Here is a 144,179-nt window from a genome sequence, read left to right as displayed (position 1 = left end):
CATTAGGAATGTTATTTACTATTGGCATTTCTTCATGAAGTACTAGTTGTATACAGCCCAGCTCGATGATGTGTACAATGATAATCAACATCCCTCAGTAATTTTACTTATCTCTCTATTATAAAAGAAAATCTTGAGCCAAGACAAAACTATTGCCAACAGATTTTTTCAAGTCCCAAGAGATGAGACTATTGGCAAGAGATTTTTTCAAGGCCCACCCTCCTCTTAACCATTTCAAGTTAATGGCCCACACCCATGGTCCTCTCACCTCTCATTCATGTGAATGCTTTTGTCATACAGTTCCTGTGCTCTGAGCTTTTATAAATTTTTATGTTTTCCTCACTTTAAGTTCCCAATAAAAGAAGAGTTATTATGTCCAAATCTTATTGAAGAATTTTATCCCGAAGGGTTATCAACAGAAGAAATGAGTACACAGGCAATCGTAGCACCAAGAAACGATGAAGTCAAATGAATTAACGTGAAAATTGTCAATCAGTTACACGGCAAATTGTTTAAATACATATCAACAGATTATGCTGAAACAGTTGGTGGTGATAGTGCGGAAGCTGAAAACATCAACTTACAATATCGCACAGAACATCTACAGCAGTTAACACCGTCTGGTCTTCCACCGGCTGAATTACTGTTGAAAGAAGGATGTATCGTAATGTTATTGCGTAATTTATGTATGAGTGATGGGCTATGTAATAGGACAAGATTAGTTGTATTCAAAGTTGGTCAAACAATTCTGACATGTAAAATTTTTACAGGCGACAAGAAAGGTAATGTAGTACATCTTCCACGGACAACATTAGACACCAAAGGAGATCTTGATATGCCATTCGTATTAAAATGTTTACAGCTTCCTGTTAAAATAGCTTTTGCTATGACAATTAACCAATCACAGGGACAAACATTCGAAAAAGTCAGTTTATTTATTAGAGAGAAAGAAACAATATTCACTCACGGGCAGTTATACTGTATGTTGCATTGTCACAATGTAACTCCAAACACAGAATCAAAATTCAATGCGATATTGACAAAAAGTTAATTCCAAATACTGTTTTACTGAAGTTTTACAGTAAAAGTGTAAGTTTAAAAAGTATTTGCGTGTTAATTTCAAAGCCAAAAAGAATAAAAAAGTATAACGTAATGAATATTTCTAATGCAACATGAAACATAATTTTCTTTCAATTTATTACATTTTACTATTTTTTTACTATGGTTAATTACTCACTGTAATGTAAAATAGTTAGGTCTATTATGCATATGTAACAATTCCCATGAAAATAACAATCTGTTTAAATTGTAATATGTAACAATTCCCATGAAAATAACAATCTGTTTAAATTGTACATCCACTTCCCTATACGCGAGCAACAGAGCTACAAAGTGACTTGTGCGTAGCACCCACCTGGGGTTGGCGAGCAAAGCGAGCACGGAGCACAACCCCCTAGTTATTAAAATGCTTTTAACAACCTTCAACTTTGTTTTATTAAGCAATTTTAATAAAATTTTCCATTGTATGCTCAATGTAATAATTTATTTAGAAAAATATTATTTTTTTATAGTATATGAAATAATCTTTGTACTGAGTGCTGCAAGCCCATTTTCAACTGAGGGGCTAAACTATTTGGCCTTGCAGTGTTTTCTATACACTTGGCTTTATGTGTGTATGTCTAAGTTGCACTTTCCAATTTAGTGATGGAGCTTGAAGATCCTTGCCCTTATTAAAATGAGGACCACTTATTGATTTTTTTTTTCTTGTTCAGGTTTTCTACAATATTGTCTACACAGAAAATACTAGCGAATAGGTGTGAAAGTCCAGTACCATTTCCTCCTTTAAGGATAGCCACAGTATTTGGAAAAAAAAGAGAGGATATCATTATCACAAATGCATCATTCACAAGACCTGCATCTTCATTTTCCTTCACCACTGTATGACTGCATTAAATTTGAAAAGACATCAAGGAAGTCTACAGTATGTGCGCTCCTTCCACTTTGTGGTAAATAAGTCAGCAGTATGATGCTCCTTTTTCAAAGAAATGCAGAGTTCTGCTGTGGAAAGAAAATGTATGTGTGCAGAACATTAGTTTTTTAATTATTTGCTTACCTGACATTGACCTGCAAACATCTGTCCATATGGTGGTTAGCATTGCTACTGAATGTGCAGTGTGGAGTTGGAGTCATGGAGTGTGTAGCTACTTCTCTTGTCCAGCCTTATTATTCTGGTGAATGTACAACCTTACTCTTTATCAGTTGCACTACACATCTCCTTTCCTCCAAGTGTGGCATGCTATTCTCTACTCTACAGGATGCTGCATGTTGTTTTGCTTCTATGGCCCAATATTTTTGTACTATTTCAAACACAGGCTACAGCATCTTTATCAGAGCTTATTGAAGAAATTGCCAATATACTTTTAATAGGATACAGTACTGTTCAAAGAACAAGATTAAATGTAAACAAGAACTTATTAGAGGGGATGATGGAGGTATTAACTGTACAATTATTGGTGCTTACACATATTTTATAGGTTGAAATGATAAAAAAATCAATGTCTAGGTGCAATTTTAAATCGCATATTCATCAGACCACTAGGACAGCATTTTTTCACTTAAGAAACATAGCTAAAGTTAGACCTCTTATATCATTGAAAGATGCGGAAAAATTAATTCACGCTTTTGTTTTCAGTAGACTAGATTACTGTAACGCACTCCTCTCAGGACTAACCAAAAAAGACATAAATCACTTGCAACGAGTGTAGAATGCAGCTGCTAGAATCCTAACTGGGAAAAGAAAATCCAAACACATTTCTCCAGTTTTGATGTCACTACACTGGTTGCCTGTGTCATTCAGGATTGACTTTAAAATACTGCTTATGGTTTATAAAGCCTTAAATAATCTCGCTCCATCTTATATATCGGAATGCCTGACGCGTTATATTCCAAATCGTAACCTTAGATCTTCAAATGAGTGTCTCCTTATAATTCCAAAAGCTAAACTTAAAAGAAGTGGTGAGGCGGCCTTCTGCTGTTATGCACCCAAAATCTGGAATAGCCTGCCAATAGGAATTCGCCAGGCAAATACAGTAGAGCACTTTAAAACACTGCTGAAAACACATTACTTTAACATGGCCTTTTTATAACTTCACTTTAACTTAATACTGATACTCTGTATGTTCAATTCTTCATAATAACTATTCACAGTGGCTCCAAAATCCATACTGACCCCTACTCTCTCTTCTGTTTCTTTTTCCGGTTTTTTGTGGTGGCGGCCTGCGCCACCACCACCTACTCAAAGCATCATGATGCACCAACATTGATGGACTGAAAGCCAGAAGTCTGCGTGACCATCATCATCAGGTCCTTCCATGAAAACCCTAAATACAAAGAGGACTGTTTGACTTATGTTAGGTAGATTGCCCAGAGGGGACTGGGCGGTCTCTTGGTCTGGAACCCCTACAGATTTTATTTTTTCTCCAGCCTTTGGAGTTTTTTGTTTTTTCTGTCCACCCTGGCCATCGGACCTTACTCTTATTCTATGTTAATTAATGTTGACTTATGTTTATCTTTTATTGTGTCTTCTATTTCTCTATTCATTTTGTAAAGCACTTTGAGCTACATTTTTTTGTATGAATATGTGCTATATAAATAAATGTTGATTGATTGATTGATTGATAGGTGAGAACAAGTTACCAGCAGTAAGTATACCACCAGGACAGCACAGGAAAGGCAGAAATTCCACAAAGGACCTCCAGATAAATGAAAGACCAACACTGGCAAGAAGAAAACACTGCAGCAAATCATTGTAGGAGAAGGTGGCAGTAAGTGTTGTACATATGCCGACACCCCAGAAAGAGCAGCACTAAAGGACATCAGCCCAGAAAATCAAGAGTTGCAACCTGGGTGGAGTCAGTATGCTAGAGAGTGAACAATACTGCAGATACCAAGAATGCCTCATCCTCTTCCTAAGGAATAAGTGAGGCTATGGAGGACTGGTGTGGCAAGACCTTCAGGTTAATACCTAGTGGCACATGACCATTAGCTTCAATGCTGGAGCTAGCTAACAGGCCCATTCTAGGGTAAGGTCTGTGAAGACTTGCATGAAGCCAGTATTCTAATATATTGGCAGAGGTTAAGACATGGTCTATGAATACAACAGGCACAGTATTTCTGTTTTTTGAGAATGGGCACCAATGAGACTGCATTGAAAGCCCAGTCTTTAAAGAATATCTAGTGGGATGCATTTTTTGTATATGGGTCTGCCCCGACCCTGAACTGGCTTCAAGGGCTTTGCTGGACAAGGCGTAAAGGCAACATTATGCCACACCTCTGAGTCCACAGTTCAGAAAAGATCTAAAAATTTAGGGCAAAGAATCAGTCATGGGAGGAAGAGGCCAGGGCTGAGAAGAATATAGGGAGAAAGAGACAAAGAAATAGAAACAGACAAAAATGTTGAAGCTCCCACAAAGGAAAGCCGCCTCACAGAGTGTCTATAAGACCCACAGTGGCAGCTGGGCTATGTTTTCACATTTGTTTTACTTTATATTATAGTTATGTTTATTTTATGTATTCCACCCAAGTGCCTTTAATAAATGAATGCATCACTTCTATACATTTGACCTCTTTTCTTGAGTCAGTATGCTCTCCTTCCTGTTACAGACTATGTATTTTAAATGCTCTGGTCATGTATTCTGAGTAATAGCTTTGTCTGCAAAATATTAATTCATGATCCCTCTAAGTCTGTCCATTTTTTCCTTGTACTAGATGCTGCTGGGGTAAGCTTCAGCATCCTTCAAACACTTAATAGAAAAAGCAGGTACAGAAAGTTCATGGATGGAAAGCAATACTGGATAGCAATAGTAACAGTGCACTCACTCCCTTCCACCAATATTCTAGAACAGTGACAACAGTGGCTGCAGGCTTTCATTCCAACCCAATTGCTTAATTAGAAACCAATGATTTCCAGTCTCAAACCTTATTTAATTTTATGGCTTGTTAGTCTGCAATGGGCAGCATGGTGGCACAGTGGGTAGTGCTGCTGCCTTGCAGTTAGGAGACCCAGGTTCGCTTCCCAGGTCCTCCCTGCGTGGAGTTTGCATGTTCTCCCCGTGTCTACATGGGTTTCCTCTGGGTACTCAGGTTTCCTTCCACAGTCAAAAGACATGCATTGGTGATCCTAAATTGTCCCTAGTGTGTGCTTGGTGTGTGTGTGCAAGCCCTGCAGTGGGCTGGCACCCATCCTGGGGTTTGTTTCCTGCCTTGCACCCTAGGATTGGCTCCAGCAGATCCCCGTAACCCTGTAGTTAGGATATAGCAGGTTGGATAATGGATAGCCTGTAATGCTAGGTTCATGTATTGTAGATTTTTTTCCATTCCAAGGATATCAACCAAATGATTTGAAGCCTAAAATTGATCATTTTCAGTTTGTCACATTTTTCTCTTAAGTGTTTTATTAAACCAAATAGTGCATAATGAATCCATGTGGGTATACATGGAAAAAAGTTAAATGGAGAACTGCTGGCTACTTTCTCATTTGCTATTCAAACAACATTTCCAGTTGTTTAAGACTGAAATAAGCAATTAAGGGTAGGGAACATTAACAAGTGAGACCTCTAAAATGAAGCATAAAAATGTCACTTCAGCAATAATTGACTTCTCATTAAGAAACTGGGTTGGAACTAAAACCTGAAGGCACTGAGGCCCTCCAAGAACAACATTACCCACACATGTTCTAGACTATATCACACAGTTATGTGATAAATTTGAAAAAAATGACCTATTTTAAAAGAGAATATGGAGCATGCACAAACAGCACAGGTTTGTTGTTATAGTCGTGGCTCAAAACTTTGTAATTTCCATCCTGGGGATCAAGTCATGGTTCTCATTCCCACTTTGCATTCTAAATTATTGGCAAGACACTTAAGAAATTAGGAACAGGAAAAGACTAGTTGATTACCGAATTGTTGACCATTGGAATGAGCCTACCATGTGAATTTGCTAAAACCGTAGAAGGACAGGGATCCCTAGTTCTCCTCCACACAGCCTCATTCCTATATTGCCCAGAAAATGACCCTTAATTTCGGCACAGCTCTGATGCCCAAACAGCAATCTTGGTTATCCCAGAAGTGGTGAATAAATGACCTGATTGTACATGACATCATTCCCGAGCCATGGGTTATCATATGAGAATGCCCATAACGCTTCTCAGAGCCAAAATTTGCTGAAGTGGAACTCAAGATCAGGAAAATGCTAGATCTTGGTGTAACTGAGGAAAGTTTTAGTCCCTGGTCTAGCCCCTTCATCATGGACCCAAAGCTGAACAGCAGTTGATGCTTCTGCAATGACTTCCACTGAATTAATCAAGTGTCCCAATTCAATCCATACCTTATTGTCACGAGTGGATGGACTCCTCATGTGACTCAGTAAAGCTCAATGTCTGACCACTACTGACATGATGAAAGAATACTGGCAAACTCCTTTAACGGAATCCACAAAGGAGAATACTGTGTTTAGCACCCCTTGTGGCCATTGGCAGTATCGCGTCCTGCCATTTGGATTGCATGGGACACCGGCAACCTTCCAGCACCAGGTGGATAGAATGCTGCATCTCCACAATAATGATGGTGTTGCCTACCTGGATGATGTTGTTATCTATTCAGGTACCTAGGAAGGACATGTATGGCAGGTGCACAGCATTATCCAAGGCACCGAGTAAAGCCAGTCAATTACAGTACTTAGGCTACTTAGTGGAAAAGGGTATGGTATGACCACAATGAGCCAAAGTTGATGCATCTTGAAATGGGCCTGTCTGAAACTGAAGAAGGAGGTCCAAGCCTTCCTGGGTTTAGAAGGGTACTATCAAAAACAATCAAATCAAACAGTAAGAGTCTTGTCAGATGGCTAATTGGTTTATGGTTGCTGCAGTTTTCTTAGACCAAATTTGATTGTTATTCTTTAATTTCTCCTTGTGATGACTCTCACTTTTTGACAGTTGTGATGTCTCTGGCAGTGATTTTTAAATCCTATTTTTATGAGTCTTACTTGACAAATTGTAAAAGGCACTATTTTTCACCCCATTGCACATGGTGAGTTGACATTCAGAAAAGTTAAGCTACTGCTATTTCCCACTTTGTCCAACATTGTGAACCTCACAATGATCAATGCTAAAACTGTTTTGTCACAATACTGGTATGCTTATTGTAGAATATTATTAATTAACTAGGGGGTTACCCCATTCTCTCTTTGCTCGCCAACACCCCTGGCCTGCGCTACACACCGGCCACTTTTTGTTGTATCTTCTCGTGTTGTGAGGAGAGGGGCTGAACGCACCCCAGGGATTCATGGTCACTCCTCCGAATCCCCCCTCTTAAATGGGGATACAATGGGAAACAAATAGTTTTTTTTATTTACTTATGTCTTGTTGCTGCCATTTGACCCTGCAAGAGGTTGACATAGTTTGTATATGTTGGCTCATGTACATTCATGATTATAAATACAGGGTGGTCCAGATCTAATTATGCAGATCCAGATCATCTGGATGACTTTGATTTATGCGGGGACGATTCCAGTTTGGCATGAAGATGATTCTTCATGTCGTCAGTTCGCACACTTCTCCATGGTCCAGGATTTTTCGGGTGATTTTCTATGTAATAAACTTAATAAGTTATAGCGTAATGAAAATTGCATAATTAGATCTGGACCACCCTATATGTATGTATGGGTGTGGGTTTATCTTTTATGTAATGGTTGGTTATGCTTGAAGTTTTGTGATGCATGCATATGGTACATTTGAACTGCTTCTTTTACCCTTTCTTGTACAGCACCTTGGTTCAGTTCTGGCTATTGTAAATGTGCTTTATAAATAAAAAATAACTTGATCTCCCTTTTAAAACATTATTTTAATACATAACACTAAGAAGTGCAGATCTGAGACAATTGACTGCAAAGATGAAGTTGGTTTGTAACATTTATTACAAAAAAGTTAAATATATAAAATATAGAACAAGAATTGTAGGTTGTAACTAAACATGCATGCCCCTCATTGTTCATGTTATATTTTCACATAAAACACAGTCATTTTCTTTTGTCTTCTCACATTATCTAAAAACAGATGTATGTCTTCCATAGGTGAAAAAAGGATGATGAAGGATCTAAGGACATATTCCCTCTCCTTTTCTTCTGTAAATTCAGATAGAAAATCCAATTTCTGAAGGGCCTCCTCAATGTCGTCTTTGTCCATTGACAGTAATGAAGGCAGTTAGACTTGCCCCTGAACACAGATTGATTCTCAGCACACCACTTCTCTGCCTCAGTAAAATGCTGAAGGATTCTGTGTTGCTGTAATACATTTTGTGAAAAAAAAAAGAAAATTCTTTAAATGTTCATCCATAAAGCTTATAGCCTTTTTCCTCCACGATTACAAGGAATGTAAGAAACAGGAAAGAAAAAAAAATGTACAGTATGTACTTAATTTGTTATACATTATTAACATTACTGCTTTCGATGATAGATTCTACAAGTCTTTAATGTTTCTTACAATACACTATTATTAACACAGTACACAATGCATTTCAAATGTTTTAAGGCCTTTAAGAGTTATATTTCTGTGTCAGAAGATGTAAAATAGGCTTTTAGTCTTTTGGGCTTTGACTCCTACTGGTTAACGATTAACAGTCGGCATCTAAGACAAGCATTAAAAGTCTTTTCATACATTTTATTCACTATACCATAGGCATTGTAAGCCAGCAACAACAAAATGTAATTTATCTTTCTTGTGGAAGATTATATGTTTGTACCTTGTGATGGATGGCTGGCCTCCTTGCAGTATGGAGGTCCCCAGAAGACCAGCAGGGCATCATGGACATTGTAGTTTTTATATGCAGCCCTGCTGGATACCATGGGGGTCACTAGGGGACGCTGCAGGGAGGAACAACGGATATTTTCCCTACACCCCGGAAGCACACATGGACAAGGGGAATGATGTGCTTCCGGGGTGAAGAAAAGGACTTTTTACCTGACCCGGAAGAGATTGAGATCACATGGACTGGGGATTGGGAACACTTCCGGGTCAGGATATATAAAAGGACTGTGGGAGCTCCCAGACGGCGAGCTGAGCTGGGTGCAAGGGTGGCAACGCATCTGGGAGTAGAGGATTGTGTATTATTGTTATTGGTGATTGTTTAATGAGTATAGTGGAGGAGAGGGTGTTTTTTGCACTGTGGCGATTTAATAAAGTCGAATCTTGGACCTTTACCTGGTGTCTGGAGTCGTGGACAGTGGTTCAAAGGAGTGAGAGCGCCCCCTATCTACCACAACCTGCTCATCACCTGTGCTTGATGTTGGAGAAGGGAGGCTGACATTTCTTCAAAAAGAAAAGATTTAAAACCTACATGAATGCAGTTCTATGGAATAGACTAGCAAGACATTATTTCACTTCAGACGTAGTGCAAGTCTTTACTCATCTTCTGTCTTTTCATCAATGGCTCAATAGACGCTAAATCTGAAAACAAAAAAAATAATATTTAACTAAGGAAATGATAAAAAAAGAACCAAAAGAATAAGCACAAAAATGACCCTGTCCTGGCTGTCCATTATTTCTGTACCTTCTAAATTTTTGTTTGTTTCTTGGCCTTCATTTAGAAGGGTGTTTGCTTGCACAGTCCGATGTGAGTAGTTACTTCAGTGATTTCAAAAAGAAGCACTAAGTTTATAATGGTAAACATTTTAACTATTTGTCTTTGATTTATAACATGGCTATGTATATTTGCCACATTACTGTAGAACTAAATGAAGTTATTAAAGGAAATTTAAATTTAACCCCTTGGCGTTGGATTTCTCAAGCAAAATTCTACACCAGCACTTCTTCAAAGCCAGCATGTCATTCTAAAGAGGACTGAGCACAGTTAACTTGTTTAAAGGAGTTTAATGTTACAAAAATATATATGCAAACCATTATAAACATACAATTAAAATATGTGGATTTTGAAATGTAGGCGTTTCTAGAAAATCAAAACCACTAGGGACAGTATGCTAAAATTTAAAAAATACAAATATGATAAACATAACACAAATATCCAACATAAATTGTAGAAGGTGGAAAAAATGGAAACCAACAACCAGATATAATCCTCCCTCCACAAATGCTACAATGAAAGAAGAGAGTACAAAAGTTGAGACACACCTCGTTAAAACTGAAGGGGGCCTCGAGGACGAAATACAGAGAAACCACAAAATGGTCACTTAGAAACCTGGACACAACATTAAATACAGACATACACAAAAATATAGTTATAATATGAAATGGTCATACCATAAACGTGAAAATTCCACAGTCATAACTATTCATCTGACTTGGAATGCCCTAATACAAGGAGTAAAAAATTAATCAAAGAAAAAAATTAAATACTGACATACATTAAACTGCTGACAATAACTTTTAAACAAAAACAACAATGGAAATGGCCACTTGTTACACACCCTGTGTTACATCTGAAAATAGTAAAACCTGCCAAACAATGGAAAATGCAGGATTAACTCAGCTTGTGAGACTGTATTTAAAAAGTTCTAGTTCTGAAATCTAAATGTCAGTATTGTTTGCAAGTATAGTATCCTAGTGTTATTTTATTTTCAATAAAACACACACCTATATACTACTGGCATAATTACCTGCATACTTTACATAGTGGGCTTCATGGCTATAAAAATGAGGCAACAGGATGCTGTAATCTCTTTGTTTTTTACAAAGAGGGCACATGGATTCATTTTGTAATCAAAGTTGGTTTTATATTCTCTGCCTTTATGGAGAAATGTGGCTGTGGAAATCAAGACAAAAATAATATGTAATAGTAATTTAGCAGTTTTTATAAATGGCTAACTTAACTAGAGAAAAATCAAGTTAAATAGGATATTTAACAAATGTTAATGACGCGATAAACATAAATACCTTTCATATTACAAACTAAAATTGCAGATAAGTTACATAACATATCATAAATAAGTTAAAAAGTTAATATGGATGAAATAATATGGCAAATATTAAAAAGAAATAATACAAGACGTAAAAAATAATTAAAATTATGTGCTTAAAAATACTGTAGGATATGTCAGTAATGACGATAAACACAGAACACTTGGATTCGCTATATATAATTGTATGTCTAATTAGTTTTGTTTAATAGATCTAAGTTTCTTTGAATATACTGCGCTTTTTATTCTGCGAGTCCATACCTGATTCTGTTGTGCCATTGTTCCTGGTCGGAAAACGTTTTCCGCTCCTTTTCTTTTTCGAATTGGAAAAACTGCACAGGTGCTCTTCTCCTTCTCTTTCTACAGATTTTTAGAGGCAGAGTCTTCGACCTGCAGCTGAACCCTTCTCGATCAAATGGTGAATCTAAACTGGCCTTACGCCGGTAAGTTCAACTGAGCTCTTAAGTGTACCCTGTGTTGACCTGCTACTCCTTGCATTGCTGCCCTCTGCCGCAATACCTATCTCTAACAGAGTGAAGCTGCAGACTGCAATACCTCACGGAACACCCTCCGTATCATGTGTGGTCTATGGCCGGCCAGTCATCCCGGCCAATACCCCCAGGCCGCCAGATGGAGCCCTCCCTGCGGCATGGAGGTGCCCCGAATACCAGCAGGGAATTATGGACAAAGGAGTTTTCATCCACAGCCCTGCTGGATACCACAGGGGCCACTAGATGGAGATGCAGGGAGGAGCAAAGATTATTTTCACCACGCCCCAAAAAGGAACAGACCCTAGATGACGGCGAGCGTCTATAGACATACCTGATGGGAAGCAAGGAAGACAGGGCCACGATTAACGTCAAGAGGACCCGAGCGTTAGGACAACGGAAGGGCTGTCGAACTTCAAACACACAGGACAACCTCTATGAACTAAGAGAACACCCTCAAAGTCCGGAGGTATGTGCCGGAAAAACGATCGATGCACCGGGAACTTACTTTAATTATTTTTCAGAGGCATGTCTTCTTGATTCTGATGAGGAGTCGGAAACATACTTCCCACCTGAGCAAGATGGCCGCGAGGACGAGGAGTCTAACCAATCTAGGAGTCTGAAATTTGTAATCCTATTCGATGAGAATAGTCACGTGGACTATCCCGGAGCAGGCTGGGGAAACCTAAAGGACTACGCCACTGTGACAGATAGGGGGCGCTATCGCTCCCTTGAACCCTTGACCAAGATGTCAGACACGAGGTAAAAGTCCAAATGTTGACTTTATTCAAACTGCACAGTGCACAAAGCACCCTGTTCTCCACAATACTCATTCAACAACACAATATACTAATCAATAAACTCTCCACCACTCCCAGACGTGTTGCCACCATTCCACCCAGCTCAGCTCGTCATCTGGGAGTTCCCACAGTCCGTTTATAGTCCTTGACCCGGAAGTGTTTCACCCTCTCTGTCCACGTGACTAGGAACACTTCCGGGTCAGATAAAATTCCTTTTTCTTCACCCCGGAATTACGTCATTCCTCTTGTCCATGTGACTTGGATGTACATCCGGCGCGTGGGGAAAATAATCTTTGCTCCTCTCTGCAGCTCCATCTAGCAGCCCCTGCGGTATCCAGCAGGGCAGTGGATGAAAACTCCATTGTCCATAATTCCCTGCTGGTAATCGAGGCACCTCCATGCCGCAGGGAGGGCTCCATCTGGCTGCCTGGGAGTATTGGCCGGGATGACTGGCCGACCATAGACCACACATGAAACACCCATAGCTTCAGTCACGGAATGCCCTTCAGAGCACAACACACCACACACCCATGTAATGACGCGATTTATTATAACGCCCTTTCCTAGCATCACTCACATCATACCCTCTGCGAGACAGTGTTGACGCGCTCATTCCACAGTATGCTGTAGTTGTACAAATTACAACACTTTTCTATCTAGTCAAACATAAATGACTTCCACTCTCATACTTATGCTATCCAGTAATTTTAAGCTCTTTCACGATTCTAACACTTTGCCGATATAAAGTACAGTTTTTTTAATATTTTGAATGGTTGTTCATTATGTTTTCTCCTGAAGTGTTACAGTATAGTAAAAGTAACAAATCTTATTACTGTCCAGTGTTTCAAACGGAATGTACCTCATGAAACTCATACCTATAGAATTTCAGTCTACAAATGTATTTCATATTCCCACTAGCAAATTATACACATGTGAAACAATAATAAGCTTAATTATTTTTAGAAGGTTTGCAAAAACAGATCTACATATAAAATTGGTTTTAAAACTGACAAGGAAACATCTCTTTCTCTTCTTCAGGCTGCCTCCTGCCTTCTCCAGACCTTGTCCAATCTTCCACCCGACTCTTGTCCCTTCTGCAGGGAGGCGGCCCCTTTAAATAAGCACCCAGATGTACTCCAGGTGTGTTCCCGGCAATCTCCCACCGACATGCCCCAGTGTGGCGGAAGTGCCGGCTGTCTCCCTGGAAACACTCCGGATGTCCCCGTTTTCTCTTCCCCCCAGCACTTCCTGGTGTGGTGGAGGTGCTGAGGTCTAGGGTGTTCCTCGTATTGGGGTCCCCCTGGCGGTAACCTCGGGTCCCTACAGGGTCGAGCTTCCCAGCTCTTTACCCGAGGCCTCCAGGGTGGTCGCCCCCTCGAGGTCTGGAGGAGACACAAGCCCTCCTCCTGTCTTCTCAGGCATCCCGGCTGGGTACCACCTCCATCTGGTTGTGACACTAGTATTATTTTTACAATGTTTCTTATTATGATTGGCTGTTCAGTAACTTTTTAACTAAAACACTTCCTTTGAAGTGTGAAGTGTGAAGAATGGTGAGCCCCATTCTGCTTAGCACCATTGGTTCTTTACTATTTGCCAGAAGGGAGGATTAAGAAAAACACTTGTGCAGGATGGCCGAGTGTGTACTAATCTTAGCAGAATGTCTTTTAGATACCCTGGATAGAAGGCAGCTGGGTGCCAGTAATAGTTTGTAGCTTTCACCACCTTCTGCAGTGACCCAAGCGTGTGTGCCCTACAGGATGTGATGCCACCAGTAAAGATGGACTCCAGACTGCATCTGTGAGACATCTCAGGAAGGCATTGGTGAACTTGGCAATAAACAAAACAAAACATGCTGTTCCCTCATCAATTCATCAGTGATTGTTACTGTACGAAATTTGAACAAGCTCACCATTTCCACAGCACCCCACAAAAACAAACCATAGCTTAATCCATTCTCTGAAGTCTATGACCTGCTCCTTAATTTTTGGCCATGAAAGGTCAGATTGTCCTGGGACCACTGAGTCAGCAGATAGACCTCTTGTCTGCAAGTAATTTAATCATTGGTGGTGATCAGGCCTATGACAGTGATTGTCAGCAGCATTTTTAATGATGGAGCTGGCGTGGTGTCTGGACACACAGTCACACTGCCCTATAGTGTACCTGGGTTGAGGGTGAGCATAGAGGATATGATGCTGACAATCTGCAAAGCCGAGGTCTGCTCGCTATGAAGTCCGAAATCCAGTTCTATTGGCACAACAGTGTTGAATGCTAAGCTATTGTCTATAAACACACCTCTGTAAGAGCAGCTTTTATATTATCCAGATGTGCCAAGATGATATGGAGTATAAGACTTAACTGCTGTACCAGTATGCATCATGGAGATGGAGAAGGGGAGCAAAATTATGTACTAAGTTAAAATTTAGTAAGAAGTCTGAGTGAGTGTAGTTAGTTCTAAAATGAGTTATCACATAACTCATGAGCTAACACACATACCTGTACTGTTATGGACATGAAATGAATGTATAAACAGATAAGCACATTTTAAACATTATAAAAGATGTAAATCATGAAACACACATATATTCACTCTCTCTCATACTGTATGTATATATATATATATATATATATATATATATATATATATATATATATATATATATATATATATATATATATATATATATATATATATATATACAGTTAGGTCCATAAATATTTGGACAGAGAAAACTTTTTTCTAATTTTGGTTCTGTACATTACCACAATGAATTTTAAATGAAACAACTCAGATGCAGTTGAAGTGCAGACTTTCAGCTTTAATTCAGTGGGTTGAACAAAAAGATTGCATAAAAATGTGAGGCAACTAAAGCCATTTTTAAATACAATCCCCTCATTTCAGGGGCTCAAAAGTAATTGGACAATTGACTCAAAGGCTATATCATGGGCAGGTGTTGGCAAGTCCATCGTTATGTCATTATCAATTAATCAAATAAAAGGCCTGGAGTTGATTTGAGGTGTGGTGCTTGCATGTGGAAGATTTTGCTGTGAACAGACAACATGCGGTCAAAGGAGCTCTCCATGCAGGTGAAAGAAGCCATCCTTAAGCTGCGAAAACAGAAAAAATCCATCCGAGAAATTGCTACAATATTACAAGTGGCAAAATCAACAGTTTGGTACATCCTGAGAAAGAAAGCAAACACTGGTTGTGGGGTACAGCCCGGACACAGACAGGAAGACATGATGGTTTCACTTCACACATGTTTATTTACAATAATATTATTTACAAATAAGTGCATCAACCCAGTGCCGCAGCACCGCAGTCCTTCTTCCACCCGACTCCAGCCATCGTATGGAGGGAGGCGGCCCCTTTTATATCCATCTGGATGTGCTCCAGGTGTCTTCCAGTGACCTTCCGCTGACACGATCTTGTGTGGCGGAAGCACCGGCTGTGTACCCAGAAGCACAGAAGTGCTGAGGTCCAGGGCTCTGAAGGCAGCGGGGCGCCCCCTGGCGGCGACCACGGGCCCCTACAGTTTTGAGCTTCCAAACTCCCTACCCGTGGTCCCCAAAGCAATCAAGGTGGTCGCTCCCAAATGGTCTGGGGAAGGCGCAAGCCCTCCTCCGTTCCTCTTGGGCGTCCCAGCCGGGTCACCTCCCCAACCATCTCTGACAGTGCCCCATCGCCAGCGAAGACCCGTTGGGCAGTGTGGCACGTCCCGCGAGGGCAGGTCCCCAACGAAGTGGGTCCTACTGCGTGTCTGGGGTCTGTTCCTGCAACACACAGAAAACCAGGGGCAGAGCCGCTGCCTGGACACCACCACCGGGTGTCCTCCGGAGCCACGCACAGGCAGCACTCCCACCCCGTGACTTGCCTCTTTGGCACCCCTTCCATGGGTTCCATGCCCCTCTTGATGGAGCCGCTCGCACCCCTGTAGCCTCAGCCGACTCTGGGGCACCCCTCTGTCTCCACATAGGGCGACCATGCACTGGACGTGAGCGATCTGCCTTATGTCCTCCCTTATTGAATGAACAGGCATTCCTCCCTTGGTTCCTCCTTTTACTCTGGGACGCTGTGGCGGTCTGGGTCTGCCCATGGCAAAAGCACAGCCCCTGATCCGTGTGCGTCCTTGTAGAACAAGGCGAGGCTGCAGCTGACTCGGGAAGGAGGGCGCTAGGACCTGGTGCCACATCAGGCCAGGTCCTGCCAGCCCCCTCGCTGTCTCTCCCCTCGTGATGTGCACAGCACTCAGCACCGCATCCACTGTCGGAGATCCCCCTACTTGGTTCCGTACACACGGTTCACGGGCCTTTTTGGTGGGACCTCCCTTATTCTTTACAGGGATGGCTTCACTTACCTTCCCTGCCGCGTCCATCCGGCTGAAGACTCCAGTGTCATGCCAATCTGCCCACTTTCGCAGTGTCATCACGGACGCAAGCGCCTTCACCTTCAGCTTCTTCAATCCTTTACGGAGGACTTGAATCACCTGTAATAGCGGCTCTGTGGGCTGGAGGCACTCCTCCAGCTCACGCAGAGCTGCCGGCAAGCACAAAGGGTCAGGCGAAGGTTGCCTCACCTGGCAGTCAGACACATTCATCGGCAGCCCTCTGAGGGGCCTTTCCTCTGGCCCAATTGGGTCCTTCTTCGGCACGAGACGGACATTCCTTGGTCCCGCCTCTATCCAATCATCGGCAGGCACACAGAACACACCATCCAATCCCGTGCCTGTCACGGGGAGGGACTTCCGGTCCATGGCCATTTTGGCTCTTTTCCTCCTGGAGCGGCGGCATGCTGGCTCTCACAGTTGCAGCGTCTCCTTCTAGGCATCTCCCGCAGCTGCCGCCTCTGCGCCGACGAACGCCCACAGCTCGGCATGCCGTTGCCACTGACGTGGATCCGGGCAGCCCCTGCCTGTAAGACAAAACGTAAGTCCGACCCTGCAGGGCCAAATGTCGTTGGGCAGGGCACTCGCTTCCTGGGTCCCGTCTCTCCTAGGCGCCTGCGCGATCTTCCTTGCTGCGATGCCGTCCCTGACGTCCTCAGCGACAGCGCGCCTGCTGGAGCCCGCTGCAGTCTGGCAATGTCCGTTGTTATTTCCCCGCACCAGGGGAATATGGCCCTTTTGTGGACCAGTGGCGTTTTGTGGGGTTAATTGCTCTCATGGGGTTGTGCATGCGCCGCTCCTGCGGCGCATGTGTGTGCTTACCTGCTATTTCAGACTGCAAAAATTATTATTTCGGAGTCCCTGCCTTGCACCAGGCAGAGAGTCCCATCTGGGATGCCATTGTGGGGTACAGCCTGGACACAGACAGGAGGACATGATGGTTTCGTATTAAGGGAGGCGGCCCCTTTTATATCCACCCGGATGTGCTTTTAATATAAAGTTTGTTCTGATTAAAAGAAATAGCATACTATTTTTTATTCATAGAACTTATTGCAGTTTCCTGATTTACACGTCTTAGGTGTCTTCTCTTACTTCGGAAAGCCAGCATGAAAGGTGTGTAACTTTTCAAGCTTTTTTAAGATAAGAACAGTTATCAGAATTTGTCAGCTTACAGTATTTCTGATTTTTTTTTCTTCCAGCTAAGACGGCCATCTTCAGTTTCCACATCTGAAGAAGAACATTCTGTGTACCATAGGTAGTGCTTCCTATTTCTCAGTTTAAAGGTTCTCTGACACTCATTTTATGTATTAGAACTTCACAAAAAGTCTTTGACCAACAGGTCACAAACCAGGCCTCCAGTTAGGCCTTCACTGACTTGTCTTTCTTCAGCCCTGTGCTGTGTCAATGGCATTATGGGGGCAGAGAATAGTGGTATTAAAAATGGGGGTTTGTGTGCTCTAACTGATTTACTTATTTCTGCTTCCAGTAATTCTAGACAAGATAGGGAAGAGCAAGGACCTTTCTCTCTCTGCTCCTTCTTTTCCATTGATGACGCATATGCTGCCTTTCTCTCCTTTTCTCACTCACTCACACATTTCTCAAGGGCTTGATATTGTATATCCTTAACCAATATGTGATAATGTAAAATATATTTTGTAAAAGTATTATGTTTTATGAGACTATTGAACTGGAATACAGTAGAAAGTCAAATGTTTTCACCTATAAATACCCAAATGTTTATATAAAATGCATGTATTTTTTAAAATGTTGACTGAATTATTTATGCCAGTATAATGAATAGTATCAAATTTACTTTAGGTGATGAATGGCTTCATAGGCTTCTTTTTGTGGAGTGTAACTTTTTAACTGTTTTCCTTGTTCTTCAAAGATCAGTTTCAAATGTGGCATTAGGTAGCATTAACTGAATTTGGAGGTCAGCATATTTATGGTTATGTGTAGTTGTTAGCAAATTGTAATGTATTAGAATTATTGAAATGCTACATAATTGATTAGCAGAAATGCATAATAATTAATAATCTGTATTGATGTGCCTTGTAGCATGGAAAATGTGGACCTCACAAAGACACAGCCCTGTCAGGTACTGTATGTAGTGAAATGATTGTTAATGGCTTAAACACAGCAAATCCTTTAAAGGTAAGGATTCTTTTCTCTCCTGACTCTCTCCTCGAATGATGTGCTCCAGGTGCTTCCTGGCAATCTCCAACCGACACGCCCCCATGTGGCGGAAGTGCCGGCTGTATCCCCGGAAGCACTCCGGGTGTCCCTGCTCCTCTTCCCCCCAGCATTTCCTGGTGTGGCAGAAGTGCTGAGGTCCAGGGCTCCAAAGGCATGGGGGCACCCCCTCGCGGACCACAGGCCCGTACAGGGAGGAGCTTCAAAGCTCTGCACCCATGGCCCCCAAAGGAGCCAGGGCGGTTGCCCCCAGATGGTCTGGGGAAGGCGCAAGCCCTCCTCCGGTCCTTCTGGGAGTCCCGGCTGGGTTGCCACCCCAGCCACCTCTGACACTAAATTGGGAACAATTAAATTACCTGTTATTTGAAATGATGAATTTGGCCTTCACAAGTGACAATGCTGTCGTAATTGGACTATTTTTGTCTTTCAGGTACTCACTTCAGTACAATTCCTGTAGACGTACAGATTGAATTGAAATGGGTCTTACAGCAATGTATTAATAAATAAAAATGTAAGTTTTTTTCACTTCAGAGCACTTAGTCCTTTTTAATTATTTGTGCACTTTCTGAATGGTTTCTAACTAGACATGATATTCCCTTGAAGATGAACTGCTATGGTTGTACACTGGAGTTTATTTTCTCTTTTTTGCTCTACTTCATGAATACAGGGAGTACAGTAGAGGCAAAAAGCCAGAGAAATCAATCGAGCTAAGTATTCCTTTGACATGCTGTGGTCATATTGGTGGGTTTATTTCATAAGCTAATTTGACTGTACTTTGAGTATAAGTGGAGTTAATGTGTTGTAATAAAATACTTCACACTCTGTATTGTTTTCTTTTTCACAAAAAAGTCTTCATTGATCAAAAACATCTTGACTGCTTGTGACCGACTTGTTGGGACAGAACTCAGGCCAAGAATTCTGGATATGGATGAGGATGAAGTAACACACACAATTGGAAAATTAGGCCAAAGGGGAGACAATGAAGATATTGAAGAAGTCATGTCCTCCTTGTTATTTACTTTTGACTGCATGAAGGACATGCACTCATATCTTGATGAGATACGGGGTAAAAAAAATGTTCCCATCAGTTGCTGCTGTCCTACCAGTTAGGTTGTTATGTTTTGTTTTAATTTTGTTAACCTTCAAAATTTCCACTGTAAAGAAAGGTGGGGATGGACTGGCTTTCTGACCTGGTTCAGTAGTACCTTTTCTATTCAAAAGACCCGTATAGTGGATGGAGGACACGGATGGATGTCTATGGAAGAGAAAAATGTATATATTTGCATAAATAGCATATTAGCATAAATAGCCATAAAAGTAATTAACACCTTCTGAAACATTAGATTTAGCATAAATTAGAATGTCAAGCAAATAAGATATGTCAAGTCAATAGTTAAATAAAAGATATTAGTCATATTGCATTATTTTTAACCTTGACGCAAAATTACCAATATTGGAAAATGAAGGACAGAACAAAAAAAGAATGACGCACAGAAACTATCGAGGACAGAAAAAGGGGGAACATAAACACTTGCTGTTCGAAGGTGAGGAAGCTGAGGAACGATACCAATGACATAATACAGAAAAATGGCACACGAGAAGCCAGCTGGAAAAGTAAGTCAGCAGAAACAGCAAAAGGCATTGCTACTAACAAGGTCAAGATGATCTAATGTATGGAAAATAAAATATACTAGCATAAATAAATATAGAAAAACATATTAGCATTAACCTTAGTACAGAAATTAAGCCAAGTCAGGCATGCCAAGGAAATGAATAAATAAAGGTACATGCCATATTTCTTTTTTAATTAAAGCTTAGCTTTGGGTACCAAATAAACTAGCTTGAAGGCCAAGAAAGGGGAAGTGATAAGAGAAAGCCCATAAATGGAAGAGCAGGAACATCTGTCCAGCCTTGGCCAATAAAAAATAAGCAAAACAGAAAATAAAGATGGACAATACACAGTAAAAATACCAGAGGAGAGCTGCAGAAGGAAGTCAGGAGATAATAATGGTTCCCATGAGAACTTAAAGTATTGGCTGGCCAGGTGCAGAGGGGAGTCTGAGAAAACAGCGAATGAGCTAATTTGAGCGAGGTTGGAGTGATAAGAAATCATTATATAAACTTTGATTTCTGAACTGTTCGGGGCTCAGCTCGATTTGGCCAAATTGAGTTGAGTCCATGTTATTGTTTTATTGCAATAAAACTATAAATTCTGTTTGCCTATCCTCTGAGTTCCTAATAGCCTTCATTTCAGGTAAAAGCTCTTTGGAGACAAGGTTTCGCCACGACATGTCCTGACTGGGATTGTGTACTTTATTTCTTTAAAATATATTCATATTTAACCTGAAACTTGCATGTGTGTGGTTGTGTCCAGGGTTTGGATGCTAAAATGACCCCCACAGGTTACACTCCCCTATGTGGTAGTTATAAAAATGAGCTTTATGTTTTGATACATCACTTTAACTTTCAAGACCGAGACTGTTGGCTTGCAAATTCAAGATGGGAGTCTAATTAAAAGCAAAAATTAGTTGGGACAAAAATCTGCAGCCCCTGAGACTGAATATGAGAACCACTGTATCAAACAATGCCATGTTACAAATCAGGATTATGAATATATACTATATGTGTATGTGTGTGTATGTGTGTGTGTGTGTGTATGTATACATATATGAGAGAGAGGAAATATATATGTGTGTTTTATGATTTACATCTTTTGTAATGTTTAAAATGTGCTTATGTGTGTATTCATCCTTTTCATGTCCATAACAATCTGTGTGTTGTATGTGATAACTCATTTTAGAACTAACTACACTCACTCAGACTTCTTACTAAATTTTAACTTAGTGCATAACTTTGCTCCACTTCACCATCTCCATGATACATACTGGTACAGCAGTTAAGTCTTATACTCCATATCATCTTGGCACATCTGAATAATATAAAAACTGCTCTTACAGAGGTATGTCTATAGACAATAGCTTAGCATTCAACACTGTAGTGCTAACAGAACTGGATTTTGGACTTCATACCGAACAGACCTCAGCTTTGCAGATTGCCAGCATCATATCCTCTATGCTTACCCACAACCCAGTCACACTGTGGGGTAGTGTGCTAATCCCCCGGTGTAACTGTGTGTCCAGACACCACACCAGCTCCATCATTAAAAATGCTGTTGACATCACCGTCATAGGCCCGATCACCACCAATGCTTAAATTGCTTGCAGACAAGAGGTCTATCTGCTTGACTAGTCAGTCCCAGGACAATCTGACCTTTAGTGTCCAAAAAATTAAGGAGCAGGTCATAGACTTCACAGGTTTGTTTTTGTGGGGTGCTGTGGAAATGGTAAGCTTGTTTAAATTTTGTACAGTAACAATCACTGATGAACTGATAAGGGAACAGCACAATTTGTTTATTGCCAAGTTCACCAATGCCTTCCTGAGATGTCTCACAGGTGCTGTCTGGAGTCCATCTTCACTGGTGGCATCACATCCTGGCAGGGCACACATGCTTGGGTCACTGCAGAGGGTTGTGAAAGCCAGAAAATATTACTGGCACCCTGCTGTCTTCTATCTAGGCAGGGTATTTAAAAGACATTCTGCTAAGATTATTACACACTCAGCTATTCTGCACAGCATTTTTTCTTGATCCTGCCTTCTGGTAAATAGTAAAAAACCAGTGGCCCTCAGCATGGCTTCAGAGATCAGTATCGTTTACATACAACAGATTTTGGCAAATCGTTTAAATGCAATTATTTATATCCATTTGTACACTAATAAAGGCAATTATTAAATAATAATAATTATTATTAAATAATTCCTCCCATAAAAGTAACATTTCTCGGACTGCCTTCTTCAATCTCCGAAACATTTTTACACTTCGTCCTGTTCTTACGCAACATAGTACTGAAGTATTGGTTAATGCCCTAGTCACCTCATGTATAGATTATTGTAACGCTATTCTATTTGGCATCCCACAAAAACTTATCCATTGCTTACAACTTCTTCAAAATTCTGCTGCCAGGATAATAACCTGTTTTAAATCCACTGAACATATTACACCTATTCTCTCTCAACTTCACTGGCTCCCTATTCACTACTGAATACAATACAAAATACCGCTCTTAACGTTTAAAGCTCTCCACATTCTTGCTCCCCCTGCCTCACTGATCTCCTACAGACTGACACTCCGTCTCGCTCACTCAGATCCTATAATTTGAGAGTACAATATGGTGCAGCGTTAGTTTGTGGAAGACAGACAGAACTAAAGACATGAGCATAAAATGATGATTGTCAATTTCAAACTGTGTTTCCTCAATGTGCTCCTTGAGAAAAAACACATCATCTGAACCAATCTCAGCCCGAACAAACTGATTGATCAAAGATACACTGGCAGCTTGCCCTAATGTCAACTGTCAGATAACACGCTCATCTACTTTGACCACCTTGACTGTACCCTCAGAAGGAATCATCAAACCTCCTTTGTTTTTTAATGTGAGCAGGAGGTAGCTTTGATCATATGATGCCAGAACAGCATATGTTACCAAACTAGCATGGCACACATCACAGGACAGCTTTCTCAAAATCCTGTCTAAGGGCTACCTCCCACTGCTTCCTGAGGTGTATTTCTTTGGGAAACCTTGAAAGTTTGAGAAATGTTAACAGCTAACAACAATCGACATAGTGACTAAATACGTTTAGCCAAAACGTTGTCTGGAGGCTAACTTGAGCACATAAAGGCATAGCTTTGCTATCTTAGCCTGGTGTAGCTAAAGTTAAGATTATAAAACGGGATTTTCTAATGGCCAAATATAATCAAAACAATTGTTCAGCCTTACCTATGAAATGTAATCCCCCAGGATCTGGTTTGGAGCGTACAGCAGTGTGTACAATCCCAAGCAGCACATGCGTGAGGCATCTTTATCCATTACTTCGCTCCACAGCAGTGCCACTCGCAACATGGCGGCGACGTTGACGTACGATGCTGCTGGTCATGCGGCGTCTAGTAATTCTATGTCTATGTGGAGTGCGATGTCAAGAGCGTTTCGTGACTGATACTGGGTGTTCCGTGTCTAACGTCAGAGGTATTGCAGACTGCAGCTTCCTTCTGTTGGCAAAAACTGGATCAAGTGAATAAGATTACTGTTAGATTGGTATTCCCTACTAATACATAAAACGCAGTGATCCATTTCTGAATTTACGGTCTTTATTTTTAATAAGCTAAAAACAATTTTGATGTTGAACATGTAACTAAGAAAAGGGACAGCTTTCATACAGCTTTAAAATGTCATTTTTGTGCGGCGATAGTTAAAATACGTTTCGGCAATAGAAAATAGCTGGATCAGAAAGAAAACATGACCACTCCTTCTTATCCAAAGGGCTGACGCAAGAATCGAACGTTTGACTCTTGTATAAACTCGTAGAAATGCCAGTGGCTGGTCTGTAAATGAATGCATTTATCGATAAATTATCTGAACCCTCTAAATACAAATTAAGAATGAGAAGAAGCCGATTTCTGTTTTTCAGGAAATCGCGCGAGCATTCGCTGTCCGGTCAAGCGCACTGTTGCTGTGGAAACGTATGCAAGCGGAACAACGCTAAGAGAAACGTGTTTTCTTTTATATCTTGGTGCTACTGTTAAAAAATAATCGATTGTGATAAAAAAAAAAATCTGTACAGCTCAGTAATTAATATGCCAGGAGACGTAGATCCGCTCGCAGTAACTGAAGTCCCCGAGAAGCAGCCTGCCGGGGAGAATGAGAGTGTGAATTGGGAGCACCAGTACCTCTCTCAGGTGAGGTTCAACATGTTGATTATTATGTAATGCCTTAGCTTCTAAATTAAACTTATTTCAATACCCTTTTAACTATGGTGATGCTGTCTAGTCCATTATGGTTGGTATAATCGTCATGGAAATGTTCAAATATTTTCGAAAGCTGTGAAAAAAAACTTGACGTGGCCACTGTTGAGGATGAATATACAGTACCATCTCCAGTAAAGTTGCAAGAAAAAATATGTAAAGATATATAGATGCAGCACTTATAGGAAATTTTTTTTTCCAATAAACAAAAACCTAAGAAACAATTCCCAGTACTTGAAAAGTAAATTGGTGTTGGCATACTTAACTGAACTGCGGTGGGCTGGCGCCCTGCCCGGGGTGTGTTTCCTGCCTTGCGCCCTGTGTTGGCTGGGATTGGCTCCAGCAGACCCCGTGACCCTGTGTTTGGATTCAGCGGTTTGGACAATGGATGGATGGATGTATACTTAACTGGAGAAGAATAAAGCTAAATAATGTTGATACTATTGCTATTTGTTCATAAATAGCATACATGTGGTGGTTTTAAATTAAAATTCTGCCTGTGGTCACCCACATTCTAAAAGAATAATTTCAGGCAAATTAGAACAATTGCATCTGAATAGAAAACAGATGATATGTGATCACACTTCCACCTGAAGGCAAAGCAACATAACACCACAGAAGAAAAAGAAAATGGAAAGTCTTTAGTCCCGGGAAATATAAAACAATAATTACAATTGAATAACAATACAGTATCCATCCATCCATTTTCCAACCCGCTGAATCTGAACACAGGGATCTGCTGGAGCCAATCCCAGCCAACACAGGGCACAAGGCAGGAACCAATCCTGGGCAGGGTGCCAACCCACCACAGGACACACACAAACACACCCACACACCAAGGCCAATTTAGAATCACCAATCCACCTAACCTGCATGTCTTTGGACTGTGGGAGGAAACCGGAGCACCCAGAGGAAACCCACGCAGACACGGGGAGAACATGCAAACTCAATGCAGGGAGGACCCGGGAAGCGAACCCAGGTCTCCTAACTGCGAGGCAGCAGCGCTACCACTGCGCAACCATGCCACCCTGAATAACAATATAAGACAGCAATATGTATTCCTCAGAAGCATCTCCACTTACTAAGTGTTAATATATATGACGGGCCAAACAGGCAATAAATCAATTATTTTTGTGCATGATCTTTTGGTTTACATGTGAAAACTATTGGTTTATGAGTATTTACTATCAGTTTGTGAGCATACAATACTGATTTTATTCATATGAACTACTGTATATTGGTTTGCATCTGTACACCTTATATGATTTATGGCATGATTGTCTCCTCATATGTTAATGCACTTTTTCTTTCTGTTTCCAACTTATGCAGTTATAAGTTTAAACCCTTGGACTGCAATTGTCTTTTGTGCCATGAATTTCACTCATGTAAATGTAGCCATTATTTTGTGTTGCACTGTGGTCCAGGGTAAATATATTTTCTGCTGCAGTATACCAGTAAACTACTTAACTGGATGAGGTCTCTCAAAAATTGTTAGGCAGATTTTTCCAGAGCCTGGGTGCTCAATGTTTAGTTTTATTTATCACTGGAATATAGTGAGAAGTCAAGCAAATTGACAACTTTTATTGGCTAACTAAAAAGATTACAATATGCAAGCTTTCAAGGCAACTCAGGCCCCTCCTTCAGGTAAGATGTAATTTTCCCTGGAATTTGAAAGAGGCCTGTATTCTGAAATTGCAATGCATGCCTGGCACTAATAAGTTCTGAAAGATAAATTAAGGTAACTTACTCTATATGTGTTAAGGAAGATTTTGAAACAAATTCTAAACTGGAAACTACTGATGTGATATACTGTGCATTAAAAACTTCAATTATGCAGTCATACTTTTTGATTCTAGTTATAATCCTTGTTGCTGTAGTTTGAATCAACTATAGTATAGTTTTATCTTTCTGATTATCTTGTCTTGTGTAAGCCTACTTTAAGTGTATGCCCAGGTAGCAAATGATTTACCCATAGCATGGATGCCATCAGGATAATATAGGGTAAGGGAGACCTACAACAGGAATCTCTCTGAGAGGAAGAGAGACCTTGACACCAGGAAGTATGGAGTACAGCTTACTTATAAAGATACCCAACCTTATGTTGAGAGAGAGAGCAAGTCCATGCAGGATTGGAGGAAGTCTACATGCCTCTAGGAAGGAGCACATGGTCTTTGTATGTGATTGATGGAATTGTGTTACTCATCTATGGGACATGCTGCTAAAAGCTGCCTTGGAGTCCTGGCCCCCATTAAGGGAACACAGGGCTTAGTGAATTAAGGACTGCAGAGACCACTAAAATACTTCTAGTCTGATGGTCTTGTAACTCCAGAAAGACCCTGGGCATTCTGCAGGAATCTGAGGAGACACAGAATAACATCTATAGTGGCATCTCAACAAGGAAAGATTGACCCTAGTTATGAATAGGCCTTATTCTGTATATTTTCTCAATCATATGTTCTGCCAGAATTATAATGTTTATTATAAGAAAGCATGATAAAAAACATTCAATGTGTTATGTCTCTGCTTTGTTTTGTTATACAATATATAATGATTGTTTTGTGTATTGGACTACACACAGTATACTTTTAAATATTTGCACTATTTTTATATACATTTCTCATTATTTTTTACATCTATTGATTTTTGGTATGTCATTGGGGGAAAGGGTTCTAGGTCATTCCATGTCAAATCCACTGATTTTCCAGAAATCCCATGCAGTTTGTTCTCTAAAAAATACTAGGTGTACCAAAGTCATCCAGCATATCCATCCATTATCCAACCCGCTATCCCAACTACAGGGTCATGGGGATCTGCTGGAGCCAATCCCAGCCAACACAGGGCACAAGGCAGGAAACAAACCCCGGGCAGGGCGCTAGGAAACAGCCTACAAAATTATTTTGATGTACGGTCAATATTTTCCAAGATACAGCCACTTTTCTGAGGGGTGTCAAATATCCATCCATCCATTTTCCAACCCACTGAATCCAAACACAGGGTCACAGGGGTCTGCTGGAGCCAATCCCAGCCAACAAGGCAGGAACCAATCCTGGGCAGGGTGCCAACCCACCACAGGACACACACCAAGCACACACTAGAGCCAATTTAGAATCGCCAGTCCACCTAACCAGCATGTCTTTGGACTGTGGGAGTAAACCGGAGCGCCCGGAGGAAACCCACACAGACATGGGGAAAACATGCAAACTCCACACAGGGAGGACCCGGGAAGCAAACCCAGGTCTCCTAACTGCGAGGCAGCAGCGCTACCACTGCACCACCCGGTGTCGAATATGACATGGCTTTATTCTTTCATTAGTTTTACAAGACCATATCTTAAGAACTAAACCACTTAGCAAGCTCAGATTTTACATACCTGTACCTTCATAGGTATAGGATGCAACAAAATCAAACTGTTTGGTCCATATGTCACCAGTTGGTAACAGCAGACCTCCAAATATGGAAAAAAATATTTTGCATCTGTTTTGCGCCGTGTTTTAGGCTTTCAGAAAGCATACTTCTAAAAGATACCACCTGTTGATTTTTTCCATGTTTTGATACCTACGCAGGGCTTTTCATAGTTAGAAACACACAAGAAACCGCATCATGATTTGACCAGCTTAATACACTGTGGGAATGTCCAGACATTTAAAAAATCCTACATGGTCCCTTCTTTCTCAAAAAAAAAGTCTTACTTTTCTAATATGAATCTTTAATTTTTATTTTCCATTCTAAATATAGGTTAAATTCACCATTTTTTAGTAGTGATAATCATCAAATTCTTCATCATTAAATTGTGTATAGGATTAATGGATAGAAATAAATCACCAAAAGCCCAACACATGAACAGCAGCTGCTTGATATATCATTAAATACAACTCTAGTTATAATGAAACTAGCTGTCCCCCGCGGCTTTAAAAATCAATGAACAAACATGTATCTCTAGCTAAGCGGAAGCAAAGTACAGTCCAAAGTGTGGCCAGAGGTAGACCAGTTCAAACGGAGGCTGGTGCATGAGTGAGGAGGGCCCTTCACTTCTGACATCACGTTTCCCCCTCCCCTATAGGCCTGCAGCCTCTGTCTCAGATTAGTGCAAATATCGCTCCTGCAATTGAACTATGATACTTAGCGCGATGAGTGAATTCACAAAATCAACCGGAATGTTCAATCAAATTATAGAAAAAATCCGATCTAAATCAATTTAGTAGTTCGCTTGTTTGCTAGCTTAGCTGGAGGCAAGGTACATTCTGACACTGGCACGTGATTGAGGAGGACGCTGCCCGGCTCCCCACTTCTGACCTCACACTCCCCTCCCCCCGGCCCGTAGCCTCTGTCTTGAATTAGCGAGAATAAATCGCTCCTGTAAGCGAACTATGATACTAAGCCCAATGATAGAAGTCGCAAAATCAACTAGAATGTTCAACCAAATTGTTGAAAAAATCCGATCTAAATCCGTTAAGTAGTTCTCTTATGAAAAGCGGACAGACATGCAGACAGACAGACAGATGTTGGATTTTATATATATATCCTCTTTAATAAAACCCTTGTGTGCATCCAGTGTCCGTATGTTTGTGTCTTCTGGTGAAGTGCGCATGCACGGGGCCACACAGCACATGTTCAGTCTCTTCCTGTGCATTCCCTGTGCAGAGAGAGAGAGAGAGACAGATACACACACACACAGATGTGCACAAGTCACGCACACACACACACACAGGCGCACTTGAGTCACGCACACACACACACACACACACACACACACACACGAGTCACGCACGCACGCACACACGCACGCACAGAGGCGCGCGCGAGTCACGCACGCACACACACACACACAGAGGTGCGCGCGAGTCACACACACACGCACAGGCACAGGCGCGCGAGTCACACACATAGGCACAGGCACGCAAGTCACACACACACGCGCACAGGCGCGCGAGTCACACACACACACACAGGCACGTGCGACAGACAGACAGACACACACACAGGCGAGAGACAGACAGACAGACGCACACACAGACAAAGAGGTGTGTGCTTACGAGACACACACGCGAGAGACACACACAAAGGCGCGCAAGAGAGAGAGACACACACAGGCACGCGCGTGTGCATTGTTGCAATGTTACTTTTCTTGGTTGTTTATTAAATTACAGATTTTTCAAATGTTCATTTTTTTCCCCTGTGCTTAAAACTCATTAAAAAAAGAGTTTTTAGCGAGCGGGTCATAAGGCTATAGTGCAAATTCTTGCAGTGTTAGTTTTCTCTGTTGTTCAAGGTTTTCTTAGTGTTATTCAATGTTTTTACATTTAGTTTACTATTACGCTGTGCTTTCTATGGTATAGTTAACTATATTTGTGCTTAAAAACTTAAAAAATATATATTTACATACAGTTCATACAGTCTGGAACGGATTAATTGTATTTACATACAATCCTATGGGGGAAATTACTTCGGTTCACGACCAAATCGGGTTACAACCAGAGTTTTGGAACGAATTATGGTCGTGAACAGAGGTTCCACTGCATTACTGTGAGACAAAATTACAGGCATTTTACGGAAATACAAACCAGTATTACTGAGAGAGAAAATTAAAGGCACACAATACAGTGACACATATTACAGCCACATACAAGGTCCCTTGCCATTCAATATAGACTGTTCATACAAATGTTTATGCACTACTGTTCTAGCACCTGTTATTTTAACGGGCTTAATGTCTAGTATAAATATAATAGAGAGAGAGAGAGAGATATGTTAACATCATGGTATTGTAGCAGCTGGAATGTGACCCATTTAATTTCTGTTTCAGTCAAAGTGCAGAGTGTAGGGCAATAGGGTACTGCCTCCCAATGACTGTTGCAGGTGCACTAAGAAATGCAATTGTACACTGTAATGGTCCCAACAAATATTGTCTCTTGGTGGCCAATGGAAAGACTGTGCAGGACAGTTAGGATACATGTAACATATCAGGATGTCTGATTCCGCTTCACTCTTGTCATGAATCACACCATCATCATACATGCACCCCAACATAGCCTCCAATAGGACACTGGTCTAATGGGGGGGACGCATCTACCCATCAGGAGTGTGATTGTGAGAGAGTAGGATCTCATGCTGCTTCAGTGGTGAATATTTGGACAGTCAATTGGTTGTTTTCACCAGACACCCAGCTGGCTTTGAGTTTGCCATCTTCTGTAGGGATGTAGCAGTGGTATTCTCTCTTTTTTGTATTTTATTGATTTTATTAAGGTTAAATAAAACAAATACAAAACTAGGTTTGAAACAAGTCAACCAACCCCACCCACGAGAAAGAGAGCTAGGCCAGCAGAGTAAAACTTTAAACTAGTAAAAATAATTAAATAGATAAATCAATAAATGAATAAAAAAAATAGAGTAAATAAAGAGGGGAGAGAATCTGCTTCCTCAATTAAAATGCTTATTATAAAATGTTATTGATTAGATTGAGTACCAGGTTTTGGGAAAGGTTTGTATAGATCCTCTAAGTGAGAATTTCATTTTTTCCAATTTCAGATAATATATAACATTAGTTACCCACTTACTTAAAATAGGAGAGTTAGGATTCTTCCAGTTGAGCAAGATAAGTCTATGTGCCAATAGTGTAGTAAAGGCAATTACAGTTTGTTTTTCCTTCTCCACTTTAAGCCCATCTGGAAGTACAACAAACACAGCTGTTAATGGATTAGGAGGTATTGTGACACCAAGGCTGTCTGAAAGGCATTTAAAGATTTTGGTCCAGAATGATGTTAATTTGGTGAACGCCCAAAACATTTTGCCATATTGCTGACATCTCTGCGTGGCTATATATGCTATATGCTATATACTATAAGCTGTGTCTGCATTTAGCTTCAGCCTAACCTCCGTTTCGTTTGAAACTTACCGGTTTATTCTCTGCATGTCTGAGCTGCTTGCGGCCTCCTCGCCTACAATGTGGACTGGTAGGATTTTTGCTTGGTTGTTTGTTTGGAGTCTTCTGTCGCACGTTATTCAACCTGCGACTGGCCTCCTCCAGTACCCAGCTGCTGAGCTGCTTCGACTGCGTCTTCTCCAGTCTGTGCCTTTGCTGTCGGTGCTATATTTCGACCCGGACGTCATACTTCTCCCTCGTCGGAGATACATCCATCGTGGGTCCCGCCGGAGATTCTGAACGGACGCCTCGAAAGGAATTAACTCTTTTTGGTCTGATTTTCGGCACCCTCCACATAACACAGATAGGAACGCTGACCATAGTGTGTTGGCCAGCTTAGCTCGGTCGACTAACACCACTGTCAAATGCGACAGCAACATTGTCAGCTTTGGTCTATTGAACATCCGCTCACTTACGAGCAAGGGACATCTCATTCAGGATCTCCTCATTGACCGTAAGTTTGACTTTCTCTGTTTAACTGAGACTTGGCAGCAACCTCAAGACTTTTCACAACTTAATGAATGCACCCCCCCGGGGTTTGTTTACACTTGTCAACCCCGTGCATTTGGCCGTGGAGGAGGTGTCGTGATAATTTATCGCGAGAAGTGGAAGTCCTGCCGTTGCCTGCTCCTGCTGTTAGCTCTTTTGAATCGACTGTGTGTCAACTGTCTGGGCCAGTTCCAACCATCATTGCAACTGTCTACCGTCCTCCTAAGTCTAACAACAATTTTTTGAACGATCTTGCTACCTTCCTTACCAATCTATCTGTAATTACTCCAAATATAATTCTGCTGGGGGATTTTAATATACATCTGGACAATATCAATATCCCTCTCACTAGAGACTTTTTATCTTGCCTGGAGAGTTTTGGATACCAGCAGCACACTGATGTTCCTACCCATTGTAAAGGACATATCTTGGACCTGATTTGCTGCTCTGGTGTTGTTCCTTTTGATCTTACAGCAGATGAACTCACTATAACCGACCACTTTCTCCTCTCATTCAACGCTAAACTTACCTTTTCTGTTCCTAAGCTTCCACGTCTCATAGCCTTTCGTAACATTAAGAATATCAACTTGAATTTGCTGTCTTCTAGAATTGATTCAAATGGACTTTTATAATTTATCCTCTCCCATAGAACTGGTCTCATATTATGACACTTGTCTTAATGGTATTCTTAATTCTCTGGCTCCGCTAAAACCAGATCTGTTTCTTTTCCTTTTCTGCCCCTGGTTTACGCCTGAACTTCGCTTCTGAAAGCTAAAGGCAGGCAACTTGAAAGGTTGTTTAAAAAAACCAGACTCTTTGTCCACAAAGAGATGTATAAAAATCATCTACTCTACTACAAGGATTGTATAGCTCAAACCAAATCTAATTATTACACTCAGTTAATTACTAGTAATACAGGTAACACCAAGTCTTTGTTTTCTTTACTTAATAATGTTACACAACCTCCAGACTCTTTACCATCTCACCTTCACTCAACTGCCTTCTGTAATTCTCTTATGTCTTTTTCAATGAGAAAATCCAAAAGATACATCAGCACCTTGGTCCAGATCCTTTCTGTATTTCTTCTGAACTACACTCACCTATTCACTCTTTCTCTTCTTTCCAGCTTCCCACTTCCTCTGAAATCTCAGATCTCATCTGCAAATCCAAGTCATCTACTTGTCAGCTGGACCCCCTGCCTACAGTTTTGGTTAAAGCCTGCCTCCCTCTCTAGTCCCTCTTATTTCTGCCATCATTCACTCTTCTCTTACTACTGGTATTATTCCCTCATCTTTCAAAACTGCTGCTATAACCCCAATATTAAAAACCTGGTTGTGATCCTACTAATTTCAATAATTTTCCCCCATTTCTAACTTGCCCTTTATCTCCAAAATTCTTGAAAAATAGTAGCTATCCAACTTCACACCCACTTGTCTCACAATAATCTATATGAGAAGTTCCAGTCTGGTTTTCGCCCCCTTCATAGTACAGAAACAGCACTTGTTAAAATTACTAATGACCTCCTTATGGCTGCTGATTCTGGTCTAATCACTATTCTCATCCTTCTTGATCTGAGTGCGGCCTTTGATACTATTTGTCATACCACTCTCCTTAATAGATTATCTTTGATTGGCATTACTCACACTCCACTTGATTGGTTTAGATCTTACCTTTCAGGCCGCACTCAGTTCATACAGCTTAAAACTTTCACATCCCAACCCACCGCTGTTACTTCTGGTGTGCCCCAAGGCTCTGTCCTGGGGCCTCTTCTTTATTATTTACCTTCTTCCCTTGGCAATATTTTTGCAAATATAACATTAATTTTCACTGTTATGCTGATGACACCCAGCTCTACCTTGCTGGTAAACCCACCTCCTCTTTTCCACCACCCTCACTTATTGATTGCATTTCTGAAATTAAATCCTGGTTCTCTTCAAATTTTCTTAAATTAAACAGTGACAAAACTGAGGTTCTCCTCATTGGTTCAAAATCATCATTATCCAAAACCAATAATCTTTCTTTTATTATTGATAACTCTGTTTCCCCATCATCTCAGGTCAAGAGTCTGGGTGTCATCCTCGACAGTACTCTATCTTTCCAATGTCACATTAATAACATCACCTGGTCTGCTTACTTCCACTTATGTAATATTAATCGCATTCGTCCCTCCCTCACTCCTCATACTACTGCCATTCTTGTTCATAGTCTTGTCACTTCTCGGCTGGACTACTGCAATTCACTCCTCTTTGGTCTCCCTAATAAATCTCTTCACAAGCTTCAGTTAGTCCAGAATTCTGCAGCACGTATCATCACTGGAATCCCATCTTTTCACCATATTACTCCGGTCTTGCAGCAGCTTCATTGGCTCCCGATCAAGTTTCGTATTGATTTTAAGATTCTGCTACTAACTTTTAAGGCCATCCATAACCTCCCGTCTAACCACCATGGGGAGCAGAGCTTTCAGCCGTTCTGCTCCCAAGCACTGGAACTCATTACCTGCGGATCTCCGAAATATCAAATCATATTCATCTTTCAAATGTAAACTTAAAACACATTTGTTTAAAATGGCTTTTTCTTCTTCCTCCTAATTATAGTGGTTTTGTTTGGTTTTAATTTTTAGATTTTCTGATGTTTTAAGTTGTTTATAATTGTGTTTTGTATTTATTTATTTGTTTGTTTCGGTGTCCTTGAGTTCTCTGAAAGGCGCCTTGTATAAATAAAATGTATTATTATTATTATTATTATGTGGCCCAGTGAGGCTAGAACTTGATTGCAATGTTCTCAGGTTGAATCTTCACCTGGAAACATTTTGGACAATTTTAAATGAGACAGATGTGCTTGATTTATAATTTTAACTTGAATAATTGTATGCTTTGCGCATATGGAGCTCGAGTGAATTCTGTGCATTGCTACCTTCCACTTCTTTTCTGAGATGTTGAGTCAGAGATCCTTCTCCTACTATACTCTTGGATCTTTGAAAGGGAAGGACTGTAAAGTGGTTTTATATATTACAGAGATGCTGAGTCCTCAAGACTGATCAGGTGGGACGTGAAGAAAATTGGGCAGGTTTTGTTTCTAATTTGAAGGTAGTGAAAGAAATGTGTTGCTAGAAAGTTAAATTTCGAGTGTAATTGTTCATAGATTTCAAGGACGTTGTCTATGTACAGATAAGTGATTTAATCCTAAATGTTTTCCAAACATTAAAAACTGCGTACATTTGAGAGGGTGGAAAAAGGTGGTTCTCATGCAGAGGTGCCACAGATAAAAGCTTCTCTATCTTAAAATACTTCCTACATTGGTTCCATATTCTTAGTGAGTGAAGCACAATTGGGTTGTTAGTATAGTGGCGATAACTTGTACTTATTAGGGTATAAAGCAAGGAATATAATGAAGTACTGCAGGATTTAATTTCTATTTTGGACCAAGCCTGTGTATGTTAATGTATTTGTGTCCATGTCCAGGTTTTTATAGCTTGTATATGTGTAATAAAAGTGAAAGTTAGGTAGAGCCATGCCACCTTCCGCCTTAGGTCTTTGTAGGGTCGCCCTTTGGATATGTGGATGTTTTGAATTCCAAATAAACGAGGTTATGATTTAATCTAATTTCTTAAAAAAATATTTATTGATGTATATTGGAATGTTTTGGAATAAAAAAAGAAGCTTAAGAAGGATACTCATCTTAACAATGTTAATTCTTCCAGCTAAAGTGAGATTAAGGGTAGATCATCTATGCAAGTCTTGCTTAATTTGTTCTATACAGATGGCAAAATTCTGTTGATAATGAGCTTTATATTTACTTCTGTTGTTTACCCCTAGGTATTTAAACTGATCAGCGATGATTAAAGGGAAGGTTTACAATCTAATATTGTGTGCTTGAGAATTCACTGGAAAGAGCACACTTTTATTCAAATTAATTCAGTGACCACAGGCACAGTATTTTGTGGATCTGATATATACAGTACCATATCATCTGCATAAAGAGAAATTTTCTATTCAAGTCCTTCTCTGATAATCCCCTTTATCTCATAAGTATTTCAACAATGAAATGCCATTGGCTCAATGGTGATTGCAAAAAGCAGTGGTGACAAGGGGCATCCTTGTCTAGTACCATGTTCTAGTTTAAAGTAGTCTCAAATAATATTGTTAATGCAAAATAAAGCTTCTGGACTGGTATAGAGTAGTTTGATCCATGCAAAAATGTCTGGGCCAAAGCCAAATTTCTCCAATGTAGTGAAAAGGTAGTTCCATTCAACCATATCAAATGCTTTTTCTGCATCCAACAATAATAATATCTCCGGGGTGTTAGACTTTGTGGGTTAATATATTACATTAAGCAGGCATAGAAGATTGGAAGCTAAGTGTCAGCCTTTAATAAATCCAGTTAGGTCTTGTGATTTACCAAAGGAAGCACTTTCTCAATCCTTCAAGCTAGGACTTTGGAGAGTATCTTAACATCATGATTTAGAAGTGAAATTGGTCTGTATGATGCACATTGTAATAAGTCCTTATTTTGTTTAGGAAAGACGGTAATTCATGCTTGTCAAAAAGTTTGAGGTAGAATTTTATTGTCTCTAGCTTCTGTAAATATTGCTAATAAAAGGGGAGATATCTGAGTTGAGCATTTTTTTGTAAAATTCGACAGGGTAGCCATCAGGGCCTGCTGCTTTCCCACTCTGAACTAAGTTTATAGCATCTAGTAATTCTGATAGTGCCAGAGGTTTATCCAGTTCCTCTGCACTGAGAGTATCTATTTGTGGTATCTGCAATGCATCCAGAAATACATTAGATTGTGCCTTGTCTTCTCAGTGGAATGTAAAGACTTATAGTAGTCTCTAAATGTGTGCATTATATTTTTATGTTCATTGATTTTGTCTCCATCTGTGTTGGTGATTGATGGGATTGCATTGTAAACTTCCTGCTTGTGGATTTGTTGAGGTAAGATCTTATTAGTTTTCTCTCCATGTTAATAATAATGATATCTTCATTTAAAAACGAGTTGTTCATTTCTTTAGTTGTTAAAAAGTTAAGTTCTGAGTGCAGAACCTGTCTTTTCCTACAAAGTGCCTCACTTGGACACCTGGGGCCTCATGTATAAACGGTGCGTACGCACAGAAATGTTGCGTAAGAACTTTTTCACGTTCAAATCGCGATGTATAAAACCTACACTTGGCGTAAAGCCACGCACTTTTCCACGGTACCTCATGGCTTGTCGTACGCAAGTTCTCCGCTCGGTTTTGCAGGCTGGCGGCACCCAGCGTCAAAGCAGTGCTACTGTTCCTGTGTGGTTACACCTTATTTTCCTGGCGGGGCTTTATAAATACACTGAAACTAACCGCATATTGTTTATTAGTGTAACACATTTGATTGTAATTAACTTGTACCAATATAATGGTCCAGGGAATATCCATATTATTCCAAATACCATAACTGCTTTAGCGTTGTTACTCTCACTTCTCCTTCTTCTTCTTCTTCTTCTTTCAGCTCCTCCTGTTAGGAATTGCCACAGCGGATCATCTTTTTCCATATTTCTCTCACTGCACCACTCGGAGTATTTATATCACTGTATCTGAGTGTGAATCACAGCAGCAGCTGATCGGAAAGAGAATTATCGGTATACAGCTTCAAGGACACGCTGTCTCAGCCACTGCAAAACGTTTTAAAGCCTTTCCTGTATGAACCTCGCGGTTCAGAAACAGTTTCATCCCAAGAACTTTAAATGCACTCAATCAATTGCACCTTGTAGAACTGTTTGTACTTATAAATACAATCACCCCACTGTAAACTTGCACTACAGTTATAATATCGCACAACCTGAGCCACTTTATAAAGCGCGTATTTACATATGATGACAATATCATTTTTACGGTGAAATGCAGCAAAATATGTTTATTAAATTATACAGATAAAACTTTGACTTCATTTAAATAATCTATATTCTTCACTGGGAGTGTCGTTAAGGATAGAATAATTAAACATGTACTACGAAGATATTTCAATGTTCCTTAAACGTTTTGAAGAATCGGCGCTAAGCTTACAGATGGCTTAACTTCTATTAGGCCTACAGAGCTGATTGTATGGCGATCGGTTACTTGGGGAAAGAAAAGCACTGACTGCAGTGACGGCTGCGACAATATATATTGAATATAAAACAGAAAGAGAAAATGAAAACACAGCTAAAAACGCAGCGACAAATTTCGGCAAAAGTTAAATGGTTGTGTCATGAGCACGAGGCGGCTATGCAGTGTCTGCAACGGATGTGGCCATCCACCGTGCATAAGCTACCTTACTGATGGGCGGGCGAAGGAGCCACCGATTCTTCCTCTGCCCACAGTGGCTCTGCCACCACAAGCCTAGAGCCGCCCCTGAGTACTGCTGCAATAAATTATTTCATCAAAGTGAAACACATGTTTAATAACGTGCTTTAACTCCTATTATCATGAAAATTATATCACGTATACATGTCAGTATTTTAGTTATTCAGAGAGCTGTAGTATCACGAATGTAATGGACTCTGTGTCCAGTTGGAGGAAGAGAGCCGGTTTAAGAAGCAAGTAGTGATTCACACACATAGAGCACATAGAAGATCACATACAAAACAAAGCATTTAACATGCTAATTTAATTACGATGTGATTTGAGAAACTGGTTAATTAAACGATTTTAAGATGAAGTTTATGATGTTCTACTTTAATGACAAAATAAACTACGTGATTAAAGTGGAAATTTCGAGATTGAAGTTGACATTTCGTGCTTTTTCCCCACTGTGTGCCTTTTTTCTCTGTACCCTAATAAGCTTTCATATGACACTCAGACAGTGGGCTGCAACTCGGCTTTTCACTGCGACTTTGATATGTGACTTCTTTTTTATTTCCAGCACTGTGCGATTTTGTGAATGTGAGCTTTCAAGTTTCTCCAACACGCTAAGTCACTCGATCAACTTCCTTTTGTTGATTGTACCACGGTTTATTTGAACAAATAGTATGTTTTTCCTTTGCCTCCACTTGGTATTCGCTAAAATTCTTATATTTTCCCCCGTGCTTTTCCCATTGTCTTTTCACATAAGGCTGCGCTTAAGAGCGATTTATATTGATTTGCATATTCAAAGAGGCGTAATTCGGGGAGGAGTTGGGGCGTTACATAAAGCGCGTGCACGAGCATTAGTTTTCACACTGATCGGGATTTATGTAGCGGATGAACGTGGAAGTTGGAGTACGCACAGATTCCTGCATCTGAATTTTTCTGTGCGTAAGCACATTTCGGCTTTTGTGCTTACGCCATGTTATAGTGCGAGTTCTACGCACGGCGTTATACATGAGGCCCCTGGCATGTTCCTCATCTATTCTATAATTTCACTGATTAGCTCTGATAGCTTATTGGTTTCCAATTTATTTCTGTGGGAAAGATATAAGATAATCTTTCCTTTTAAGAAAGCCTTTAGGGTATTCCTGCAGAAACGTCTAAGGATGTATTTGTCTCTAAAAAAATTATCTGTTTGGATATGATTCTCATCTGCTAATAAAAGTGTGTTAAGACGCCATTTGTGACATGAGTATGTGGGGCATAATGATTTTAGCTCCAGGATCAAAGGGGCATGGTCGGAAATAACAATAGCATTGTACTTACAAGATTTAATCATAGGCAAGAAATTGTTATTTACATAGAAGTACTCAGTTCACACTATATAAATGCAAAAAATTATTATTATTATAATAATTCTTGAGTGGCAATGATGAACTGGTAAGTAGAAGGAATATGCTCTTGAGTTTGGGTTTAGAAATCTCCAGGGGTCTGATAAGTTGTGATCAGTTACAAACTGTGTAATTGTCTTTGCACTGTTAGATGTTATTGCCCCTGTGGCAGGAGACCATGGTATTCTCGAATAACAGGTACTCTTTTGGCCATGGAGAATCACAATCTCTTTTCAGCAACATGAGATAGGACATCATCATTTAATACGTAAAAATGTTTATTTTTAATAACTTACTGATTGAAAACTCAATGATTTACCAATACTGACACATGGCAAATTCAGCCTATGTTTAGCATAGAAAATAAATATGGAAGATTTGCATACGATTTGCTAGAATGCTCTGAAAATGAAATCCAAAATTATTTTTTGGATTTATGCGGTCTGCTGTTCAAACCCAGTGTTGTGATGTGAAATTTTGCATACGGATTGATAAATATTTTGTATGTCTTTATTTGTAACTTAGACAAGCAATGTAATATTAGTGTTACATTATTGATAATAACAGCAGTGGTTTGATTGTTAAGAACTCCTTCCCCCTTTTAGGAATGAGTCTTTGTAATTTTACAACAGGGTTAGGAGAACAAACAAGTTTGGCGAATATTTCTCTGCTGAAGTCTCTCAGTCAACCCCCTCAGGAAAGCCAGGCTGCCTAACTGCCAAGCCTCATCTTAACACATGGTTTGGAGGGCATATGTGAAGGTGTTCTGTCCCCCCAATGGTCTGAAGTGTGCAACTGGCTTGTATCAGAAACCTTTAAGTACCATGACACCCTATTGGCTTTAGGGGTTGGACAGAAAATCTGTAAATTTACTTGCTTTACCCTGCAATCTCTCTCTTACCAAACTGATGAAAGACCATCTCACACACCATGAACTGAAAAGGACAACACAACAAAGAGCACAGCTCGGTAGCCGTATTGAGACCAGCATGCGGGCTGTTCTGAAGAAAGCTGACCACAAATGATGCCTTAACTAGAGACATTTTAAGTAACTAACAAATCTGTGTGCTGTCTGAAACTACACATCAACATTTATCAGGCTGTGTGGTTGCCAATATTCAAATGTACTTTGCATATTGGTATTATTTATGAATATTATCAATAATACATTATTTAAATTGTAACTTAACTCCTGCTTGTCTTTTACTACACCTAATTGCCTGAGGTTATAAATGTAGAAGGGAAGGTGGGGAGAAGTTATATGGTACAATACCTTATAAACAGTGGTAAGTCTGTGAGATTTGAGGTATTCTGACCAACTACATATTAATAATACAAAAGGGGAAAGTAGAGTAATATATTACTCTACCAAGGCAAACACCCTGTTACTGTTACTTTTCTATTTATTGCTTTTTCAGAAAGCCTATATAGTTATCTGAATAAGGAAAAAAACTCAAACGTCTGTGTTGGTTACAAATGTGTGTTACTTTCTGCAACCTAAACATAAGCTAAAAACTCAACTATAAATTTTGGTCAGTTTCAAGGATCTGCTTTGTCCTCGCAGGGTCATCTGAACCAAATGGTTTAATTTCATTACACACTAGACCAATTAATGTACCAGTGTGCAATGTATGAGCCTGCTTGGTGGTTTAGTTTTTGAGCTATAGACTTTTTTGAAATTTGATGAAAAAATGAGGCCTGATAAAATTGACACCCATCTCCCCTCGGTAAACTGGCTGTATCTTGGAAAGTATTGATCTTGCATCAAAAAAATTACCGAGTGTCTCCTGACAAACATGGGTGCACCTGGTAATTTATCCAGAATTTTTTCAGTCCAAAGTGCTTAGGCCATTGGTTGATCTGACATGGAATCAACTTTGTGATAATTAAAATAATACTAATACAGGTAAAATTCCATTACAACGAACTGCCAGGGACTTAAAAAATATTTTGTTGTAAAGAAAATTTTGTAGTAATGAGATTCTGTATTTGTCACTATAGTGCTTTCTTTAACTTGCATCCAGGCGTTTGCACTTTCAGGATGCCAATTATGCCCAAATCCAAAGGCTGAAGCACTGCTATGCAATTGGGTGGTAGGAATTCAACACGAATATTATCTAAATGTGGAAGCATGTGGGCAGCACAGTTATCAGTCAGAAGCGGAATCATTCTTTTCTTCTTCTTCATATTCTGAGGTTTCTGAACTCTTTTGGGATTCCCCCCACTCAACGGGAATGACACGTTGAAATGTGTTCCGAAGCACAATTGCCGCATCTGTAGAAGATTGTTATTCTGTTGCCAGGGCAGGGTAACCACAGGCTTACAGCGCTGAAGTGAAGCGCCACAGAAGCAAATCCTAAAAGTTCGGGTCATGCTATAAGTCCCTGTCTTGTACCCCAAAACATGAGTCTCAATACTTTAGCAAAACCAGCTTTATTCAGCTTGAAACAGGAACAACACGGTTATTTATTGCAGTGTGGTCTACCACTCTACTATACTCAGGCACAGCAATCAGGCAGGGTTGTGGCCAGGTTAGTGGCCAAGTACTGGTAATACTGTTCCCTGCATTTACAATGTTCCTTGTATCACCCATTGAGATCTTTTCTGTTTGCTTTGGTGGCAAGCCACGTTGGCCCAGCAACAGATAAACAAACTTCCACAGACATTGGTGATCACACTTCGTGACGCTCTTCGTTGTGTTGTCCAGTTGGGGGAGGTCCCAAGAAAGTTTAGAAACCTTATATTTTCTTGAATGTGCGCCGCATTAATAGCAATGTTTCTTGAATGAGCATCACTGAACCACATAAAAACTGCTTTTTCGACGTCTTCAAATGCAGCAGTTCGCATAGGTTTGAAACCTGAGATTTTTCTTCTTCTTTTGCTAGGTCTTTCATGAAAGTTGCAATTTCGTCGATGGCGAAATTCTGAATTCACTGGCAACATAATTTTTCTTTTTGCTGCAATTGAGGGCCACAAAAATGTAAAGGTTTTTTTTTCTAATATGAACTGTTATCGTTTTTTCGTGTCTGCCGTTTCTATAGGAGGGTGACAATGAGTTAAATTCCAATGGATTCTTTTTTCAAATGTATATCAGCAATAAGCAAAAGGTATCACTGAAAACCACAGAAAACAAACACAGCAAAAAACAGTATGAGGAAAGTTCGAAGAAAGAATTTTTTTTTACAATGTTCCTGCTAGGGGATCGTTGTGCATAACTGAACTGCGACCACAGAACTAACTGCTCTGTGGGTGATTCATTCAGGCATTTCAAGGTCTGTATACAAGATAATTACTCATATGCTTAAATATTTATTTGTTTATTGATTTTTCTAGTTGTCCAGAGAACCCAAAATTTTTTTTTTTGATTTTTGCAAGTGTTTTCTGGGTGGTGTGGTGTGACTTTTTGTGTACTGTTTACATTCTCTCCTGCTCTAATGCTCTACTGATCAAATGTTGCGCCATTTACTTTCTATTGAGAAAGGTTTAGTTTAAAAGCTATTAAACACTAAATGTTTATCAGAAACACACATTTTGGTGATCATGTTAGCCATGAGAGAGCAGATAAGGCTACTTTTTGCAATACTAGGCTTTCATTGAGATGTCCACTGCTGTATGAACAGGCCTTGTGTTTGATTAATGTTTAGGGAAAAAAACTGTCTTAGGGGACTGCAACTGTTTTTCCTTATCAACTGGCTTGTGGCTTAGTCTTACATAGCTGACCTTAGGTGGTAGGTTTTTTGCTGGGCTCTCTGTATCTTCGTATGAAATGTGTAGCTTTTTCTGGCACCCAGCTAATGTGTGAAAAACTGACATTCCATAATTGTTTTGCCTGTGAGATTCCCTTTTTGAAGTAAGGCGATTTCTTCAGTTCAGTTTGGGTTGCATGACTGGCACAGAGACAGATCTTTGAAAAGAGACACCGCAGGGTAACCCTTACAAACCTTTGGATTCACATAAGGGAAACACAGAGATCTGAGAAAAAGAAGGACACACATGTTATATTAAAGGGTAAGTTTGGTATTTTTCAAATCAATGTTATTCCTTAACAATCATGATATACATTAATGTACCACTTGAAATTGTGTTAAAAAGTGAGAAATATTTTCTAAATTAAAACAAAAATAACTAGCTCCTTTCTAAATTTTATAATGGAGCTAATGGCTGCTGGAGTACTATAGGGCGGTCCAGATCTAATTATGCAATTTTTATATAACTTATTAAATTTATTACATAGAAAATCACCCGAAAAATCCCAGGCCATCAAGAAGTGTGCGAACTGACATGAAAAATTGTCTTCGCGCCGAACTGGAATCTGCATAATTAGATCTGGACCACCCTGTATTGTGATTAAGTGCTTTAAAACCTACCGAATACATCCATTTATCAAGCCAAACAAGTTACACTTAACTTGAGATTACACACATATTGCAAAATATCATATCCATTTCCAAGTAGGTTAAGAAGCAAAAAGCAAACCATTCTTGCAAGATTTCACCATTTTAAAAGGAGACCATCTACCTTTCTTATTTTCCTTTTAAGTATACATTATTCTGAATATTTCTTTGAGTGGTGTTCTTCATAAAGTACTGTATATTTTTTACAGAGAATATTTGTAAGAACTGCTTTTTGCTCTTGCCTTTTAGTCCCTTTTTATTATAAAACTAGCAAAAAGCCCACGCTTCACAGCGGAGAAGTAGTGTGTTAAAGAAGTTATGAAAAAGAAAAGGAAACATTTTAAAAATAACGTAACATGATTGTCAATGTAAATAATTGTCAATTGTCAATGCAAAATATACATACACACACACACACACACATATAAACATATATGCATATACATATAAACATATCTACATATACACATATCTACACATATCTATATATACAGTATATATACATATACACATCTACATATATATACATATATACACATATCAACATATATATACACATACACACACATGTATATATATACACAGACATATATATACAGATCTACATATATATACATATCTACATATATACATACATATATATATACATATCCACATATATATACATATCTACATATATATATAGACATACATACATATATATATATCTACATATATATATAGTATATATCAAAATCGCCACACTTCACAGCGACGAAGAACTGCTTTTAAATTTTTATTAAGAAGAAAAGAAAACCTTTTTAAACTGAGGGAAAATATACCAATAACTATTTGTTAAGGATCTCTTTGTATACCACGTTGTCAGTTCAGCACTCCGGTTGTAATATGACCAAGCTGTGCACTGAGCTTACTTTTGAGCATGCAATGTATAGTTGTCCAGGAGAAAAGCAATGTTGCCTCAAATCAATGGCAACCTTTTGTAGGGTCTGTCCCTGAGACTTATTACTTGTCATCGCGCAGCAGAGCCTTACTGGAAATTTGAGGCATTTGAATTGAAATGAGAGATCAGAGGGTATAACGGTGATGCGAGGAATACATTCAGAGTGTGGCGCTCTGCTGTTTTTTTGTGTAGCTGCCTTCACACAGCTTCTCCGCTGCTTTATAAACGAACGGCATATAAGGCCGTCATTTCTCCTTGCTTCGCGGTTCTGTACTGTTTTATTGTTTGTTTATTATGATTGTTATAGTTATTGTATAGCTATTCGAGACTTACTTTACTGTTCAGGTACCCATTTCCTTTATGTAATCCGCGGCTTGTACACTATTTTTGTTCGTTTATTACGATTATAGATATTTATTGATTCCCTTCTTTAGCTGACTGCCTACTCATATAAGGCACTCTGCTGTTTTTTTGTGAAGCTGCCTTTACACAGCTTCTCCGCTGTTTTATAAACGAACAACATATAAAGCCATCCTTTTTCCTTGCTTTGCCAAGGAAGCTGCCTTTTTATTTAATCCACAGGTTCTCCGCTGTTTTATTGTTCGTTTATTACAATTATTATAGTTCTCTTTATATATCATGTTGTCAGTTCAGCACTCTGGTTGTAATATGACGAAGTTGCGCGAGCTCACTCTTGAGAATGCAACGTATAGTTGTCCAGGAGAAAAGCAATCTTGCCTGAAATCAATGGTAACCTTTTTGTAGGGTCTGTCCCTGAGACTTATTATTTGTCATCGCGCAGCAGAGCTTTACTGGAAATTGGAGGCATCTGAATTGAAATGGGAGATCAGAGGGTATAAAGGAGATGCGAGGACTACGTTGAGTGTGGAGAAACTCTAGAGACAGCGTGTGTATTAACTTGTAGATATTTATGTGAGTATTTGGTGGCAGCGTGACGAAGTTGCTTCCGCAAGACCGCGTTAGCTGTGGAGCTCAGCTCGGAGCATATTCTTTTCCTACCCTGTCAATTGTGTAATGCGTTTTTTGAACAGGTTTGATGCATGGAAGTGATCACTCGTACTGCGTTCAGTCAGTTCATGTGAGCTGCTCTCTTGTGTGATGTTGCGATGTCCACGGCTTTATTTAATGTTAGCTAAGACCCGGCACTTAAAAGTTTCTCGCTACAGCAATTTTAACTCCGTTACAAAGTGATCCAAAGTCTTGTTTATACCTCGTGTCTTCTCATTAAACTTGTATCTCGCGAATAAAGTATTCTGCGTTTTTTTCAGCGCTCTTTGGGAGCTCTTCCTTCTTTTCTATGTACTGTGGTCACAGTCAGTTCACGTGATTATGTGGGAGGCGTGATGATGTGACACGCAGCTCCACCCCCCACGGCCATCGAGCTAAAGTCCATTACAGTATATAGAGAAAAATAGGTTCCAGTTATGACCATTACGTGTAGAATTTCAAAATGAAACCTGCCCAACTTTTGTAAGTAAGCTGAAAGGATTGAGCCTGCCAAATTTCAGCCTTCTACCTATATGGGAAGTTGGAGAATTAGTGATGAGGCTTTGCCTTTTATTAGTATAGACTACAATAGGTTACAAAGCACAATGCTACTGCAAATTGATTCTGGCTCTGCAACTTGATGAGCTCTGAAAATTGATAGGTATCTGTGAGGAAACAAACTTGATTTGTTTGATTGTTTTTTAGTATTTAGAAAAAAGCTTTTCTAAGTAGTGTTATCTAGAGCATCATATGTCATTGTTTTTTTATTTATTTATTTATTGTCATATAAAAATTGTACAGATTACCTATTTGAACAAAAGTTAATACTTTTTGGTTTCCCTCATATAATACTGCCGTAAAGATATACTGTATTAGCACTTTAGTATTATGTGTCAGTTAATATATGATTTATTTATTTTAGGCATAATACCTGGCTGCATTTCTAGTTTAATTTCTATTTTAATCATGTAATATCATGTAATTTAATCATGTATTTGTTTTTCTTTTCTACTTTTTATATGCAGATCCCTTTCAAAGTCCTCAGAGGTCATTCTGATGCCGTCAGCTGCTGCCATTTCTGCTTCAATGACAATAGGATTCTTACCAGTTCTCATGACAAAACTATTAAATTATGGGTATGTTTGCAATTTACATCAATATAAATCTAATTGGTATAGTAGCATTCAATGGGTGTATATATACAGGTGCCGGTCATAAAATTTAGAATATCATGACAAAGTTGATTTATTTCAGTAATTCCATTCAAAAACTTGTGAAATACTTGTATATTAGATTCATTCATTACACACAGACTGATGTATTTCAAATGTTTATTTCTTTTAGTTTTGATGATTATAACTGACAACTAATGAAAGTCCCAAATTCAGTATCTCGGAAAATTAGAATATTGTGAAAAGGTTCAATATTGAAGACATCTGGTACCACACTCAAATCAGCTAATTAACTCAAAACACCTGCAAAAGCCTTTAAATGGTCTCTCAGTCTAGTTCTGTAGGCTACACAATCATGGGGAAGACTGCTGACTTGACAGTTGTCCAAAAGATGACCATTGACACCTTGTACAAGGAGGGCAAGACACAAAAAGTCATTACTAAAGAGGCTGGCTGTTCACAGAGCTCTGTGTCCAAGCACATTAATAGAGAGGCGAAGGGAAGGACAAGATGTGGTAGAAAAAAAGTGTACAAGCAATAGGGATAACCGCACCCTGGAGAGGATTGTGAAACAAAACCCATTCAAAACTGTGGGGGAGATTCACAAAGAGTGGACTGCAGCTGGAGTCAGTGCTTCAAGAACCACCACGCACAAACGTATGCAAGACATGGGTTTCAGCTGTCGCATTCCTTGTGTCAAGGCACTCTTGAACAAGAGACAGCGTCAGAAGCGTCTCGCCTAGGCTAAAGACAAAACTGCTGCTGAGTGGTCCAAAGTTATGTTCTCTGATGAAAGTAAATTTTGCATTTCCTTTGGAAATCAAGGTCCCAGAGTCTGAAGGAAGAGAGAAGAGGCACAGAATCCACGTTGCTTGAGGTCCAGTGTAAAGTTTCCACAGTCAGTGATGGTTTGGGGTGCCATGTCATCTGCTGGTGTTGGTCCATTGTGTTTTCTGAGGTCCAAGGTCAACGCAGCCATCTACCAGGAAGTTTTAGAGCACTTCACGCTTCCTGCTGCTGACGAACTTTATAGAGATGCAGATTTCATTTTCCAACCTGGCACCTGCATAAAGTGCCAAAACTACCAGTACCTGGTTTAAGGACCATGGTATCCCTGTTCTTGATTGGCCAGCAAACTCGCCTGACCTTAACCCCATAGAAAATCTATGGGGTATTATGAAGAGGAAGATGCAATACACCAGACCCAGCAATTCTGAAGAGCTGAAGGCCACTATCAGAGCAACATGGGCTCTCATAACACCTGAGCAGTGCCACAGACTGATCGACTCCATGTCACGCCGCATTGCTGCAGTAATCCAGGCCAAAGGAGCCCCAACTAAATATTGAGTGCTGTACATGCTCATACTTTTCATGTTCATGCCTTTCAGTTGGCCAACATTTCTAAAAATCCTTTTTTTGCATTGGTCTTAATTGATGTTCTAATTTTCCAAGATACTGAATTTGGGACTTTCATTAGTTGTCAGTTATATCATCAAAATTAAAAGAAATAAACATTTGAAATACATCAGTCTGTGTGTAATGAATGAATCTAATATACAAGTTTCACTTTTTAAATGGAATTACTGAAATAAATCAACTTTGTCATGATATTCTAATTTTATGACCGACACCTGTATATCTTTAGAGAAGATGTTAAAGATGTAAATTTTAGAATTATTAATTAGACTTGCTGTTTCAGTTCTATATACAGTACTTAAGTAAATGAATGCTATATATAATGTTATGGATTCTAACTCGGCCCTAGTGTGTGCTTGGTGTGTGGGTGTGTTTGTGTGTGTCCTGCGGTGGGTTGGCACCCTGCCCAGGATTGGTTCCTGCCTTGTGCCCTGTGTTGGCTGGGATTGGCTCCAGCAGACCCCCGTGACCCTATTCGGATTCAGCAGGTTAGAAAATGGATGGATGGATGGATGGTATTGCAGCAGTGTTTTTATGCAGAGCTTGTCAATTAATTTCTTGGATCTGGGCAAATCCTTACTATTGACATTCTGATTATCAAAATCAGCCTTAAATAGCATAGGTTTGTGTTGTGAAAGAAATAGGTGGACACACAACAAAAGTTAAGGGCAGCCACCGTATAGTTTCCCTGGCTGCAAAAGGCTTAAATTAGCGTAAAATGTGTACTGGTTAGAGTCCAAAACAGAACTATTTAAGTATGGTGGATGAGGGGTTTTTATAGGTGATTAACAGGCAATGACATCCTTGGGGTTGGGACAGGAGGGATTTCTTGTGGTTGGTCTGTGGAGAGAAAAGTGAGAGGCTTAGTGCACCCCATCGCCACCTGGCCTGGCATGGGATAGGCATTTCCTGGTCCCTTTGCTTGATTCCCAAGCACATGTGTGTGACATGGCCGCCCCCTTAGCCCAGGCCTATCAGGTCGGGCACACCTGGCTAGGAGGTTGTGACACCTTGAAAGGGCATTGGCATTGGCCTGTAGATGTGACCTGCAGTGCATGGGCATCTCATGTGTCTGTCAGTAACTAGTTCTGTTTGGCCCTGTGCAGCCCCTTGTTGAGTAAAAATGAATGAATGAATCATCTAAAATTTTTTGACTTTGCAGGGACAAGTACTGCTACATTTTTAGTATTTAAAACAATTTTCATACCTATATGTAATACTTTCTAATAAAAAGCAGAAGACATGGTCAATTTTGTCATTTCTGATTTTGGTATCTAATTCTATTTTTGGTTGAGTACTGTATATCTTGTTCATATGTCCTTTTCAGGTTTTTAGATTCATCACATTGCAAAAAACAGGGATTTTACATGTTGATTAATAATTATCCAGGCATGCTCCAATTTCTAACTTACTGATTTTGAGAGTATATTACATAGTCATCACTGTTAACTAGTCAGTGAGATTCCTGTGCTATCTTACCAGAAAACAAACTGTACCACCTGCAGAATTACTGCCTGACATTCAGAATGACTAACTACTAAAATATGAAATAGTGATAATGCAACAATTTCTATAGAACGTGTTTTTGTATTTAGAATTATTCAGAAATACTCAGGGCAGATTGCACACTGATCAGCCACAACATTAAAACAACCTGCCCAGTATTGTGTAGGTCACCAAAACAGCTCTGATCCATCAAGGCATGGATTCCACAAAGTCTCTGAACGTGTCCTGTGGTATCTGGCAGCAAGACATGAGTGCCAGGCCTACACCGTGAACTCTTGTCATGTACCTCAAACCATTCCTGAACAATTTTGCAGTGTGGCAGGGTGCATTATCTCGATTAAACAGGCCACTGCCATCAGGGAGTAAAATAAAATAAAATTGGGTGTATGTGGTTTGCATAAGTCTTTAAGTAGGAAGTATATGTCAAAGTAACATCCACATGAATGCCAGGACCCAAGGTTTTCCATCAGATCATTACCTTGAGCATCCCACTGCTTCCACCAGATTTACTTCTTCCCATAGTACACCCTAGTACCATCTCTTTACTAGGTAAACAACACACACACACCCAACTGTCCATATGATCTAAAATAATATGTGATTCATCAGACGAGGCCACTTTCTTCCATTGCTCATTGGTCCAGTTCTAACACTGATGTGCTCACTGTAGGTGAATAGCAGGTGTAGGTGCTCACTGAAGGACAGGGGTGAGTATGGGCCCTCTGACCAATGTGAAACTACACAGCTCAAGACACAGCAAGCACTGTTTTTTTCTGACATTTTTCTTTCCTGGCTAGCATTACGTTTTTCAGCAATTTGCTCAACAGTAGCTCTTTTGTGGGATTGGATCAGACGTGCTAGCCTTTGATTCCCATTTGCATCAATGAGCTTTAGGCATCCATGACTCTGTCGCCAGTTCATTAGTTTTCCTTCCTTGGACCACTTGTGGTAGGTAATAATCTCAGCATACTGGTAACATCCCACAAGACCTGCCTGTTGGAGATGCTCTGACCCTGTAGTCAAGTCATCACAATTTGGCCATTTGCAAAGTTTCTGAAATCCTTATACCTGCCCCTTTTTTGCTTTGAACACATCACCTTCAAGAACTGACTGTTCACTTACTGCCTAATATGTCCCACTCTTTGACAGGTGTCATTGTAAGGAGATAATCAATTTGATTTACTTCACCTGTCAGTGGCTTTAATTTTAAGGTTGATCAGTGTATATACTGTCCACAGTGCTACGTGTCCACCCAACTTACAAATGCAATAGCAGCAGAACACTTTTCTTTGGTAACTGGAGTACTCAGCAGTGACTTGCACAGCATCTTTTGAGCCAAGAGTTAGGGGGTAGTGTCAGACAAGGATTCAACTGACAGACAGAGGGAGAAATCCAGAGGTGTCAGACAGACAGTTCATTATTAAATCCCTTTTGTTTTGTTACTTTGACTCATGAGTAGCTCTTTAGGTTCAAGGTCTGCTCTGAAGTGAATATCTACAATATGTTGGAGCATGGGCAAAATGAATGACTAGATCAATGTGCACAGTAAATCAGAGGTAATGATTAATTCAGCAACAGATTCATATTGCCAGAAAACTGTTAATCTAAAGATAGGAAAAAAGTCAGTCTTAAAAATACTGCTTTCCATCTGCAAAAAGTGCAAGCGATCAAACATCAAAAATCATTCCTCTATCCATCTATCTCTTCATCCATCTACCCTTTATCTAAACCCCAATCTGTTTAAATCCACTGTGAAAGGATGCAAAAGACACCACAAAAAGGTTGGGGGCAGCCACCCCATATACTTGAAAATTGGTTTGAAAAAAGGGCAAAATATGAGTCTAAAACAGAACTTAGGTAACAGAAAAACTTGCCGGTTTTAAAGCCGGAGAGGGGAAAGTTCATCTGAACAGGAAGCAGAAGTAATGCCATCAGGCCCAGGCGGAATTTTCCATGGTTGGTCTGCAGAGGAAAAAGAGGAAAGATCAGTGCACTCTACCACCACCTAGTCCGGCAAGGAATTACCCTCTTTTGAGCCCTTTAGTTGCCTCCCATGCGCACGTGTGTGACATGCTCCTCCCAACCCCCCCAACTCAGTCTAGACTCATTGGGTCGGGCGTTCCTGACTGAGAGGTCGTAAACCTGAGAAAGAGCATTGGAGTTGGTTTAGAGAGATCCCCGCCAATGAACGAGCGAAAACGGATGTGGTTCTAAAAAACACCTCATGACATGGGGGGGGGTTCAATTCCTTTTGTAAGGCTATCCACTGTAAAGGTGCATGTTCTGTAACCAAGGTGAACTCACAACCTAAGTGATAATACCTGAGCTGTGTAATCACCCATTTGATCGCCAAGGCCTCTTGTTCCACCGTCGCATGCCTGGTTTCCTGTTGCAGCAGTTTCTGGCTCAGGAACATTATGGGTTGTTTGACACCGTTGATGCTTTGACTCAGCACGACACCAAGACCTGTATCCGAAGCGTCCATCTGGAGGATGAAAGGCAAAGAGAAGCAAGGAGCTTTCAAGACCAGTGCCAACATAAGAGCCTCTTTTAAATCACTAGATGCAATTTTTGCATTGACATCACACACCACATTGTTCAGGGCCATCTTCTTTATTAGTCAAGGGTGCCATTTATTTGGAAGATTAGGGTACAAACAGGCGGTAGTAGCCCACTAACCAGAAAAAGGCTTGGACTTGCCTGTTGGTCTTTGGAAGGGGCCATTTAAATATGGCATCTACTTAGCAACACTGTGGCCTCACTGTACCCTGAGCTATCAGGTAGCCTAAATATTTGGCTTCATTTAACCCAAAGAAACATTTCTTTGGATTAATTTAAAGACCGGTTTCACCTAATGCCCGCAATACTGCTTAGAACTGCTGTATGTGTTCCTTCCATGTGCTGGATTGATGACCATGTCATCCAGGTAGGCAGCACTATAGGAGTTATGAGGATGGAGCACTTTATCCACCAGACGCTGGAACGTTGCAGGTGCCCCATGTAACCCAAATGAAAGGACACAATACTGCCAGAGAAAATCTAGGGTTGCTAAACGCAGTCTTAGCCTTTGCGGAGTACAGTAAGGAACTTGCCAGTACCCTTTTGTCATGTCAAGTGTGGTCAAGAACTCAGCCTGTCCTAGCCGCTCAAGGATATCATCCACTTGTGTCATTGGATATTCATTGAATTGGGAGACATGATTAAGCTACCGGAAGTCAAAACCTCCAACTCCCGTCAGGCTTAGGGACCAAGACATCTGGACCAGGGACTATGATTCTCCTCTATCATCCCTAGCTCCTGCATGTACTTGATCTCCAGTACCACTTCCACTCTTTTTGCCTTGAAGTCGATATGGGTGTTCTCCAATGACCACCTTGGGCTCTGTCATGATGTCCAAGGAGGTCTGTCTGGGTTTCTTACTCACTACCTCTGGGACAAACAGGATAACTGCCAAGAGCTCCCGTCGCTGATGATTGATGATTGGGTTGTTTCACTAAATAATCAATAAGCCCCTTTGTCTTATTAACTTCATAAGGGCCTTGCCAATGGGCCTTGTAATATAGAATGGAAGGTAAGAACAAGGACCATGACACAATCTTTCGTTCGTAACTCCCACAGAGATTTGCCACGGTCATAATACCGGACCTGAGCTATTAGTACCTTTTCCATGTGAGATTTTAGGATGGGTCAAATTTTCACGACTCTATCACGTAACTGTGTGATACATTCCAGTATATTTGTGGAGGGGAGTGCCTCCTTCTCCCAACAGTCCTTTAGAATATCCAATATGCCCCGGGGTTGCCGCCCATACAATAATTCAAACTGTGAAAACTCTGTAGAGGCTTATAGGACTTATTGATATGCATAAAGGACAATGGGAAGGAGCTGATCCCAGTTCCTTCCATCTTCGATGACCACCTTGAGTAGCATCTCATTGAGGGTCTGGTTGAACCACTCCACTAGACCATTGGTTTGAGGATGATACACCAAGGTCTTTAAATGTTTTATCTTAAGTAACTTGGCTGTTTCCCTGAGCATCCCTGAGGTAAAGGGCATCCCCTGGTCCATCAGGACTTCCTTAGGGATGCAGACTCATGCAATGACGTCTATTAATTCTTGTGCGATAGTTTTGGAAGTTGCTGTGCACAAAGGGATAGCTTCGGGATATCGTGTAGCATAATCAACTAGGACTCATGTATTTTTCTCTTCTTCCTGATACGTTCAAATCGGACATCAATAAGGGGAATTGGAGCCAGAGAAGCACGTTCCCTTTTGGGAATGTGGTGCAGTTGACACTCCGGGAAGGACCTGCAAAAGTGGCGAACCTCTGCATTGATTCCCGGCCAGTAGAATTGGAGCTTAATCTGCTCAAGGGTTTTGTCAGCGTTTAGGTGGCTCCCAGTAGGTGGGTGTGTGCAAGTTCACAGACCTGCTGCTGGTAGGACCGTGGGACTAACAACAGCGACCGTACCTCCCCCTTGTGCTCTGGTACCAGATAAAAAAGGTCATTATTTAAGACAATGTGATAGGATAGGATGCTGAGTGTGGTGGCCATTAACCAGAACACTCATTAACCAGAACAACTGCATTTTTTACGAATTTAAAGGAATTGTCTTTCCATTGTTCCCTTTTTAAAGAAGTCAGATTCTACTTAAACTGGAAATGCAGATGCAAGAGAGGATCTGCACTGACCTCAATGGGCGTGGTTTCATCCCTGGCTTCTGCAGCTCCTGATGATGATGTCTCCTCTCTCAGCTGGCTCTGTACACAGTGTGAAGGTAGCTTGGAATGCATTTTCTCTGTCCATTACTAGACCCAAATTCTGTTTAAGAGTGGCTAGTGTTAAACCGCTTTTATTATTAGACCAATCTCACCCCAGTATCACCAGAAATCAGGGTTTCGGAGAACCACTACAGTTAATTTTTTCAGCAATCCTTCATAACTGTTGAAGTATGATGCAGACCTGTACTGGATGGTGTCTCCATCAATGCAGGTCAGACTGGTCTTAAGTTTTAGCCATTGTCGTGGCAACACGAAGCCACAAGCAACAATGGAGATGTTGCTGCCTGAATCTATTAGGGCCGATACCTTATGCCCATTTAAGATAATCACTCCTTTAAAAGGGAATGATAGGGGATTAACCAGAGCATAATACCCTTCCTCTCTTGTCTTCCTGCAGCCTCCGTCTTCACCAAGCAGAAGGCACAGTCACGTATTCAGGAGATTCGGCATTTGCTCCAAGTGGTAACGACTGGGCTTGGGAGAAGGGACACATGCTGGTCAGGTTCTACACCAAGACTGTTCTGTTCCCCCAGAGTGTGAAACCTTCCAATGTCTTTCGATGACCTCTGTAAGGTCGATCATATTTTTAACATTAGAATCCCTCAAGCCCAGAACATTACCTTCCCTGGGATGCTAGATAGCAGACACCATAGGTTGAAGTGGTGTCTCTGTCTCCCACAGGGCTTCATGGGAGATGGAGTTGTCTACAGCCACGTTGGGATCTGGGGTAGCCACCAGGGAGTGCTACAGCTGCTCCTGAGGCCGTATGGGTGATCCTTCCACCACAACTGGAAGTGCTGCTGGAAGTAGGTCATCAAGCACCTGGAGCACTTTTGGGTAACATATAAAAGGAGCCAGCAGACAGTACTTGGGGAGCCAAAGTTTGGATGAGGGATATAAAGCTTGCCAAGGAGGAGTGGAAGACAACAAAAAAAAGAAAGAAAATAAGAGAAAAAGAGTATTATGCTATGATTGTGCTTAGTGGGACTGTGTTGTGCCTGTGGGAAATGGGCAAGATGTTTCCCACGAGGTGAAGAAAAAATTAAAAAAATCTGTGTTTTTATAAGTGCCTCCTGCGTCTGTCTGTGTCAGTTGAGTGGCTGCTACTCCTTCTACACTTGTCACACTGTTTATCTGGGTGTGAGGTGCCTGGAGTTGTATTGGGTAAATAATATATTGTTATTAGGAATACATGCATTTCATGTAAGTTCCGTGTCTACAACGATCTATGTAAATGTAGGATTAAAGGAAATGCAAAGCAAGAAATGTTGAACAAATACCTAAAACAGAATTTTTTTCATGTTATAGTACCAATAACAAAATTTTGAGGGATGGATGGATGGATGATTTGAAGTGTATAATGTGTCAAGACTGAAGTCCAAATATCAAATAAACACTTTCACAAAAGGTACAAGTATAACAAAACAAGTGCGCTTTTATTCAAGAATATAACTGAAGAAAAGAAATTGTGTTAGGATATGATGCTGACATGACTGCATGGGTGGTGCAGCAGTTGGAACTCCTGACTCATAATCAAGAGGTTGCAGGTTCGATTCTGTGTGCTTCCTAGAATTACTATTTTGAGTAGTGAGATGCTCTTGTTGTTACTATTATAGAATAAAACATACATTTGATTTGAGTCTGTAACAGCTGCTGTAAATTTATGGTACTAGTAAAGGTTAGCAGTTTTTTTTTATTCAGTTTTATTCTCTCAGTCACATTCATGCTCCCCCTGATCTGACACTGCTGTTTTCAAATAAAGATGTAGATGTTTAAAGACATTGGAGAAAGGGAACAGAAGCCCTCCACACGGGAAACATCCACTTACACATAAGAACAATGCAGCTACCTTAGGCGTAAAGGCAATAAATGGCACTGTTTGGATGTAGCAACAGGTGGGGTGTCATCCTGCCAATGAATCTGCCACAAACATGTACTTCAACGAAACAGCAGGGCCTGCAGAGCTTCCAAGGTATCGTGCAAAGTTCTGTTTGTGATTATGTTTTGTTATACATGTACCTATTTAATACATACCTTGCAAGGATTGAGAGGAGAACCTTTGCAGAAATCATCTGCATCAGTCGCAACTGGTGAAAGGGAGCAGAGTGTCGCAGGATTGGCTGAAGATTTGTTCCCCGAGTATAAGAGGCACTTTCTGCCTCTAAGGGTTGTCTTTTGTCTTGGTGTGGTGGAATAGCTCATTCTTAAGTGCTTTACTTGTATATATTTTCTCATTGTATAGAAGTATCTATATCTCCTGGTTGAAGTATTGTTTTGGTGGAGGTATTTATATTGATTTCAGGTTTGTGGCGCACTTTTTGTCTTTCTTGTATATACACTTTTTGTTTTCCTTGTAAACATTTTTTGTGGATTCTTTGGTCTTCATTGTGTGTAGATTCTTCCTGCTTGTTTTTTTTTCTTAAGGAAGACTACAATTTTGTGTATATACATTTTTGTTTTTATTTTTTCATTTTTGGGACTGACAGCTTCACTGTAAATAAAATTCACTGTTTTTGTTTGGGACATTACTTTTGTGTTTTGGTGCAATGGTAAATAAAACCCACTTTTGTTTTGGACATTACCACCTATTTGTGTCTGCGTCTCCATGTCTGATTTCTCTCAAGTCTATAGGTATAGGTAGTCCTGAGAGGAGTGCATTGCAGTAATCTAGTCGACTAAAGACAAAAGCGTGAACTAATTTTTCAGCATCTTGCAATGTTATAAAGGGTCCAATTTTTACTATATTTCTTAAGTGAAAAAATGCTTTCCTAGTAATCTGATTAATATGTGATTTAAAATTTAGGTCAGAGTCAATAATTACTCCTAAATTTTTTACCTCTGTCTTAACTTTCAAGCCTAATGGATTAAGTTTATTTCTAATACCCTCATTATATCCATTTTTGCCAATCACTATGATTTCCGATTTCTCCTTGTTTAGTTTGAGAAAATTACTACTCTTCCATTCAGAAACAAAAGTAAGACATTGTGTCAGTGAGACATGAGATTCTGGGTCATTAGGTGCTATTGATAAATACAGTTGTGTGTCATCAGCATAGCTGTGGTAGCTCACTTTATGCCTTGAGATAATCTGACCTAACGAAAGTATATAGATGAAAAAAGCAGTGGACCCAGTATAGCCGCCAAAGCGCAAGGCGAAGTCAAGCACAGGTAAAGCGCATGACAAAATAAATCTCTAAGTTTGTTTTAAAAATATTTAGTGAAAATTAAAGGCAAATAATCCACACAAGAATAAAAGAAAAAATAGTTACACATGTAGAATAAAAAGCAAAAAAAATGAAAAAAATATATCTTCTCTAAACTTAGCTTTTCTTGAGAAACTTTAGTTACTTCTGTACTTAAAGGTTCTTTACTTCTTCTTTTTATACATAAAGGTTCTTAATTTCTTCTTCTGTATGCCTTAAGCGTACAGTTCAACACTTAAATATGTGCTGTTTTACAATTTATATTACACACTCAAAAAGCCAGTAGGCGCGGGCACGTACACGGTTTAAAACCGTATGCCTCTAGACCTTACTCATGGCAAGGCTGTCACTAACTGAAGAATAATGTTTACTCAAAGCTGTTAGAAATGGCAAGAATATACCAATACAATTCTACTTATAGGGGTTTTAGGAACCTCCCATAGATTATGCATTGTCATCTAGTAAAATATTCATGAATCTTATAGAACTAGGAAAATGGCTCTTATACATCCAGCCCCTAATTGTTTATGCTAGGGCAGAAATCAGTTACTTTAACTTTACTTACAAAGAGCCTTCACTGCTTTTCAGAACTTAAAGCAAACTTTAGAAACTTAAAACTTAGATTCTACTGTAAAAACACAAACACTAAACTTAAGAAACTTAAAATTAAGCATGCAAAAAGAAAAATGAATCATTTCAATCATTTTCTGCTTCCTGGAGCAGGCACAGTTTGTTCACAGGACTGTCCAGTGTGCTGGTCTTGGTCTGCACACAAACTCTTCTGACTGCCCCTTTTGCACCTGGCATTGTCTTAATGACTTGACCCTTTACCCAGGAGTTACAGGGTGTAGCATCTTGTAATTACGCCCACAATGTCCAATTTTTTTATGAACTTGTTGCATAATGAGTGTAGCAATATGTGAATTCTTCTGAAAAATTGCATGGTGTTTTGCCTCTTCTGACCATAGCTGATTTGCTGAGTCGTCCTCCAACTCATAAAATTCCATCTTGCAGGACTGGGTCCAGCTTGTTGAATTTACCTTTCTTTACAAGCTGATTTTTGTGCAAGGCTTTAATCTTCTCTGGGTAGGCTTGTAGTTGACTGAAGTGAATAAGTTTGTCTTCTGCTTTAGAAAAGTCATTTAGAGACAGTGGCTTTTGCCTCATTGTTGAATTATATTCCTTCATATGTTCTGAGATTATTGTCTTTTGTTTCTCTGGGCTGTGTCTAGATTGACTGACAGTATATTAAATTGCTTTCCTCTCTCCTTTCAGATGCAGTAGCACTTCTTTGAAACTAAGGAACCAATCTATTGCTTTCTTTAAATTGAACCATTTTGAGTAGTACTCTTCAAGTCTTTTTACTGGTTCAGTTTTGTCTTCCACATTCGTAAAATTTACTACACACCTTTTGATTTCCGGATCGTCGATAGTAGACAGGTCCACCATCCGGTCTCTTAGGCCATTCATGCTCTGGTTGTAGCAGGAAGTTTGGGCTTTGTATCCAAGTCTTACTTTTAATGAAGCTTTCTATTGTCAAACCACTTGATGCCTGACCCGCAGGATTTTGTGCAGATGTGACGTACCTCCATTGTGAGGGTTGTGAGTGCTCTCTTATCACTGTGATTCTGTTGGCAACAAAAGTTTTGTAGCGTGCACGTTCATTTGCAATGTACTTTAGTACTGTAGTGCAGTCAGTCCAAAATATTGATTCTTGCAGGGGAATCTTTAGTTCTTATTTTAACATTTTGTCCATTTTGACTGCTACCACCGCTGCTGTAAGTTCCAGCCTTGGTATAGTGACAGATTTTAGTGGTGCCACTTTTGATTTCCCCATTAAAAATGAACAATGTCTCTCATTTTCTTTGTTAGTCAGAAGGAGGTAGGAAACAGTACAATACCCGTTTTCTGAAGCATCTCCAAAATGATGCATTTGTCCGGTCATTATTTGACCAAATCCAGGCGGTTTAATGCACCTGTCTACATTGTAATCCACAAGTAGCTGTAAATCGTCCATCCATTTTTTCCATTGCTGGACATACCTTACTTCCACTTCTTGATCCCAAACATGTTTCTCTTTACACAGTTCTCTTAAAATAAGCTTAGCAGGCAGTATGAATGGCACTAAAATACCACGACTTGTAGCCGGCTTATCTTGCAGCGTTACCTGAAATTTGAAACTGTCAGTCTGTGTGCACCATTGAACACCTAAGGCTCTTTCAACTGGTAATAAATCATGGCTTAAGTCCAAGTCTTTTTGATCTATTGCCCTGTCTTCTTCAGGGATTGACAACAAGACTGCTCTGCTATTACTTATCCATTTTGTAAGATAAAATCCTCCCTTTAAGCACAGGGTTTGAAGATCTTTGGCCAATTTTATGGCTTGTTCTTCTGTAGCATCTGACTTTAAACAGTCATCAACACAGACGTTATGCAGTACAGTATTAACTGCTTCCTCTGGTGCCATGCCTCTTGCATCCTCTGCTCTTCTTCTTAAGGCATACGAAGCACAACTCGGTGACGAAGTTGCACCAAAAAGATGCACTGTCATTTTGTATTCCTCAAGTTCATTGTTTAGATTACCTTCAGGCCACCATAAGAAATGAAGAAGATCCATGTCTTTTACTGGAACTTTCATTTGATAGAACATTGATTTAATGTCCGCCATGAGAGTGACTGGTTCCTCTCTGAATCTTGTAAGAACTCCAATGAGTGTATTAGTTAAATCAGGTCATTTCAGTAACTGTTCATTTAATGAAAAGCCTTGATAAGTGGCTGTACAGTCAAATACCACTCTATGATATACTCTGTGGTGAGGAATATACCACACTCTCTTTTTCAAAGGTTAACTGTTCAGTGGGTACCTTAATGGCATATCCTTTGTCTAAAATGTCTTTCATGAAATTTTTTTAATCCTCATGGAATGTTGAATACTTTTTAAGTTTCCTTTTAAGTCTAATAGCACATTGTTCTGCAACACAATGATTGTTTGACACTTTAACAGTCTCATCTTTAAATGGCAGATTAATGCAATAGTGTCCATCTACTAGCCTTTCAGTATCTGAGGCTATGCGCATGAATTTAATGTCCTCCTGTGACATTTCCTCCTTTTCCTCACAACTGCGCTCTGAAAAGTCTATATTGTATTGTTGGAGTAACATTTGTTCTACCTTCATTATTGTCACCTGATTGACTGAATAACTTTGCAGTTTTTCCTTGTCTAAGCCTTTTAATCCACCAACGGAATGTTTTCACAGCATAAAGTCTTTCATCTTCACTATGTGTGATTTGCCATGGCTCCATGACTTTACAGGCATTTGTACTTAACAACAACAATATTAATAATAGAATTGTAATAACAATATTATTGCATTGGTCAGCATTTATCTGGGGTTGATGGACATCTTATAGATATGACAATTTCTTGACATCTTCTTGCATAGGGATGTTCTCCCTTTTCACTGGTACAGAGTTCAGTGTGAACACTTCTGATACATTAAAAAATGTATTTTCTTCTATTCCTCAGACTTGTAATTCCATTAAGACTGTACACTTCACTAATTTCTGTCTATTTACTTTGTCTCTTTCTACAGTGCTGATGTAGATGTGAGACTTTCTTCCAGAAAGATTTAACTGCTCTTGCAAACTTTCTGTGCAAAATGTAACTGAGCTGCCAGAGTCTATTAGAGCATATGTTTCTACACATTTTTCACTCGTTTCAGACTTAACTTCAACTGGAGTCACAGCTAAGACACACTCTTTACCGCCCCGGTATCAGTACAAGTCTCTAGTGGCTCAACAGAAATTTGGGCTGAAGAAATGTTCTTCTCTTCCAACTTAGCGTTCTCCTTTGTAGGAGGTGTGGCTTTATCGTCGGTGCGTTTTTTCCTTATTCATATGCAGAATGACTGGATATAACTGAGTGCACATTTGGCATTTAATCTTTTCTTCAGAGTCTTTACTAAAATGTCCTTGTTTAAGGCACTTAAAGTATAAGCCTTTAAATTTCAAAAAGTAAATTTTACTTTCATAAGTTAATGTCTGACTTGCACTGCATTCATTAAGATCGTGATTTTCATTGCAAAAAAGACGGAGCTTACCGCTTGTACGTCCGGCCGTCTCCGCCTTGAGCTAGGTGTCTGTATCCATTTTTTCGTCAGCAGCAGAAAAGTTTGTAGCAAAACTGTATTCTCTCAGGACGCCTTTCAGAGGATACGTCTCTTGATCAGTGTTGTCCTTTTCCTTCTTGAAGGTATGGCTTTATATAGCTGAGCCGTACACGGGATTTAAAGCTGATGTTGTCTGTTCGTCCAGAAAGTTCACCGATTCGGCGTGAAGGGCTCGCCTGCTCTCCGTACTTTAAATACTCTGAACTTTGCATTGCCACAGTGCTTGTAGAGCTTGAGGAAGTTTGTAGACTTAAGTACGAAGGTTATTATTACTTTCAAATTGTTGTCCGCTTTGTAAATCGGGCATAATGTTTGTACATCCGCGAAGAAAGTGTGCATAATCGCTCTGACCTTCTCCATCGTTTGGCTTTATTTGTGGCCGCCCTTTGTCTTTTCTCATATATGCATCTGCTTTCGGTAGCTGGTTTCCATAAAGACCTAAGAGTTTCACTCTGGCTTTTTGATAACGGTGACAAGTATTTACAGTTTTTAACAATCTCGTGAGGTAAACCTTTAGTAAACTGTGCCAATACGTCCAATTTATCTCGCGGATTCTCTATCACCTCGTTGATATCTCGGTCATATGCTCCAATAAAATCCACATATTTCAAGTGATCGCTGTCTAATATTGGGATCTTTTTTTTTTTTTAATTTTTATTTATTAATTTTATTACAATCAATACATAGCAATCAAGTTTTTACAAAAAAAAGAGTTATGCTAAGAACAAATCGATCCCCACCCTTGAGAGAGAGAGCAAGCCAAGCGGTGTAAAATTTAAGGCTTGTAAAAATACCTAAATTAATAAATTCTCTGTGCTTTATAAACTTATTTTAAAATATTACTGATTAGATCCTGCCATGTTTTGAAAAAAGTCTGTACAGATCCTCTAACTGAGTATTTGATTTTTTCCAATTTTAAATAATATAACACATCAGTTTCCCACTGACTTAAAAGAGGAGAGTTTGGGTTCTTCCAGCTTATCAGAATAAGTCTGCGTGCCAACAGTGTAGTGAATGCAATCACAATTTGTTTGTCTTTCTCCACTTTAAACCCTCTGGAAGAACCCCAAACACAGCTGTTAATGGGTTAGGAGGGATTGTGAGTCCAAGGCTGTCTGAGAGGTAATTAAAAATTTTTGTCCAGAATAATGTTAATTTGGTGCAGGCCCAGAACATGTGACCTAGTGAGGCTGGGGCTTGGTTGCAACGTTCGCAGGTTGGATCATGTCCTGGAAACATTTTGGAGAGTTTTAGTCAAGACAGATGTGCTCGATATATAATTTTGAGTTGTATAATTGTATGCTTTGCGCATATGGAGCTCGAGTGAATTCTCTGCATTGCTACTTTTCCCAGTGTCCTCTTGGATCTTTGAAAGGAAGGGATTGTAAAATGATTTTATATATTGTAGAGATGGAGTCTAACTCCTTGAAATTGAGCAATATTTTTCCAGCGTGGATGAGGGTGCAAGATGAGGAAAATCTGGAAGGTTCTGTTTAACAAAGTTCCTGATTTGAAGATAGTGAAAGAAATTTGTAGCTGGAATGTTAAATTTGGAATGTAATTGTTCATAGGATGCAAAGACGTTGTCTATATAAAGATCTCTAAGCAAGTTAATTCCAAATTTTTTCCAGATATTAAAAACTGCATATGTTTGTGAAGGTTGAAAGAGGTGGTTCTTTTGCAGGGTGCCACAGAAGAAGCTTCTCCGTCTTAAAATGCTTTCTACATTGGTTCCAGATTCTAAGTGAGTGGAGCACAATTGGGTTATTAGTGTATTGCCGATAACGTGTGTTTATTGGAGCAGAGCAAGGAATACAAAGAAGTACTGCAGGATTTTACTTCTATTGCGGTCCATGCCTGTGTATGTTCTTCTATTTGTGTCCAGGTTCTTATCGACTGTATATTTGCCCCAGTAATAAAACTGGAAGTTAGGTAGAGCCATGCCGCCTTCTGCCTTTTGTCTTTGTAGGGTCGCTCTTTTGATGCGTGGATGTTTAGAATTCCAAATAAATGAGGTTATTGTTGAATCTAATTGCTTAAAGAACGATTTATTAATGTATATTGGTATGTTTTGAAATAAAAAAAGGAGCTTAGGAAGAATATTCATCTTAACAGTGTTAATTCTTCCAGCTAGTGTGAGATGAAGGGTTGACCATCTATGCAAGTCTTGTTTAATTTTTTCCATGCAGACGCGAAATTTTGTTGATAAGAGCTTTATGTTTACTTGTGATGTTTACCCCGAGGTATTTAAACTGTTCTGCAATGATAAAAGGTAGGGTGTCTAATCTAATATTATATGCTTGAGAATTCACGGAAAGAGTACACTTTTATTCAGATTAATTCTGAGACCAGAGAGCTTTTGAAATTCTGTGAGTGCTGCTAAGACTGCAGGCACAGAATTTTCTGGGTCCGATATATACAGTACCATGTCATCTGCATATAATGAGATTTTCTGTTCCAGTCCTTCTCTGCTAATCCCCTTTATCTGATCAGTATTTCGACAATGTATTGCCAGTGGTTCAATGGCAATTGCAAACAGCAGTGGTGACAAAGGGCATCCTTGTCTTGTGCCACGTTCTAGTTTAAAGTAGTCTGAGCAAATGTTATTGATGCAAACTGAAGCTTCTGGGTTAGTATACAGTAATTTAATCCATGCACAAATGTTGGGCCAAACCCAAACTTCTCCAAAATAGTAAAAGGTATTTCCATTCAATCATGTCGAATGCTTTTTCTGCATCCAATGATAATAATATTTCTGGGGTGTTTGATTTAGTTGGTGAGTATATTACATTAAACAGGCGTCAAGATTTGAAGATAAGTGTCGGCCCCTAATAAATCCAGTTTGGTCTTGTGATATTACTGAGGGAGCACTTTCTCCATCCTTCTAGCTATGATTTTAGAGAGTATTTTAACGTCGTTATTCAGAAGTGAAATTGGTCTGTATGATGCACATTGTAATAAGTCCTTATTTTGTTTTGGAAAGACAGTGATTAGTGCTTGGCGAAAGGTTTGTGGAAGAGATTGGTTATCTCTGGCTTCTGTAAATGTTGCTAATAGGAGGGAGCTAGCTGAGCGGAGAATTTCTTGTAAAACTCTGCAGGGTAGCCGTCAGGGCCTGCTGCTTTTCCACCTTGGAGTGACTTTATAGCATCCAGTAATTCTGATAATGACAGAGGTTTATCGAGTTCCTCCACACTAAAAGCGTCAATTTGTGGTATCTGTAATTTATCCAGAAATGCATTAGATTGTATATTGTCTTCTTTAAACTCAGTAGTATATAGGGATTTATAGTAGTCTCTAAAAGTGTACATTATATTTTTGTGTTCGATGATTTTATCTCCGTTAGTGTTAGTAATTACGAGATTGCGTTGCACATCTTGTTTGTGAATTTGTTGTGCTAAAAGCTTATTAGCTTTCTCTCCATGTTCATAATAATGATGTCTGGATTTGTAAATTAGTTGTTCAGTTTCTTTAGTTGTCAAGAGGTTTAATTCTGAATGTAGAGCCTGCCTCCTCTTATGTAGAGTCTCGCTTGGTAGTCTGGCATGTTCTTCATCTATTTTAGTAATTTCGCTTTTTATCTCTGCTACTTTCTTCGCTTCGGATTTATTTCTGTGGGAAAGATATGAGATAATCTGTCCTCTTAAGAAGGCCTTAAGAGTTTCCCAGAGTATTCCTGCAGAGATCTCAGGGGATGTATTTGTCTCTAGAAAGAATTCGATTTGTTTGGATATAAATTCAGTACAATTCTCGTCAGCTAATAGAAGCGGATTGAGGCGCCATCTGCGGGGTGAGTGTATGGGGCTTAGTAATTTCAGCTCCAAGATCATCGGAGCATGGTCTGAAATAACAATAGCATCGTATTTACAAGATTTAATCTTAGGCAAGAAGTTATTATCTATAAAGAAGTAATCAATCCTTGAGTAGCAATGATGTACTGGTGAGTAGAAAGAATATGTTCTTGAATTTGGGTTTAAAAACCTCCAGGGATCTGATAAGTTGTGATCAGTTATAAACTTTGTAATTATCTTTGCGGTGTTAGTTACCGTTCCCCCTGTGGAGGAAGTCTTATTAATATTGGGATCTTTCTGTATGGCACACAAGGCAGTTGAGTCTCATACTGTTGTTCTTTCTTTTGATCGTAACGCTTATCATAAAGCAGTTGTTGACGCGGTGCAGGTGCTTTATTCTGTTGATCGTTCTTATACGGAAAATCACAAATTTTGAATTATGTGCTTTATTGCTTCTCACATCTGGTTTCGGAGGCACATTATAAGGTTCTAGTCTATTTGGGCTGCGATTTCGCCCTTTAAGCGCTCTCAGTTTTGCGTCGGATTCTGCTATGGCTGCCTCCAACTCCAATTGATCTCCCTTAGCCTTTAACTGTAATTCCTCAGATTCCCACTGTGCTTGTCGCTGTGCTTCTTCAGTCTTTGTTTTAGCTATCAGCTGTGCTTCTGCAAAATTTACAGCCTGTAGCCTTCTTTGGGTCTCTGCTTTAGCCAACAGCACTGATTGAAGTAGTCGCTGAATTTACGCGACTTTTAGTTTTTGCAGAATCTGCAGAAGAAATGTCATCTTTCGTTCTGTAATCCTTCAATTGGTAACCGGAAAAGTCAGGTTGTTGATCGAGGCTTTTATTTTGGCATGCTTCCATAACCCAATCCAATGTATATCCCAAAAACGTACGTATAGTTTTCATTCTAGCATCAGAATCCTTTTGTAACATTTTCCGAGTATCTTCGTTACTCTGGAAGGATAAACATTTATTGCTTAACGTTTTATATGCCATTGTCAAGTTGGTGAACTGATTCTTGATAATCAATTCTCATTTTTCACAGTTAAATTCATATTGTTGTAAATCCTTTACGTATGTCATCATATCGGATAATTGTTTGTATTTGTAATCCATTTCTGATTGAAGTTTAGTTGTCACTGAATTGAACAGCTTTCCATTGTCTTGGAGGTGGTCCTTTGTGATGTCATATTCAAAGCAACTTTCGTTCACGCCTCGCAGACCTTTATTCTGACTTCTGGATTCAAACGCCATGACGATTCCACAAGGCACTGTACTCCTTTGTAATTTATACAGTCTCACGAGGAGGGCTAGCAATTCTCAAGTAGCCTTTGTTCCACTCCGATCAAAGACAAAGATTAAGAGTACCTGTCGAGTCTTTTTCAAGTTGTCGTCGCTTTCTTTCGTTGCAGTCCGGTCTCAGGCGTAGAACACGCAGGCTTGCTTTCTTTTTATATCCAAGGCAATTTTAAAGCTCTCACTCTTAGCTTGGTTTCAGTCCTAGGCGGGTTTTAAACTTTAGTGTAGCCACGGAATTGTAAGGTGAAGTCAAGCACAGGTAAAACGCAAATATTTAGTGAAAGTTAAAGGCAAATAATCCACACAAGAATAAAAGAAAAAAAATAGTTACACACGTAGAATAAAAGGCAAAAACGGGAAAATGTATCTTCCCTAAACTTAGCTTTTCTTGAGAAACTTTAGTTAATTCTGTACTTAAAGGTTCTTTACTTCTTCCTTCTATACTTAAAGGTTCTTAATTATCTTCTCCTGTACGCCTTAAGCGTACGGTTCAAAACTTAAATATGTGCTGTTTTACAATTTATTTTACACACTCAAAAAGCCCGTAGGTGCAGGCACAAGCACTGCCCAGGCAAGGTCACGTGCATATGCACGAGCACGGTTTAAAAGCATATGCCTCTACACCTTACTCATGGCAACGCTGTCACAAACTGAAAAATAATGTTTACTCAAAGCTGTCAGAAATGGCAAGAATATACCAATACAATTCTACTTACGGGGGTTTTAGGAACCTCCCATAGATTATGCATTGTCATCTAGTAAAATATTTATGAATCTTGTAGAACTAGGAAAATGGCTCTTACACTCAGAATAGGACCTTGTGGAATACCATATAGAATATCATATGTCTTTGAAGAATAGCTATCACAACTAACAAAGAATTTTCTACCTGCCAAGTGAGACTCAAACCAATTTAAGACATTGCCAGAGAGGCCCACCCACTGACTTAGACGATTTATAAGAATACCAGTAACGGCGCACTGCACGATAACGTGCAGTGAATACACTTAACTTGAGCATTCATAGTTTTCCTACTCTTTCTCTGTACGTTTAGCATTCATTTGCTCAGAGGTTGATGCTCTTGCTGCTCCCTGAGCAGCTCGTCTTTTCTCCACCCTAGCAGCCCACTTCTTTTCTTCTTTTGTCGGCATCTTTTCGCGTTAAAACTGATTAAGTCAGTGTTTGTGTTGCAATTATACTTAGTACATTTTCCTTAATTTTTTACTTAAGCTGGCACTTAAGTCTTCAATCTTTCTCAAGAATGATTTAAGATATGAAGAGGTAGGAGAAGTGAAGGTGGAAGGGATGAGAACGGTGCCTGTACACATGCACTGCACGGCCACCCTGGTGGCCACTGCTGAGAGTTGATTCTACAATAAAATAAAACAAAAATAAAAAGAGGAATAACCTTGGAGGCCAATCATCACCTTGAAGGCGGATAGTAGATGTCACGTAGTATATGTGTACCAAATTTTAGGTCAATAGGTCAAACAGTTTGCGAGCTATCGGTGATTTAAAATCCTGGCCAGACAAACAAACAGCCATGGTAGCGTATTATATATAAAGATTGTGATCAATGGTATCAAATGTGCCACTCAGATCTAAGAGCATGAGAACAGATAAACGGCCTCTGTCTTTTTCATGGGCTCAGATTTCATAACACGCTCAAACACCATGATCAGCAAGTATTACTAGTCAAATGTAGACCTCTAATGGATACCTCTAGATTCATCCTTTCCTAGAAAGTAACCTGAAAATCTCAGATGCAATCGGAAGTTACTGCAAATAATGCAGTACTAGTTACCAAGTACAATTCCACAAAAACATGAACAATATAAACAATTAATGTTTAGTCTAACTGTAAAGTACATTTAATGTGGCCTGCTACTGTTTCTAACTTCTATTAAAAGTTATAAATATAATAATAATGCATTTTCTAAGGCACTGTTTACTTTATCTTAATACAACCCCAAAAAAATTTTGGGACGCTGTGTAAAATGTAAATAAAATGTAAATATTAACAGAACACAATGAATTGTAAATCTCATAAACCTGTATTATATTCACAATAGAATGTAGAAAGCATATTAAATGTTGAAAGTGAGTCATTTTACTATTTCATGAAAAATACTAGCTCATTTTAAATTTAATGGAAGCAACACATCTCAAAAAAGTTGGGGTGAGGCAACAAAGGGCTTGGAAAGTAAGTGGTGCTAAAAAGAAACAGCTGGAGCAACTAATTAGTTTAATTGCCAACAGGTAAGTAACATGATTGGGTATAAAAGAACATCTTACAGAGTCTCTCAGAAGTAAAGATGGGTAGAAGTTCACCAATCTGTAAAAAACTGTGTCTACAAATTGTGGAACAATTTCAGAATAATGTTCCTCAATGTAAAATTTCAAAGACCTTGAAGATCTCATCATCTACTGTACATATCATCAAAAGATTCAGAGACTCTGTAGAAATCTGTGTGTAAGGGACAAGGCCGAAATTCAATATTGCATGCTTATGATCTTCAGTCCCACGGACGGCAATGCATTAAAAACAGGCATGATTCTGTCATGGAAATCACTGCATGGGCTCAGGAACACTTCCAAAATCATTGTCTGTGAACACAACTTCTCGTGACATCCACAAATGTAGGTTAAAGCTCTATCATGCAAAGAAGAAGTAATTTGTGAACATGTTCTAGAAATGCTGCCATCTTTTCTAGGCCATTTAAAATGGACTGAGGCAAAGTGGAAAACTGTTCTGCGGTCAGAAAAATTGAAATTTGAAATTCTTTTTGTAAAAATCTAATGCTGCGTCCTCTGGACTAAATAAGAGAGAAACCATCCAGCGATCAGTTTAAAAGCCTGCATCTCTAATGGTATGGGGGTGCATTAGTGCCTATGGAATCTGTGTCATTGTTCCTGATTTGTTGTAAGAATATTATTTTTTATTATTACTTCTATTTTGTTTTCAAAATTGTATCTTTGTATTTTAATTTTGTTATTTATTAAATAAGCTGAAGTCTTCTAATATTAATTTGATCTACATTCTTCAAATTTTCAGGTCATAAAAGTACAGGTCAGAGGGTGTCAATTTAGTGTCCGTTAAAGGGTTAAGCAGTGTTGGGGATGTTGACCTGCAACAGAAAACCATATCTGTTAAAGTGTCAACACCAGGTGCCAGGAACAGAGATCTGGAACTGCAGGGGCCATAAGGTCACCATTGCCTCAATATCTCTTATGCCTTAGCCTGGGAAAGAAATCTAGATCCCATGAAATGTAGACAACTAGACAACCTTTCTAGGAAGAGGACAAGTTGAGTACAATAAATCAATAAATATTGTATGATATTGTAATAAATACATAAATGTTAATAAATACATAAATATTATATCAATAGATACAGTAAATAAATACATTATTAAATAATGAATGTATAATTATATTGTTGTTAATAAATAATCATTTATCATTAAATAAATCATTATCAATAAATATTGTATGATATTTTATGATATATATACTGAAACAGTTCTGAGTTGCTCCTCTTTAACTGAATATAATTGTTGTAGTAGCACACACACCTTTCCCATTAAGTCAGATTAGATTTGCTTCCGTCGAGCCCCCTGATCTAGCCCTAGGACTAACTACAGTAGTTAGCTTTTTGTGGTTCTCGTGTTCAGTCCTAGGGGCTCATTATGGCTATAGGTCTTATCACAACCAACGTCTGTTTTTAATTGGATTCTTACCTTAATTAAGCAAGTTGTTATTTCCCAGTTGTTTTGGTGACACTACAGAATTTATAAAACCTGTTTTGCTAAATTTTAATTGGAATACAGTGTAGCTAACATTTCTGTACGTTATATTGGCAGGGATGCACAAATTATTACTCTGTGTATTATCGTGGTATTTCCCTCTACTTGCCCTTTTACCTGTTTCCTCAAGGGTAAGTGTTCTCTTCAAGTTTATTATCGGGTTGGTCTACTGTTGCACTTTAAGATGAACACATACATACATAACTGTATGCATACACACAGACCCTATCCACAACAGTGCCCCATGAATGACACACACACGCTTATTAACCCCCAGCACTTTAAACTACACAAGTGCTATAGGAATAACAGCCTGCCATTCAGCACTTCAAGAGACTTACTTATTTTCAGCACAAACAACATACAATGTTTTTGTGATATCTCGGACCTAAATATTACTTGACTATAGGCCATTTATCAGCCAAAAATACCTTGTTTTCTTATTGTCCCTAACTATTGAGTGGCACCCTCACTCTCAGCCTTATAAATCTTGCAGCACAGAAATAATGGCAAAAATCTGGCTACACTAGGTGCTCAAAGAAACCTAACTTATTAATTCAATCACTCTAGACATTAAGACAAACATAGATAGTTAAAAGCAGCATGGTATTTATTACAAGAATAATAATAATACCACTGGAACAAAGAATACTAGAAAATAGGTACTAATAGGAAAGTCTGAATATATATATAGTCTTTAGAAAAAGCTTACGAAAAAAGGTAGAGATGACAAGGATGAATGTCCCAGGGAGGCGTTTGATTTAACTATTGATGTTCATGATGCCTTTCTGACGACCAGTACCATCTTTGTCTGTTCCTCTTCTTCTTCTTCTTCTTCTCCTTCTTCTTCTTTGCTTCTTCTGTCTCAAAACAAGGCATATTTATTATGAAATGTCATGCCTTGGTTTCACAACACATGCACCTGATTGACTGGCTGTCAATATGATGGAAGAATTTTGCTGCCCAAGTAATAAAGTTCTTTGATATTGCCTCAGTTTTTCCTTTCCCAGGCCGTAAACCCAACTGATGTCCCAGATGTCCATCCGTAAAGTAATGAATAGCCTGAGGTATCAGCTCAGGCTTCCTTTCCCAGGCTGTAAACCAAATTAGCACTAAGCTAGGAACAACTGTTATATAAGTGAGGTATAAGGAAGAGGATATGTCTTTTTTATTATAGTGCCTCCTACATCTGAATTCATCTTGTTGGGATTGAGCAAAATATAATACAGAATAAGATGTAGATTTTATACACCATAACACTCTGGATGTCCAAATCAGCTGGGGAAACCTGTTGCTAGACTACCCAAAATTCTACTCATCAAAAACATTTGGATGAAAATAAAAGAACCTTAAAAACATACTAGACTGCCATAACCATCTTCTCAGTCACTCATCAGTAGGCATCATAGCCAAAGCAGGCAGTAGCTTTAAAGGAACTGCTGCTGTGAGAGCTAGTTCAAAATGCCCAACGTTAAGTGTGTCATTGCTTAATGCAACATACAACAAGAATGAACAAACTACTTAGATACGGATTAAAAAAAGAGGAGAGAACCAGATGAGCAGTTTGAGTACAGCTTCAACATCTGTTATAATTGGAAGAACGTTTGAAATACACTGGTAGAACCCACTCACATGGTTAAATATATAGGCTGTTTGACAAGTTATTGATAGCAGAAATGATGGCAGGGAGGGAAAATTATCAGAAACAAGTCAGACTGTAGAATTTAGAAAGCATGATGAAAGTAGACTACATGAAGAATACTCAGTGACAATGCAAACACCAGTTGGCACAGCTGTCCTTGAAATGTCAGAAAAAAACGTGTTTGGAAACAAGGTCCTTCTTCAACACAGTATATGCAGTTGCAGTTACCTATTTATTTATTTATTTGTTTGTTTGTTTGTTTATTGGCAGGATATTAATTATGATGCTTCTTTAATAACATATGAAGGAGGACATTCTGCACCAATTGTTGAATGTGCTTTGATTTCTAACAACAAAAGGTACCTGTACATTGAATTTTATTTAACAAATGATAAAAAAAGCAATTGTAATGTTGTGGATCCAATATTTCAAAAAGAGAGCATGATTAGTATCTTTATACCTTTGGTTAACAAATTTTTCCCAATAATAAAACTAACAAACATGCCATTACAAATGGTGCTAATTAAATTCAATTCTTTTCAATTCAATTGTTTTTGTTGTAGCACTCTTTATTAAGTACAGGCGTACAGTGTGTTTAAAGTTTAAAAGTAAAATGCAAATTACAGATTGTATAAAAACCATAATGTAAACATATAAAATACAGATATGGTTAAATACATAGTAAAACAATGTAATTCCTAATGATTAACAAAAGTAAGTGAAAAACTCAACCACCATACCTAATATATATATTTTTAATATTATTAATATATCCTTGTCGACAAACAATATTTCTGATTCCTTAAATGTGTGCATTAATGGATCTTGTTGTAGAAATAGGAAATAAAGTGTAGCATGGTGGTGCATTGGTTGATGCTGCTACATCATAGCTTTAGTGCCCTGTGTGGGAATTGCACATTCTTCCCATGACTAGTTTTCTTTTCTCTGTATCTCCAGTTTTCCTTCCACATCCTAAAAGTTGAATGTTTAAAATGGTCTTGTGTGAGCATGGATATGTTTGTGATTCGGACTTGTGATGAGCTGGCATCTTTTCCAAGGTTAGTGCCATGTGCCCAGTACTGCCTGGACAGGCTCTGGCTTCCCAGAGTAGATTGCTTCAAAGCCAAAGTTTTTCCAGGTGCCACTTCGGCTGGTCTCTTTGTCAGTGAAGTGTGTGGGTGACAGATCAGATGCTGCTGAAATAACCATCTTATTAACACCTGTGAGTGGGTGGAAATGGGGCTGCAAATAGAATCATGGTGAACCAGAAATGCATTTGTGATATAGGCTGTAGAATCATTATAATGAAAAACGAGTATTGAAGTAATTTTAAAGTGTTAAATCAATACTTGTTGTTATTACGATACTTTTGACAACCACAATATTTATAGATTTACTGGTACTGACCCTTTAACAAGGAAAAACATCTATGCAGACTAGATAAAGGCTAAAAAAGATGTTTTATCAGACAACTCAGAAGTGTGCAAGTGATAGTGAAGGAAAGGAGTGTACACAGCTCAAAAGGTAAATAAAATAACAAGAACTATGTCCATTTGGACCTTCCTCTTTCTCTGATCCATTCTTGACAAAAAGCGCATCTGACTGAGAAGATGAAGGTCCTTATAAGACAACTTCCAAGAGTACTTCCAGTGATAGTCCCAGCTGCCTCAAAACATGTCTATGTTACTTCAGCTCCTGCAGACACTCATACAAATACTACAGTTCTCATGAGCTTCTCAGAGAAATGTAACTCATGCAACAAAATCCAGCTGCCCCCTTGTTGTCAGAGTAATTTTGCTTTCCTAGACCTTTATCCCTGCCAGAACTCTGTTTTGGTATATATCAAGTTCTGTCCTCCTGCTCTCCCGTACACAAAATATAGTATAGTAGACTTTTTTTAATAAAATCTTAAGACTTCTAAATCTTACTCAATCCAACTGAAGGAATACTCAACCCAAAAATGACATTTTTTATATGTTACTTACCCCATGTAGTTTGTGGTGATGGCCAAGAGAAACCTCATGTTTTCATGCAGAATGGAGATAAAACATGCATGATAAAATGGAAGTCAATAGTGACTAATATTGTACAAAGGCTAATGAGGTGAAAGACAAAAAAACTCATGTTATTTATTTAGGGCAGCAGTAGCTCAGTCGGTAGAGCGGGTTGTCCAGCAATCGGAGGGTCGCAGGTTCGATCCTGGCTCCCGGCATGAGAATGCAGCTGTTGTGTCCTTGGGCAAGACACTTAACCTACCTTGCCTGCTGGTGGTGGTCAGAAGGATTGGTGGTGCCAGTGTTCGGCAGCCTCGCCTCTGTCAGTGTGCCCCAGGGCAGCTGTGGCTACAAAGTAGCTCATCACCAGTGTATGAATGTGTGTGTGTGTGAATGACTGTTGTGTTGTAAAGTGCCTAGGGGGGTTCTTGAACTCTAGTAGGCGCTATATCAAATACAGGCCATTTATTTATATCACGTCATCCATGTGTCAGTCATCCAATCATAAGTTCAAGACGTGGAAAATGCATGTTTGTTTTGTAAACTTATTCCCAAAAAGTCCCCAGATTGATGCTTACTCGATTATGTTGACCTCTTTTAAAAGCCACTTAGGATAAAAGTGTCTACTAAGCAAATAATTGTAAATGTAAAATATTGTTAAATGTATACTTCCAGAATTGTTAGCACACATCATAAACAGCCTCATCATTTTTGAGTGAAATGTTCCTTTAATAACATACAGTAATTATTAAGTGAGTTTTAATATTGACATAATAATAATAATAATATACACTATTCGACTTACTCTTGCTAAGAAGGATAAATGAATGTAATAAATTAATGATAATGACATATATTAGGGGCCATAGTGTTGTCATATTTAGCACTGGTGCCTACTCGCACCTTTCCTCGTCACTGGCTGTATGGCGTTTTCACATGTCCACCTGGGTTCTCCTGATTACTTCCAAAAAGTGCAGGTTAAAGTGGGCAAGCTGATTTCTCAAATTTCTCCTTGTATGAGGGATGGTGGTATGTCTATTTGCTTGCCTGCAGTGGACTGTTGTGCTGGAGATGGTTTCCATTATGCTGCTAGGATAAGTTTTTGCCTCAGTGCAACACAGCATCAGTAAACAAGTGAACCTGATAAACGAATGACTGAAATACAAGTGCTATGAAGTTCAGTTTTGTGCTTTCATCTTTTTTGTTTTGAGGTTTGTGACAGCTTCCTGGGATAAGACAGTTAAATGCTGGGATTTTGAGACACAAAAAATACTTGTAAGTACTCTTAATAGTATACTGCTTTAGTGATCTTATACACAGCAACATTTCTTGGTTTCAAATAATATTTGAAATATTGAGTCGTTTAACCAGTTGACCAGAGATTCATGGTGTATGATTATTGCATTTTTTATGCTAGCATCCTAAATGTGATTATGCACTGTTATTATATTTTAAGTGGACTGCTGTTTGTGATGGTCTTGTAACATGCTGTGATGTTTCTCCTGATGGAAAGTACATAACATGTGGTTCTGACATGGAAAATTCTGCTTACATTTTGGATGCTGGAAGTGGTAAAATAATAAAGAAACTCAAAGGTATGCATTTTTATTTCTAGCTTACCTATAGTAAAAGTTTTAATCAGAAACTGATGTGTACGTAGTTTATTTTAAATTAAAGATCACTCCGAAAATTACTTTGCAAACATCAGTCCCTCTATCGATTGTCTTGTAAACCTTTATTTCTGTTCATGAAAGTACTGGAACTGGTCCTGGATATGATGTTGGTCCATGCTCAGACTCTCCCTCATCGGGCCTGTTTGAATTACCAGTATGTCTGTATGAACATGCATGCAACATGCAACAGCTGCACTGAATCATGTTAAAAATAAATTAAACATTTACTTAAAAACATTACAGCAGGTTTTCTGTGTCACTTATTCTTGTTAGCCGTGGTTCCTATAATTTTTACTTGGCAGGAACCTCATTTCCACAGCTGTTTTGGTAGTTTAGAAATTCAGAATTCAATTAATCTCAGTTTATTTTTATATACATAGTTTTCTTTACTGAGTGCAGGTGCAGATCACTGTAGCAAGTCCACAGGTAAATGCAATTATAAGCTTTCCAAATGACTAATAACATAATGAATGCACATAATGACACAGACTTGTTTAAACAGACAGGAAAGCAAAATTTTTCAACATGGATTAACATAAATGGTACCTAACAATATGTGTCAGTTAATTAATTGTTAATCTACTGTATGTTTAGCTGACAATGGAGGGAAGTAAAACAAAATCTCCAATCAGCAACATCAATGGAGAAAATAAACACGTGGGGGTGTCATGGTCAATTATAACAGACAAGGCCAAAAGACACATAGTCCTGGAGACTTTGGCCGACTAGCAACCGCTCCCTCTTGGGCATTCTGTAGTATACAGTAAGTCTGTGCTGGGCTGTCTAATATGATAACGTAATCTTTCCATCCATTGATCCCAAAGCTCCTTATACAGTATCTAACAACTTGGTAGCAGAACAGTAGCACCAAGTGCCACATCAGAACACCAAGAAGAAGAAAATCAGAATAGTGAAGGACTGGTAACATTTCATAATTAATGTGTTACTTACTTTGGCCTTGGTTATTTTAAGGCTTTATATGTACGTATGGAGGCCTGTATGAAGACATAACAACAGAAGAAAAGCCAAAATCAAAGCAATTCCCCAGTATACATTAACTATAAAGAGGTACAGATTAAAAATACTGAAGTAATTGTAATTGTGTAACACTTATACATATTAGAGGTATAAAAATTGTTAAATAATAGAGTTAAATGTAAATAATCAATTGACTATTTTTACAATTTTGAGGAATGTCTGACAAGATTGACCGTGAGTTATTTTTATCACCTGGGAAATGAAGCTCTTTAGCAGTCTTTTCTGTTCTTGATTTGATGCAACCTGCCTTTTACTTAAGAATCATGGAAAAAAATTCCTTGCATCTAGCAAACATTGTTTAGAGTGCTGTGTGCAAATATATTACCCAGAAATTTTTGTTTTCAACTCTTTTGTATTGGTGAACTGTAAGCATGCACCATTTTATAGCCACAAAACAAACACTTTTCTGTCCATAATCCACTTATGACATATCCTAGTAAAACAACACAGCAGATTCCCAAATAGTAAGATATCAGACATGTGTCCTTGAGGCAATAAAAGATCCAATATAAAACACTTGATTGGAAAAAGTGCATAAATTGGCAGCAATGCTATAAAGCATTTATTCCTTGTGAGTATACCTTAAATTATAATTAATATATAATCTAACTATATGTTAAATAGTGCTTTCATCCTATCATCATTTTAAAACACAAACAGCATCTGTACAGACCATTCTGGAAAAACATTTACTTTATACTGGAAAATAAAAGCATTTTACTAAAGCTACATATCTTGTTGCTGAAAAGAGATCTTCAATTGTACAAACATTCCTGTATACTGTAAATCTTTTGACATTCCTTTTGTAGTAGAAGAAATCACATTTTTCTCATTAACCCCTTTTAAACATGCAGACTTCTCTAGACTTATCACATGCAAGAATCCCAAAAACATGGCAGTTTTGCAACTCAAGGCCTAGTATAAGTAAAAGTCTCCTAAATTTCCCCATTTATGTGTTTAACAAGTCAGAAAATTACAGAGTAAAACATACCAAGCATCACTCCTATACATGAGACTTGAGTAATAAATACATACAACAGTCTATGCATAGCTTGATCACATCCCTGAATTTGGTTCTCTAAGGCTAAGCATTTGAATGATGTCTGGAAATTAAGTGGATTTTAAAATAAGAGAATTTTGTTTCATCCCAAGCTAGGAGCACATTTTTTAACACAGCATCAACTCAACATCCACTTTACAGGTTATGTTTTTCTCTAGTTAAGACAGTACTGTGCAAAGGTGGTAGTCAAATGGAGAAAGTTGGCTGTCAGTATCACTGCCGTCTTACATGGGTTGGGCTTTACTGTGTGAATGCCATAGATTTTGGGTCTTACTGGGTCATGTGGATACACGTGAATGAAGAGCTCTCAAAAATCCTGTGTTAAAAAAGCTATTGATGGGCTATCCCCATCCATCAGCTAATACCCCTCATCATTGCTCTTCCATTCCCATTTGGTTTAGGCTGAGGTATTATTCTCTTTAGATTTTCACCCATTCCCCAGTCTCCCATTTGCACCCAAACTGGTTAAAAATGTTTGCTATTGTTGTGTTATGAAATTTTGCATACAAGTTGTTAAACATTTTGCATGTCTTTATTTGTAACTTAGGCAAAGCAATGTAATATTAGTATTACATTAGTGAGAAGCATTCATGTTTATCCCCAGGACTAAGTCAGGATAGTGAATTTTATGACACGGTTGGTGAAAGTTTGGCAAATGTTTCTCTGGTGGGCTCTCTCAATCAACCCCCACAGGAAAGCCAGACTGCCTAGCTAGCAAGTTTCACGGGGTAGGTATGAAAGGTATTCTCTGCCCCAATGGTCTGAAGTATGGTTGTTTGGAACTGGCTTGCATCAGAAGCCTTTAAGTACCATGACACCCTATTGGCTATAGGGGTTGGACAGAAAATGTGTAAATTTGCTTGCTTTACCCCTCTATCCCTCTCTTACAAACATCTGATGAAAGACCATCTCACACACCATGAACTGAAAAGGACAACATAATGAAGAGCACAACTCGGCAGCCATATTGAGACAGGAATGCAGCCTGTTCTCAAGAAAGTTGACCACAAACAATGCCTTAACTAGAGACATTTTAAGTAACTAACAAGTTTGTATGCTGCCTGAAACTACACATCACCATTTATCAGGTTGTATGGTTGCCAATATTCAAATGTACTTTTCATATTGTTATTATTTATGAATATTATCAATAATATATTATTTAAAGTGTAACTTAACTCCAGCTTGTCTTTTACTATACCTTATTGCCTGAGGTTATAGATGTAAAAGGGAAGGTGGGGAGAAGTTATATGGTACAATACTTTATAAACAGTGGTCTGTGAGATTTGAGGCATTCTGACAAAGTCTATGTATTCATAATGCAAAAGGGGAAAGTAGAGTAAAGTATTACTCTACCAAGGCAAAACAGCTATGAATCACCTCTTTTGCCTTAAAAAAAAATAACTCTTGTATAATTATACAAAACAAAGTTTACTGTTATAGTATGTCCCTTGAAATCTACTTTACAAAGCAGCAACAATAATTTTAATAGGATTTTGTGTATTGTATTGCGTAGCTTCTAGTCTTCCTGAAGCAAGGTGTATAATTTATACGTCTGGAGACAACAATGAGTGAATTTTGCTTAAAACTCGACGGAAATAATTAGATGCTTCACTGAGTGTCACATTTCTAAACCAATCTAATGTCTCATGAAAGCAGCGCACAAAGTAGAGGTGGTGATTTTGAAATGGAAAGATAGGAGGTGCTCACGTTAACATGGTCCAACAGAGAACTGTTTATGATGAGCTGTCTATAGTCAAGAAGTCTCTTAAAAAAACTTACTAGACAAACTGTATGAATGTGTGGCACATGTACAGAGAGCACATTGTATGCCTTAAAAATAAACATAATCAGTTTTAAAAATAAACACAACCTGATGCAGAGAAAAACCTTCCTATAACAACGGAATATACATTAGCACAATGGTAAACATGAACTATATGTTGCCACTGGTATTGTGTGCTTCCTACAATAGTGTAGGAATCAGTGTAAGCTTAGAAGGAATGGCAGCTATATTCATGAAAATATTAACAACAAAATATGCATTTGAAGTAGACAGAGCTTCACAAACCATCAAAAGGACTGCCATTTAAAGAGCTGATAACAAAGAGCCACAAGAGATGCAGATTTTATTACTCAGAACACCTGAATCAACCAATCTGCCTAACAACACCGGTAAAGCTCAGACAAAGCTGCACAGCATCCACTTTGTGACTGCATGTCTAAATGAATAACTAAAGAAATTTAACAGTATTTTCTAATTGGAAATGCAAACATGCCATGACAAAATAGCTGCACACACATTGTATATCCATAGACCACAATGCTTATCTAAACTCTGTTTGCTGTTCTTATGTCATATAGTGATACAATAGTCAAAATGACAAAGATATCATAGCAGACAGGTCTCTTCACAAATGTGTGGAGCCCAGTAACTGTGGGGATCTACTTTGTGGATCTTTCTGTTCCACTGTTGCAAAGTAATGATTAAGCTTCGGTTTCCATGTGCTATGGAGCTCCTGAAAGGATAAAAGCAATTTCAGCTTTTTATTCTCTCTCAGAATCAAGTCTTTTGTTCAGTATCGTGATGGTTTAATATATATGGAACTGGAGAAATTGGGAAGGATGTTTTAGAAAGAAGCCCTGTGGGCGTAGCCTTTGCAATGCAAGATTTTGATGTTACTCACAACACACTTTTTATCCACAGACATGTATTCTTGTTTGAGAATCATGTCTGGCCCAATGGGACAGAAAATGGCAAATAATTTTGACTTGAACACACTTAGTATTAAGTAACATATATGAAATGTTAACATATATAAAATAAACTTAATTTGTATTATTACCATCTCTAAATATTCTTTTAAAGAAAATTTGTTATCCTATATTTGTAGTTTTAGCATAAGAAAAGGAACATTCCATTTGATTAGTCATAGTTTAATGTCTGCCCATTAGGGAGCCAAATGTCTTTGATTGCTACTGTCTTCAAGTGTTTTCCTTTGGTTTTGATACGTTCTGCTTTTTCCCATTTGATGCCTTCGTAAAGAACATTTCACCATGCTACATTTAATTTATTTTCTTACCCTCCCTTCACCGTCTGTTATCTATCTAATCATTTTTTTGGAGACAGATGCAACAGTAGAACACATCCAATCATCCAGACTCTTTGCTCAAAGACAATCACATGCACATTATGCTAGCTACTTCTCAGAAACTCTTCATTTGTGATGTGGTCTTGTTAGGTGAGACTGAGGACTGTCCTGAGACACATTCAGCTATTGTTTACAGAAACTTTCCATTTTTCTCAGGATTAGATTATAGCTGACAGAACATCAGTTTTACAGAACTTAACTTTTAAGTGAATACTGGTTGTTGCTGTTGCCTGTATTCAGGATGTAAGAGCCAATCTTAGAAAGTTATAGTTTGTGTAAAATTCACATAAGTGTCTGCTTAATTTCAATAGAATATCAGTTTCACATAGTTACTTAGGTTATGGAATAGTCTTTTACACCCAGTAAGTTAACATGAAATAGAACTTTCTTAGCTATTCCTGTAAAAACAAAGTGTTAATTAAGCCAATTTGGAAATAGTTTCACTGCTTGAAGCATGAACTGATAGATTAGTTTACAAATAGAACACTAGCATACAGTTTTCTGACCATTTCTTGATATGAACGTATGAAACAAAACAATACAAGTTAACCTTAAACAGAACTTTCCTTAAGCCAGCACATTTCTTTGTATTATCAATTTTTTCTCTATTTTTTGTGTAAACTGTTTGCTTTTGAATTTTAAAACTTTTAAAACAAAGACATTTGGATTTTGGAATTATTTGAACATGTGTCATACTGTTGCCTGAACTGTTCTATGAAGTAAGCTAAAGCTGTAGAACCTTAGAAATTTTGGACAAATGCAGCTATGCAGGATATTTGCTGCAGCACTGATGTAGCTTTGCCAGGGCTGCAGTTGACATCCACCTCAGGTTTGCTTCTCCTGGACACAAGCTTTGAATATCCAGTATATGAAGTTAGCTCCATCTTCAACTGATTGTTGTCAAATGATTATATGAATACACATTTGGTTGCCAAAGTTGTACAACCTTTGTCTTTATATCTCTGACCATCAGTCCTAAGCTTACCAGCATACTCCAACAACAACATTTATTTATATAGCACATTTTCATACAAAAACTGTAGCTCAAAGTGCTTTACATAATGAAGAATAGAAAAATAAAAGACACAGCAAGAAAATAAAATAAGTCAACATTAAGTAACATAAAATAAGAGTAAGGTCCGATGGCCAGGGAGGACAGAAAAAACAAAAAAAACTCCAGGTGGCTGGAGAAAAAAATAAAATCTGCAGGGATTCCAGACCATGAGACCACTCAGTCCCCTCTGGGCATTCTACCTCATATAAATGAAACAGTCCTTTTTGTATTTAGGGTTCTTACGGAAGGACTTGATGATGATGGTCATGCAGACTTCTGGCTTTTAGTCCATCTATGTTGGAGCATCATGATGCTTCTGCGCCACCACCACAAAGAAACCAGAAAAAGAAACAGAAGAGAGAGTAGGGGTTAATATGGATTTTAGAGCCACCATGAATAATTATTATAATGAATTGAATTAAATTTAAAGTGAAGTTATGAGAAGGCCATGTTAAAGTAATGTGTTTTCAGCAGTTTTTTAAAGTGCTCGACTGAATTAGCCTGGCGAATTCCTATTGGCAGGCTATTCCAGATTTTAGGTGCATAACAGCAGAAGGCCGCCTCACCACTTCTTTTAAGTTTTGTTCTTGGAATACTAAGCTCCAAACAGGTTATACATTATTGTAAGTGGTCTTCAGTTTCTCCCAGCTTATATATCACCATTGTCATATCATCAATGAAAGTTCAAATCTATATAAAGCCAGTCTGAACTTTCCACACATTTGGCCTGTCCATTCTTTCTCACATGACAAAGTTTATAGTCTAAATGAATACAATTGGTGAGAGTAGGTAGCCTTGACAGACACCAGTGATGACAGTAAGTAATATACAGTGTGAATGTCTGTTTTTACGCAGCAATTATAGTTCAAGGAAATGTTTTTGAAAGTCTATTCATTGGTAAACAATGCGATTTGTTCTTGTCATGTTTTATATTGATTGCCTGTGCACACCATCTGTTTAGAATGGCTGATTTTCACTGCTTGTTCACATAAATAAATTGACTACATTGTTGATATTTCCATCTGGTGATTGTCATGTTCTCGTGAGTATACTTGTATGGGCAAAATATGTACTTTTATTGCATAGATTTCTTATCCTATGAAATTGGAGAAGTTTTCAATTTGTCTTTTGTTTGCCTTGTGTTTTAAGATTGTCCAGCTTCAATCTATTGCTATGAATTTATCTCGCTAACAAACATTATGACTTTGTAGTTGGAGTATACTGTGTTTTTCAGCTGATTATAGAAGAATCCTCTGCATCATCTGCAGCTTATTTTGCTATATACATGCTATATACAGTATGTGTGTGTGTGTGTGTATCAATGCAGTTTTGACATGTCCTGAATGAAAGTGTGCTGTGATGATTAAATCATTTACTTGTTTCCACCTGACTAGAGCTCATGTTGCGTCTTTGGTTAGCATTGTGCTGGCACTATGGATGTGTGCTTTAAGTTATCATTAGAAGCTGATCTTCACTTTGTAGGACAGAGTGATTACTCTAAGACTAGGGATCTGTGCTCAAACCCCATAAATACCAAAAGTGATTCCTTAACTTGCAATTGCTCCATCCTGCATTAACCTGCATCTAGCCCTCCAAGCAGGTCCTCCAACTTGCAGGGAGAACTTGGGGGTTGCTGGCAGGATTGGCACTCCAGTCACCATAAAAAAACCTCACACTTCCATTCCATTCGAACTAGTGTGGTGCTGTGGTGTCACCTGCTGCACAGCTGCTCTTGAGTCCTATAATAATTTAAGATCCTAAGATGGTTTGTCATGTGGTGGGTGCGGCAACGTTCTTTATCAGCACATGCTTCCAACCTCCTCCTTTACTTTGCTGTACATTTTTCCAATTACTATTTCTCTTACCCATATTTTGATTATTCTCAGAATGTTGAGTCTGTGATTGTCAAACTCTTTCAGCAGTTATTTAAGTTTTCTTCTCTGATACAACAATTATATTCAGGAAGTTCTGATTCTTGTATTGATTTTGCCACTCTGAATAAAGTTCCATCAGTGATTGAACATTCTGTCAGGTTTTATTCAACCTCATTGCTCCATGGGCATGCCATCATCCCAATACAAGTCACGGTGTATTTTGTTTCAGATTCCTGTAGTAACAATAGGTTTTAGAAGTTAAAGTTAGTAGCTTCACTGTCCCCTTTATTGTTCAATCTTAGGCACACCATTCATTGGATTCTATTTGAAATTGAGTTTGCATTTAATATTTCATTTCCTTAATTTAATTCTCTATCTATTCATTGTTGTCATATACAGAACAATTTACAAGTGATGAGCTCAGCAATGCACATACATAGAAATATTCACACAATCATTTAAGTACTGTATGTGTAAACTGAATGTAAACAAATTTATAGGTACACATGCTGTGCACATAAACTTAATAACTTTGATTTCACAAACATCCACTTAAATATAGAGTGTTTGTTTATGTATCCTTCTAATCCTTTCAAATGCCACAGTAAAGTATGCAATACAATCATAATCAAAACAGATTCAACATCATGCCAGGACCTTTTGGACTAATCATGTAGCAGGTCTTCCCACGAATGCACCTAACTTTGAATATGATACATTTATAATAAATCAAAAATTACCACTGTGGAAACCAGCAGCGTTCCAGCTACTCCAACTCCGGCACAGACAGGCAGAGACACGAGTTCCAGCGTAGCACACATTTATTTACAAGTGGGGAAGCGCTTTTCCCTTGCTCCCCACAACAGCTCAATACAAAGAGCACCAAATCCACAGTCCATTCTTTCTTTTCCTTGTTCCTTCTGCCTCCACTCATCCACAATCAAGCTTCGTCCCTCTTCCTCCCGACTCTGGTTCCTTGAATGGAGTGAGGTGACTCCTTTTATGTTACACCTGGTGTGCTCCAGTTGGCTCATCTGGATTAACTGGAACTATTCCCAGGTGTGATGGAAACCCAAAATAGGGTTCTACAGCTCCCCCTGGCAACCTTCACGGAACCGAAGAGGGCTGTACCAAACTCCAACTCCCAGCATGCCCTGCTGGAATCAGTGGTGCCTCATCTACCCAGGAGGGCTGCCCTCTAGCGTTCTGGGGAAGGTAGTGCCTTATGAATGCTCTCTCCACTGGTTCTTCCATCCAGCTGGCGTCCCGGACAGGTAATGGCCATCACACTATACACTATGCAGTATATTCATTAAACAGAGGATCAAGAGCTAATATACAGTATGTGCATATGCAAAGGCAAGGATCACCAGGGTCACCACCATCATGAAACTTGGTGACAAAAGGGCTTTATTGAAAGAGGGTAAATCCTGTTAATGTGTTTCACTTCCCCAAGCTGCCACAAGGCAGTATATTATAGATCCACAAGCATACAGTACTTGTACGGACACCAGTTTGGCCCTTATCAGAACACCTCTGTTGTGAGGAGTATTTGCGAGGGTTTGTGTTGCTATAAACAGTATGATTTTTGAGGAAGATGTACAGGGAGAGGTAATTGTACTTGCAGGTAGCCAAGTGCTATTTCTGTGCAAGTATGTCATGGAGGTATTCCGTGTATCACTTGGCCAAGTATTTGTACTTTTCTAATTGCCTTTTTAACTGTTACTTCAAATTTTATTAAACCATGTTTTCTAGCCTAATTTGGTGTCCTGTATCAGTTTTTGAGTTCACAATCTGCTCATGGGCACTGGTATGGTGCAGAACAAATACAATAGACATTGATACTCTTCTTAAGGTTCTGTAATTGTTCAACACTCATACATGAATTCACTGGAAAATTATTATCTCTATTATTATCTTTAAAAACAATGTTACATATGTTTCATGCTCATGTTGAGACCCCAGACTATAATGTGATACATTCCAATTTTTGAACTACTTCTTTTTCTTTTGGCTGCTCTAGTTAAGGGTTGCCACAGTGGATCATCTTTTTCCATATCTTTATGTCCTCTGCATCTTCCTCTGTTACACCCATCACCTGCATGTCCTGTCTCACTACATCCACAAACCCCCTCTTACCCCTTCCTCTTTTCTTCTTGCCTGGCAGCTGTATCCTTAATATCCTTCTCCCAATATGCTCAGCATCTCTCCTATGCACATGTCCAAACCAACACAATCTTGCCCCTCTGACTTTGTCTCCCAACCATCCAACTTGAGCTGACCTTCTAATGTACTCATTTCTAATCCTATCCATCCTTGTCACACCCAGTGCAAATCTTAGCATCTTTAACTCTGCTACCTCCAGCTCTGTCTCCTGCTTTCTGGTCATTGCGACCATCTCCAACCCATATAACATAACTGGTGTCATTACTGTCCTGTAGACCTTACCTTTCATTCTTGCTGATACCCATCTGTCATAAATTACTCCTTATCAACCCATTCCACCCTGCCTGCACTCTCTTTTTCACCTCTCTTCCACAATTCCAATTAATCTGTACTGCTGGTCCCAAGTATTTAAACTCATCCACCTTCGCCAACTCTACTCCTTGCATCCTCACCATTCCACAGACCTCCCTCTAATTTACACACATGTATTCTTGTTCCTACTGACCTTCATTCCTCTCCTCTCCAGAGCATATCTCCACCTCTCCAGGATCTCCTCAACCTGCTACCTACTATCGCTACAGATCACAATGTCATCAGCAAACATCATAGTCCACAGAGACTACTGTCTGATGTCATCTGTGAACCTGTATATCACCATTGCAAATAAGAAAGGGCTCAGAGCTGATCCCTGATGTAATCCCACCTCCACGTTGAATGCATCTGTCACTCCTACCGCAGACCTCACCACGGTCACACTTCCCTCGTACATATCCAGTACAACTCTTGCATACTTCTCTGCCACTCCTGACTTCTTCATACAATACCACAGCTCTTCTCGAAGCACCTTGTCATATGCTTTCTCCAGGTCCACAATGACGCAATAAAACTCCTTCTGGCCTTCTCTATACTTCTCCATCAACACCCTCAGAGCAAACATCACATCTGTGCTGCTCTTTCTTGGCATGAAACCATACTGCTGCTTACTAATCATCACCGCACGTCTTAACATAGCTTCCATTACTCTTTCCCATACCTGCCTGCTGTGTCTTATCAATTTTATCCCCCCGTAGGTACTAGAGTTCTGCACATCCCCCTAATTCTAAAATATCAGCACCAGTACACTTCTTCTCCACTCCTCAGGCATTCTCTGACTTTCCAAGATTCCATTAAACAATCCGGTTAAAAACTCCACTGCCATCTCTCCTAAACACCTCCATGCTTCCACAGGTATGTCATCTGGACCAACACCCTTTCCATTTTTCATCCTCTTCATAGCTGACCTTACTTCATCCTTGCTAATCCGTTGCACTTCCTGATTCATTATCTCCACATCATCCAACCTTCTCTCTCTCTCATTTTCTTCATTCATCAGCCTCTCAGAGTATTCTTTCCATCTTCTAAACACACTCTCCTTGCTTGTGAATATGTTTCCATCTTTATCCTTTATCACTCTAACCTGCTCCACCTTTTTTCTCAGCTCTGCCCCTTTGTCTAGCCAATCGGTACAGGTCCTTTTCTCCATCCTTAGAGTCCAACCACTCATACAACTCGTCATACGTCTTTTCTTTAGCCTTTGCCACCTTTCTCTTCACCTTGCGCCTTATCTCCTTGTACTCTTGTCTACTTTCTGCATTTCTCTGACAATCCCACTTGTTCTTCTCCATCCTCTTCCTCTGTATACTCTCCTGTACTTCCCCATTCCACCACCAGGTTTCCTTTTCCTCCTTCCTCTGTCCAGATGTCACACCAAGCACCCTTCTTGCTGTCAACCTTACTACATTTAGTGTAGTTGCCCAACTGTCTGGTAACTCTTCACTGCCACCCAGTGCCTGTCTCACCTCCTCCCTAAACTCAACCATACAGTCTTCCTTTTTCAGCTTCCACCATTTGATCCTTGGCTCTGCCCACACTCTCTTCCTCTTCTTGATCTCCAACATCATCCTACAGACCACCATCCTATGCTTCTTATCTACACTTTCCCCTGCCACCACTTTGCAGTCTTCAATCTCCTTCAGATTGACTCTTCTGCATAGAAAGTAATCTACTTGTGTACATCTTCCTCCACTTTTGTATGTCACCCTATGTTCCTCCCTCTTCTTAAAATACATATTTACCCCAGCCATGTCCATCCTTTTGGCAAAATCCACTATCATGTGACTTTCTTCATTCCTCTCCTTGACACCAAACCTACCCATCCCATCACCTTCTTGTCTCCTCTGTTCCCTTCAGCAACATGTCCATTGAAATCCGCTCCAATCACCACTTTCTGTCCCTTGGGTACACTGTTCATCACTTCATCCAACTCACTCCAAAAATCTCCTTTTTCATCCATTGCATTACAGGGCATATGCACTAACAACATTCATCAACACACTTCCAATTTCCAGCTTCATAATCATTACTCTGTCTGACACTCTTTTCACTTCCAAAACACTCTTGACATACTGTTCCTTCAGAATAAGCCCTACCCCATTTCTCCTCACATCCACACCATGATAGAACAATTTGAATCCACCTCCGATCCACCTGGCCTTACTCCCCTCCCTTCCATTTAGTCTCTTGCACTCACAATATATCGACTTTCCTTCTCTTCATCATATCTGCTAACTCTCTCCCCTTACCAGTCATACTGCCAACATTCAATGCTTCTATCCTTAGTTCCACTCTCTTTACTTTCCTCCTCTCCTCTTTCCTCCGGACACGTCTCCCTCCTCTTCTTCACCTTCTTCGTCCAACAGTAGCCCAATTTCTGCCAGCACCCTCTTGGCTAACAGTACTAGTGGCGGTCATTGTAAACCTGGGGCTCGACCGATCCGGTATGGATGTTTGTATTGTTGTCCACATATTGATTTGGCAAAACTTTACACCAGATGCCCTTCGTGTCGTAACCCTCCCCATTTATCTGGGCTTGGGACCACCACGAAGAAACACACTGGCTTGTGCATGCCCTGTGGCTAGGTTACATTTCAATTTTTGAACAAAGTTCATAAATAGACAAAGAAGTACACTATTTAACCTTCACTTTGTCTGTTGTGGTTCAGACATATAAAGGCCTTAGTTCATTTTTGATTCTTTAATTATCATTGTTTGTTAATATTGTTTATTTTAATTGTCTAATTATGCATTTTATGTCAGTTTTGTTTATTATATAGTTTCTGTGTGCTTACATTTGTTCTGTCATGTCCCTTGTGTCTTGTGGGTAATTCCCCATAGGCTCATAGAAATTGCAGTCCTTCTATAGTTCATTCAGATGTGTATTATTGGAACAGAGATTTCCCTTTTGAAAGTATTATCTTTGTTTGATTTTCTTGGTCGGTATTTTATCTATCTTTGTCTCTCTTTGCTATTTTGTTAATAAACCATCCTTTTATAAATATTCTGACGGGGCATGTCTCTGTACAAGCCAGAGTTTCACGTTGTCCTAGTCAGGCCTCAAATTAGAGTTTGAAATTATCAGTCTGAGAACTAAAGTCAGCAGTGTATTGCAGTGTTGCTTGTTTTGGCTTCTGTCATTTCAAGGCATGGAGGTAATGCTTTGTCCTGGTTTCTTGTAGGCCCACACAAAGCTTTTCTCTGCTTATAGCGGTAGGATGCTGAGCATGCTTTGGCTTTCTTTCTCCGGATTTACCTATACTCTTTGTGGTTTCACATTCAGTGATCCTCTTTTGCTAGCATAATATATGTCTGGTAAGAGTTAATCACTTAACTGTTTTTTTTAATTCATTATGTTGCTTTTATGTATAGTCTGTCCTTTAGCAAGGTTGAATTCAATTCCATTACAGATGGAATTCTGCTTTTATAGTCCAGCACTAGATTACCCTTGCAATTAGAACTATCTTTCTGTCTTTTGTTACAGGTCATACCCTAGGCAGTAGTGTCCCTGCAATATAAAGCAAAAGTTCAATCTAGTCTTTCACTAAAGCAGAGAATGATGAACTAGCTCCAACACTGGAAAAAAGGAAAGAATGGATTTGTTGCCTTTTGTTTCTTGGGCATTCAGAAGTCTACCTTACTAGTTGATAATTGATGTAAAGGTTTGTCCATCAAGGTTAACAAAGGTTACTGTAACTGTAAACTGTTCAAGACACCGACGTCACTAATTGAATCACTTTAAATGATATGGCCTTCTCAGAAAGAGACTCAGGTGCAGCATTTCAAAAAAAAAAAAAAACAGGGCAATGCCACTCCAACTAGTCCCTACAACTATTATTACAATCTTCAAAGAAACATAACCACATATGTTAATTTTTAGCTACTGCAAGAATACCTTTCAAAACAATATATTAAATAAATCATTGTCAAATGAATAGGCAAGAGTCATAAAAAAGGTTTGGGGCAGCCTCCCGTGTACTTGGATCCCAGCTGCAAAATAGTAAATTGATTGCACAATTACGTACAAATTCGAGTCCAGAACAGAACTGATTTGGAAGAGGTAAAGATGGAGGTTTTATGGAAAGGCAGAGGACGTGACATAATCGGGGTCGGGACTGGAAGTGACATCAACGGGTTCAGGTGGAATATCCCGTAACTGGTCTGCAATGGAAAGAGAGAAAGGATTAGTGCACTCCGCCACCTCCTGGTCTGGCATGGAATTACCCTCATTTGAGTCCATTGGTTGCGTCCCATAGGAACGTGTGTGACACCATATATTAAAATATAAATTACATCCTCTCAAAATACTTCTATACTTTTATTCTGTATGGGGATATTCCTTAGGATTTTGCCAATGATGTTTTTCTATTACTTGGCAGCAATAGTCTTCATCAAGTTCATAAGAGTCCCTGTAACCCATTTTTGGCAAAGACAGCAGATACTTCTTCAAATACTTTTTGTTTCTTCAATATCCATCTGTCCTGAACAAAAGCATTCCCCTCTCGGTAAAATTAAATATGTCCAGCCCCTGTCACTCCAGTGATGTATATTATCTGTCTCTTATAAATCCATTCTTATTTAGTTCTGTTTTGCAAACATTTTGGAATATAGATTTATTTATAAACAACATATATTTTTTGTAGCTGTTATTGTTTACCCTGTTGTCTAAAATTATGCTGTTTCCTTTTGGAATTATGTTGTTATATTATGACCATGACTTTGCACCATAATTTTGTGTTTTAGAATATACAGTATTGCTGTGATTATATTATGAGCCCATTTATAGTGTGGTTTCTGTTTTGTTTCCTTGGTCTTGTTTTGTGTCTCTAGCTGAAAATGACCTCCTGCATGCATGCCCGTTTATTGATTTTGCAATAATAAAAATGTCTAGTAAGGCTTCTGAACAAAAATATGAAGTTGCAATCAGTGAAATCAACAGAAATATTTAAATTCCCAAATACCAATAAAGCAGGACACAAGACAGATACTATTCATACAATGTATTATTTTTTCTCATTGCTAACAATTTTGTACAATGAGAAAGAATATAAATATAAACCAATATACAGTACTACTGTATAATAATTTTAGAAAATTATTATTCATTATCTCACTGGACTATAATCCCATCCATCTGATCTAACACTTTTTGACCCTGCAAAGAAATAATGTACGTGTATCTACTACATTCAGAGTCGTGCAGCATCCTTAGAAATATGTTTTCAGTACAATGGTCACACCATGCTAAAGAAAGATTGTTGATGTCCCTCACATTCACAACACTTGATATGACAGCCACACTAGAATAGTCTTAGTTAGTTGTGTTACCCCGGGAGAGGGAGGAGGAGAGTGTGTCATGCTATCTATGTTCATAAATAAGCAGAAATTGCAGCAATAAATAGCAAATTGCTTCTGAAGCAAAGAAGAAAAATAATTTTTCATCAGATTTTTGCTTATACATTATGTTCAATTTGTTTACTTAATATCATATGAAAGGGTTTTTATTTTTTCATCATACAAGGAGAACATTAGCTCCTTATGTGCTGACAGGTATATTTTTTTCTCCTGCAAGACCATCACAAGAGCACGGTGACGGCCTGCCGGTTTGATCCTGATAGCCAGCGTGTGGCTTCTGTTTCATCTGACAAAACAATTAAGCTATGGGATTTGGTGGCACAAAGAACAACGCTCAATATAAAAAGGTATGGATGAGTAATGAGCCAGGATCATGTGTTGAGTATAACTAAATAACGTTTGTTTTTTTTATCTGTTCTTTGCAGCCTCAGTTCTGTGTTCCAGTACTTAATCATTTTCTTATACTGCCTTTGAAAAACAATTCTTAAACTTTCAGGAATCTGACAAAAATAAAAGAAACACCTACATAAGTTAACTTAATAGGGCGCTGGGCTACCACAAGTGACCACAGTAACTTTGCTTTTATGAGAACATGACAGCAGTTTATCAGGACAAATTTGGTTATTTAGTGTTTTAATGGTGGAAGATACTATCTTAGATACCATTCCACAATCTCCCATATTTGATTAACTAGATTGAGATTTTATGTGAAACGGAGCATACAGTATAAGTTTGACATTGTTGTTGCACTCTACAAACCAAACATTGACATTTTCACTTACTATCATAGGATATAAATGTTTCACTGTTGGATGAACTGATAAATCAGAGTCACATTGTATTTATTGACATTTGCCTTGTTGTCTAAGATAATCAGTGGAGTTAAGCAATAGTAGGAAAGTTCACCACACATCATCATAGAATCGTTCACTATTTGTTCATGCCTGTAGACTTCTTTTAACATGTGCCATATTCCAGTCAGCCACTACATTAAAACCATTAAGAGCTGAATTGTGATGATTTCATTTCAGTGGCACCTGTCAAAGGGTGGGACATATTAGGCCGCAAATGACAGTTACTTCTTGAAGGTGATGCGTTGAAAGCAGGAAAAATGGACAAGCGTAACGATTTGAGCCTCTTTGACAAGGGGAAGATTGTGATGGATAGATGACTATGTCACAGCATCACCAACACAGCAGGTCTTGTGGGGTGTCCCCAATAACCATTGATAAGTACCTACCAAAGGTGGTCAAAGAAAGGACAAAAAGGGAACCTACAACAGGTTCATGGGCACCCAAGGCTCATTGGAGCATGTAAGGAGCAAAGGCTAGCTTGTCTGATACAACTCCACAGAAGAGCTCCTGTAGCAGAAATTACTGAAAAACTTAAAATAAAAAAACTTAACGCTGACCATGCGAGAAATGTGCTACAACCCACTTTGCATAACAGCTTGCTGCCTAGACACAGACCAGTCAGAGTTTCCATGCTGATCCCTGTCCATTGCCTAAAGTTCCTACAATAGACACATGAGTGTCAAATCTGGACCATAAATCAATGGAAGAAGGTGCCAATACATGATGAATCATGTTTTCTTTTAGATCAAATTGACGCCTGGGTGAGTGTGTGTCATTTACTTGGGGAATAGATGACAGCAGGATGCACTGTAGGAAGAAGCTAAACTGGCAGAGGCAGTGTTATGAACTGGGCAATGTTCTGCTGGGAAACCTTGGGTCCTGCATGGCATTCATTTGGATGTTACTTTGACATGTATCACCTACCTAAAGACTGTTGCTGACCATGTACACCACTTCTTGGCAACAATATTCCCTGAAGTCAATGGCCTCTTTTAACAGGATAGTACACCCTGCCACACTGCAAAAATTGTTTAGGAATGGTTTGAGGGAAAGGGCAAGGAGTTCAAGGTGTGGACTAGGCCTTCAGATACTCTAAGTCTCAATCTGTGTGAGCATCTGTGGGATGTTCGAAAGAAATAAGTCCAATCCATATAGCCCCCACCTTACAACTTACAGAACACAAAGGACCTGTTGCTGACATCTTTGTGCCAGATACCACAGGACACCTTAAGAGGTCTTGTGGAATCCATGCTGTTTTGGGAGCATGAGGGAGACCTGTACAGGTGGTTTTAATGTTGTGGCTTATTAATATATATACATACAGTATTTATCTATTTATTGAGAATACATTGAATGAATATGACAGTGTTATATCTGTGAAGGTGTTCAGTCGGATTCCAGACATTCTTACTCCCAAGAGCTCAAAGTAGATTAAAAAAAAAAACTTCCAGGACCCACAATACAGGTTGAGCTTCCAGGTATCCAAACATATACTTAGGTTAGTTTCATGGATTTAAAAATGTTATAATTCTGTGTTATTTATTATATTTTTCTTTTTCTCCTTTGTCTTTAGCATTACAATTCTCCGTTTCTTCTCTGTATTTTTTTCTGCACAATTCATATTTGTTTCTTTTATTTTTTATGTTGTTCATTTCAATTTTCTTGCAATGCTGTTTTTCAATTTACTTTTTTACGTTTCTCGGCGCCCTTGATGACACTTTACTTCCAGGATAACTATGGCATGTTCATTATCCTTCAATAGTTGAAAACCTTTCCAAAACATCTTTTTCTTAGTGTTTGTTAGTTAGCTTTTGATCAATTAGGCATAACATCAAGAGTTTTTGTCCCCTACCGGTGCATTTTTCCCATCAATATCACCTGCTTTCTGATTTTGACTGGTGCACGTAGCTTGTGTTATCATCTCCTGGCCTTTCACCAGTGTTTAAAGTAACCCTTCTGCAGTTGTACTGCTGCATAACAAAAGGCAGTGTTGTTAATCTCCTAAGAGACCGAAATGATGCATATATCTAGTTTTAAATGAAGATGTACCGTCTGCTGATTAAAGCAAAGTCCACTCCCAGGTATAAGCCCATAATTAGATATCACTGAGCATGTCCATCAGAGTAACAAAGAGTTTAGCATGGCTTCAAGTTTAGGATGAATATTCTGGCAGGTACCTCTTGGTCTAGAAAAATTCTGCGGTGATATCAGCTCATCTTTGGTTAACACCTCTAGATATCAAATTCAATGCAGAATGCAGGTTGACCAAATGTTAGCTAACAGTACAGCTGCAGAATTATTAGTTAATAGTTCTTCTCAAATGAAGATGGAGATGGGCAGTTAACTACCTGCATCTCTGTAAAGTTATTTTCTTTCAGCAGTGGTTAAGGGAATGCCCTCTCTGCCCTACAGCTAGATTTTGTACCGGTGCTGCCCTCTCTTATTTATGGTTCTCATTAGGCATCTGGGTCAGGTTATCCTTCCAAAATAGTTCATAGGTTTGACTGCCCTCGAGACAATCTTGTCAAATACTCGGCTAAGACACCAAACTCTCCTTGTGTCATCCTTTTGGCTACCTGTTTCCTCTTGATGTTCACTATTGTTGATCAAAAACAAAATAAGAGGCACTCAAGAGTTCTATTCACAGACAATACAAGCATTACACTTATTTCCAAAAGTGTATGACAAGTCAGCAGTATTTAGATAAAACAAATTAATCCACAGTTGAGGAGTTCAGAAAAAAATAAAACTTGGATAGCTGGAGTAGAGCTGAGCTTTACTTGCCTCAAGGTGTTAGTGGCCAAGGTAGATCTGGTGGTTAATATATTGGAAACAGTTTAGATGTTTAAGGAAAGCTTATTCTCACTTTGAGTAAGAAATAAAAAACATCTTCATCATTGTATGACTGGAGATAGGAAGTGCAATTGGTAAGGATGTGTAAACAGAAATTTTAAAAGGAACTTATGGCAAGACTAGAAACTCACGATAATCAAGAGTAAAGTTTTGCATAGATATTTAGATCAGGACAAGAGTTCTGACCTGGAACCTTGATAAAAGAGTAGAATAATGGAATGAATGAGATGGAGGAGTACTGCAAATGTAGGTAGGAACAGAAAACAGTATTTCAGATGACTTGGAGACATTTGACAGTGTCCCCTTTAGATGGCACCTACTGCTGTTCAGTACTGTTTTATTGTCAAAGATTATCTGTGCTTTAATATAGCTGCTTTAATATGCCCCATGTGGACAACTGCTTCAAGCAAAGAGATGCTAGCTCTGGTAAAGCAAACCAAACTGTTATCTTCAGAACTGAGGTCCACCTATGCCAATCACCAAAGTAGGTGCCCACATACGGTGCTGCTTTCTACTGAAGACACCTCCTCTCAGCTGCCAACCCTGATGAAAATATATTAATCATCCATGCCAGGTGCTCTTAAATATACCATGAGCAATCAAAAAATATAAAATCAATGCAACTATAAAGCAAAATTAATAAAAGGCACAGTAAAACTGATAGTAGCAAAAGCAGGAATTGTATTTGAAAAGATGCTCATTAAAACACCTTTTTCAAATCTGGGTGCATATCTTCTTCAGAGTTTCTGTTCAGTCCACAGAGGTCTTGCCAGTTTTTTTGGCAAGATACAGACATTTTATCTGGGTGATGATCTTCTGTCTCCTGTTCCTGTTTCTTTTCGTTCTTTATTTCTGTATTTGAAGGGGACACAGTGATTCTGAGTCACAGCAAGGTATGTGATGCTGCATAGTGACAATGTCTAATGACCTTTTCTCAATATTAATAATCTGCAAATTATTTTTGTTTTTGCTTGTGTCAAATAATTTTTCTAACACTGCTCCTTTTGCTCCCTTTTTAGTGGCCATTTAAGTGTCATCTCAGATTGCAGCTTTAGCAAAAATGGTTTTTACTTGTGTACAGCATCATGGGATAAAAAACTTCTTCTGTGGGATATCAAAACTGGGATGTTCCGCTCCTGTGGAGCAGTTGCCTTGGACCATGGGCATACCGGCAGCATAAGCTCCTGTAAATTTTCTCATGACTGTAAGTGTTTATCTGAGAGAACAAAATAATTCTTCCTAGAGCAAGCATTGAATACATTTAAGCAAAATTTAATTTTTGATATAGAATGATGTTACATGATGCTAAACCTGCATTTTAAATGTATTTAAGCCAATGTATGTTTTGTGTGTCTGCATTGTGATCCAATCAAGTGACATTTTCTTCTTGGAATATTGCATCTCTTTTTTTCTCTATAATGGTGCAATGAATGAAATCATTTGAAGGAATCTCACGTCTGATTATCGACTGTGTGCATTTGTACATTCTCCCAGTTTCTTTATAGGTTTCTCTCTTAATGCTGTAGTTTTCCTCCCATATTACAAAGACATGTCATGTTCTGTTAACTGGTAATTATAAACTGGCCTGTGTACGTCTACATGAGTCCTCTACTGATCAACCCAGGGCTGATTACTACAATGTGTCCACTGCTTCTCAGAAAGCTTCAGAGTCCTGAATTGGATTAAGTGGGTTTGAGAAGGTTATATTGAAAAAAATTTATACTGTATGTTAACAGTTTTTTGCCAATTAAATGTTTACTCCTTTTCAGACCCATTAGTTCTTTGTTAATTATATTATAGTTATATTTCTGTTTACGTTATGTGCAAAAAAAGAGCTTCTAGTTTATTTTGCAATGGCTCAACAATGTTTGTTGCTTAGAAATAGTTAATATATCATAAAGTGGTATTGTTACTTTTAAGCTTTGCTGTGCCATGGACAAAACTGATGGCACGGACTACCCACCTTCCTGTGCTACTCACAAGGCAGAGCAAAAGCACAACAGTACTTTTTCAGAAATAATTGTGCTAATTATTATTAATTAGAAAATCTACTTTTCCATAGTCTGTTTCATACTCCATTTTCTTTTCTTCTTCTTACAGAGCTATACTTAATAACAACATTAAGAGTTTAGAACTTAAATTGTGCTTGAAATACTCAGTGGGTTAGCACAAGTCACAGTCGGGGCAGTGGGTAATGGAAATTTGTGAATTATGTAAAAGGTTTTCCATCTTAAACATATTAGTTTAATTCATAATAGTAAACAGAACTTCAGGAAAGAGGACCAAAGACAATGCTTTACCTGGTAAAAGAAGAGACATGATGACACAATGAGTGTTGGCCAACTTTTCATCTTTGATTGTCTTGTCCATTGTTAGAAATGGACATCTAGGACAGAGTTCCACCGGCAGTGGTGTTATCTAGCTTTTTTATTTAGCCGATTTTATTCAACTTGCCCTCTCTGTGTGTCTGGTGTGGTGGGTCGCTGGGGCTGTGACCCGGCCGGGACGCCTGGAACGACCGGAAGGTGGCATGTACGTCCTCCGGGCAATGAGGGTGCAATATCTCATCAGATTTGACCCAGAATTTGTGTTAATTATGTCAAATTTTAATTTCTCTTTTCTTTATTGATTACACATATACAGTATATAGTGCTTTTAGTGTGTTGGACTTTAAATTAAACAGTCGAAAGTTCAAGGTCAATGTAGACAAATTAATTTTTTAAAAATCATTTTGATTAATTGATATTGAAGGTTTGTCAGATCACTTCAATATGACAGTTAAGCAGCATTGGTCAAATGGTTAGTGTGTTGGACATTCAATTAAATGGTTGAAGGTTCGAGACCAATGTACACAAACTACTTTTTTTTAATTTTTCCAATTTTGTATCATCTATATACAAATATGGCAAAATATTCTTCAGTGATTTGACACTATTGGCTCAGTGGATAAAGTGTTGGGCTTTTCTAAGAAAGATTGAAGGTTTGATTCTATAATACAAAAATGCACATTTCTAGTACTTCACGTGTAAGGTTCCATCGTGTTTCGGATTTTCTGAAATGCGAAATAAACATGAATGAATGCTACATTTCACTTTAACATCGTAGGTTTGATTCCTCTCTGTCGCTAATATCATTTCAGTCAAATCACTTTACCACCCAAGTCAAGGTTTTAGTAATGTGCTGATGGCTTTGTGGCATGAGGGTGGCTAAAAAGTATATTTTAAAAAAAAAAATTTATGTGACATGATTTTATTCAAAAATGCACTAAAAAGTAAAAAAAATATATATTTTTTGGTACTAAGAATTTGTATTTGAATATATGAATTTTAATTGAATTAAATTAATTCTTTTATGGGAGCCCCATGATTTTATTTTTAGTTACATATGACCAAAAAAATCTTAGAACCAGAAAAAAAACATTTTTTTACTTTTTAGTACATTTTTGAATAGTCACTTAAAAATCTTTTTTTGTATATTTTTTAGTCACCCTAATGCCAACAGCCAGAATTGATATTATTAGAATAGACAGCAGAATCAACAGCAGAATGAACAAGCTGCTTCTGGAAATAAAAGATCCAGGAGGTATGTTTAAACAATACATCTCTTGTAAACCTTAATAAAATACTAGCAAGTATCAATGAAAACAAATAAGGAAATATGAGCAAAAGTGAAAATAAAATAAGAAAACTGGGCGCTCACCTGGAAGATGTTAAATCAACGTTTACAACTCATATTGAAGTAGTTAAACTATCAACATCAACTGTTGACAAAAAATCACTGCTGTAGAATCCAAATGCAAATATTTTTTGGTCTACAGTACACTTTAAAAAATAATGTTAAATTTATTTTAAAATACTGGCAGCAGGGATCGCCAGAATTTTAATGTAAAAAAGAAGGTGACAATATTTTTTGGTCTACGGTACACTTTAAAAAAATGTTACATTTACGGTAAAATACTGGCAGATGGTTGCCAAAATTTTACTGTAATAAATAAGGTGACAATATTTTTAGGTCTACAGTATACTTTTGTAGTAAAAACTATTTGTTCTTTGCAACAAATTTGAACAGAAGGGAATGTTTAACCATAACCAGAAATTCATGTTGTGTAATAAATATGACAATCAATAAACAATATGCATTGTCAGGGTCAAACCCCAGTACAGTACACAGTTTGCATCAGTAAAGTAACAACAACCAATAGCAAGCATGTACCATTTAATTATACACATTGAAAACAATTCAATGTTTAAGGAAGTTATGGCACGTTTTCTGGTGGGGAAGTAAAGTTTTCTTTTGTGGTGTATGGTGTCCTACTTATCGAATACAACCCACCATAAATACAGTTTATTTTTGTATAGCCCAAAATCACACAGGAAGTGCTGCAATGGGCTTTAACAGGCCCTGCCTTTTGACAGCCCCCCAGCCTTGACTCTCTGAGAAGACAAGGAAAAACTCCCAAAAAAAACCTTGTAGGGAAAAATGGAAGAAACCTTGGGAAAGGCAGTTCAAAGAGAGACCCCTTTCCAGGTAGGTTGGGCGTGCAGTGGGTGTCAAAAGAAGGGGGTCAATACAATACAGAACAGAACAAATCCTTAATACAGCATAAAAATAAAAATTTTAGAAGTACGGAGCAGAATTTAACAGTAGATGATATCACATAATAAGATTTGGATATTTTTAGAGTCCTGGAGACCTCATCCATCAAGCTGCCTCCCCCATTTGGCCATTCCACGGCTGAAACGTTGCTCGGCCAGCCAATCCGATGAAAGGACCCCTCTTTTCCATGATTCCTGTGATTCTCAGCTAAATCACCTTCCATAACCTCAAAAAACCTTCAGCAGGCAGGGAAAAATAAGTCTGCTAACTCAGTTTAAGTTGTTTTCCTTACTATTCAAAGACATGCGGTTCACCAGGAACAATATTGTAAAAAGAGGTGTGTCCTTATACAAATATCGTAACCGGTTTTACTGAAACAGTGATTTACCGTTTTACATTTTACAGTTGTTTACCTTCGCTATTTAACAGTTTTACACTGTAAAATTAACAGATTTTTTCAGTGTAACTGTAATGCATCAATAAATGGTATTTAGCATATTTTGAAGGTAGAAAAATATCAATTTTACAGAACTTGGCTGTAAAAAATAATAAAATGTATTGTTTAAGATATACAGCTAATTTTCAGTAGAACATAAGGTAACTTTCCTTTTTTTTTCAGAAAAGACCTTTTACTTTCACCATTTACAGTATTTTTACCGTTAAATTTACTGATATTTCTTACAGTGTAGGTCTATCCTAAAACATTTGCTGTAACTATGTATTCTATTTCCATTCCTTTCTGTTCCCTTTTTGGCCACTTTTCTTTTTTCTTTTATTTATTTTTTTTCTTTTACAGTTGGAATATTGAAATGTATTCTATTAAATATATGTATAGGGTGGTCCAGATCTAATTATGCAATTTTCATTATGCTATAACTTATCAAGTTTATTACATAGAAAATCACCGGAAAAATCCCAGACCATCGAGAAGTGTGCGAACTGACAACATTAAGAATCGTCTTCACGGCGAACTGGAACCGTCCCCGCATAAATTAATGTCATCCAGACGATCTGGATCTGTATAATTAGATCTGGACCACCCTGTATACTATTATAACCATTAAGATTTTTTCCATTTTCCTTCCTGCATCTAATACTGCAAAAATAATTAAAGTTTATTTATCAGACACATGGAGATTTTCAAGTCCATGCTCAAGAGCATATTCCTTCTTCTCATCAGTACATCACAGTTACTCAAGAATCAATTGTTTCTTTACAGATAATAATTTATTGGCCACTATCAAATCTTGCAAGTATGATGGTATTGTAATCTCTGATCACGCCTCACTGATCATGAAGCTTAAATCACTCTGTCTTTCACACCCGTTTTGTAAATGGCATCTTAATCCTCTGTCTTTACAGTTGTGCTTTAAAGTTTGTGAACCCTTTAGAATTTTCTATACAGTATTTCTGCAAAAGTATGACCTAAAACATCATCAGATTAAGTCCTAAAAGTAGATAAAGAGAAACCAGTTAAACAAATGAGACAAAAATATTAAACTTGGTCACTAATTAGGTCACTAATTTCATATCTCTGTATTGCTATGCTTTGTGGCCAGAAAAACAATCAATAAATTACAGAATATCTCTTTTAAAGTTAAAATACTGTACAAACTAATTAGTAACATAACTGTATCAGCACCATAATTGAAGAGAGAGAGAAAGTGTTTATTTGTGTCATGAATATTCTTAATATTAGAGAAATAGATATTAGTTTATAACACAGAGTTATATTAGTAAAGACAGAGAATAAATATATTTGTGTGTATTATTAATATATATATAATATATATTATTAATATACAGTATATTCTTAGTATATACTAACATCATCCATCTATTTTCTAAACCTGCTTACCCTAAGCAGAGACATAGAGTAGTGAAAGTTTATCCCAACAATCATCAACAACAACAACAACAACAACATTTATTTATATAGCACATTTTCATACAAACAGTAGCTCAAAGTGCTACTTTGGAACATCATCAGGAACAAGGCAGGAACAACACCAGGAGAGAGTGCCAGTTTGTTGCAGGGTGAACACACACAACATCTGGGATCAATTTAGCAACACCAATCCACCTAACCTGCATGTCTTTGGACTATGATTGTAAATCCACAGACATGGGGAGAACATGCAAAGTGTACTCAGGGTGTAGCTGGGATATGAACAAGGCAGCAGCACTACTATATATACATACGGTTCACCGACAAAAGCGCGATAGACATATGCTCCCCAACAAAACCGCGACAGACAAATGAGTGCCGACAAACCCGTTAACTGGTTTTCGACAAATGCGTGCCGACAAAATCGCCACGACAAAATCGTGAGAGAGGCCAAGAGAGTGGGACGCCCTTGCTGCAATTCTTCCTACATATGCAGGGCGTGATCTTAAGGACTATCTGCGTGCCGTACTGATGGCATGCCGCATCTCATAATATTGACTTCTAAAATAAACATTATTATATATGCTTTAAACTAGTAATTTATATTTAATGAAACTTTCGCGATTTTGAAGGTGCGTTTTAATCATCGCTATTTTGTCGTCATGCATATGTCTATCGCGCAAATGTCAGGTCACAATACGTACATACACACTATACATACATACATACATATATACATACAGTATATATCTTTATATATATACGCTATCGTGGCTGTTCGTTTGTCTGTCCAGGATTTTAAATCACCTGCAGCTCGCAAACAGTTTGACCTATTGACCTGAAATTTGGTACGCATACAGTGCATCCGGAAAGAATTCACAGCGCATCACTTTTTCCACATTTTGTTATGTTACAGCCTTATTCCAAAATTGATTAAGTTCATTTTTTCCACACAATTCTACACACAACACCCCATAATGACAACATGAAAAAAGTTTACTTGAGGTTTTTGCAAATTTATTAAAAATAAAAAAACAGAGAAATCACATGTACATAAGTATTCACAGCCTTCGCTCAATACTTTGTTGATGCACCTTTGGCAGCAATTACAACCTCAAGTCTTTTTGAATATGATGCCACTAGCTTGGCACACCTATCCTTCGTTTTGCAGCAGCTCTCAAGCTCCTTCAGGCTGGATGGGAAGCGTCGGTGCACAGCCATTTTAAGATCTCTCCAGAGATGATCAATCGGATTCAAGTCTGGGCTCTGGCTGGGCCACTCAATGACATTCACAGAGTTGTCCTGAAGCCACTCCTTTGATATCTTGGCTGTGTGCTTGGGGTCGTTGTCCTGCTGAAAGATTAACCATCACCCCAGTCTGAGGCTAAGAGCGCTCTGGAGCAGGTTTTCATCCAGGATGTCTCTGTACATTGCTGCAGTCATCATTCCCTTTATCCTGACTAGTCTCCCAGTTCCTGCCGCTGAAAAACATCCCCACAGCATGATGCTGCCACCACCATACTTCACTGTAGGGATGGTATTGGCCTGGTGATGAGCGGTGCCTGGTTTCCTCCAAACGTGATGTCCTGGCATTCACACCAAAGAGTTCAATCTTTGTCTCATCAGACCAGAGAATTTTGTTTCTCATAGTCTGAGAGTCCTTAAGGTGCCTTTTGGCAAACTCCAGGCGGGCTGCCATGTGCCTTTTACTACGGAGTGGCTTCCGTCTGGCCACTCGACCATACAGGCCTGATTGGTGGATTGCTGCAGAGATGGTTGTCCTTCTGAAAGGTTCTCCTCTCCCCACTGAGGACCTCTGGAGCTCTGACAGAGTGATCATCGGGTTCTTGGTCACCTCCCTGACTAAGGCCCTTCTCTCCTGATCACTCAGTTTAGATGGCCGGCCAGCTCTAGGAAGAGTCCTGGTGGTTTTGAACTTCTTCCAGTTATGAATGATGGAGGCCACTGTGCTCATTGGGACCTTCAAAGCAGCAGAAGTTTTTCTGTAACCTTCCCCAGGTTTGTGCCTCGAGACAATTCCTTTGACTTCATGCTTGGTTTATGCTTTGACATGAAATGTCAACTGTGGGACCTTATATAGACAGGTGTGTGCCTTTCCAAATCATGTCCAGTCAACTGAATTTACCACAGGTGGACTCCAATTAGGCTGCAGAAACATCTCAAGGATGATCAGGGGAAACAGGATGCACCTGAGCTCAATTTTGAGCTTCATGGCAAAGGCTGTGAATACTTATGTACATGTGCTTTCTCAATTTTTTTATTTTTAATAAATTTGCAAAAATCTCAAGTAAACTTTTTTCACGTTGTCATTATGGGGCGTTGTGTGTAGAATTCTGAGGAAAAAATTGAATTTAATCCATTTTGGAATAAGGCTGTAACATAAAATGTGGAAAAAGTGATGCGCTGTGAATACTTTCTGGATGCACGGTATACTACGTGACATGTACTATCCACTTTCAGGGTAATGATTGACTTCCAAGATTATTCCTCTTTTAATTTTTATTTTACTTTATTGGAGAATCAACTCTCGTCAGTGGCCAGCAGGGCAGCCGTGTGGCGCATGCATACAGGCGCCATTCTCATCCCTACCACCTTTGCCATCACTTCTCCTACCTCTTCATATCTTAAATCATTCTTAGGGCAGATTGAAGACTTAAGTGCCAGCTTAAGTGAAAAATTAAGGAAAACGTACTAAGTAATTGCAACACAAACGCTGACTTAATCAGTTTTAACGCAAAAAGATGCAGACGAAAGAAGAGAAAAAGCGGGCTGCTAGGGTGGAGAAAAGAAGAGCTGCTCAGGAAGCAGCAAATGCATCAACCTCTGAGCAAACAAGTGCTAAACGTACAGAGAAAGAGGATGAAAACTATGAATGCTCAAGTCAAGTGTATTCACTGCACGGTATTGTGCAGTGCGCCGTTACTGGTATATATATGTATATATATTTGATAGAAATTTATGCTTTCTTTAATTGTATCAAGGTACCATTATACTGATTTAAAATACAGCCAAGACATTACCATAGTGGCTAATTACTGTTACTGAATGAAATGACTCATTTATAACTTATTATTGACATATGACTGCAAAGCTCAATTTACCGCTGCCATTACTATTCCTAGTCTTATTAGTAAACTCTCTTAGCTCACACCAATATCATATGCTAACTGGAAATTAAAGACACTTTTGTAATTGTGTTAGTAGAGCTAAAACCTGTTATTCTGTTCAATAAAGCAAGCAAATTGTCTTTCCATGCATTGTGACTTCACTATAGTTCAGTACTGGGTTCAAAAATGGTCAAAACCAAACAGCCTTCTCAGAAACATTTCAGTTTATTGTTGTTTTGTAAAATAAAGGGTATTACATGCAAAAGATTGCTAAAAAATTGAAAGTTTCATTCAAAGGTGCCTATTACTATCTTGAGAAAGAGAGAAACTGGATTTAAACAGGACAGGCAAAAAAGAGGAAGACCCAACTGCATAAGAGGCATGAGAGTATGTAGTTTTAGAAACAAATGCATTATAGGTCCTTGGTTTGCTTCCTTCAGTGTACACATACTGCCAGTATCATCTGCAAAAGGAAACCAATTCCAGGATGCTGGCCTAAGAGGCAGAGTTTCAAACAAAAAGCCATATCTGGAAAAGGCAAGTAAAAAAAAAATGTTAAAGTGCACAAAGGAACACATACATTGGACAAGATGGCTAGAAAAGTGCATTATGGCCCACATTCTGGAAATGTATTTTCTCTATTACAGATGACACTGGCATATATTTAAAGAAACAGGCAACTGAAGACCTTTAAGATGTTTGTTTCTCAGTCTCCAGACTCTTATCCTTTTATCCATCCATCCATCTTCTTCCGCTTATCCGAGGTCGGGTCACGGGGGCAGCAGCTTAAGCAGAGAGGCCCAGACTTCCCTCTCCCCGGCCACTTCTTCCAGCTCTTCCGGGATAATCCCAAGGCATTCCCAGGCCAGCCGGGAGACATAGTCCCTCCAGCGTGTCCTGGGTCTTCCCCGGGGCCTCCTCCCGGTTGGACATGCCCGGAACACCTCACCAGGGAGGTGTCCAGGAGGCATCCTGATCAGATGCCCGAGCCACCTCATCTGACTCCTCTCGATGCGGAGGAGCAGCGGCTCTACTCTGAGCCCCTCCCGGATGACTGAGCTTCTCACCCTATCTTTAAGGGAAAGCCCAGACACCCTGCGGAGGAAACTCATTTCAGCCGCTTGTATTCGCGATCTCGTTCTTTTGGTCACTACCCATAGCTCATGACCAAAGGTGAGGGTAGGAGCGTAGATCGACTGGTAAATTGAGAGCTTTGCCTTACGGCTCAGCTCCTTTTTCACCACGACAGACCGATGCAGAGCCCGCATCACTGCGGATGCCGCACCTATCCGCCTGTTGATCTCACACTCCATTCTTCCCTCACTCGTGAACAAGACCCCGAGATACTTGAACTCCTCCACTTGGGGCAGGATCTCTTCCCCAACCCTGAGAGGGCACTCCACCCTTTTCCGGCTGAGGACCATGCTCTCGGATTTGGAGGTGCTGATTCTCATCCCAGCTGCTTCACACTCAGCTGCAAACCGATCCAGAGAGAGCTGAAGATCACGGCCTGATGAAGCAAACAGGACAACATCATCTGCAAAAAGCAGTGACCCAATCCTGAGTCCACCAAACCGGACCCCTTCAACACTCTGGCTGCGCCTAGAAATTCTGTCCATAAAAGTTATGAACAGAATCGGTGACAAAGGGCAGCCCTGGCGGAGTCCAAATCTCACTGGAAACGGGCTTGACTTACTGCCGGCAATGCAGACCAAGCTCTGACACCGGTTGTACAGAGACCGAACAGCTCTTATCAGGGGGTCTGGTACCCCATACTCCCAGAGCACCCCCCACAGGATTCCCCGAGGGACACGGTAGAATGCCTTTTCCAAGTCCACAAAACACATGTAGACCGGTCGGGCAAACTCCCAAGCACCCTCCAGGACTCTGCTAAGGGTGAAGAGCTGGTCCACTGTTCCGCGACCAGGACGAAAACCACACTGTTCCTCCTGAATCCGAGGTTCGACTATCCGATGGACCCTCCTCTCCAGAACCCCCGAATAGACTTTTCCAGGGAGGCTGAGGAGTGCCAATCCAGAGGCACTGTCCCCGATGTCCATGCGATGTTGCAGAGACGTGTCAACCAAGACAGTCCTACAACATCCAGAGCCTTAAGGAACTCGGGCGTATCTCATCCACCCCCGGGGCCCTGCCACCAAGGAGTTTTTTGACCACCTTGGTGACTTCAGTCCCAGAGATGGGAGAGCCCACCTCAGAGTCCCCAGGCTCTGCTTCCTCATTGGAAGGCATGTTAGTGGGATTGAGGAGGTCTTCGAAGTACTCCTCCCACCGACCCACAATGTCCCGAGTCGAGGTCAGCATCCTTTTATGCAACTGCCCATTAAGTTCAGTTTGCTCTTCTCTCAAGACAGTAATCTTCAGTTTATTAATAATCTGTCACATGGAATAACACTCACTTTGCAAAAACACAATAGACTGACATGTTTCTTAAGAAGGCTGTTTAGCTTTGGCCACATCTGAACCCAGAACTGAGCTTAATAAATACCAATATCTTGCAAACCACGGGAAGAAAATATACCAGCTTTACTGAATAGAATAACAGGTATCAGCCAATAACCAATTACCACAAAATGAATTGTTGTGGAAGATAGGGCGGGTGGCACAGTGGTGCAGTGGTAGCGCTGCTGCCTCGCAGAAAGTGAACCTGAGTGGAGTTTGCATGTTCTCAGTTCTCGACTAACCCCCTTCCCCCATACCCCCAACCACCTGCGTGGGTTTCCTCCCACAGTTCAAACACATGCAGGTTAGGTGCATTGGCAATCCCGAAATTGTCCCTAGTGTGTGCTTGGTGTGTGGGTGTGTGTGCGTCATATGGTGGGCTGGCACCCTGTCCAGGATTTGTTCCTGCTTTGCACCCTGTGCTGGCTGGGATTGGCTCCAGCGGACCCCCGTGACCCTGTTTTAGGATATGGAGGGTTGGGTAATGACTGACTGCCTGAGTGACTGAAGATGGGGCTTTACAGTCATATATGAATAAGAAATTAAAAATCAGTCATTCCAAGCAGTAATAGCCATTAGCAACATTAATAATGTTTTGGTCAATGTAATAATACTGTCCAATACCGACTTCAGAAAGCTCATTTAAAATGTCTCCTCCAGTCCTTAATAGGACATATTCATGTTTTAATAATTGTGTGAAATGTTCTTTTTAACCGTTCTTCAGCTTCCCCTGGAGAGTTGTAGATTTAGGTGTAATCATCTACAGCTACTTTGAGCCAGGATGGGAACAAAAGGCTCTATCTAATATCTACTTTTTACATAGACACTGTCTGATACTGTCAAATTCATTAATCATTTCAGTAATCAAAGAAGAAAAATCTGGAAATATATGAGTCAGACTGTTTCAAAACAAGATCTTCTTCATTTGGTTGTGAGGTAGCACATTTTTATCATCCTTTAGGTTTGGAAAAAAAAAAAACAAGATCCTGGCCTTTAATGATTTCTTAGGCACAGCCATCAGCAGCATGTCTGTATGCCGAGAGAGTGTCAACCTTGTTGAGAGATGCACTTACCTTAGCCGTGACATTCATGTCTCTGGTGACTCTTCCTATGAGGTCAGTAAATGGATAGGGAGGCCATGGGGGTCATGTGGTCATTGGAAAGGGGTGTGCGGCACTCCCGACATCTTTGCAAATGCATGAAGGACCATATCTTTAAGTCCTGGAGCTTCCCATTTTGCTACATGATTGCAAGACATGGACGCTATCCACTGACCTGAGATGAAGCCTGGACTCCTTCAGTACTGTGTTTCTTTGGAGAATCCTTGGGTACTGCTGGCTTGACTTTGTGTCAAATAAGCGGTTCTTAATGGAGTCCCAAATAAGGTACATTACCTGCATTGTGAGGGAGTGTCAGTTATGCCACTATGGCCATGTGGCGTGATTTCCCAAGGGTGATCTGGCTCACAGGATCCTCATTGTTGAGGACCCAAGGGGTTGGACCAGGCTAAGGGGTTGCCCACATAACACCTGGTTGCAGCAGATAGATAATAATTTCCAGAGGGTGGGACTGGACCAAGTGTCTGCCTGGGGGATTGCCAACCAGAATCCCGAGGTGTTTCATCATGTGGTGGGTACGGCAACATGCTGTACCAGTGCATTCTCCCCAGTGTGATTGACCTGGAGTTGGTTGAATCTAACCTTGAATCATCTTTCAACATGCACTTAAAATTTCTGTATTTTGTCATCACCCTGGATTTTAAAAAAGGTACTCTGCTTTGAATTTCACTGGACTACCAGATTCTACTGCTTCTGGTAGTTCTCCACAGTTCTAACATATTATCCTTATTTATCTTTCTTTAGACTCCACATACTGTATTTAATATGAAGTGTTTTACATTCACTTTCTGTATAAGGCAGTTATTGTTCCAATGGCTCCTTGATCAATATACTTGTGATTGCTGACCTGATTGGTGGTTACCCATCACATGCTATCTACACCATGTTCTATAGCTGTTGCCATTTTCCTACTTTTATTATGAAGGGAATAAAACAAACTATAATATATTATTTTTGTTTCTCTTTTGTTGCAGCATCTTTTTTAGTATCAGGTGCTTATGATAAAACATTAACCCTCTGGGATACAGAAGCAAGGTGCAAAAAGATAGTTTTAAAGGTAAAGCATCAAACCTTTTATTGCAATTAGATTATGTTCAGTTGTATAAATGCCTTAAATAAAATATTTCCTTCTTAGTGTATTTTCTTTATGTAATTTCTTTCGTTTTCACATTTTGCAGGGTCATGAGGACTGGGTAATGGATACTGCTATAACAACCGATAAGAAGTGGATCGCTTCTAGCTCAAAGGTAGACTTCCCTAAAGTCAAATAAAGCCCTATATAATGTATTTAGTATAGACATAGGCAAAAATACATCATGTATAGTTTAGCTCTGCATTCACAAAACACAACATTAGTATTAGCAGAGAGTAACCTTTAAAACCCATTTCATTCTTGGGTTCATTGCATTTGACATACAAGTGACAATTCTGTAAACAGAAACATTCATCCTCATTGTTGTCCCAGTTTTATTAAAGCCATATGATATACTGTACAGCCATTAATAGGATACTTGCCTCAGCAGTGACAAGTTAAACTTCCCGTAACACTGAAGAATGAGAAATGCCCAAAAGTATAATTATTTCTCTTTTATGTTTCTTAAAAAGTACAGTGTGCCTGCGCCCATTCTGGCATAAGGTTCCACAGCATAAAAAATGTAATGAACTTCTATGTCCTCAGCATGCACTTTGTTTTACTCCAACGCTTGTTATATAAAAATTGTAAACATTTGGTCTTGTTTGTAGCAATGGCAGATTTAAATCTCTCTCTCAAGTCTCCTCCTTTTCTCCCAATTTATATGTTTTAGCCTCTTCAATTATCGGCTAGAATGGCTAATTTTTAAATTGTCTCATTCTTTTTGCATTTTGCTTATAGTGTAAAGACCTAAATTGCACACTCTACTCCAAGTGAGGTTTTACCATTGCTATTTATAACACCAGTATTAATTCTGAAATATTTTCCAATATGCCAAACCACTGTGCTCTTTAATATGTGCCTTTCTACCATGCAGATCATACTGTACAATAAAATGTCTTAAAATTCTTACTAAAGATAGACAAAAACAATACCAGATAAAAAGGAGAGGCGCTAATTTAAATTTCCCCAAATATGGTAATCTACAGGCTTTAGTTCAAATAAAAGTATTTTAAAACAAATATTTTAAATAGGTAATTTTAATAAACAAAATTATTGTATACCCGATGTCTTGTAAAGAAGATCAAACAAAACACTTACCTTACTTAAATACAACTGAGTTACACACATAAGAAAAGCTGTTACCATCAACCACATTGAGGAAAAGCATAGGGCCACAATGCTAAATTAGTATATCCTTTTTTTTAATTTTATAGTATATGTAGTAAATGTCCTGCATTTGTAATGCCCTTTCCCTTTAGGACATGGTTTACTTCTTGCAAGATTATGGCCACTTTCTTACAAAAATTCACACATGAAACCTACAATACACTTCACCACCCGAGAGGGAAATGAACGATGTTCGAAAGATATATCAGCATTATAAAAAATATTTGGTCCTCAACCCCTCTACCCCTCTCCATCCCCTCCAATACTTGAAAGAAACCCAGATGATAGTTAGATTGCTTAAATATGCAAGTGTATTGCAATCCACGATCCAATATTTATACTTATTCATGAAAGGTGACTGGGTGTTCATTTGTGATCCCTTTTTCCCAGGTCACTCTCTCCAACCTCCTCACCCACATCAGCCAAAGCTTAATCCTCGGTACGATACACACCCAAAAAGAAAACTAAATCAAAAAGAGGATGATTCTGCGTTCGTGTGAAACGATGATGGATCCGGTCTTACAGGTCTCATTGTGTGAAAAAAAAAAATGGACAGCTGACGAATATGGCTGCTTTCTCTCTGTCCTTAAGAATTTAAAAACAAGTCCGACTCACCAACGGGAGCACCCGGGGAACCACCACGCCATATAAAGAAACTCTTGCCTCGTCTCGGGGATTCTTATCTTCTGGGTGGCCTCCCACAAATAGTAGACGTCAATGGGTGAAATTCGATCTCCCTGACTTCTTAGGCTTAAATAGATGAGCTCCTTGCCTTCTGCTTCTCTTTTTTCTTCCTTTCACTTGGAAAGGCCATGGAAAAGTCCCATTTCCTGCTTCGGTCATCATAGAAACATGACGCCTGCCCTAGGCAGCTGGAATTCTAACAGGATGGGGTACTCCCAGACTTAGTTGTCAACTATAGTGTCTGAAGGGATACTTATTTATCATCATCCTGACCGTATAATGCAGTAATGGTAGTCCAGAAAGTAAACCCGATTGTAGTGCTAGCTATTTATATGATTTTTAGTATGGAATTAGCGTTTCTCATATAAATAGCCATATGTTTATTAAAGTTTGTTTTTTAATATTATTTCTATTAAAAAATATAAAACTACTATGTTGTAAGCACATGATTAATAGACGTCAAATTGTGTATCCACAGTGTTAAAGCACTCTTAAATTTGACTCCTGTAAACCTGAAATGGATGTGTAGAATCCTGTAAAAATATATCTTAAATGTCAATGAAAAAGGCATTGCACATTTTTATTGCCCATTTAATTTAATTAACATGTAACCACAGCTGTCTCCAATACACAAAGAAACCAAAAAAATGTTTATTGCTTAACAGTTGCTTCACACAAAAATTAAGAACAGTACTGTAACATAAAACAATAAACACAAATATAAAATAAAGGTAAAAGTAGTCATCAAAAAGCATCAGAGTCTACTCTTTTGCAGTCTTGGGAACTTTTTTCTTCCCTCATAGCTTAGTTACTTGGCGTTTATTGTTGTTCCAATCATTGATGGCATAACATGAGGCAATTTTTCCAGTATTGCCACAGCAAGTAAAGCAATGGAATACAGAAGAATTAAGTCTGAATGTAATTTGTTTTACTGTACACAGTACACCTTAATTATATCATATGAACATACAAAAGAAAATGGAATCAGTATTCACTGACCAGAGCACCTAAACTGCCTTTTGTGACAGATAGGGGGCGTTGTCGTCCCCTTGAACCCTCAGACCAGACACCAGATACCAGATAAAAGTCCAAATGTTGATTTTATTTGTACAATAAAATGCACAAGCACCTTCACCTCCAGTATACCTTCTATAAACCATACACAATACAATCATCAATAATAATAATCAATAACAATAATCCTCCACACCTCCCAGCAGCTCAGTCATCCTTCCTCCCAACTCGGCCCACTGCTGGGATTTCCCAGAGTCCTTTTATATTTCTTAACCTGGAAGTGCTTCTTATCCCCCCAGTCCATGTGATTCCCCAACACTTCTGGGTCAGGTGAAAACTCTTTTTTGTTCAGCGCGGAAGTACTTTATTTCTTCCGTCCTCGTGACTGGGAAGTACTTCCAGGCTATACGGAAAATACGAGTCTCTGTTCCTCCCTGCAGCATTCTCTAGCGGCCCCCACGGTATCCATCAGGGCTGTAAAGGAAAACTCCAAGGTCCATGATGCCCTGCTGGAATTCGGGGCATCTCCACGTTGCAGGGAGGTCTCCATCTGGCTGTTTGGGGGTATTGGCCGGGATAAACTACCGGCCATACTCCACACCCTAAACATGTAACTGGGCATTATTTTAAAACCTCTTAAAGTGTGACAAGTTTAATTAACTAGCCGATTATAATAATGCAAATCATCATTTGACAGTCCTATAATTCACCGCCTTGTTAATTTTTCACAAGTATACTCACATTCACCAGCCACTTTATTAGGTACACCTTGCTGGTACCATGTTGGACCCCTTTTGCCTTCAGAACTGCCATAATTCTTCGTGGCATAGATTCAACAAGGTGCTGGAAACATTCCTCAGGGATTTTGGTCTGTATTGGCATGATGGCATCACACAGTGTGGACGAAAACTCAGACCCGACAGCAGGTGCGGTTATAAAGCAGCTTTATTTTTCAGAGTCACGGTGAGAAGAGCTTCAGAAAAGCAGACAATCAAATATACATGACAGCGTCAGGGCTCTTCTGAACCCCGTCTGTTGGGTGGGGTCCAGTTTTATACCCCTAGAATGCGTGATTTAATATCATTATAAAATGTAACAGTCAACACATTTATTATACACAAACCTTGAGCCCCTTCAACATCCCTTGTAAAACTTGATTTCTTGGCTCCTTTTGTTATGGCGTTCAGATGTAAGCTAAGGGAAAACGTGATAAGGCAGACTCATGTGTGGAATGCTCAGACCTTGAGTCCTTTGCACAAACATTTTTCTGTTTGCTAAAACAAAGCATGCTGTTACTTGGTTTTGTAAAGCTTACTTCTCAGACATGAATTAGTACAAGGGAACGAAGAGAACATTTGTCTTCCACAACAGTTGCTGCAGATTTGTCAGTTGCACATCCATGATGCGAATCTCCTGTTCCACCACATCCCAAAGGTGCTCTATTGGGTTGAGATCTGGTGACTGGGCAGGCCATCTGAGTACAGTGAACTTATTGCCATGTTCAAGAAACCAGTTTTAGATGATTTGAGCTTTGTGACATGGCGCATTATACTGCTTGAAGTAGTCATAGAAGATGGACACACTGCAGTCATAAAGACTCAGCAGCAATACTCAGGTAGGCTGTGGCATTTAAGTGATGCTCAGTTAGTACTAAGGGGCATAAAGTGTGCCAAGCAAATATCCCCAACACCATTACACCACCACCTCTAGCCTGAACCATTGATACCAGGCAAGATGAATCCATGCTTTCCTGTTATTAACAACAAATTCTGACTCTACTATTCAAATGTCACAGTAGAAATCAAGACTCATCAATCCAGGCAATGCTTTTCAAATCTTACATTGTCCAATTTTGGCGAGGCTGCGAATTGTGGCATTAGTTGCCTGTTCTTAGCTGACAGGAGTGACACTCAGTGTGATATCCTGCTGCTGTATCCCATCTGCTTCAACGTGTTGTGCATTCAGAGATGCTCTTCCGCATACCTTGGATGTAATGAGTGGTTATTTGAATGTACCATTGCCTTTCTGTCAGCTCGAACCAGGCTGGCCATTCTCCTCTGACCTCTGGCATTTTTGTTTAGAGAACTGTCGCTCACTGAATATTTTCCCTTTTTCAGACCATTCTCAGTAAACCATAAAAATGGTAGTGTGTGCAGATCCCAGTAGATCAGCAATTTCTGAAATACTCAGACCAGCCGTCTGGCTCCATCAATCATGCCACATTCAAAATCACTGACATTACATTTTGTCCCCATTCTGATGCTTGGTTTGATCTTCGTCAGGTCGTCTTGATAATATCTACATGCCTAAATGCTGTCATGTGATTGGTTGATTACATATTTGCGTTAACAAGTAGTTGAGCCGGCGAGCATACAGTGGTGTGAAAAACTATTTGCCCCCTTCCTGATTTCTTATTCTTTTGCATGTTTGTCACACAAAATGTTTCTGATCATCAAACACATTTAACCATTAGTCAAATATAACACAAGTAAACACAAAATGCAGTTTTTAAATGATGGTTTTTATTATTTAGGGAGAAAAAAATCCAAACCTACATGGCCTTGTGTGAAAAAGTAATTGCCCCCTGAACCTAATAACTGGTTGGGCCACCCTTAGCAGCAATAACTGCAATCAAGCGTTTGCGATAACTTGCAATGAGTCTTTTACAGCGCTCTGGACGAATTTTGGCCCACTCATCTTTGCAGAATTGTTGTAATTCAGCTTTTTTTGAGGGTTTTCTAGCATGAACCGCCTTTTTAAGGTCATGCCATAGCATCTCAATTGGATTCAGGTCAGGACTTTGACTAGGTCACTCCAAAGTCTTCATTTTGTTTTTCTTCAGCCATTCAGAGGTGGATTTGCTGGTGCGTTTTGGGTCATTGTCCTGTTGCAGCACCCAAGATCGCTTCAGCTTGAGTGGACGAACAGATGGCCGGACATTCTCCTTCAGGATTTTTTGATAGACAGTAGAATTCATGGTTCCATCTATCACAGCAAGCATTCCAGGTCCTGAAGCAGCAAAACAACCCCAGACCATCACACTACCACCACCATATTTTACTGTTGGTATGATGTTCTTTTCTGAAATGCTGTGTTCCTTTTACACCAGATGTAACGGACATTTGCCTTCCAAAAGTTCAACTTTTGTCTCATCAGTCCACAAGGTATTTTCCCAAAAGTCTTGGCAATCATTGAGATGTTTCTTAGCAAAATTGAGACAAGCCCTAATGTTCTTTTTGCTTAACAGTGGTTTGCGTCTTGGAAATCTGCCATACAGGCCGTTTTTGCCCAGTCTCTTTCTTATGGTGGAATCGTGAACACTTACCTTAATTGAGGCAAGTGAGGCCTGCAGTTCTTTAGACGTTGTCCTGGGGTCTTTTGTGACCTCTCGGATGAGTCTTCTCTGCTCTCTTGGGGTAATTTTGGTTGGCCGGCCACTCCTGGGAAGGTTCACCACTGTTCCATGTTTTTGCCATTTGTGGATAATGGCTCTCACTGTGGTTCGCTGGAGTCCCAAAGCTTTAGAAATGGCTTTATAACCTTTACCAGACTGATAGATCTCAATTACTTCTGTTCTCATTTGTTCCTGAATTTCTTTGGATCTTGGCATGATGTCTAGCTTTTGATGTGCTTTTGGTCTACTTCTCTGTGTCAGGCAGCTCCTATTTAAGAGATTTCTTGATTGAAACAGGTGTGTGACAGTAATCAGGCCTGGGGGTGGCTACGGAAATTGAACTCAGGTGTGATACACCACAGTTAGGTTATTTTTTAACAAGGGGGCAATTACTTTTTCACACAGGGCCATGTAGGTTTGGATTTTTTTTCTCCCTAAATAATAAAAACCATCAATTAAAAACTGCATTTTGTGTTTACTTGTGTTATATTTGACTAATGGTTAAATGTGTTTGATGATCAGAAACATTTTGTGTGACAAACATGCAAAAGAATAAGAAATCAGGAAGGGGGCAAATAGTTTTTCACACCACTGTATGTCTGCATTATTCAAATCAATTTAGTTTATTCTGTATAGCTGTCTTACATTGTTCAGGTCCAGAGCCCTTTAACAAACTCACAGGTAAATACAACTGTAATCTTTATATTACAGCAGTAAATCTGTACACAGGGGATATTTTACTATATTGCTGGACATGGTTGTGTTACTCTACCACAAAAAAATTACATTAATAGCATATGTAAGTAATGTACTAACAGTACAGGATCAATGCTTATCCTCAGTATATATAGTACAAATATCTTTCAAATCTACTAACTTGAAGGTATTACACTGAATGATTGTAAGTTCCAAATGCTTTTTCATTACCATCTTTTTTCATTTTATGATACCATTCAGCACACTGTTTTCCTTTATGCTGTCCTAACCACTTATTTCTCCTCCATATGAGTTAGACGTTTTGGTGCATTCCCTTTTGTGTGCTCATTTAACATTCAAACATGAATGAATGCATGTAGTTGCTAATAAAAGCAGCACCCTCAAACTTTCTATAGATTGCATCCAGTTTTTTGTTTTCCAAAAGCTGACGCACAGTGCCAGACTCTCATGATGTTCAACGCAAATTGCTAACAAAGAGAACATTCATAGAAAAGACTGCAGTCTGTAAGGTCCTCAGAAAACATGTGGCAGATTTGGCATTGGATGCCACAGCCTAAGCCAGTTTATCAATAAATATATTACTTCCTGGATAAATCTTGATTTATTTATAAAAAATAAAATAAAAAAAAAACAAACACTGAGTGGCATAACAGATATTATGCAAATTTTGCATGGGAAAGGTTTACATTTCTTACTTTGTCCACAGTTCATGGGCAGTGAAGAGGGGGTACCAGACTTTTCAATGAATCTCCCAAAACTGATTCGCCATCAGATGGCAGTTTGGATTGCAAGACCATCATCATTTGCTGTGGTATCTCTGTCTAACAAAAATTATATTGTTTAATGGAAGTGCAGTGGGTTGAATTTAGCAGTGGATCTACAATTATCTTTAATATGAACAGGATTTTTTAGTTAGTTTTAACAAATATCACTAACATCAATACACCAATCATGAAAAGTCACTGAATATAACAACAATATGAAAAGGATAAAGTAGTAGCCAGCTATCAGTCATTCTTTGTCAATGTGCTACAGTCATTAGTGTAACTGTTAACTTAATTACATCTATGATATAAATCTAAGTATTCTTTGTGTGTCTCAGCTTGCAAATTCATTACTACAGTTTATGTAGATAAATTCTTCTGCCTCTTTGTTTCCTTATAATATGCTAAAACATGTTATAAACATTTTTTAGCAATTGATTCAATGTGAAAAGACATGAAAATCATGTGTTTAAATTGATAATATCCTATGGTTTTGGAAATTGCTAAACAATAAGACTATTTGCATGTTTAAATCCACTAAAACAGGCTCAAGAGGACAGAGAAGCCTTAGAAAGTATAAATGAAATAAAAACATAATAGTTAAGCAATACCTCTGGATATATCTTATATATCTTATTATCTTGGATAGGACAATCAAAACCTGCAAAAACTTTAAAATCAGCAGCCTTCATGTATTTTTAACTGCAGACATATTATTTCATTTTGAAAACACTTTCTTTTTATTTTTGAGATTCCCTTGACATAGGTGACATGACAGAAGTATGTAGATATTGTTTGGCTTTAAACTTTTAAGTCAGAGACTTGTAGATCGTCTAATTCATGTTGCCATCAGGGAAAAGTAGTGTTTCTTCCCAATGAAGAGGCCTATCCACAAAAATGTAAAGATTTGTTGTTTGGTGAAAGTGAAATCCACATATACGAGCAGCAGAGACGCGAAGTGGCAGGCGCTTAGTGCTTGTCTGGGGGGCGAGCAAAGCGAGCAGTGGGTGAAGCCCCCTAGTTATCCTGATGATTCACTCTGGCAGTGATGAAGTGCCTTGTATCTTGCAATTGTGCTTTCAATCAACACAGTAAATATATTAGTCTAATTACAAATAGTGGAGCCATACTTGATGGTACCAGAGATTGAGGAGTCAGAGTTGAAGGCATAGTGTACTGACTCCACAGCCCTGATCACCATACACATATACTCTTATTTTATATTTATTTTTGATAGTCCTTGATACCGATTATATGTCATCTACTCATATTGAAACTTTAAGTATATTTTTTTCAGGTAATTCTTACTTTGCATAATTTTTTAAATGTTATACGTTACACTTAAATGTTTAAATGTTATATGTTACACGTGGGCCAGACCTGAATCCAATTGAGAACCTCTGGGACATTATGTATCGCTGCATCTGATGCTGCCAAGTAGCGCCACAGACTGTCCAGTAACTCACTGATGCCCTTATCCAGGTCTGGGAAATCCCCCAGCACACCATGTGCCAACTTATCAGGAGCATGCCCAGAACTTTAGTCACATTATGAGTGACCATGCTGAAATTCAGGCAAGTTGGATCAGCTCATTGACACCACACCACCCACATTAAAATATCAGTAATAATAACCTGATTAAAATGAAATGTATATGTGCAATGTCAGCTCGGTTGATAACATTATAACTGCACATTATGCATCGGCTTAATCTGTCACTGCAAAGGTACCATCAATAAACAAGTAATATGTGTGTGAATTAAATGGCTGAAATGCCTACCTTTTTTGTGTATAAAAACTGATTAAATTTGAAGTGTGGGGATGACTATTCAAATTTGATAAATCCTCCATGTCTCTAATTGTTTAGCTGCATCTTCCAAATAAACATGTCACGTGTTTTAAAATAAGCTCTTTTTCGTTGAAGTTTAGTGAAAGTTGCCTGCCATTCGCTGGCAGCAGAACATCTGTGAAAAATGGTCAATTCTGGCCAGTGAAATCCACAGAATAAGTCAATGAGAAGTGGTGAGGCTTTGGTATTTGCTCTCATTTCTAGAAGGGAAAGCTGACTAATGGAGGAAAATACTAATGAAATACACAGATTCAGAGGCCAGTAGTGAAGGATACTTGTACAAGCTTACAAATCAATGCTCATTCTTAACCAAATTCACAACTGCAGTTTTCAGTGATATACAGTGCATCCGGAAAGAATTCACAGCGCATCACTTTTTCCACATTTTGTTATGTTACAGCCTTAAATGGATTAAATTACTTTTTTTCCTCAGAATTCTACACATAACACCCCATAATGACAACATAAAAAAAGTTTACTTGAGGTTTTTGCAAATTTATTAAAAATAGAAAAACTGAGAAATCACATGTACATAAGTATTCACAGCCTTTGCCATGAAGCTCAAAACAGGTGCATCCTGTTTCCTCTGATCATCCTTGAGATGTTTGTGCAGCTTAATTGGAGTCCACCTGTGGTAAATTCAGTTGATTGGACATGGTTTGGAAAGGCACACACCTGTCTATATAAGGTCCCACAGTTGACAGTTCATGTCAGAGCCCAAACCAAGCATGAAGTCAAAGGAATTGGCTGTAGACCTCCGAGACAGGATTGTCTCGAGGCACAAATTTGGTTAAGGTTACAGAAAAATTTCTGCTGCTTTGAAGGTCCCAATGAGCACAGTGGCCCCATCATCCGTAAGTGGAAGAAGTTCAAAACCACCAGGACTCTTCCTAGAGCTGGCCAGCCATCTAAACTGAGCAGTCGGGGGAGAAGGGCCTTAGTCAGGGAGGTGACCAAGAACCCAATGGTCACTCTGTCAGAGCTCCAGAGGTCCTCTGTGGAGAGAGGAGAACCTTCCAGAAGGACAACCATCTCTGCAGCAATCCACCAATCAGGGCTGTATGATAGAGTGGCCAGACGGAAACCACTCCTTAGTAAAAGGCACATGGCAGCCCGCCTGGAGTTTGCCAAAAGGCACCTGAAGGACTCTCAAACCATGAGAAACAAAATTCTCTGGTCTGATGAGACAAATATTGAACTCTTTGGTGTGAATGACAGGCGTCACGTTTGGAGGAAACCAGGCACCGCTCATCACCAGGCCAATACCATCCTTACAGTGAAGCATGGTGGTGGCAGCATCATGCTGTGGGGATGTTTTTCAGCGGCAGGAACTGGGAGACTAGTCAGGATAAAGAGAAAGATGTCTCTGTACATTGCTGCAGTCATCCTGGATGAAAACCTGCTCCAGAGCGCTCTTGACCTCAAACTGGGGCGATGGTTCATCTTTCAGCAGGACAATGACCCTAAGCATACAGCCAAGATATCAAAGGAGTGGCTTCAGGACAACTCTGTGAATGTCCTTGAGTGGCCCAGCCAGAGCCCAGACTTGAATCCGATTGAATATCTCTGGAGAGATCTTAAAATGGCTGTGCAATGGCTGTGTTTTTGTCATTTTATTGACTTCTGATTTTCAGAAAGTTTTTTATTTTTAATGTAACAAAATTATTATTTTTTTGTTAATGATGTTTTTCATTTTTGCTGTAGTTAAGAGGAATAACATTGCTCCTGGCCAAAAAGTACTAAAATTATCAAGTCCAATACTCACATGATTAGTCCAGTGAAGTGGGCCCTGAGATGAGTAACTACTACTACCAGGCACATTTCACAAGTATAAGTGATGAGGGTGAATGTATTCAAAGGACTTTACACCCACCAGTTTTTAGGTGGATTTATAGAACTTTTATTAAGATAGATAGATAGATAGATAGATAGATAGAGAGATACTTTATTAATCCCAAGGGGAAATTCACATAATCCAGCAGCAGTATACTGATACAAAGAAACAATATTAAATTAAATAGTAATAAAAATGAAAAAAAATTAAAATAAAATTAATGTTCGCATTTACTCCCCGGGGTGGAATTGAAGAGTCGCATAGTGTGGGGGAGGAACGATAGATAGATAGGTAGTATGCAACCATAGGATATCAGGTTAATGTTCAGCTTTTTGAATTTGGTTACTGTTTTTATCCAAAGGGTATGTTGTCAATAACTGTTATATTATGTTAAATACTTTATGTTTATAGGAAGACATATTTATAAGTAGTTTCTCATACTTAATACTATTTCCTGTTAATCTCTTTTAGGATATGACATTGCGATTGTGGAATACTGAAAATCTACATTATATTCCTTCTGTCATTGAAAGTCAGAAAACAGTGGGTTTAAAAATAGTTATGGTTAGTGGTAATTTAAACTTCTTTACTTCTTTGAACATTAAAACATTTTATTTATGCATACAAATCTGAGGAAATTATCACATATTAATCAATTTGACACTGTAGGGAAATTTTGGTTTTATTTTGGTCTTTTTTTAGAATTTCTTTTTGTGTTACTTTTTAAACACTGTCTTCTTTAGTAAATTCAAACTAATGTATTTTTATAACATTTTACCTCCATGCCTGGGTTAAAATCTTTTTCATGGAGTGCCACACTAGCTGCAAATTTGTGTCCCACCAAATTCTTAATGAAAATATGATTCATGTTGTTAATATGATCTGCTATTTTGTAACCTAACATGTTTTTTCTTACTAATTTCTGACTATACCTTTATTTCAAATTTTATGACCAAGAAAGGAATGTGAATATAGTATCAATTTTCTTGCTTGCCTTATTGTATTGATAATTGCTTACTTGATTAGAAAAAGGGCTTTAATGTTTAACAAGAAAGTAAATTAAAATGAAGCATATAGAAACTGAATCAGCTTTTTGTTAAATAAAGTAGAATTTAAATGTTAAAGGAATGCTCTGCCCAATTTTTTATATGATACTTACCCCAAATAATATATAGTGACAGCCAAGAAAACTTTTAATCTCATGTTTTCATGCAGAACGAGATAAAAAAAAGTTTCTGATACAACAGAAGCCAATATAGTCAATACTATTGTTTACTTCAGTCGGCAGAAAACTCACTTCCCTGTCTTACCTGCCAACCGGGAGCCAATGAGCACGTCCACTTCTGGCATGTGCTCTTTCAGGTCTCGCGGAGGCTTCTGGGATTTGGAGTTCTCTGAGGGTCGGGTTGCCTCCTTCGGCGAACTGCGGTCTGTCTTTATTTTTATTTTTGTGACATCCCGATCAGCCATTTCCCGACCCTCCTTACCTTCTCGCGGGGTGAGCGGTGCCTCGCTCGCCTCCCCTTTCCCCTTCTGTAAGTCCAAGTCAGTTGTTTTGGAATTGTAGGCGCAAACAGTGGGACGCGGACTTCCTCCTTCCCAGCAAGCACCGGGTTTGCTGCCGTGTCCCTCGGCTGCCGTCATGCGGAAGTTGTCTCCTAGGTGCTCTGGCTTCGACAGGAGCGTGCCATCGTCGTCGGGGCAGTTTCCTTTTTCCCGTGGAGCCTCCAGGGGATCATCTCCGAGGTTCATGCATGGGAGCGATCGTTGGTTCCTGGAGGTTTCTCCTGACTTGTAAGGCCGCTCCGTGACTCCTCCCGAGCGTCGGCCATTGCACACAACCTTCTCCCGCTGGCATTGTCACTCTGCTTGCCCTTCCTCTTCCCCATTTTGGACTTAGATTTTTTGGGTTCTGGCGTTGCTGTGATGATTCCTGACGCCATTGTCTTTTCAGGGTTCGCTGTCCACAGAAATTTTAGATACAGGTCCTCCGCAATAGACACTGGAGTATCCTGCCGACTACGCCACTGTGACAGATAGGGGGTGCTATCGCTCCCTTGAACCCCTGACCACGACTCTAGACACCAGGTAAAAGTCCAATAAATAACTTTATTCAATCGCCACAGTGCACAAAGCACCCTCTCCTCCACTTTACTCATACAATAACAATTATCAAACACAATAAATCAATCCTCCGACTCCAAGATGCGTTGTCACCCTTCCACCCAGCTCAGCTCGCCGTCTGGGAGCTCCCACAGTCCTTTAAAATACCCTGACCCGGAAGCGTTCCAATCCCCAGTCCATGTGACTCTCAATCCCTTCCGGGTCAGGTACAAGTCCTTTCTTCTCACCCCGGAAGCACGTCGCTCTTCCTCTGACTCACTTCCGGGTTATAGGGTATGAAGAAGTCTTTGGTCCTCCCTGCAGCTCCCTCTTGCAGCCCCTGTGGTATCCAGCAGGGTCTTGTATAAAAACTACATGTCCCATGACTCCCTGCTGGTCTTTGGGGCACCTCCATACTGCAGGGAGGGCTCCATCTGGTGGCCTGGGGGTATTGGCCGGGATGACAAGCCGGCCACATCTCACACCCTCTATGTGACACTCATCCCCATCTTTTTATTTAGCCATGTTTCTGTTATTTCTATAGTATAATTATGCTCAGCTACATACAACTCCAGCTCATTTCTTTTATTTTTGATACTTCTGGCATTAAAGCAAGCTGTTTTTAATGTTTTACTCATTTTACTTTTGCATTTAAATGTTGGGTTAGAATTTACATTACTATGCATTTTTTACACTATTGCTTGTTCCTTCATGTACAGTTCTAAATCTGGCCTGTTCTAAACTCCCTCTTGGTTTAGTACTATTCTGAATATAAAAAATGATTTGGACAAGCTTACAAATAACAAGCTGGTTAAGTTTGCAGATGCCAAGGTAGGTGGATTGGCAAATAATTTTGAATTCATTGAATCATTACAGAGAGACTTGGACAGCATACTGGCTTGTGTAGTTTTATGGCAGATGAAATTTAATGTAAGTAACTACACATAGGAAGTAAAAATGTTTGATTTGAATACACAAGGTGAGGTCTGAAAATTGAAAGTACACCTTATGAGAAGGATTTAGGAATCCTAGTGGACTTGACACTAACAACTGCCAGACATCGTTCAGAAGCTGTTAAGCAGGCTAATAGAATGTTAAGTTATATAGCATGATATGTAGAGTACAAGTCCACAGAATTCCACCAAGAACGATCCTAAACCCGTCGGCAAAAGGAGGAAGGTGATTGCTCTGCCGAGATGACCAGAATCGGGCAACCGGGGAAACAAGGCAAGAAACCAAATGGAAATTCCAGAATTAAGTTCTTCAATTCGTGCTACTGCATTCAGGGCAGCGAATGTGCCAGCGTCAGGGACTCAGGCTCTGGTGAGAAGTGAGCTACTGGCCAAAGAAACAAAATAATCTTGCTGAAATCGGGAATGTCTAAATTGGTCACCGCATAGGCCAGAAGGAAATCATTGCAAAGGAATTGTCAAAGTGCAAAATCTCCATTGCAGCACTACCTGAACTACGACTAACTGGATCTTGAACCATAACTATGGAACTGCCATCAGTCAGCGATACAATGACACTATTGTATTCTGGTGGAGAGAAAGGTGGAGGTGCAAAGTCTAGTTTGGTGAGGACCAATTTCTAACAGATCTCATGTTCGCTGATGATAGTGCCATATGGACTAATAAGGATGCAGAGGCCACAAATATCATCTAGTCATACAGGCTCAAAATCAACACGGACAAGATGAAAGTACTGACAACCAAAGGATCACCGGCCATTGTTCAACTCGATGGTGACCAGATTGAGCAGGTCCAAGAGTTCAAATACTTGGGTTTGTTGGTGCAGAAAAAGAAAATCTCATCAACGGCAGAAATCCACAGCCGAATTGGTTAAACAGCCGCAGCATTTGCTTCCCTGAAGTGGTGCCTGTGGAAGCAAACTAACATTTTGACCAAGACCAAAGTTTGCCTGTTTCGGACTCTGATTCTGCCAGTCCTCCTGTATGGATCAGAGACCAGGGGCCTCATGCATAATGCCGTGCGTAGAATTCGCACTATAACATGACGCAAGCACAAAAGTGGAAATGTACTTACGCACAAAAAAATCCAGATGCATAAATCTGTGCGTTCGCCAACTTCCATGCTCTTCTGCTACATAAATCCCAGTCAGCGTGGAAATTAACATATGTGCAAGCGCCTGCTGCCCCACCCCAACTCCTCCCAGAATTATGCCTCTCTGAATATGCAAATCAATATAAATAGCCCTTAAGCTCACTGTTCTGTGAAAAGGCAATGGCAAAAGTACGAGGAAAAATAGAAGAATTTCAGCGAATACCAAGTGGAGGCAAAGAAAAACGTACTATTTGTTGGTTTAAACAGTGATATAAACAACAAAAGGAAGTTGATCGAGTGACATAGCTTGTCGGAGAAACTTGAAAGCTCAAGTTCACAGTCGCACAGTTCCCGAAATAAAAAAAAGAAGTTGTCATATATCAAAGTCGCTGTGAAAAGGCAAATCGTAGTCCACCGTCTGAGTGTCATATGAAAGCTTATTAGGGTGCAGAGAAAAAAAAAGGCACAAAGTGTGAAAAAAAGCACGAAATGTCAACTTTAATCTATAAATTTTCACTTTAATCACGTAGTTTATTTTGTCATTAAAGTAGAACATCATAAACTTCATCTTAAAATTGTTTAATTTACTAGTTTCTCAAATCCCATCGTAACTAAAGTAGCACATTAAATGCTTTGTTTTGTATTTGATCTTCTATGTGCTCTATATGTGTGTATCACTACGTGCTTCTGTTCTTTCTCTTCCTCTGATAGGACACAGAAACTTTTACATTTGTGATATTACAGCTCTCTGAATAATTAAAATACTGAGAAGTATACGTGATATCATTTTCATGATGATAGGAGTTAAAGTATGTTATTAAACATGGGAACATGGTGGCGCAGTGATTGTTCATGTCTTACGCAAGATGCTTGCTGTGCCATGCGAGACCTTTGGTGAAATGCTTTATTGCAGCAGTACTGTCTTTTTCAAATGTACTAACCCCCAATTCCTGTCCTTCTTTTTCTTTCTCCAAATACCCAATTGCCACACAATTAGCTCTGTAATAGATGTTAAGCCATCTGTAAGCTTAGAACGGTGATTCTTCAAAACTTTTAAGGAACATTGAAATATCATCATATTGTTTAATTATTCTATCCATCTATCCTTCCAGTGTCGCGCCAGCCACAGCAAGAATACAGCGTGAGGCAGGAACAAACCATGAACGAAGCTCAAATTACTCGCTAGCGCTGCGGCACCATGTAGTTAAAGTTAAAGTTTTATCTGTATAATATAATAAATATATTTTGCTGTATTTCATCTTAAAAATGATATTGTCATCATATGTAAATATGCGCTTTATAAAGTGGCTCAGGTTGTGCAATATTATAACTGTATCATAAGTACAATTACCTCACTGTAAACTTGCAATTATAAACAGTGCTACAAGGAGAACTTGATGGACTGCCTGTATAACAACAACAACATTTATATATAGCACATTTTCATATAAAAAAATGTAGCTCAAAGTGCTTTACAAAATGAAGAATAGAAAAATAAAAGACACAGTAAAAAATAAAATAAGTCAACATTAATTAACATAGAATAAGTAAGGTCAGATGGCCAGGGTGGACAGAAAAAAAAAAAAAAACTCCAAACGGCTGTAGAAAAAAATTCCAGACCATGAGACCGCCCAGTCCCCTCTGGGCATATATAGTATATATAGTATATGGGTATAGTTCTTGGGATGAAACTATTTGTGAACTGCGAGGTCCGATCAGGAAAGGCTCTGAAGCGTTTGGCGGATGAGTCCAGTTCAAATAGCGAATGGCTGAGGCAGCATGTGCTTGATGCTGTATACCGATAATTCTCTTTCCAATCAGCTACTGTACTCCTGTGATTTACACTCAGATACAGTGATATAAATACTCCGAGTGGTGCAGTAAGAGTAATATGGAAAAAGATGATCCAATGTGGCAACCCCTAACGGGAGCAGCTGAAAGAAGAAGAAGAAGGAGCAGTGAGAGTAACAATGCTAAAGAAGCTATTGTATTTAGAATAGTTTGACCATTCTGTGGACCATTATATTGTTACAGGTTAATTACAATCAGATGCATGAAACTAATAAACAATATGCGTTTAATTTCAGTGTACAGTGGAACATCGGTTCATGACCATAATTTGTTCCAAAACTCTGATCGTAAACCGATTTGGTCGTGAACCAAAGTAATTTCCCCCATAGGATTGTATGTAAATACAATTAATCCGTTCCAGACAGTACGAACTGTATGTAAATATATTTTTTTAAAGATTTTTAAGCACAAATATAGTTAATAATAGCATAGAATGCACAGCGTAATAGTAAACTAAATGTAAAAACACTGAATAACACTGAGAAAACCTTGCACAACAGAGAAAACTAAAACTGCAAGAGTTTGCGCTGTAGCGCTACAAACCACTCGCTAAAAACACTTTTTTTTAATGAGTTTTAAGCACGGGGGAAAAAATGAACATTTGAAAAATCCGTAATTTAATAAACCACCAAGATAAGTAACATTGCAACATGCACGCTACGAACCAATCACTGTAAACAGAAGTGAAGTGGAGGTTAAAATCCAATAGAAAAAAGTCTTCATTAAATACAACAAGGTTAAAACAATACTCGGATCTGTCTCTTTAAAAAACAAGTCTTATGCATCCAGCCGTCTCTCTTACGTGCGTGTATCTGTGTGTGTGCCTCTCTCTCGCATGCGCGTGTGTGTGTGTCTCTCTCTCAATGCACAGGGAGAGACTGAATACATGCGGAAATCATCGGCGCGCACAAACCGAAAGGGAAACTGGCTTGTTCATATACTGAGTCTGTGGTCGTGAATAGATGTAAAAGTTTGGCGAAATTTTTGGTCATAAAACGATTTGTACATGTTCCGAGACGTTCGTGAATCATGGTTCTGCTGTATTTATAAAGCCACGTCAGGAATGTGGATCTGAAAAAGAAAGGGAAACCACATAGGAACAGTAGCACTGCTTTGATGCCGGGTGTCGCCAATCTGCACAACCAAGCGTATGACAGGGTATGAGCTACTGTGGAAATGTGCGTGGCTTTACACCAAGTTTAGGTTTTATACATCGTGATTTGAACATGGAAACGTTCTTATGCAACATTTCTGTGCGTATGCACCGTTTATACATGAGGCCCCAGGATCCTACTCAAATTGGATTTAGAATCTGACATAGAGAACACATTTGGAAAACTCTATGTGTCTCTCTATGCGATCATATCCAAAATTAAGAAATTAGACATCGGTGCAAGAAACTGCTGACCATTGACAAACAGATCCAGAAGCGACAACTACAGTACGTTGGAATGAACCACAGTCAACTAGTGCACAAACTCCTCTGGTGAAATCAACCCACCCAGTGGAAAATCCAACAATCAAGCAGGTTGAAGAAGACATGAAAATTCGTAGACTTAACATCAAGGAAGTCAGAAACATGACCATGGACCGCCAAGCATGGAAATGTGTTATGAATTAAATCCAACAACCACTGGCACCCACAGCAGCACACAGGTTTAGGAGCCAATCCAAAATAAACGCCAGCTAGGGATCAAAGAAGAGGAAGAAGACAAGTCCACAGAGGATATGCTGAAGCTTTATGACACACTGGTATGACTTCATCTGGAGTAATATTTGTAGGTTTGGTATCCAGGCTACAAAAAAGATTTATAAGCACTAGAAAAGTATATTTAAAATTAACATGGATGTTTTTCTTTACACAGAGATTCATAGACACATGGAATAAGTTACAAAGTAGTGTGGTTAATAGTAGGACTTCAGAGATCCTCAAAATTTGACTTGATGTTATTTTGGAAGAATTAATTGGATAGGACTGGCAAGATTTTGTAAAATTTGTGTTCGGGTGCAAAACTCACTGAGAGATGTGCACACCTAAAGATTAAAACTTAAAGAAAAGTGATTGAAAATATTATAAGGTAAGGAATATGCCCTGGACTTAAAAAATAGAAAGTTAATTCATCTGTGCAGATTCAGTCTGTCGGTAATTAATCCCAAGCTACTTTTTGTGGATATGTAAATGAATGTAATGAAGAGAGGCAAGTCTACAATTCAGAAGTTCTTTCATTTATGAACACATTCTAATTTTGTTCACAAAAGTGATTCCTAGAAATCACTTATTTAAAAATGTTTTGGCAATTGCGAGCATGCCACTGTATGAGTAACCTGAGCATTTTCATGGTCATTTTAATTTTGTTTGCTGTTGTCCAGTGTTCTTCACCATAGACTTCTTTTGTATCAGAAACTTTATTAGTGTTATATTTTTAAGTAAAACAGCTAAAAAGTTACAGAATACACAGGGTAAGTAATATATAGAAATTATAATTTTTGGGTGGAGCATTCCTCTAAAACTAACAAAATTATTTTGGAATTTGATCATCAGTAATTGAACTTCTATTATACTGTAAATTGAATTGGATGAAAACCTGCAACCACTGCAGTCCAGCCTTGCTTGGTATGTAAAAATAAATATTAAAATTGTACTTTGTAATGGTATCTTTAGTGGAAATATGATAATAACCTTAAAATGTTGTTCTTTCCATTTAGTGTAAGGAATGTGGGAAGCCATTTTCTATCAACCAGATGGAAGACTTGGAAATTATATCTCGGTGTGTCTTTTGCAGATTCAATGATCCTCTTAGAAATGCTATACCATCACCACCTACCTTTTGAATTAAAACTATTAAAAATGTATGACTTTTATAATATTTAACTATTAATGCACAGAAGGCTCATTTTCTTCTTTAACTTTTTTCTTTGACTAGAATGCTGTTAATAAAAAAAAAACTTTTTAAGAAAATAATTGACAGTTTCAGAGTGGTAAAGATCAGCTTTAATATATTTTGCCAGTGATTTTCTTTTCACTTTTTTATGTCTGGTCTGTTATCTTGTTGTATTTGAATTGATTTTACATTATTTTATTTCTCATCATAATGAAAAATAACCTGGTTATTTTGTATATGGGATTCTGTTCTTTTATATAATTCAAACCTGTTAGTATTATTCTACTATAATGTATGTATTTAACACCAAAGACAACAACAACATCATTAATATGAAATTTAGGCTCTTCAGTGAAAGTGTACTTAGTGTGTCACTACAAAGTCAGGCCACAAACTTACAGACGGTGTGAGCAGACCAACTAGACAGTGAGAAGGAGAGAGGGGTGTGAGTGGCCCACATGGCATCTTAGTTCATTTCTTTTATCATATTTTAATAAATGCCAAGGTGATAGAGCCACCAGGTGAGATGATCAGTTTTTGGTTCCAAAACAGATAACTCACTAAACTCTGACACATTAAGCAAACTTCCCCACTGTTATGAGCCATGGGGAACACCTGCAAAACAATAAATATATAAGGAGGTGCCACGCTACCTCACCCACACAAAGACATGAGTGCTGCAATTAGAATGATTTATTTAAAACAGGCCCCTGCTTCTTAAGCCGTGGACCTGCCCTTTCACATACAGTAGCTAATACTTGCTTTTAATGATTTATTTTAATGTTTTAATCTCTAAGGTAGTGGTTCTCAGCCTGTGAGACGGGCCCCCCTAGGGGGGCGTGAAGTAACAAAAAGGGGGGCGTGAAGATGTGAAAAAAAGAAAACAAGAATCAAAAATATGAAAAAAAACATCTGTTGAAACCAAAACAAATTAACTTAAACTACATTCTGATACTAAAACAATAAATACAGAGTTAGATAAACGTCGATAAAAGTTAAGTAGGTATAATAAAATATGCATCTACATTTCAAAAAATGTTAGGGGGGGGCAATTAAAGCTGTTATGAAAACTCAGGTCACAAATACTTAAAGGTTGAGAAACGCTGCTGTAAGGCTTAGGAATGCATGGCATATCAGACATTCAAATTGTATATTTTATTTACTTCTTTTTGACCTGGAGCAGCCCACACTTATTGCTAAGAGGCAGTTAGTTAAGGGCAAAAATAGCAATTTAGCATCCAAAATCTTGGAAAAACCATTTTTGGAAACTTGCACATCACCAACAGATACCTGACTTCTAAATGTACCAAAGATAAATAAAACAATAAATAAAATGACTGACTGAGGTTAAGCCTTTATCTGTAGGAGATCTCAACTGTGGAGTGCTCATTCCGTGCCTTCTACTGTAAGGAATGTTCCATTAGTTTCACCATACAATCCAGGATGAACATTCGACTGCATTACTTAATCATGTTGGCTGATTAAGCTACTCATATGGCAATCATTAGGAAAACTTACTGATGTGTTTTCCCTACTTTCACTGTTTTTATTTCTCTTTGGTAGCCTGCTGTGGTAATTGTGTACTGTTTATTTTTTAAGCTACTGCTCCTGTCTGTGGCATTTGAGACCAGAATGAAGTTATATAGTGCAACAAGTCCAAGGGTGTTACACCACGTGAAAAGTCACATCATACATGAGTTGTGTGTTCTTTTGGGGGAAAATAATAATAATGTTGATTAATAATAAAGTTGTTTTCTATTTGCTAAGAATAACCTCTATATCAATCCCAATTTCATCCTGTGGAATTTTATAGGATTGGCAAGCTTTGCTGGGCTAAATGGCCTGTTTTCGTCAAAATGTTTCTAATGTTCTTAGTTAACCTGCATGTAAGAGAGCAGTTTGTAGACAAGTGTTTGTATTCATATGACTTGATATTGGAGTCCAAAAGAATAATCACAAGTTAATTTCCTTCTACATAACATGGTAGCATTTATTGATAGCCTATACATTACTACTGTGTTATTTATTTTTTCATTTTTCAGAATTCATCATTATAAAATGTAATCTAGGAGAATGCCACAAGAGGCCATTAATACTGTTGTTTTTTGTCAAGCAATGGCAGTACAACATTACTTTAGAAAATTAAGAAATATTTAGACAAGAACAGGCCATTCCCAATGATTGTGAGAAAGTTACCCTTAACAAGTTTCCAACTGTCCCAGGTCCCATGTCTTTGATGAACTCATTCTAGAATAACAGTTTTGATCCATTGAAATAATTCCTTTCATATTTTAAACATATCAGTTATGTTGCATCTTAAACTTTTTTTGTTTAAAATTAAAAAGTTCATCTTCTTTCAAACTTTCCTCATAACTCACACCATGTATCCCTGAAAGGAGCCTGTTCCTCAGTTTTGATTTAATAAAGTTTATAATAGAAACAACCTGTTCACATTAAGAAAATGAGAAACGTTTGCCTGCTATCAATGAACATACTAGATCATTTTTATTAGCAATCCACCACAATCACAGTAGATCTTGCAACTTTTATGGCATTGCTTATTTTCCATATGTACTTGAAGTCCAATTATTTTCTCTTCAAACTTATTCTCTACCTACCCAACATATCACTGCGGTTTTAGAAATTGCATCAGGATCTCCAAAACATGGTTCAGATCATATAAAATCTAGAAACCTGTCTTTAAATTCTTGCTGTAGTTTTCCAAGCACTGCAGCATCTTTCCTTCATTTGGAGATTTGAGAGTCCATTTGATTTAAATTTAGAACGCACCTACAATGGACTCAGAAAGTATTTACATGCGACACACCTACATAACCGACACATGTACTCCATAGATGTCCCCGCTGCAGGTTGAAGACTTGGCCTTCCACGCCCCCAGCATTCACTGTCCACCCTCTGTCACATTGGTTTTGTTAGATGATGAAATCGCTGTTAATGTGCCTTCCTCCTATCATGCCAAGAATCTGAGTTTCTGTTTATATTATTATTGTCATAGTTCTATTTGGGCGGCACGGTGGTGCAGTGGTAGAGCTGCTGCCTTGCAGTTAGAAGACCCAGGTTCGCTTCCCGGGTCCTCCCTGCGTGGAGTTTGCATGTTCTCCCCATGTCTGTGTGGTTTTCCTCCCACAGTCCAAAGACATGCAGGTTAGGTGGATTGGCGATTCTAAATTGGGCTTGGTGTGTTTGTGTGTGTCCTGCGGTGGGTTGTTACCCTGCCCAGGATTGGCTCCTGCCTTGTGCCCTGTGTTGGCTGGGATTGGCTCCAGCAGACCCCCGTGACCCTGCGTTCGGATTCAGCGGGTTGGAAAATGGATGGACGGATGGATGGATAGTTCTGTTTAGAAACAAAAAATCAACTTTATAAAATATGATTCAGGATTTTATAGCTGAAAGAAAGAGGACATGATGCATTTTTTAGATTAAGGAAACACCATACTAAATATGCATGTGGTTTCTCTAAATTAATTTATTCTGTTGCAAAATGAGTGATGATCAACAGGCATGTAAATGAAGGTCTAAACTTTTGAGTTCTCAGAAAAAGAAAAGAACTTTTTAAATTGTTTGTATCAAACAATGTTTGAAATGATCCAGCTTACACGTAACCTTCATCCTCCATTGTCTTTCCTGAATTGTGTTTTCTTAATTTTGTTCTAAACTGCAATTATAATGTTGATAGATTTCAAATGGAGTTATTAAACTTTCAAACATTTTCTTTGTTTTTAATTTTAATGCAGAACTGTTCTCACTGTGAATATTCTAGGCGCAGCAGAGACATATTACATAAAATAAATGCGTGTTTTGGTAAATGGTTTCAAAACTTGATCACTTGAGTGTGGAAGGTGTTTAATATTTGAAGAACCAATACTTATTAAATGATTTTATATTTTTTATACTGTTGGTACTTTGGTGGCAGTGCTGCTGTAAGGAGATCAGGTTTGCGTTCCAGGTCCTCCTTGTATGGAGTTTCCATGTTCTCCTAATGTCCGTGTGGGTTTCCTCCATGTGCTCCAGTTTCCTCCCGGAAGTAGATTGGTGTTGCTAAAAATTGGCTCAAGTGTGTGGTTGGTGTGTTCATGTGTGTTTGTCTGCCCTGCAATAGACTGATACCCTGTCCAGGGTTTGTAACTGCCTTACACCCTACGCTGGCTAGGATAGGCTCCAGTACCACCACGACCCTGTCAGTGGGTACACCTAAATGATTTATTATGGTTATATATTACCTTTTACCCAGGATAAAATATGTTTAAAGGTTTTGATAAGGGTGCCTCCATTCAGATGCAACAAATAAGAGTGGATATTTACATTTACATGGGCTCTGTTTCAGCTGGACTTGGTCCTTGCTTGATATCCTTTTGCAGTAACCAAGATTCCAGATTTATTTGTCATATATAGTCAAGACAAGTATAACATGTAGTGAAGTGTAACTGTTTAAACAAGACAAAAGAAGGGAACCCTAACTTCTATATATGTACTTATTAAAAAAGTGAGGCAAACCTCTTAAATTACGTCATAGATATTATCAAATGTTTTTCTAACAAAATGTAATAATTTGCATTATTGAATGTTGCACCCTCTGTACCCTACTACTATAGATTGTCTTTTAATTTATTGTGGAGTTGAACTAACATACTAATTCAGATTTTACATTTAACTTTAAAAATGTTTTGTTTGGGTGGATGCAATAATTACAAATCCGATAAACAGAGGTATAAGTTTTTGTTAATAGGATTAACGTTATTAGGTCATTGGTCATACAGCCTGCTCAAGGATCCATCTCTTCCTGTAGTGTGTTCTGCTGTCTTTGACCACTTTGAGCCTGCATCATTGTCTCTGTTGTCTGATTTGGTGCAATGCCTGCGTCCTATGAATTACCCCCTGGACAGTGTTCCCTCTCCATTACATAAGGAGGTTTTTGATTCTTTCAGACCAAGTTTTGCTACCTTAATAAATGCTAGCTTCATTTCTGTTTGTGTTCCTTCCTGCTGCCTTGAAACAAGCTGTGGTGCAGCCACTTATTAAAAAACAAAATCTGGACCCGTCTAATCTGTCAAATTTTAGACCAATTTCTGCGCTAGCATTTCTGTCTAAAGTCTTGGAAAAGGCTGTCCTTACCCAATTACAAGCATTTCTGGAAGAAAATAGTATTATTGAAAAATTCCAATCCGGATTCAGATCCTATTACAGCACTGAAACAGCCTGTTTAAAGGTTTACAATGCTTCTAACTATGGAGGAATATTTCGGACAAAATTAAATAAATAAATGCGTAAATGAATAAAAGTACTGTGAAATGTGAGCATAAATAAATAAATGTGTCACGAAATATGTTTTTCGTTGCTTATTTATTTATTTCATTTTGTCCGTAACATTCCTGCAAACCGTCATGAAATACGACTTGAAATAAAACTGTCACTTTCACTCGTCAAAGTTGAGAGGGTGGACTCTAACACGCTCTGTAGTTACTGATTGGTGAATCAAAGCACAAGAATTAATTAGAAAAATGCTTACTACTGCCGATGATATTACGTATTTCAGAGAGAGAATTGAAGATTTATCGGAAGAAATTACAATGTTGGCAGCCCTTTTAGACTCCGATATAGACGAAACTATTTTTGAAATTATCGAAGAACAGGTGGAACGGACTCGACTACACTCCAGTTCAGGTGACACAGTTCCCTGCTCTGGACGTCCATCCTTTGACATTCCAGCTGAGTCAATAGAACACCTTCTGTTATGCGGTTTAAAAGTACGACAGATTGCAGATCTATATGGTGTATCGGAGAAGACGATCACAAGGCGAATGAGCCAGTTTGATATACGGCTGTATTAGTTTAGGTACTTTGACATGAAATGCCCAAAGCAGCTCCAACTAATATTTTGAACTGAGTATTTGACCCTTGTTTTACGAGTATAAAGTCAGGTGCATATTCGCAGCTACTTTTTCAAACAACTCTATAGCTCTGATCAGTGGCAAAGTTGTTCAGTTCAAAATATTAGTTGGAGCTGCTTGCATAACAATGTAGATGTTGATTAGGCCTTGTTGCAATGACTACAACTAGTCCAGAATGCTGCTGCTTTTTGAAGAGCCTCCTCTATGTCGTCTTTCTTCATTGACAATGAACAAAGGTGACACTAGCCATTTAATTAATGTTGGTTTTATATTCTCTACGTACAGTGCATCCGGAAAGTATTCACAGCGCTTCACTTTTTTCCACATTTTGTTATGTTACAGCCTTATTCCAAAATGGATTAAATTCATTTTTTCCCTCAGAATTATATACACAACACCCCCATAATGATAATGTGAAAAAAGTTTACTTGAGATTTTTGCAAATTTATTAAAAATAAAAAAAAAATGAGGAAGCACATGTACCTAAGTATTCACGGCCTTTGCCATGAAGCTCAAAATTGCATCCTGTTTCCCCTGATCATCCTCAAGATGTTTCTGCAGCTTAATTGGAGTCCACCTGTGGTAAATTCAGCTGATTGGACATGATTTGCAAAGGCACACACCTGTCTATATAAGATCCCACAGTTGATAGTTCATGTCAGAGCACAAACCAAGCATGAAGTCAAAGGAATTGTCTCGAGGCACAAATCTGGAGAAGGTTACAGAAAAATTTCTGCTGCTTTGAAGGTCCCAATGGGCACAGTGGCCTTCATCATCCATTAGTGGAAACAAGTTCGAAAGCACCAGGACTCTTCCTAGAGCTGGCCGGCCATCTAAATTGAGCGATCAGGGGAGAAGGGCCTTAGTCAGGGAGGTGACCAAGAACCCGATGGTCACTCTGTCAGAGCTCCTCTATGGAGAGAGGAGAACCTTCCAGAAGGACAACCATCTCTGCAGCAATCCACCAATCAGGCCTGTATGGTAAAGGGGCCAGATGGAAGCCACTCCTTAGTAAAAGGAACTCTCAGACCATGAGAAATAAAATTATCTGGTCTGATGAGACAAAGATTGAACTCTCTGGTGTGAATGACAGGTGTCACGTTTGGAGGAAACCAGGCACCGCTCATCACCTGGCCATTACCATCCCTACTGTGGAGCATGGTGGTGGCAGCATCATGCTGTGGGGATGTTTTTCAGCGGCAGGAAAGATGACTGCAGCAAAGTACAGAGACTTCCTGGATGAAAACCTGCTCCAGAGCGCTCTTGACCTCAGACTGGGGCGACGGTTCTTCTTTCAGCAGGACAACGACCCTAAGCACACAGCCAAGATATCAAAGGAGTGGCTTCAGGACAACTTTGTGAATGTCCTTGAGTGGCCCAGCCAGAACTCAGACTCGAAACCGATTGAACATCTCTGGAGAGATCTTAAAATGGCTGTGCACTGACCCTTTTCATCCAACCTGATGGAGCTTGAGAGGTGCTGCAAAGAGGAATGGCCGAAACTGGCCAAGGTTAGGTGTGCCATGCTTGTGGCATCATATTCAAAAAGACTTGAGGCTGTAATTGCTGCCAAAGGTGAATCGACAAAGTATTGAGCAAAGGCTGTGAATACTTATGTACATGTGATTTCTCAGTTGCTTTTATTTTTAATAAATTTGCAAAAACCTCAAGTAAACTTTTTTCATGTTGTCATTATGGGGTGATGTGTGTAGAATTCTGAGGAAAAAAATGAATTTAATCCATTTTGGAATAAGGCTGTAACATAACAAAATGTGGAAAAAGTGATGCGCTGTGAATACTTTCCGGATGCACTGTATATGCAGAAATGTGGCTGTGGAAAACAAGGCAAAAACAACATGTAGTACTAATTTGTGCTTTTATTAATATATAAGCTAACTTAACTCTGCAATTACAGAAAACTACAGAAAAGTTATACTCACGCCTGGACAAACTTGTTAAGAAGGCAGGCTCTATTGTAGGAGTAAAGTTGGACAGTTTAACATCTTTGGCAGAGCGACGGGCACTAAGCAAACTCCTGTCAATCATGAAGAAGCCACTGCATCCACTGAACTGTGTCATCTCCAGACAGAGGAGTAGCTTCAGTGACAGACTGAGGAGATCGTTCCTCCCCCACACTATGCGACTCTTCAATTCCATCCGGGGGAGTAAATGCTAACATTATTTAAAGTTATTGTATGCTTTTACATGCATTTTTATTACTATTTAATTTAATATTGTTTTTTGTATCAGTATACTGCTGCTGGATTATGTGAATTTCCCCTTGGGATTAATAAAGTATCTATTTATCTATCTATCTATCTATCTAAAAGATATATAACATAATATCTTTCTTATTTTACACTAACATTGCAGATATGCAATAAAAAGTACATTAATAAAATAACCTAATATAATTGAAATAATAAGGCATGAATATTAAAAAAGGAGAAAATAATTCATTTAAACAATATGTTTAAAAATAGTATATCTAACCAATGTAATAATGACGATATTTACAGTACAAAACACTTGGTTTGCTAGCGTACGCCACATATAATTGTACGCCTATTTAGTTTAATGGTTGTAAATTTTCTTTAAATATCCGGAGCTTTTTACTCTGCGAGTCGGTACTTGATTCTTTAGTGCCATTGTTCCGTGTCGGAAAGTGGGCGTGACATAATTTTCGACTTCAGCCAATCATATATTAAGTGATGTAGGGGGGAGGGAGATACATTTCTTTTAGTATGTGCCATTTGATTGGCTCGTGAACGCCGCAGAAGTGTGTTGGTCTGCAGGTCCAACCTGTCGGATTGGAGATTTGTTCTTGTCAGTCTCGTGACGTGTGGATTACGTTTTGTGCAAACCTTATTTTGAAAAGTAAAACGAAAAGGTAAAACAGTGGTGTTCAGTTCCATTTTAGAAAAACGCCATCAATTGTCATATTTAAATGTTAAAAGAATTCCACATTCATTGTTTCATAAAGTTACTTTCATTATACGACCTACTGTGAGAAGACTCGAGGGATGTAATGTGGCCTGGTTAGTCAAGATCGGCATGTTGTCTTTCACCAGAATAAGCGTGGTAAAATAAAATTAAGCATTGTAGTGAAAATCAAATCACATTAAAGTTACATCCATTTTATATTGTTTGTGGAAAGTAGTAACATTTTATTAGTACAATTTTCCTAACTAGAAGCACCGATAAGTGTGAAAGGTAGCAGTTTAAGTACATACATCAGTTATATAATTGAAGTACGCTTAGTGAATCACGAAGTAACCAGTTATTTCATTTTTATAAGGGTATAGTGAGAAGTCAAGCAAAATGACACCTTTTTCTGGCAAACTAAAAAGACTGCAATATTCACGCTGCTGCCTCCAAAGCAATAAAAGGTGTCATTTTGCTTGATTTCTCACTGCATCCATAATGGCTAACACGATACGCCGTAGTAATACACTCTTTTAAGGGAAAAAAGTGAAGCCGTAATGCAGTGAATTAATGATTTAAAGCGAATTTCCTTCATCCCCATTACCGGCGCCGTGGCTTAGTTGGTTAAAGCGCCTGTCTAGTAAACAGGAGATCCTGGGTTCGAATCCCAGCGGTGCCTTTTTTTTTTTTTTTAAATATGTGTATATAATAGGTAAATAAATAAAGGCTTTATCATTAAACTTGTTGTCAGTTTATTTTTCAGAAATTCTCAAAGGAGGCAATTCCAGCAAACATGTAATAAAGCCACCACGGAGAGCTTATTCTTCTAGCCAATTCAAAATGTAACATGAGCAACATAGTACCTGGATGTATTTTATTTTAATTGAAGGTTTCACCTGTCAACGTAAACGTCTCCCACAAATCTCAGTGGTATCCACCACAGAGAGACATTTTATTAAAATAAGGAAGTTATTGTATTTTGTGAAGTCTGCCAAAAACAGTCAAGCGGGGCTGGCACTGCCACCCGCAACACCTCCATCCTTGCAACTTGACCCGCGTGGAGAGGCTGCAATTATAAGGCGAGCCTTTTTTTCTGTTCTTACTTTGCTTATTTGAAGTTTCTACTGTACAACCCACGCTTGCATTGCCTGTCCAGGACACTGTTTATTATTGAGCCGCTGATCAGTGAGTTATACCGCGGGACCCTCCCCCAAGTCTCAGCGCAAACCCCGGTGTAGACTTGCAAATACTGTACATCACATTTAAAAGGCACGTGAATCGCAGTCTCTTTTTGCAGCCTTCAAGTCTAACTTCTTAGTGGTGAAAATCGACAAGCAGAATTTACAGAAAATATTTCGAAGTACGCTTTCATGCTATTTACATTACGCTCAAACCCCTGTTTTTAAGGTGACTCATTTTATAATAAAGCAATTTGTTAAAACTGACATTTAACAATAAGACAATGCATAACAGTGCTACTTAAAAACTCAGCAAAAAAAGAAACGTCCCTTTTTCAGGACTGTGTATTTCAACAATAATGTTTTAAAAATCCAAATAACTTTACAGATCTTCATTGTAAAGGGTTTAAACAATGTTTTCTATGCATGTTCAATTAACCATAATCAATTAATTAACATGCACCTGTGGAATGGTCGTTAAGACCTTAACAGCTTACAGAAAGTAGGCATTTAAGGTCACAGTTCTAAAAACGCAGGACACTAAAGAGACTTGTCTACCGACTGTGAAAAACACCCAAAGAAAGATGCCCAGGGTCCCTGCTCATCTGCGTGAACGTGCATTAGGCATGCTGCAGGGAGGCATGAGGACTGCTGATGTGGCTAGGGCAATAAATTGCCATGTCCGCACTGTGAGACGCCTAAGACAGCGCTACAGGGAGACACTGCCCGAGTCACACCAGGAACACACAATCCCTCCATCAGTGCTCAGACTGTCCGCAATAGGCTGAGAGAGGCTGGACTGAGGGCTTGTAGGCCTGTTGTAAGGCAGGTCCTTACCAGACATTACCAGCAACAACGCCGCCTATGGGCACAAACCCACCTTCGCTGGACCAGACAGGAGTGGCAAAAAGTGCTCTTCACTGATGAGTCACGGTTTTGTCTCACCAGGGGTGATGGACAGATTCGTGTTTATCGTCGAAGGAATGAGCGTTACACCGAGGCCTGTACCCTGGAGCGGGATCGATTTGGATCGATGGCTAGGGCCATTACCCCCAGAAATGTCCAGGAACTTGCAGGTGCCTTGGTGGAAGAGTGGGGTAACACATCTCACATCAAGAACTGACAAATCTGGTCCAGTCCATGAGGAAGAGATGCACTGCAGTACTTTAAGCAGCTGGTGGCCACACCAGATACTGACTGGCACTTTTGATTTTGAGCCTCCCTTCATTCAGGGACACATTGTGAAACATTTTGAGTTTATGTCTTATGGTGTTGACTCTTTTAGTGTTCATACAAATATTTACACATTAAGTTTACTGAAAGTAAAAACAGTTGAAATTCAGAAGACGTTTCTTTTTTTTTGTCGAGTATATCTAGAAAGGGCAACTAAATGTCAAAATAAGCTAAAACTTTATTTTTACAGATTATTTAATTGGGTCAGCAAGAGATCCAATTTGGGTTGGACTACCCACTCCCCCTCACTTGCAGCCATGTTCCTGGTAAATGACATGTTCAAATTAAACATTATGAACTGATACATATATATTCCATCCATTATCCAACCTGCTATATCGTAACTACAGGGTCACAGGGGTCTGCTGGAGCCAATCCCAGCCAACACAGGGCGCAAGGCAGGAAACAAACCCTGGGCAGGGCGCCAGCCCACCGTAGGGCACAGATAAATATAGTAATCAGTATTCAGTTTATAATATAAAGCAGGATAATGGAGAACCTAATACATTTTACAATATTTATATTGCCATGCTATCCTTTGCTTCGAGTCATTTTCAATTGCCTTTTTCATGGATGATTTTGTAGTTTCAGTAGAGGGTCTTCTTTTCAGCAAGGGCAGAGCAGGCTTTACTGAAGTCTTCCCATTTATACCTCCAAAGTGACCTGACATTTTGCACTGCCGTTTTGTTTCAGACCATGTTAAAAACAGGAGGCAGCCGAAAACAGAAGTCAGCAGTGACATGAGCAGGCCATTCTGCCCTGTATGTGTCATTTGTTATTATTTTGCAGCTTCAGGCACATTGGCAAGTCCCCATTTGATGCTTTCAACCACACTAGTAAAATTTGAGTTGCTATATTTGCCTTAGTAATTCCATGGTTGGTCATATGCATTTGCTCAAATGGTCAAGTAAAGTTTTTTTTTAAAGAAATTAATTAGTGTTCTTATTCAGGAGTGACATTTAATTGGCAGACCTACTGATCATCTTTCATTGGGTGAAGGCATTTGCTGAATAAATAATAATTAAAAAGAGACTGTTTATATTAAATGATTGTACTCTGTAACCAAAAGCTCCTATTTAATACATTTCTAGTTGGAGATTTGTTGTTTCAATCTGTTACAGTGAATAGCAACAAGCTTCCTGATCTTCAGTAAGTTCATTAATAGTAAAATGGAGAGAAGGCAAAAATATGACAGTCTAATAATCAATGGATTCTTGTCAGTCTGGGTGTCTCATTTCACTTGTTGTAGTTGGATTATGGTGGGTTTAAAGTCTCTCCTGCCTCCTTTTTTTTAAAATGTTGTTGTCATGTTCCTCCTCCTCAGATAGCAGAGGTTCACATTCTGTGAAAAATCTTTACCACTGCCCAAGTGGGACAGTAATTTTCCTCATTTCATTTTGTTGCTCATCTCCAGCATGTCAGACCAGGATTGAAATTCATTTTGTTTAATTGTCTGGAATTTAGTTTAGATACTAAAGGGTGGTGACTCAGTGATCACGCTGCAGTCATCGGAGTGAATTATAAAAACTCAGAGCAGCTTTTGGCCTCCTATCTCTTATGGACTATATCACAAAGCATTTCTTATTGTTTTATTATGGTTTCATGGTTATAATTATTATATTGCCCTTTGGATATATTATTGGCTGCTCCACTGACAAGGTGTCGGCTCTCATTTGTCTAAGTACTTTGATTAATTACAACAAAGACCTCCCTTTGGGCATTAGATTACGTTAACTGCTTTTCCTTCTTGTTGTTTAAGGTTGATCACTTTCTGGCTTAGCTTTATTTGTGATTTCATTATTGTTTCACTTGCTTCATAGCCTTTTATTATTCATTTTACCCACTTTGTCGATTATTTTAGTTAATTTCCTTCTCTAGCCTTCTTTATTCCCAGAAGGAGTTTCAGCTGCTGGAGAGAAGAGTGGGC

At 39.0% G+C, this 144,179-nt stretch overlaps 1 protein-coding gene, 1 long non-coding RNA gene and 1 other non-coding gene across 4 annotated transcripts; 2 read left to right on the top strand and 1 right to left on the bottom strand.

The window, feature by feature from the left end:
• Positions 1 to 9,323: 9,323 nt before the first annotated feature.
• On the bottom strand, positions 9,324 to 11,567 carry LOC120535656. Of its 2 annotated transcripts, none has more exons than XR_005634954.1 (4): positions 11,230 to 11,567; positions 10,669 to 10,814; positions 10,313 to 10,363; positions 9,324 to 9,502 (listed from the first exon to the last, which is right to left on the bottom strand). It is a non-coding gene; the product is annotated as an uncharacterized LOC120535656 (long non-coding RNA). The 2 variants fall into 2 exon arrangements; XR_005634955.1 differs by lacking the exon at positions 10,313 to 10,363 and adding an exon at positions 10,184 to 10,250.
• Positions 11,568 to 23,821: 12,254 nt separating this feature from the next.
• Positions 23,822 to 131,008, top strand: LOC120534977 (WD repeat-containing protein 88-like). The gene is made up of 11 exons (XM_039762474.1): positions 23,822 to 24,622; positions 47,150 to 47,260; positions 73,186 to 73,274; positions 76,121 to 76,184; positions 76,366 to 76,504; positions 92,871 to 93,000; positions 97,380 to 97,564; positions 110,525 to 110,607; positions 110,729 to 110,797; positions 122,580 to 122,672; positions 130,832 to 131,008. The coding sequence occupies exons 1-11, from the start codon at positions 24,521 to 24,523 to the stop codon at positions 130,955 to 130,957; spliced, it is 1,191 nt and encodes a 396-aa protein (XP_039618408.1). The 5' UTR covers positions 23,822 to 24,520; the 3' UTR covers positions 130,958 to 131,008.
• Positions 131,009 to 140,446: 9,438 nt separating this feature from the next.
• trnat-agu lies at positions 140,447 to 140,520 on the top strand. Its single transcript has one exon. It is a non-coding gene; the product is annotated as a tRNA-Thr (tRNA).
• Positions 140,521 to 144,179: the final 3,659 nt, after the last annotated feature.

Source organism: Polypterus senegalus, chromosome 9 (genome assembly GCF_016835505.1).
Source record: "Polypterus senegalus isolate Bchr_013 chromosome 9, ASM1683550v1, whole genome shotgun sequence".
In the NCBI taxonomy this organism is placed as follows: Eukaryota; Metazoa; Chordata; class Cladistia; order Polypteriformes; family Polypteridae; genus Polypterus; species Polypterus senegalus.
The sequence above is the reverse complement of the archived record's forward strand: the minus strand, read 5'-3'. Positions and strand labels throughout refer to the sequence as shown.

Excerpts from the sequence above, each read along its gene's own strand:
- LOC120534977 (XM_039762474.1), top strand. The coding sequence starts at position 24,521 with ATGCCAGGAGACGTAGATCCGCTCGCAGTAACTGAAGTCCCCGAGAAG. Across the intron at positions 24,623-47,149 it reads AGCACCAGTACCTCTCTCAG|ATCCCTTTCAAAGTCCTCAG; the intron begins GTGAGGTTCAAC and ends TTTTATATGCAG. Across the intron at positions 47,261-73,185 it reads ACAAAACTATTAAATTATGG|GATATTAATTATGATGCTTC; the intron begins GTATGTTTGCAA and ends GTTTATTGGCAG.